This window comes from Cyprinus carpio, chromosome A3 (genome assembly GCF_018340385.1).
Source record: "Cyprinus carpio isolate SPL01 chromosome A3, ASM1834038v1, whole genome shotgun sequence".
In the NCBI taxonomy this organism is placed as follows: Eukaryota; Metazoa; Chordata; class Actinopteri; order Cypriniformes; family Cyprinidae; genus Cyprinus; species Cyprinus carpio.
The window spans coordinates 15,980,873-16,125,051 of record NC_056574.1 but is presented as its reverse complement, the minus strand read 5'-3'; the positions used below and the strand labels follow the sequence as shown (position 1 = coordinate 16,125,051).

Sequence of the window (144,179 nt, the reverse complement as noted above, 5' to 3'; positions counted from 1 at the left end):
TGAAACAGGGGGTTTGCTTTTTGGGAAGGACAGTATTAAAACATCCATGGTCAGCTGAATTCATGATTGTTTTTATAGATGAATTCTGGTTTGTCTATTGCTGATAGCTTTGATTTATTGATATATATAGAAAAGAGGCTGCAGACTCTGAAACTGCTTTTCTTTCTTACCTTCCAAGGCATTTATTTGAAAACCTCTGCATTTCAAATGGTCTCTTTATAAAGAAAAAGAATGGCTTTGAATTCTTAAACCCTAAGTAATGCATTTCTAAATTAGACATTTTCATTCTTCATAATTGCCTTCGTAAGTAAATGTACTTTTATACTAGTGCAACCATGAATGCGCATTCATCTGAAGTATTTAGAGTAATGCTGAGGATGAATGAATGGCCCTGCTCCCCTATAGGGAATATAAGTCCAGTAATCTAACTCACATTACAGAATAGAAAGAGTTATACATTTAAAAGCAAAAGTTTATCATGCAAGTCCCTCCTTTCTGCTAACCTTAGTGTGGCATTTGTTCTAAATTGGCTTCATTTGGGCATTTTTTTGAGTAAGGGACAACTGGGTTCATCTCATAAATATGCATTAGTACTGCATGTGTTTCCTCAACTGAGAAGCAGGTGCCCGCAGAACCAATTTATGATCATTTAAATGCAGGAAGATTAGTTTTGCAGCAAAAACATGAACTATTGCAGTACATCTGTTCAGAGTAGAGCATTGTGCGCATCTTTAACAGAATGTTTCTTGGTTTTATTTGTGATAAATTGATGCAGTGATGATGCATTTGTGTAGGCCAACTGAGAAGTCAGCATCACCCTGGTTCCCTCAAAAAAAAAAAAAAAAAAAAAAAATCCTAGGATTTTAAAATTTGGTTTTGGATTATTGCAGAAAATAAGCTCTGTGGCCAACAAAAGTTTATAATTCCTACACGTTTTGTTCATGATAATAATCACAAATGAGTACAACTTTCACAAATTTTGAAACATAAATACAATCACCAGAAGTAAAAACCCATTGACTTTAGGGCATACAAAAATATGTCATGACTACAGGACTGTGTTGCAGTCATTTTTAACATAATGTCAGGACAGATCTGTGTCAGATTCATCAATAATGGCTCCCTAATTTAGACAGCAGGTGAAAAAATCTTAATCACTATAGTTTAAAGTGAGCCTTGTTTCCTTAGTAAAAATCTAAACTAAAATGTATGCAAAAGCTGTCTTCTCTGAGAAATGTTTATCTCCTTTAATGAGCAAACACCTTTGTTGAAGAAAACATTAAACATTGTAGATGAATTCTTATATTTTCTGTAAAACAACACCCATCCTGTTATATCACTTGCTAGACAACAGACTTATTTTTCACTTTATTCTGAAGGGTGTTTTATATGAGGTGGTATTTTGTGAAGAGTTCAGTTATAGTTTGTTCATCTATTCATGTCAATCAAGTATGCATATAGGCTACATACTGAATGAATTGGCAAACTTGTGAAATGCAGATAATTATACAGTTGCCTGAAAGTCAAGGATAGTGTAAAGAAACACAATGTTTTCAAGATTCATAGACAGAATTTGTTTCTCACAGTGCAACATGCACCTCAGGCACCATCAGTTCTGACTAGCATTGGTGAAGGGGATCATTACTGGATTCTATTGCATTGGTCCCGCATTGGTAAATCAGTAGAAGGGCTCCTGACTAAATCTGGCATCTGTCAGCACCCATCAGAGCCTTCATGTATGACTGTGCACTAACAACCACATCAGTGCTGCGGTGTAGGTAGATCCACAGGGCCCTGAGAAGCTCATCACCTGAGTTTGGCTGTGCTTCAGCTGATCCAAATCAAAGTCACTGCTAGCCACTGATGAGAGGAAAGTACAGAAATATCCTTTTCCCTTGAAGGCATGCCTCTTCTTAACATCTCATGAATGTTATGTTCAATCCAGAACACCGGTCAGGAGCTACATGTAGAATTAAGACTGCTACATCATCTGGTGGATTGCTATTAATATGGACTTTCAAGGCTTGGATCTACCAGAAGACATACAGTATTGCAAGGATTCCCCTTGTAGACAATAATGTACCTTTCTCCAGTATTGAGGAAAATAGCTACCAGAGGGAAGCAGCTTTGCCTTTAATAGGCAAAAAATAAAGAAACCAAAGCCCTGTTTGTCACCAACCTGCTAAAATTGTTATTGGTTACTAGATGCCTTCCTTAAAATGTAATATTTATTTATTATTATTATTATTATTATTTTTTTATAAAATTATAACGTATAAAATATTATAATAAAATTAGAAAAGTTGCTTTGAAAGTTGAAGCACTGGAATATAAACTGTCTCTAAACTACAATAAAATTACATTTAAAATGTTAATACAATTAAACATTTTAAAATGACAAAATCACGTAACAAAATTCCTAAAATTCCTAAAATAAACTGAAAATATAAAATTGAAAGTTAATTCAACTTAATAAAAAATATAATAGTATATAAATAATTCTAAAATAACAGTGGTTCTCATTCTTTTTGACTCCAGGGTCCCCATTCTCCACAACAATATTAAAAGTCCCTTTTCCCATTGTAAAGTTTAGCATAAGTAGTAATATATAATATCAATTATTGCTTCATAAAATTGATGACCTTACAGTTATTGAACTGTACTGAATCAACACTGAACTTATTTAAACTGAATAACGACACTATTGCTTTACAAAATAATTTGGATTTGTCTCATGTTTGATGAAGTTTGCATTATTAATGATTTTATTTTCCTGGTTATTACTTTAAAACTACTTTGAAACAATCTGTCTTGTATGAAACACTATATAAATAAAGGTGACGACTTATTTTAAATTAAGTCATCTTGAGGCTTCCTTTACAATTCTGAGGGCCTCCTTGTTGAGAACCACTGACATAAAATGACAGTTGAGACATCCTGTCCTCCTGAAGGCTTCATGGACCACGAAACCATGTCAATTCTTTGGTACAAGGCCACAGAATCTATCGCTCCCAGTCAGAAGCTGTCTGACTGAGAGAGAACCATGTATGCATATTTTCTAATTGAGTATGTTAGGCAGGAGTGGAGTGCACAGCATGCGCCGTTGGAGAATTCACAGCCTGCTTTCTCTGCAAGATCTACAGCATACTGGGCATCAGGGGTGAACAGAGGAAACAAGCTTTTAGAGCCACCATAGTGGCATAGTTAATACAGTACTAAAAGTCTGATCAACTCTGGGCTGGGTTTGACCACCTTAAACACACAATATACCTTTTTTTAAATCTTGTCACATTAGATGTATGCTCTTATTTAAAAGTGTGCGGTAGGTATGATTTTTTAAAAATACTTTTGTTAGTAGACTTATATACTTATATACTTACAAAAATACAGTAAAAATAGTAATACTGTGAAATATTATTACAACAAACAATTTACAAATAACAGAAAAAACTACAGTCCATGTCAGTGTCATATCCAGTGAAGAAAAAACTCCAAAACATCCCTAAAATTTAAATAAATTAATTAATCAATTAATTAAAGGGGTCCTATTATGCTCTTTTACAAAGTCTTGATTTTATTTTGGGGTGTACCAGAACAGGCTCTCATAGTAGGTTGTTCGAAATATACATTATTTTTCACATATTTTACATTATTACAACACCTCTCTCCTCTGTCTGGCATGAACTGCTCGCATAGTTCCTGTATCAAATAAAGGCCTGCCTTCTGAAATATGAAATGTGCTGTGATTGGTTAGCTGGGCCAGTGTGTGTTGTGATAGACAGCACTTGGTGCCTGGTGGGGAAATGTCATGTCCCTTTTAGATAGCTGCGACCGACTGCTGCGAGCTTCAGTGTAAATATTGTGTCATAATCTGAGCGCGATTTAAACCCGGATGATTGTAACCACTCTAAGTTTGTCTGCCTTGGGAAAGCTAGCGTGTCTCTGACATAGTTATGACACTTGATATCACAAATCCCGGAAAATATGCTTTGTAGTCCAAATGAGTCATTTGTTGTAGTTTTTGAAAAGTGATTTTTGAACAGTGATTTCCTTTTGAATTGGACTTTGAGCTTTGTAACGTTGCAGATCTTTTTTTATGCTCAAACAGGAACATTACAGACTAAAATAAAGTTGAAAAAGTGAAAAAGCATAATAGGACCCCTTTAATAAAAGATGCAGCGTGTGCAACATTACATACCATAAAAAAAAAAAAACCTTTAAGTGTTAAACAACAGGTGTAATCACTAGAAACAGATTTTACATTTCCATCACGAAGGCAAAATCACACAGATAACCACGCAAGGTTACCTGAGGGTGATCTGTTAAAACAGGCCCATGAAAATGGTTTTTAGAAAGTGTTTGCTGTTCAGGACCATCAACAGACCATGAAGATTAGAGCTGCCCACATGAATAAGCAATTGCTTGTCTAAAAAAAGCTTTTTTTTTTTTTTTTTTTTTTTTTTTTTCTGCATAGTGGCACAATAATAGTCAGCTATTTCATCTATTCATATGGTATCTCTAGCTTCAAAGCTCATCTCTTAGACAAAAATAATAGCTTCGCCGCTTCTCTGTTAATTATAGAAGCTCTGCAGCCTCAGCATTTCCACATATGCATGTCCTAACACCGGCAGATCAGAGGAACTATTTTCTCTGTAAGATTTTCAATGGCTCTTTTCGTCATCCATAATATATGATAAGTTCCTCAGTGTTCAGATGCAGGTTCTCGCTACAACATGATCACAGTAAACTTTGACAATATCATTTCATAAATAATTTAGTTTGAAACATAAAAGCAGGCTCAAGGAGATAAACAACCATATCTCCAACATATGGATGTTATGCATATTGCAGTAGATATATACTAAAACTCTGAGTGGCTCTCCTTCAGTAAAATACAGCGATGTGTAGACCCCTAGTTATTGCTTTGTGTACTTGGCCTAGACAACCAAATACAAACACAGCAGCTAATGTTGACTTCAGATGTTCTAAAGGCTGACACGTGACATGTTTTAGCAAATAAGAGTCTTGCTGAACCAGATATAAAACATGACAAACCCGGGAACCCTCTCTGCGTTCACTCACTGTAAAAATATCAGGGGTGTTAGATGTTTCTGCAAACACATCAGAGCCATTTTTACGGTATTCAAACACATCCGATCTCACACATGAGCGAGCAGCTGAGAAAGGCAAGAAGAGTAGTAATTTCTCTCCAAAACACCGCATCTGGCAATATGGAATAATTGGTTGTTTGCATTGGTGGTTAAGGGTCATTGGAAGACCAGAGTGATAAGTTACACCTGCTGGGGAGAACTGGCTGGAGTTTAGCTCACTTTACACTTGTCATTAACATATGGCTTGTATCCAAATAATATCTTGATATTTTTTAACTGGTTTGCATTTGCACATTTAATCATGCAAAAAATGCCAAATGGAAAGCGGCAATTACGTGTAACATCAGAGGTTGTGCAAACTGAATATTTTCTGCCTATTACCGAAGTTAAAATGGATAATTTGATGGATAAGTGAGAATGCTTTCTGTCATTTTAATAGATAAAATAAGGTATCTGGTATATCATGTTAAAGTTATTTTGCAGAATGTTTCTGGTCTCTAGTGACTTTTTTTCTTTATATCAAAGTCAGTGTGGACCAGCAACTGATTGGTTACCTACAGTCTTCAAAATATCGTCTTTTGTGTTCAGCACAAGATTTTTTGGGTGAACTATGGCAAGCGGCTGCATGTTTACTACAATTAGTCTGCTGTTGCTTTAAGACCTGCACACATTTGATATACTAGGGTAACCATACATCATCTTTTTCCTGGACACGTCCTGGCCAGGATTTATATATTGCCTAAAATATCCAGATTTTTGCTTTTGTTTTCCTGTTTTCAAAAGTAGTTTGACCAATAAGGAGCATTCAGTCGCCATTCTGCACTTGCACAGTGACAAGTCCTGTTCCTGAGGAGTAGTACCGCTACTTGCATACTCTTTCATAACATAGGGCGGCAGGGGGTATGCTGGGTCTCCAAGAATAAACACAGGAACAGGATCCTCACTCCACTCCTCAGGCACGACAGTTCCATGTTATGCCATCATGCACAGCAGCGTCCAAGTTTCACCCCAAATATCTGATCTATGTATGGTCTGAAACGCAACTGTCCAGTAGTAGCGTTTTCAAAATTACCAACTTGTGTTTTTAAAAAGCTAAGTTTTCATTGACTATAAATGCCATCTCAGTGTGGATGGAAATATGCTTTGTCAAACAAGATATTTCCTGAAAAGTTATATATTTATTCTGATTTGTTGATTGGAATGTTGTTCCAGGATCAACAATGAACATGTTGTACTTGGTGAAATCACGCTCACCCAGACGACTCCTTATGCTTTGATGTCATACATCAGTCTGTGCAGGACAAACAAAGCCAAAACCTAGCCAGGACATGTCTGGGAAAAAAGAGGACATATTTTTGTGATTGCAAATAAGTGCAGTGTCCCGTGAGAACTGGAGATGGAGGTGCCAGAACTGCGAATGATGAGACATTTTAATTGGCCACAATCAAAAATCGCGATATCCCACACCCCTATTCATAACACTGAGTGACCAAAACACAAAACCGCAGACAATAGATACCTTATAAAGGTAGCAGACAGTCCACTTATATGAAATATACTTAATGTTATGTAGATAAGGTCTCATTTCTCTTTTTTGCCTAATAGCATCTTCAGATGTTCTCAGATGTTCTGAAGTCCCACTGCGAGTCAAAAGTCCATCCTTTCTCGGGAAGTCAAAGTGAAGAGAATGCACCCCATGATTTATCCTCCCTAATCCACCCCAACATTTCTCAGCTGTCACCCATAACCTGACTCAATACCCACGAGTGATTGGCTCAGACAAGGTCAGTTCTTTTAGATACTGCATCATGGCTCTCTTCAGCACAGCACAGCACGCTGATTTCACAGGAAGCTTCAATCAACTAACAAGAAGGCAGAGATTATGAAACGATAGGCCCTGCTGGGTCTTCCTCTTGGATTGGACTTTCTGACTTCTCACATATATCTTAGCAGCATAGTGGAAAACAAAACTTCATCTTCAAGCACTATTTACAAAACCTCTGACTCCTTTTGCAAAATGAAACTTTTGCCTCAAAACAGTTTTACCTGTGTTCAAAATCAAACACTGCTCTCAAATCATAAACAAAGTGATCAAAATGATATACACGATCAAGCAGTCAGTAAACAATACACCAACAAATAGAAAATACATTGTTCAAAAAATAGTTCTCAGGGAGAAGTAAATTTTTAATCTCAAAACAAAGTTCATATTTTTCCGTCATTTGTCTTTTGATGAACGAAAACATGTTCTATCATAGTAGCTCAGAATTGATCAGAAATTACTACTCTGCTTTGCTCTTTGCATGTTTTTTTTTTTTTTTGGTTCTTCCTCCTTCTACCCCTATTTTTACAGTACTGTACCCTGCATCTCATAAACTTGTCCTTGGTCTCTGTGATTGTAATGTCAGTGTAATTATTGTTCTTTGTTGATATGAACCTGCAACCATTCAAAATCTATTGAGCAGTCAGTACTGTTTACAAATCGAAAGCACACTTTTCAGGGCCAAACAATTTGTTTATTGTACAGTATACAGCCTACAATGTACTGTAATATAAAATAAAAAAATCAAAGGAGTAAACATGTAATGATCAATGTGCTTCTTGTCTTTGGGCTGGGTCAGGCCAGAGCACTTCATCGACGTCACAAGCAATATTGCAACGGGGGAAGAAGCCTCTTGTGTGCCGCATCCAGCCCTGACATGATTCCTCACCTATATCACCACAGGCTTAGTCCATGGCTTGCAGCAGATTTACTCTTGTGTAGGGTTGTCTATCATAAACTTTCCATCTCCAAGAGGAGAAAAACTCCTCAATCGGATTCAGGAAAGGCAAGTATGGAGAGAGGGAAAAGGTTCATAAACTGCCCATTGATGTTAAACCATTCCCTTACCTGAGCAGCTCGGTGAAAACTGACATTGTCCCACACTATCACATAGGTGGAAATAGATTCTCATTTAGCTCTTGACCCTTCTGCTCTTGAACTTGCTGCTCAAATAAAATATCTCTTAGATTTGCAATAAATCTTAGAAGAAGCTGAGTATTATATGGCCCAAGTGTAACATGTTGATGCAGAACACCATGGTGGCTGATAGCAGCACAGATTGTGACTGCCACTCTTAGCTCGTTGACCAGGGACTTCAACAATGGCCCACTGTCCAATCATGTTTCGGCCTCTCCTTCTCCTCTTCCTCTTTCTTGCCCTCCTCTTCCTCATCCACCTCCTCCTCTTCCTCTTTCTTGCCCTCCTCCCCATCGCCCACCTCGCATACGCACTCGCCCTCTCACATTGTTTCCTCTATCCATTTTCAGACTTTCTCCTTCCCACCTTGTTTGCTCTCTGAACTGGCTTATATTGGTTGTCACATCATTTGAAACAGGTTAAATCAATTTTGGGTGGTTGTGTTCAATCAATGATATATGTTCTCTATTTGTATTTGATTGTTGCCACTTGTGTTTACCAGTATGGATGACGTGCATTAGAGTGCAGAATGTGTTTTGAGAATGAGAATGTGTTTAGCGTTTTGCTGAAGAGTCTAAGTGAGATCTGCAAATTGTGTTTTACCATGTGAAAAGGTTTAAGGTATTGACAACAGACTGCACAATTAGCTAAATAAGTTCAGGCAACTGAGAACTTTGTTCAGCCAATGGGTTTTAGTGTTTTAGCAATTGAGAAAAACTGTAATAATAAGTTAGTTTTAATTTTGACTTTGTTTTGTTTATGGTTTTTAGTGTTTCATCAAATTTAACTGAACTTGAACAGTTCTACAAAGAAGGGTGGGCAAATATTGTAAAGTCAAGATGTGCAAAGATAGTAGAGACATATCCCAACGGACTAAAGGCTGTAAATGTTTTTCAACTCAGTGATTCTGTTTTTTTTTTCTTTTTTTTTTTTCTCTGACATGTTGGTATTACATCTTTCACTTGGATGTTATAAGTTACACTGATCAGCTAGATAAAACAAAAACTGTGTCTGTCTTCATTTCAGGCTGCAAAGCAACAAAATGTGATTATTTTAAAGGGGAGTGATTCTAAGTCAGAAACATTGTTTATTCACAGTGTAGGTTGTTTTATTAAAAACGTTTTAGATGCCAAACAATTAATTAAGGTATCCTTATTAAATTTACATGCAAATGAAAATGCAATGAATGATGAATGAGGTTCTTTCAGGTTGGTTTAGTTGCTTTGTATGTGGTGTGAACAGACCATAAGTCTACATTAAATCAAACATTTTCAATCTTACATGTTGAAAACTTCAAGAATAGTATTACAGGGACACCTCCAACTGAAAAATAAATAACTGAATTAATAAACCAAAACAAAAAAGCCTTACATGTGCTGAATACTTATAGAATTTAGAGCTTATACTTTTAAAATGGAAAACCTTAGCCATTGATTAATGTGCTTCAATGACATCCTTTAGGCAACTGTTTTCTTTTTCATTTTTTTTTTTCAAGGTGAAGGAGGGAAAAGAATAGTTTAGACACTTAAGTCAGGGCATTCTCACTTCCAAAAGAAGTGTACTAGTTGCTAGGATACAGAGAAGGTGGCTGTGGTAAGATCTGAAATATGATAAAAAGAGATGAATGTCAGAACAAAGGCCCCCAACAGACAAACTAGAGACAGACCACACTCTTTCAGAGCGTTTTACTGTACCAGTACTATACTAGATAGTTTTTTCTCTATCAGATGTTACAGTGTGACTGGACATCTGAACAATGGGACATTTGATGTATTTTCTCACTGTACAACACAGGATGTGAAAACAGGTCATGTATTAAAAATACAAACTACGACTGCATCCGTTAACCTGCCCTCAGGGAAAAAGTTACAAAAGCTGTCATTGGGGAGGTACACGTTTGTACCTTATTTACCCCTTATGGGTGTTGTGGATTTAGCCTAAATGAAGCTGTCACTCAGTAGAGCTAGTTAATTTGGGACCAAATATCGTTTTTTTTTTTTTTTTTTTTTTTTTTTACTGGTGATCATATCATTATTACGTTTCCCATAAATGAATGCACAAATTATTTGACCATTTTTTTTCTTACAATACCTTTGGTAGCACGGTTTAATGGTTGAGCTTGATGAATGCTGTCAACACAAAATTTTGTTCCTGGCTGTCAGAAAGAAATGGGGAACATTTTTGGTAATTAAAATTAGTTAATGATTAAAAAAAAAAACAACAACTGTGAACAAGCATGCAGGCAAGCAAGCATGAATGAATGAATAAATAAATAAATAAATAATAAAAAAAAAATGAATTTGGCAGATGCTTTTAAATACAAGGAACAGTGTATTGAAAAATGCACACATTTGCACCTTATTTACCCCAATGGGTGCAAATTAGTACCATAAATGAGTACCTAACATTTACAAATTAGTGCCTTTTGAAATGGTATCGCCCCAGTGACAGCTTTCGTACTTCTTTTATGTTTGCCTAAAATACTAAAACTTTCATTTTTAGTATACAACTCTATGAAAACACTGTTGTAATATGTTATTCCTAATTATTTAAAGGTCATTTAAAGGTATTATTGACAAATAAATGAATGAAAAATTACAATAACGTTTTTTTTTTTTTTAAATGCATCTTTCATTGCACAGAGGCTTTTTATTGATATGTTTTTTCAAGGATTGTTTTCTCCTTGAAAGGATATATGCTATAATTGCCAGCATAATTAATTTGCATGCTTTCAGCACAGCCTTTGTGTCTGGAGTGCGCCTATGATGCTTTAAAATGCTCTCCATATCTCCTGTATGCAGCTCATGTTTTGAAATCTGATTATATCAGTCACCAATGTCATAATGTCCTCTGCTATTTCAAAAAGAAGAATATTATTTATTATTGTTGATCATTATTATAGATGGTGTGTTTTTTTTTTTTCAAAATTAAAAGATCAGTTCATCCTCTTTTCTGATACTGTGGCCATCAGATCTAACTTTGTTCCTCCTCTCATTCATGTGTTTTCCAGCAGCATCTAAAAACTGGATGGAAGTCATTGCTTGCCTAATTTGTTGCTTGGAAATCCGACAAGAAGGCTAATGCCATATGGCATTATTTTAAAATGTGCATTGTATAAACTCAAATCATTGCTCATTAGTGTCAGTGAGCTATCTGCCGAAAATTCACACTATTATTTATAGAGTAAAAAATAGATAAATATTAGACTCCAAGGTCTTCATCTAAAACCACTGAAACATCTAACAAGGCATTTTATTATAAGATGTCTGTTTGTTTGTTTATTTATTCATTTCGGAAGTGCTAATAGTCTGACAAGTAAATCTGTTTCTTTACCATCTTTCTTTTCAGCATCAAGTAATCAGGTATTTAGAACTAATACAAACTATTACACATGCCACTGTGAACTGACATGTTTGCTGTTGTATCATTAGTTACTTTTATTCCAGACACACAGCTATGTTGACAGCATGCTCTTTTCAAAGTTATTATTTGTAGTTGCAGACTCTGAAATGAATGAGCAATTAAAACCCAATGATTATTTTATCTATATCAAGGATTATACATACATATATTCATACACAGGTGAGCACAAATACACGAGCACACACACCCTCCCATCACACACTGGAATGCAATCATGCGCACATATCCCTGCATTATGCCTACACTTTTATATGACCTTATAAATAAATATAGACTGTAAGCATTGAAATTAATTATAAAATCTGAAGACTGGTTAATATTACTGTTTAATAAAATTATTCAAGTGTAAATGATATAATAATTGTGAAAAAACAAAACAACAACAACAAAAGAAAAACATACAAAATAATGCAGAATCTATATACAGTATATAGGCCCATATACCCTTTGACATACCAGATGTACCAAAAAGTTTTTATTAAAATCTGGATAAAGTATTTCTAGCATCTTGTTTAGCTGAAAATATTTTTTGTACCTGCCTAATTTTCTGAGAATAAAAGAATTTAAAACTTATTTCTGAGGTACTTTGTGCATCTCCTCATCTTGCTGCCATTTTGAATGCATTATGCAATATCTCAAAACAAAAAAGAGATTCAAAGACTATAATTAAATAGAATTGTAGACAACACTTTGGGGGTTCGCTAGTTGGAGGTTGGGACATAGTGCTACAACTTAAACGGTTCAAAATGGCTTCCGTATATCTGCAGTGGATGCATGCATGAAAGAGTTAATTCTGAACATTTGTTGTTAGGAAGTCAAAACTTTAATTGTGCAAAGTCATTAAAATTCACAGCCATTAAATCTCACTGTTTTGGCAGATGTAAAATTGCTCTTTGCTTTTTTCCATGATAAAGATCTGCATGTCGATTTTTATCATTTCCATATATCATGAAACTTGCTGTCTCTCTCTTATACATGCAAGCTTGAATTCTTTGAAAGACATAATAGATGCTGCAATAACAGCTGGCATGTTCAGTGAATAGAGTACAAAATAAGGTCTCAAACCCAGTCCTATAAAATGCAGTCTTTTTTTTTCTTTGGCAGCAAATAATCAGTGAAAAGAGATGCTTAACCTTCAGATTATATTGAATCTCAGAAGAGCAAACCAAATGATTTGTCTGATTTTGTTATATTCTAGCTAAAGTGTGGGATAAACATTAAAACTGAGGAATAAACAAGTGTAAATGGATAACAGGGTTGAAGATTCAGCCTAAAATATTCAAATTGTGTTGCTTTGCAAAAAAAATAAATAATAATTTTGACATGTTGGTGTTGCTGTCAACAGAAAATTATGTTCTTGGGTGTCAGAAAAAATGGGGAAAATTTGGGGTAATTAAAATTAGTTAATGATTTAAAAAAAAAAAAAAAAAAACTATCTGTGAACTGTGAACCCATATACATAAAAAACAACAACAAAAAAAAAACAAACAAAAAAAAAAACATAAAAAAAACAAAGTAAAAGTCTATTGAAGTTATACATTTTGGTCAGTTAGGAGTTGCTTGGGAATTGAACCTATGACCATGCTCTATTGTTTGTGCTACAGGAACTTACATGACTACAGTGTAGCAGAAACATAATGATATGATAAAATGCCCATAGAAAACACTCTAATTTCAAGTTTCCAGCTTACGATATGTGATATCTCACATCCCCTCATAAGTAATAACATATGAATGATTTCATAAGTTTCACAAATCAGTTTTCATTTATAATATATGCTGTATTATATAATTCATTCATGAGTTCTGGACAGGCCCTTCCAAAAATGTTTATTGATACTGGCACACCAAAAAGAAAAAGAGGCCAAAAGTTGTCGCTGAACTTAAACATTTATGCATTTAGCAGACACTTTTATCCAAAGCAACTTACAGTGCATTCAGGATATACATTTTTTTTTTTTACCTAACATGTGTTCCCTTGGGAATTGAACCCACAACCTTTTGCGCTGCTAACGCAATGCTCTACCACTGAGCCACAGGAACAACTTATGGTTTTATAGCTGATGTTTATATCATTGTGTTTTTGTCAAAATGTCTCTCTCTCTCTCTTTTTTCTTTCCAAATCTTCAGAAGGAGAATAATATGACAGATGTGATGTTCAAACTGCCATTCCTCTTAATAATTTGCTCTCTGGAGCTTAGTAACACGCAGGGTAAATCCTCTTCTCTGAATCTGTGATCTCAGAACAATGTCAATTACCAAAGAGAAATCATAAAGCATTTGTCGGAAGTTAAATCTCAGGTGTGCTTCTAAAACATGCACTCACAACTCTGTAACCTATTAGACATGCTGTCTTTGAAAGATTCAGGCCAGATTATCCTTTTTACATTGATTTTTATAGCCTCTCAGAATACTTGAAGTAATATGTTTCGTTGTTTTTGTTGGCACTGTTGCTACACCATAAATGTATCATTAAGGTAGTCCATTTTATCTGTATTTCATGGCTTTGAAGCTTTGCATGAGGAGCAGACTGATATTTAGGTCATTATTCCATGAGAATATTTCCTTTCACACATTTAAAACTTGCTGCCCCAAGACACTTTGCATCTCTGTAATAGTTTAATATAATTAAACTATATTTATCATAAACATAATAAAACATTTTGTGGTTGAAGCTGTATTCCAAACTGTGATAGAATCCAGTTTGTGTCAATTATAAGTCTTCTTATAAAATTGAAGCACACTCTCATTTTAACCCATAAAGTGGGCCAAACATTTTCTTGAAATTTAACACTTAAGTCCAGATGACTCTATAAACAGTCTCAGGCTTCATTCAGCTGAAACCTTATAGAGGTTTCAGTCTTTGTGTGTTGGCCATTGACAGACTGGAAACACTCTTGGGGAGAGCAGCAACATACTGCCAGATTTTTTTTTAGTGCTGACACTGTGGGCAAAACGCAGGTGCATTCATTATCCTGTAATTACCCCGCTGTTAGTCCTCTGGTATATTATTCATTACATGCATTCTCCACACAGTGCAGTGACAGGGTGGTGAGAGTCCACAAATGGATGAACTAACTATATCATCCCACACCATCATCATTAATACTTCAGTAAAGGTGAAAAGTAAATCATCACAGTTCAAGGCCAACTGTGAATGACCCATCTTTTTTTCTTTCTTTTCGATTGCTAGAGGAGAAATAGTCCTCCCCTTGTCATCTGCATTCAGTTTAATGGAGACTATCACCTTTATATGTAAGCTTAACAATTAAAGCATCCATACTTTACACTTTTTTTTTTAAATACATTTTTAAAATGTATTTTTACATGACCATTTTCCATGTTCTCTTTGACACTTAGAACCAAACAGGCAGTTTTTGCGACCATACCTTTAAAATAATAGTTCACATAAAAATGAAAATTTGTGAGCTGTTTTCCATGATATAAATGCAATAAGAAAATAGGAAATAAGGACAATTCTTATTTTTAGCTTTTTTCTTTGCTGATAAATTACTATCTGACAACCAAAAATGCTAGTGTCCAGTAATAATGTCAGTCACAATGTTTATGCATATTGAATAGAAGGCTTTAATAGAATCTCCATTCTCCTGCAGGAAATTGGTGGGTGTAAGTAAATATGATATGTCAATATAAACAATAGTTTCATGAGCATTTTACACGCAACCTAGCATTTAGCGGCTAACCGGCGAGAGAGAGCATACTGAAACACACAGGGGATCACAGCACAAGAGCAGCGCTCACTGAGCTGCATGGAAAACAAGAGACACTAGATCCACCCAACCTAAAGGAGAATAAATTGAGGATGTATTGATCCCAAGTCAAGCCCAGCAAAGAGCAGACACTGCAGCTCAGAGAAGGAGCTCATCAACCACAGAGATGTAACACTACATGTGAGGAGAAGGACATGCTTGAAGTAAAGAGATCAAAAGGACTCCTTAATAGGCTTGCCTGCAAGTCTTGAACAAGAAAAAGCAATGATGCTTTTAATAGTGAGAGAGTAAAATAATGCTGTTTATTATGCAGAAGAATATGATATTCAGTTTGACCATTCTATTTCGGAAAAGCTTTCATAAAATGAGGATTGATCAAGTAATTTTTAACATTATTTCCTTCTAGTAGCTCCTGGGTGTTTTGCAGTTCAATTTAAAATTTCAAGGCAAACAAATTTGAGAAGTTAACTATCATTATAATAATTTTAGCAAGTCATTCATACATGGCCTTTGAAACACTGGCTTTAGATGGCTGGCTAAAACATATACAGAGGATATGAAATTGTCTTGCATCAACCATTTCACAGCAATTTTATTAGAATTTTTAATGCCATATTGAATATATATTAAACTTAAATTTCTAAATATGATATCCACCCAAATATCGGTAACTGTAAGTGAGATATATTTCAGGTCTTTTCATATTACATCTGACATAAACGTATTCACCCTATTCTTCATTCTGGAGGCATGTTTAAAATGTATGAGGTCTTGCACAGTTGATCTTAAATGAGTATGCTCAGTCAAATCAAATCCTTTCTGTGTAATTAACCTGTAATTTTAAATGTTTGCAATATTAACCAACTTACAGTGTACCTATTATGCTTTTTTTTCTGATTTTACCTTTGATTTAGTGCAGAAATGGGGTTATGCTCAACAAACTTCTGTATTATGTAAAATAGGAGGCTGTGTCACTTCCAGTTCAGGTCTTTTATATGTCCTTTATTAAATATAGAGCTATTTAACTCCTACCAAAGATGATCATAACAGATGTCCATGACATATGCAGATTGATATCTGAAAGCTTTTTATTTTTCTTCTTCTCACTAACATGCTGATAATAAAATGGAATAATATGCAATAATAACAAATAGATAGGTTAGCTGATTACCTTAAGGGTCCATAGATATCAACGTCAGTTCATACTGCTGTTAACACTTTCTCCAACAAGTGGATGCGATGACACCTGTTTTCCCGGTTGGTCAGGTGACATTTAGGTAATGGGTGTGTAGTTTTCTACATGCACTGTAAGTAGTAGACCACAACAGACTGGGCATCTGACCAATCAGACCAGAGTAGGCTTTCGGAAAGAAGGGGTTTAGAGAAAGTGAAAGCTTGAATGAACCATTTCAGAAACAGTCAGAAAATAGATGATGCTGCAATGTGCATTATGAGGAAATGTAAGTGTTTTTTGACATTGGATAGTTAAAATAGCACAATAGGGGCACTTTAATGGCATTAATTTTATTGTGACTGAATTAAATATTGTATAAAGAAACCCATTGTCCTCATGAAACAAAACAGAAAAAAAAAACAACATGGTATAAAATCCCTGCTTGCATGTGAAGAAGCATAAACATAATTTTGTTAAAGATTCAGCGTTGTCTTCAGAGCATGCTGACATGTCATCCATGCGTGAGTACTGCAGAAGCTGGGTTTCTCTGATTAGACTCAGAACCATTTAGCAGTCAGCGTTTCACATTATGCCTTTTGAGAAAGTGACAACATGCTGTTTAAAAGTTGGATTCCTGGTTTTGTACTTCAAATATGAATGCTTGAGAGATGCTTTTACTGGATCAATAGAAGATAGAGATGTTTATTGTGCAACTTAGATAATATAATAAGCACAATTTTAAATGAATTAATGGATTTTGCAATCACACAGATACATCTAAGTCAACATATTAAAAATAATGGCAGTGGACTGTGTGACCCTTTTTTTAATGTGAGAGATGGGGAAGTGAAATGCACATAATACAGTAAAAACATATTTTCTTTTATTTGTTCCTATAGCTATTGTTCAGCTATTAGTATTAATAGTAGGCTACCCTTATCTCAGATCATTAGTCATCAGATTCTCATTAAACAGCCCAGGTGTCATGAAGGCTGCAAGCACGGAGGTGCAGCTTCAGATTAATTGAGTGCTTACTAAAAACACCTCATTCACAGATCATCATTTCAGACCATTTCATGTTCACTTCGATTTAGACAAATGAATCACAAGAAAAAAGGTGAGCATTAAGCTTGCTGTGATAGTCGGTGTGCTGTTAAGCCGCAACACCGGTTACGTCACTTGCCCCCACTTGAAATTAAAAAAAGAAAAAGAAAAAATACACACTTCATATAGTCTATATTTAACATAACAATTGATGGGAGTCAAAAACCTTTTAGTTACTCAGTGCAGTATGAAGAGATAAGTTAATATGTGCATGATTCAATAATTTCATTCCTACGGGAAAGCCTGTCTCCACCTGTCAACATATCCAGCCGTCTCCGCTGAATATTCTTCCTGTTCTGACTCTCTCTCACCCACTTTGACTTATATACAGCTCTAACATTGCAAAATGTTTGTGAGAGTTTTATATGATCCATATTTTGAAATGAGTGACTAAATGACAGACTAAATGAGTGAGTAGCCATTGAAGCTTTCCTTGCAGCTCTCTTTGGTCTCTATTCAAAATTGATGACTTCTGGATCAACAAGAACTTCCATGAGGATTCATACTCTCGGCTCTTTAGAAAAACCTAACCAAACATGACGGACTCACTGCAGAAGAGTTTATGGGGCTCCAGTCTTTGAGAGCTTCAGCAACACAGCTCCATTTATATTTCAGCGGCCCGATATGAATAATGCACAGAAACCAGTAAGAAGGAATTTAATGATGCCTTTTTGGTAGGGTCTGCATCTCAGAGCAGACACATCCCCTCTTCCCATTCACCTGCTCTAGTTTAGCCTGAGGGAGGGGTGCTGATATGAACAAATCTTGACCTCATCTGTCTCATACGTGTGGAGGAGCGTGTGAGGGATGTGGGGGCTGGAGCTCTTCAGCTTCTCAGCATATTGATCCGTTCTGACATCTCATGTAATGATGTTTATTCAGTAATGAAATGACTGGATACTGGGCTGTATCAGACTGCTTTTAATTAGGACTACTCCCAGCTAGCCTTACCTATAGCGGAGCATCTGTCTGCCTGCCTGGATCATCTTATACCCTAGCCCAGTGGTTTTCAGTCCTGGTCCTGGGGAACCACTGCTCTGCATGTTTTGTATGTCTCCCTTATCTGACATACTCACCTGAGCTCATGGAGCTCTCACCTAATGAGCTGGTGATCTGAATCAGGTGTGTTTTAAATAAGGGAGACAGTGTAGAGCAGTGGGTCTCCAGGACCAGTATTGAAAACCACTGCCTTAGCCCACCTAGCGATGTGGAATAGTTCACATACTGTAGTTCAGTTGCTGGTCCCCAAAGACTTCCATGGTATGGAAAAAAAAAAGTCAATGTGGACCAGCAACTGAAAGTGATTTACCCTTTTAACAAATTAGCAACACGCTAAAATCCATCCAGAACACGGAGCAAATGCCTAGAAACACCCTAGCAATGAGTCAGAACACATCGACTAACAATATCCTAGCAACCACCCAAAACACACCCAGAACATTTAACAAGTGCCTATAAACACCCTAGCAACTATCCATAACACCCTAGCAACAAACCAGAACACCTTGGTTAACAAAATCCTAGCAGCCACCCAGAAAACCATGGTAACCACCTATTAAAGCCTAAACAACCACCAAGGACAGCCTAGCAATACCACACAGAACACCTAGCAACTGCCTAGCAACATCCTAGCAACTGCTCAGAACACCTTGGTTAACAATATCCATATCAACCACCTAAAACACCCTAGTAATCACCTACTAATGCCTTAATGCCTTGGAAACCACCCAGAACAGATTTAAAAAATGCACAGAAACACACTAGCAACTACCCGGAACACCCTAGCAACGGCCTAATAATTCCCTAGCAACCACCCAGAACACCTTGGGTAACAACATCCTAACAACAACCCAGAACACCCTGGTAACCACCAAGTAACACCTTAGAATCCACCAAGCTTTTAAAAAGCCAGCATCAAAGTCTGACAAACACATATCTAGTTAGTTGTAGTATTTGAAAAAGATAGTATCAGACAACATGAAGTGATGAACGATTTGGGTCATTTTGGTTGATTTCTTCTTTGCAGGCTTTCAAGAGTTTGCACCTAACACAAGCTTTCTCACTTTATATCAAAGAGCTAAGATCTAATGCTGATGGTCACGTTAGATTTGAGCATTAAATCAATATTGTTGGAATAATTGCAGGCAAGTTTGGCTCCATATGACATTTTGTTCCTACACTATACAGCAGTATAAGGAGTGAATTGACATTTCCAGGCAATACACAGAAACTTGTGGTCTGAAATCAATGTTTGGACCACAGAGTACAGCTCTTAATAGACACTCTACACAGTCGTTGTCCCTTTTAACAGCCCAGGTGCGAGATTGTTTTGCAAGGAAACTGTAAAAATCTATCCACACTGCAACACTACTTTCACTGCTGCCATTGATTAATGTGCAGTTTTATATAAATGTATGATTATTTTTACCTAGTGCATTGTACTGTGTATGTTTTACGGTGTACAGTAATTACCACTGTAACCACTGAAGTGAAAATAAAACTGAAAAGCTGTTAATGTGCAATACACCCTCTTCCTTCTATCGGCTCTGCACATTTCATTGAAACAGCAAATATTGTTTAAGCACACAAGAGGGACTTTATAGCCTCCAAGCAAGGGTTGTGCATTTGAATAAAAAGTAGAAATAAAATGGAATTTTAACGTGAAACTTTAATTCTTGATTTGAAGGCAAACAGAAGCCATTTCTAAGTTCAATAAAAACTGCAGTTGTTTTTAGTTTGATCAAAGACTCTATCAATAAACACTGAACATTTAAATCAGTCTGCAACACTTTAGAAGGAGTCTACAACTTCATCAAAGTATAGACACCTATCTAGTGTAGTGGCTCTGAAATTGAGGGCAACTTCTTTGCCAGCTAACTCATTATGTAATAAATTAACTTTCATAGAGACCATCCTGGAAAAAACATTTGGATTTTAAATTTTTACTCTATTGCTCTATTTATTTATTTTTTTATTTAAAAAGAATGTGTTAATTTTGTGAACGGCTTAAATGGCTGTATTATTTTAACAGTATTGAACATGTTTAGTTGAGAATGCTACATATTAGTATGTTTTCTCTCTGTCAAGATAGAATTTCTTTGCAATTTAACCAGTTCATTTTCTTATGATTGCAATTCATTTTCCAATTCAACATTCTGCAGGACTCAAATAATTTCCAACTCACACACTTATGAATTAAAAGTAAACAAATTCTCAAAGGAAAAGTTAACTCAGAAAATGAAAATTTACTTACCCTCAGGCCATCCAAGATCTTGATGAGTTTCTTCATGAAAACAGATTTGTAGAAATGTAGTATTACATCACTTGCTCACCAGCGGATCATCTGCAGTGAATGGGTGCCGTCAAAATGAGAGTCCAAACAGCTGATAAAAACATCACAATAATCAACAAGTAATCCACGAGACAGTCTAGTCCATTAATTAACATCTTGTGAAGTGAAAAGCTGTATGTCTATAATAAATAGACATTAAGATGGTGCTTACTTTTGGATCATTGTAATGTTTTCATAAGCTGTTTGGACTCTCATTCTGACGGCACCCATTCACTGCAGAAAATCCATTGGTGAGCAAGTGATGTAATGCCAAATGTAATGCCAATTTTCTTAAAAGCTCCAGATCTTGTATCCTTTAAAGTCCTAATTTTGCACAGCATTAGTGGATTTTCCCCTAAAATCTGATCAATGACTTTATTACTGCAAGCAGTGTATTTACATTATAATTGGGGACAGAACACCACCTTACTGAACACATTCTGTGTTCTGCTCAACCTCAGCCCAGTGATTAATGTTGCTATGAGTCTCTGGAAAATCACACACAAAGATAGAAAGAGACAGAGAGAGTGTGTTATTATTGCTATTTTTCTGTTACTATGTCATAAAACTTTTATGCACCCTTAAGGTTTGCTCAAGGATTTTTGAAACTTCAGAATCTGAGTACACATTTTGATGCCTGCGACTCTTGTTTTCAATAGAAGACATTCAGATGGATTTTAGGGATTTCTGTTTCTGCATGTCAACCCCACAATCTCTAGTGATTTCCTCTGCTGACTGTTTCCCATGCAATTAAGTGATAAGCACTGTTCCAGACAATCCATATGTGATGTAGGAATTCTCTGAATTCATGAATATAATATAGCAGTCTCGAAACACAGCAGACAATTCTTTTGCTAGACTCTCTCTCTCTCTCTCTCTCTCTCTCTCTCTCTCTCTCTCTCTCTCTCTCCCCCTCTCTCTTTTTTCAAGTGAATGCATCTCATATTCCTTTTGAGAGACATCTGTTTTAAACAAACAGACTTAGACACATCCTGATAGCTGCAAACTCCCACCCTGAGGTGGGTGTGAATCCGGAGCGTTATAGTAATTGAGAGCATAGCAGTAATGTGTTGCTTTGAGAAAAAAAAAAAAAAAATCCACAAATAGTAAAAGGAAACATCAAATTATGTGTTCCTGTGGCTCAGTGGTAGAGCATTGCTTTAGCAGCGCAAAAGGTTGAATACATGTTAGGTAAAAAATGTTAGCCTAAATGCACTGTAAGTCGCTTTGGATAAAAGCGTCTGCTAAATGTAGAATGTAAATTATGACAATCTAACCGAGAAAACATGTTTCATAGCTCAAGGACCAGAAGACAAGCTCACAAAAGAGCAAACTTGAAGTTGTATACTCATGATAAAAACGAATAGCTAAAATGAAACAACCTCTCACAGATTTCCTAGGTTTGTCATTGCTGTTGTATTGGATTTGCATGTATTTATCACAGTGGGATTGTTTGCTGGACACAAGAACACAAACAAACCACATTTAAAAAAATGGATTTTAGCTATCGGCCTCATTCAAATCGAATTCAAAACAATCCTTGAAATTGTTGTACAGTTTATATTCATTGTGAAGAGTCTATTCAAATGTGTAAAACAGACTTTTTAAGCTGTTTGAATAACATTTGGTCAGTTCCCAGCATCCTTTGCATGGGACTGAATGAGTAGTGTAAATGTTGAACATTTACTGTTATTTTATGTTGTGTTGGACCTTACCCTTGCCAGTGCCATGTTAAGTTGCAGTTGGATTTAGAAGAGCTTATTATGTTTTCAGACTGTGGTAAAGAGTGGCAGATGTGCTATAGGCTCTAATGTGAATGAAGATTATACTGTATGCTCTTTAGTTAAGAAGTCTCTTTGTCTTCTGTGGTTTTACTGTCATAGATATTGCATGTCACCAAATATTATTTTCAAAATGTTAAAGTATGTTGTTGCTAGCTAGTTAGTGTTAGAGTTTGGTATGTCTACAGTAATTGTTTGGGTTCTACTCAGTTCAGTGAGTGCAATTATGCTCTTTTTCAGTCTTATGTTTTTCAAAACAATTTGTACTATGACAAATCCTCATAACCCTACAGATCTATTTGTTGCATACATCAACATATCTCAGACTAATAACAGTCCGCCTTGGCTAGGAAATAATCCCACACAGGTTCATTAATGTAACAGGATACAATCTTACAGCTTGAATGTAAAGCAGAGAATTGTTAAATTGTTAAAACAGTTACATTGGAAGAAATCTCTTGCAGCATCTAACCAAACTCTGTAGCTAAGGTACGTGATCTTTTTATCATTGCACCTATGTGTTCATGCTTCCACACAGACAAAATCAATATACCACCTCATTAAATGTCTTTAGAGACTCAAGGGCATTCAAGATGAGATCTGCAGAAAAAAAAAGGAAAAAAAAAAGGATGGAGCAATATACTGTTCAGTTTTTTGCAAAATATGAAAAGAAAATGAAACAAATTAATAGCTCGAACCAAAATTGAGAACCCTTCAGATTAAGTTTATTCATAAGAATGAAAGTTTCCACTCATCTAACATCTCAAATGAATTGAAAGAAAACAGAGACTGTGTTATACTAGAGCATGTAAATCTCTATTCAACATCTTATTAAAATTCCTCCTTTGGGTGCAGGAACACATACCAATCAGATCTGGCGTCTCTTTGTCTTGCATCATTTATGTGTTGCCAGGGCAAATTACAACAGAAATTCACAGCCCATTGGTAACGATCTGCGTCGTGTTTGGAGGAATCATGGCTGCTGTGGATTTCTTGCCTTTTTAATCAGGGTGGGAAAGTCTCTGCTCCTGAGGTGGAATATATTTGCATAAAGATACTTCTACCATGACTGGACACTCCTGTGTCAGACTCTTCTGAGAGTTCACTTCTCGAACTGTACAGATGTGAACAGAATCAGTGATGTGTGGATTTCTCTACTTTGGTTCACATGGTTTAAAATTTGGTTCATGCAGACGTTTTACATTATAGTTGTAAAATAAACAGGTCTTATACTTTACAAAGCTATTCAAACCATTTAAAAAACATAACTTTACATACATAACAACTTTACAGAACAAAACATCGCATAACAGAACAACATGACTTTAAAGAACATAATTTCACATACCAGCAACTGTAAATACCATACCATAACACATCAACAGCTTTACACAACAAAACTTAACATATTACAACATACTGTAACAAAGTTACATAACATATCAACTTAACAACATAAAAGCTTTAGATACCACGACATAACTTTGCAAAACATAACTTCACATAGCATAACTTTACATAACAACTTTACAAAACATAACTTTAGATAACATAGGAATTAACATTAAAGCAAAAATGTGAGGTCACACTGATGTCACATGGACTATTTAACAATGTACTTAGTATGTTTCTGGACCTTGAATGTGGTAGTTCCCTTGCTGTCTATGGAGGGTCAGAAAACTCTCAGATTTCATTAAAAATATCTTAATTTGTATATCCCATTAAACCATGACTGTAAACATAAAAGCATACAAAGCAATTGCTTACTTTAAATATTAAAATGTTATGCTTTGGGCAATTCAAAGTGGAAGTTAACTGCATTTAACATTTGTGATATTAGTCTTCATTTTAAGCGACACATAAAACAACAAAATTGGATGCTATTTAATAATTGAGACTTTTAAAATCATTTAAAAGGCATTATACATGCTTGTTTAGTTTCCTTTAGAACTCAGGCTGACTGACCTGGGGAAAAGCTGCATTATAGCAGATACCTCTAATGCACAAGGGAATAATGGCTATGCTTAAAATTACACATAAAGATGTCACTTTTTTTTTGTCCTCCTAGTTATTTTTACAATAACTAGGAGGACACATTTCTGAATACTAAGGTCACTTTTTCAAAACTCTTCAGTTCTCCTAAACAACTTTTAGCTTGACACAGTAGGTAATTTCACAAATGCACTAAAACTACCAAAACAATTAATTCATGTTTCAAATCAACTCATTCATGTTTACATTACATGCGACTGAAAGACTAACACTTGCAATGAAAAATGATCCACAGTTTAGCCCACATAGACTGCTGTTGTGCTCACTGTGTGAAGAGTTTTGAAAACGTTTTTGAGAAATGTGTCCTAGTGATTGTAACAGGAACTTACGTTTTCTAACAATATGGGAAAGAAAATGCATGCATTAAAGGTTCGGTATTTACATTCAGTTTCCAATAATGATAATAATAATAAATATGTAATGAAAAATATAGTATTACATTATACATAAAAAAAAAAATAATACACACGTTGGATTTTTACACTGTATATATATATGCATATATATATATATAGTGAGAAACAAAATAAGAAATAAAAAAATAAAAAAACAATAACAACAAAATTCAACCACAAATTTAACAACAAATTATACAAACGGAAAAAGAAGAAATATGTATTAATTTTTTTTTTTTTTTTTTTTTTTTTAAGAATTAATTTTATTAAGATTTATGGAGAAAATTCTTGTTTTTATTGTTGGTTATGAAGAAGCCATTTCTTAAAATGATGCTTCTAGTACTACTGTATATTCCTATGTAGCTTAATTTGTCACATTTAATTGCACTTTTCTGAACAATTTGCACTTTTAAATAAGTTGATACAAAATGTTCCAGGTGCAAAAGCAACTGAATCAATTTCTGCTGTATTGCTGAACTGTGCTGCAAAATGAAGGTTTTTAACAGGCGAAGTTGTGCTTCTCTGTAAGTTTCTAGAGGCTGTAGTGCAATATCCTCCCAAGTGTCATTTGGTATTCTAGCATCATACTGTAATAGAGCACACCTCTCACAAACATAATGAATGTTTACTGGCAAAAGGTTAATATCCACTCGGCTGAAAATGAATCAACACTCTATTAATGAGACTATTACCAATAATGATGGATAGAGAAACTAGAAACCTCCACAGTCAGGATCAGTTTGGAGTTATTGATTAGTGGGATGATGCATTTTTAGACATCACTGTCTTGATGGCCTGGGGTAAACCGAGGCATTGCAACCCAGCACAAACCTATAGACTGTGCATTCACTGCCCAACATGTTGTCTTCTCTCAGCCATACTGATGTGTAGAGTAAAACAATGCACAAAAATTAACAAAAGGGTTTCCATAACAGTAAGATATAATTATAATATTCTATACAAATAAACTCCTTTATTTCTAAAGGAATAGTTAATCCAATAATGAAGATTTGCTGAAAATGTACTCACCCTCATTCCATCCGAGATGTAGATGAGTTTGTTTTTTCATTGAAACAGATTTGGAGAAATTTAGCATTATCACTTGCTCACCAATGGATCCTCTGCAGTGAATGGGTGCCATCAGATTGAGAGCCCAAACAGCTGATTAAAAATGATAAAAATAAATAAATTAAAAAAAAAACCTTCTGATTCAGGGGAGAAATATGCACAGATAAAGCACTATTTACAAGCAAAAACAGTCCAAAAAACTTCTAAACTAATATGCTGGTGAATTTTGACTTTTACATTTTGGAATTTAAACTTTTTCACTGGAGGAAGCATTAGTATGGATAATAGATTTGCATTTTGGCCATAAATTATGGTAACTATATATATAGCTATAGATCCACATCCAGTGAAGCTAAGTTCCTCATTTTCACCAAACAAACAAACAAACAAACAAACAAAAACCCTCTTCTGTATGATAAACCAGATAAGGCTTTTAACGGTCATCATATTACACTGAAGTGTAAATGCCACCAACTATAAATTAGTCCATGCTTTACCTTCCACAACAATTTTTTCAGCTTGTGATAACAGGCCATCTGCAGTGGTTCTGATAGGATTCAATGGTAGTCCCCCCCCATTGGGAGAGGCAATTGGAGGACAGCTTTGCATGTCTTTCATGCAACAGATCTCTGGTAGGGTGTATCAAAGAGGCATTTCTCTGAAAACAGGCCCTGCGTACCTGATGAGTTGAGCAGAAAAAAACAGTTCAAATCAAAGGCTAAAATTAGAACTGTACACTTTCTAAAGTTTGATTCTTACAGAGTCTTTTTGAAAAAAATGTCTGGGTTTAGGATAAAAGAAAGTGCAATTTATTTATTTATTGTTAAAATTATTTTTATTTGCTTATTATTTGTATTATATTTATGTGTATACCTTTAATATACCTTAGCATCATTGTTCTTCATGACTTGTAGCACTGATAGATACTGCACTGTCATCCATGGATGTGAATTAGCATGATTGCTTATTTAAATTACACTGATAGTGAGTTTTAGAGAGTGTTCTACACAATTTATTTATTTTTAATTTCCTTACCTTTTCAAAAAAAAAAAAAAAAAAAGACAAAACTTGGCAATCAAACAAATATTTTGAAATTGAAGTAATGATGTTTAAAATTTTTTTTTGTATTTATGTTTTTTTGTTTTTGAAGTTTTGATGTTTATATTTTTTTTCGGCCATACTGGTACTGATTCCCCCATTGTCTCCACAGGCCTAACATGTGTTCCCCTGGGAATCAAACCCTCAACCTTTTGCGCTGGTAACACAATGCTCTACCACTGAACCACAGGAACACAGGTTCAGTATTATATTTGTGTTTCATTGTGTGCGTCTCAGTCAGTTCTCTAGTTCAGTAATCAGGTTGCTGATCAGGAAGTCTGTCATATTAAGTGCAAAATTGCTAAATCCATCCAGTGCATTGGAAAGTCTGCTCCCTGAAAAATCCCACAATGAACTGATGCCCACTATGCTCCCTTATCAGAAATTACATCACATTTCTGAAACGTAAAACTTATAATGCATGAGCCAACTCAGTAAATATAATTTTTTTTTTTTTGTATATTTTAGCATAAACACACATCACTAGACAGGTAGAGAACCATTTATAATTAATATTCAGCTGAAATGTTGTAACTCTACACTTAAACACCATTTATTTCTTCATTTGTAAACTTTATAAATTACTCAAATGTATTGTCCTTAAAGTTTGTGCCATGCTAATACCTAAAATCATGCAGCTTGTTGAAAAGAGGTGTGCTATTGATTTATGATTTTTCACTTGGGCTATAAAATAAGTGAAAATCCTAATCCAAATCATATCTATAGACCATAATATCATTGTACATGCATTTTGTTTATAAGATGTGTGATATTGATTTTCCAAATACCTTGGCATTCTTTTAAGGCTATATTAAGTGTAATGTGAATAATATATATATATATATATATATATATATATATATATATATATATATATATATATATATATATATATATATATATATATATATACAGTACATATGTAATGTAACATATACATTATGATAAAAACAATAAATAAATGAAAGCAATGTAAGTGTATGCTCAGTGATTCATGTTATGAGAAGTTTACCTAGTGCTTTCGTTCACACAGTGGATATTTGACTCCAGCACTGAAGCCCTCCTGTTGTACGTTTGACATCAGAGACTGATTTAACTGTAAAACCTCAGGTTGAGCTCTGGAATAACAGTGTCATAAGAGGGTAGGATTTGTATTATCCCTCTTTTTAAAATCACAGAGGACACTAAAGAAACATCTCTTGTCAGAGCGCAGAAATGAAAGAGTGTAACGTAATTAAAATTTAATTCCTTTCAAGTTTTGCCTCTTTTTTTCCCCCCGGCCTCTCAGAGGTTCTGGTTTCTTTTCTCACTGCATTTCTGAGCCTTCAAAGCTCTTGTTTTTATCTTTTTGCACACTGAGTCAGCAAAAGCATTGCCGGTACATAACAGCAGCACATCAGCTCTTTCTCACACACACACACACACACACACACACACACACACACACACACACACACACACACACACACACACACACACACAGGACGCTGAGACCTCAGTGGCTCTTGTTCCACTTTTATTTTCCGTTTGAAAAAGAATTCTGGCTGCGTATGTACATTAAACACTTCTGATATTTACATCATAACAGATTTTTTTTTCTAGATCAGTGTGCAAATACATTGAATATTCATGAAGCTGTACATTCCAAAATATCTGCAAGAAACTTATCACTGCCGCAGCTTATTCAAACCTTGAGTATTTTCACTCAAATCTTAATTTTAAATTTCTTCACAGTGTGTTGATTGTAGTCTCGTTCTGGTGAGTAATTATCCTTATGAAACTAAAGCAAAGGTTTATATACCATGTCCCAAAAAGCTGATTTCCAGCAAAAAACTAAATAGCTGTATGTTGCGACACAATTACCCAGTCATACTTTTTTGATGTTTAAAAGAGTGCTGCAGGAATTATGTATTTCTATAGGCCAGCATGGAAGTCAGCACCAACCTTGTTCCCTCAACAAAAACCCAGTAAGATTTTTCCATTGGCTTTTGGATTATTGCAGAAAATAAGCTCTGTGACCAACAAAGGTTTATGATTTTTACATGTTTTGTGCTTCGTGTTGTGTTTAAGCTGGACATAGCTGGTTTTAGCTATATGGTCTCACAGCCTGACTTAGCTGATATTCAGCTGGTTTTAGCTGGCCAGCCTGGCCAGCTGAAGAAGTGATCAAAACTCCTCTAAAACCAGAATGCTAAATCAGCTATGACCACCATTAAGCCTCAGACTCTTTCAGTCTTCATTTAAAAAACATTTTATCTGGAGAAAAAAAAAAAAAAAAAAAAAAAACACTACAATGGAACTGTAAGTGAAAAATGCTAACTTGTTTCCAGGTTTTAGGACTTATTCTTGCAGCACTCAATGTACTGTTTTGAGGAGCAGGAATTTGGACCAATGAAATGTCATTGTGGGCGGGGTTACTCAGCATGACACCACAAAAAATAGAACTCACAACGCCTCCTGAATGTATTTTGTTGTGAGAAAGTGAGCAGAAACCTTTAGTAGTTTATCACATCACGCCTGGTTAGGACACAGTGTTTGGGAAACCATAATTTGACATTAGCGCTGCTTGGTTTGTGCAAAAAAAAAAAAGGATTGAAAGAGAAAGAAAAAGCAGCCAGTAGGTTCCCACCTGTCTTACTCCACAGATCCATTGTCGAGGGAGGAATGGAGATGTGTTACATGGAAGAGAGAAAGTTGAAATCAGAGCGCTTTTCTGCAAAGCACCAGGGAGATAGCTACACAGCTGAGGCTCAAAGCAGAACGGGTGACCTGGGATATTGTGGTTCAGGCTTCAGTGTTCAGTCAGGAGGATATAAAAGGGCAGCACAGCGCTTACTCTGATTGAACCAGTTGCTATGTGTAACTATCTCTCAGGTCTGTCATTCCCCCCGGGCGAAAAACACACCAGCTCAGCACTGAGAACATACAACAAGCGCCGCACGGCCAGAGAGGTGTACGGAGGGAGGGCCGGTACATGGTGAGGGATGTGTATTAAGACTGTGTTTATTGATTTATTGGCTGCATTGATTGTCGAAGTTGTTAAATAGCTCAGAGGCTCAGAGACTTGATGGAGGGGGAATTCGAAAACCATGTGAATGCGAAAGCAATGTTGAATAGGCAATGGCACCTTGTTAATTTCTTATCAAACAAGCCAGATTTGTGTAAAACATTTTTTTTTTTTTTTTAACTTTGGAATAAGTAAACTAGGAAAGTGACTTAAGTTCACTCTGGATGTTTGTAATCAGTTAATGACAGAAAATAATACATTCTAAATGCAAGGCTAGTGAGATTTGATTTATCTCAGTTTTGCATCCTGAGGGTTTACTTTAAATGTCATAGCACAAATATAATTAATGTTTTCTTAAAATTATCCAATGGACTGTTTCATTTAATCACTGCTTGCTATTCAAGTAACGCTCTCTTCAGCTGAGACTTGGAGTCATGTGGTTTAAATGATCAGATAGCTCAACACAGACTTATATTGCCAAAATAAATAAGTATTTAGTGGTATTAAAGAGTAGTTTTAGGCATCAATAGGTCATGCAATAGTGCTTTGCATAATATTTAAATGTATGAAAACACCATCTGAGATGAAGACGTTTGTGCAACATTGCTTTGGGTTATAAATGACCAAGACTTACATATTGGCATTAATACTGAAAAACATTTGGCGCTCCAAATCAAGTGAGCAATATATGCTCATTATATAACAAAATCTACTACATCATCAGCTAACAGAGTGTATTTATGAAAACAACATGGCTATTTTGGTTAAAAAAAATATTTCCATAGTGGTTCTTTAACATGAACCTGTAATTTATCCATCAGGTGAGTTGCCCATTGAAAAATATCACTTCCTTTATGATTTTCACAGGCATCTCTTTTAATATCCCATTTGTTTATAATGACAGAGAACTTTGTTACAGCAGATATTTGGTAACTCTCTGCTGCTCCCTCCACCAGCATTGCTGCTGCACTCATTATCATGTTGCTGGATCACTATGCCAGCGACCGCTTTAAAAAAAATGTGGAGGGTTAAACCCAGTAAAGGAGCATATGTGCAACACTTTGGATTTTTCTGAAATAAGCCGTGAGTGTGATAATGATAGTTTTACTGGCTGTGATCAACTCACATTAGAGATGGACTCACTCTCGAGGTTGTGGTTAACAATGTTGCACAGTGTCAGAAATTATATAAAAAATACTAGATAATGCTAAATCACTTACATACCATATCACACATCATTAAGACCTGACATTCCTTGAATCCACACTCACACATTACTGTATGTAACCTTGATACTTTAATGTATATATCATGGTAATCAATTACCATTGTTAATAGTCCAAGATACCTCAAAGAAAACCATGGTAGTAGCATGGTACAGTAGATGTCTAAAAGTCTGTTTTATTTACCATGCATAGTACACAACCATTTAAAAGTATGAGGTCAATGAGATTTTTTTATTTTTTTTCCCAAAAGAAATTAATGCTTTTTAATACTAATACTTTTGTTCTACAATATGTATTAAACTGATTAAATGCAACAGTAAATACTTTTATAATGTCACAAAATATTTATATTTCAAATAAATGCTTTTTATTGATCAAAGAATCCTGAAAAAACTGTAAAAAACTGGTAAAAGTTTTGAATGATTTGTTTTTAGCATCTGACTCTGGGAGGGCTGTGGTTTTAATCATGTTAGATCTCAGTGCCGCATTTGACACTGTGGATCATTCAATTCTTTTAAAAAGGTTGGAGTGCGAGGTTGGGTTTAGGGGTACTGCTCTGAAATGGTTCCACTCGTACCTTAAGGATAGAACATTCTCTGTTAATTTTTGCAAATGTCTCCTCTTCTGTGGTTCCTTTAAAATATGGTCTCCCTCAGGGCTTTATTTTAAGTCCTATATTGTTTTCTTTGTATATGCGCCCCTTGGGATCCATCTGTCGTCGTTATGACATCTCATACCATATGTACGCAGATGATACACAGATTATTTTCCCCTTAAAGTTGGAGATGAACAGTCTTTGCAATCTTTGTTACTCTGTCTGAACGAAATTAAAATTTGGCTCTCTAATAATTTTCTTCAGCTTAATGAAAAAAAATCTGAAATCATAATACTTGGGCCATCAAATTTTAAAGAGCGCGTAGTCAGTATTCTTGCTCCTTTGGAGATGACTGTGAAGGACAATGTGAGAAATCTTGGGGTCATTATTGATTCATCGCTTAGCTTTGATAAACAGATCAACTCAGTTGTTAGAAGTAGTTTTTTATCATCTTAAAATTATTGCTAAGCTTAAAACTTTTCTTAGTTTTAATGATTTGGAGACTGTTGTTCATGCTTTTATTTCTTCGCGACTGGACTACTGTAACTCCCTCTATGTAGGGATCAGCCACCGACAACTGTCACGTCTGCAGCTTGTACAGAATGCTGCAGCTAGACTTTTGACGGGCACCAAAAAAAGAGAGCACATCACTCCGGTGCTGTGTTCTCTTCATTGGTTACCAGTCAAGTTTAGGATTAATTTCAAGATTTTACTGGTTGTTTTTAAAGCTTTACATAATTTGTCTCCAAATTATATTTCCAATCTCATAGAGCCCTACATCTCAGTTAGGTCTTTAAGATCGTCAAATCAACTGTTGCTAGTTACTCCTCAGTCCAAAAAGAAGTCAAAAGGTGATCGTGCCTTCTCAGTAGCAGGCCCTAAAACTGTGGAACAATCTCCCTCTTTATATTCGACAAGCTTCATCAGTGGAGGTCTTTAGGTCTCAGCTGAAGACTTATCTGTTTAGTTTGGCTTTTTAAGTAGCTCTTGTTTTAATTTCTGTACTTGTAAATTTTTGTGTCTACTGTGTTTTTATTCTACACTGTGAAGCACTTTGGGCAACTAAGTTGTGTATAAATGTGCTATACAAATAAATTGAAGTTGAAGTTGAAGTTGAAGTATCATGGTTTATACAAACATATTAAGCAGCTCAACTTTTAACATAGACAATACTAAGAAATGTTTATTGAGCATCAAATCAGCATATTAGAATTATTTCTGAAGGCTCATGTGACACTTAAGACTGGAGTAATGATGCTGAAAATTTTGCTTTGTCATTAAAAGAATAAAATACCTTTTAAAATATACTCAAATACGTTTTGAGAGTTATTTTAAACTATAATAATATTTAACAATATTACTGTTTTTACAAATAAATGCAGCCTCTGTGAAAATAAGAGACTTATTTCGAAAACATTAAAATATCTCATCGACCCCAACTTTTGAATGGTAGTGTAAGTGAGCATTTAATAAAATTGAAGAATTTAAAAAAGTACTGCATTTAGTGCATTTCTTCAAGCTAATTTATTAAAGAGGTAAGGTCCAAAAGCCGGTTGACAAAAGCCTGTTGCTTAAAAATAAATGCTTTAAGATTTGAAAAACGATAAATATATGTAGTACAACTGTCAGTCTGATAATATATTGCATACTATAATATTAAATATATGATATAATAATAAAAATAAACTGCATATAGAAGTGTAAGCTTTTGGACCCAGCTATCTGAATTTTTAGTAGCCACAAAACAAAACTGTATGCATAAAATCGGGCAGAAATAACTGAAGCTTTCTCATTTTAGAGGATTACTATATAGATCATTTCTGCATTTGACTGTAGTTGTTTCTAGTCTTCAGAATCCACAAATAACTTCAGTTATCAGACACAGTTGTACTGCACTCACTGCTGGTGTGTGAGAAATAGAGTGAGAGATTAAAAAGAAAACCCTCAGGGTGACGGTGGGTAAGGACACTTAACTCATCGCATGCATCATAATAGAAGACATGATTCATATAGCAACTTTTTCTGAACAAAATGAATAAAATCCTATTTTGACAAATATAAATATATTTATATTCGGGATAATATGTACAATAACATTTGCCATCATAAACACCATTGGTATTGGGGGTGGACAGAGCAGATTAGCACTCTTGCTATGGGTACACACACTTTCTCAAAGACAGCAACGATCGATTGGCGTTTTGAAGCACGGACCGAGGGAACGATGAGGGATGGAGGGGGCATTCGGCTATGAGAAGGCTGGTTGTGCAGAGAGCAGCAGTGCTTTAGTCCCGAGAGCCAGGCGAGATGCCATGCTCCTCCAGTTCCCACTCAAAGTTTTGCCCTGTCATTTGGTAGAACATCATGTTAAAGGGCTTGTAGAATTTGTGCAGTCTGCGAATCACATCGGGGTCTATTTTGGGGTGAGTTCTGCCCTTGGACTTGCCAAGGCACCGTGGGGTACTGCTGTCTTCTGGCTTCTTCAAGCAAGGGAATCCCTTGGTTTTATTGAAATAGAAATGTTTGTCAGTAACAATACGCTTGAGTCCCAGGAAATCCTGCACCTTTGCCATCTCGCCGGCTGGATCAACAATAAGCCTTTCTCCGCTGACAAAGTGCATCTGTGAGAGCGGGAAATACTGCATCCAGCTCTCCAGGTGAAGCGCGTAGATCCCTATTCGCAGGGCGCTCCATGATGCGTCGATCAGGCCCAGCGTTCGGTTCTTGAAGGCCAGCACTTCGAAAGTGGGAATCTCAGGCCTCTTGGAGAGCGTCTGAGTATAGTCCGAAATGGCTCTGGTCACTGGATTGCGGACGACTATGATTAGCTTAATGTCTCTTGCCATCGAGTGGATTCGCTTCGGGGCGCTGTTTGTCACGAAGTAGCTGGGCGTCTTCTCCATCGTGATCTGTCCCTCCAGAGTAGACGGCATCAGCTCCCTGCAAACACCAGAAGTGAGAGAAGCAAATTAGTGTGAAGCAGTTAACACCATGCACATGTCTTCATTATTAAACGCAATAACCAAGGACATGGTACGTGCAAAATTGATTCAACAAGTAAGTGGTAAATTATTTGAAATCACACATGAAAACAACTGTTATTATCACTGGACATAATGTTGTAAGTAGAAGCGTTCAGCTAATTATAGCCACGGAGTAACATACAAGAGATAAAAGCTCAGAGATGAAACGTGTACTGTACATGTACGAGCGCTCGTTACTTAATTGACTCCATCTGTGTTACTCCTGGCACTGTTTTGGAACCTTAATAACGAGTTCTCTGCATAATATTAATACTGCTGAGCCTGGGGTATTGTTTTATCATACATTTACACAATGTAAATGTGTACTGTCCCAACAAGTACAAATACTTTTTATAACATTTTTTAATTTGTTCATTTTAGTTGCAGTTAGGTAACCTTGTAGTATAACATATCACACCTAAACAATAAATGTAATAAATAAATAAATAAAAAATAACAACAACAAACTGATAGCAAACTAAAACATTTCTTGAGCATTTATTTAGGTATCAAAATAACAGTGTGGACGTTTAAATGAAATGTTTAAAAAATGAATGTTTCAAAGCAGTGAATACATATTCTAGTTGATTATTATTTAATCTTAAAAATGTATATTAAACATAAATGACAGACAGACTCAAATGCAAATCTCTTCCAGGTTTTGTGAGATAAAACACTTTTAAAACACAACAAATGATTTCAATAACTTCTAAAAAGTAATGTCATAACATTTAGAAGCAAGTAACTTACAGGTAATGTTTTTTTTTTTTTTTTTTTGTGCTGGCACATTTGTATTATGATATATGTACCAGTCTAGATGTGGTAATGATGTTTATAAAACATTACAAAGGAATATGCTTACAACAACATATGTTGCTGCAGTATTGTTAAAATATGCATACATTACATTTAAAATATGGTACAACAACATATGTTGCTGACGTATTGTTAAAATATGCATACATTACATTTAGCTTAAAAAAAGGCACCCTACTGTATATGCCCTTTTCTCATCTTCTTGTTCTGAATGAATGTTCAGATGCCTCACTGAAAGAACAACAAAATAATCATGCCTACAACAACATATGTTGCTGCAGTATTGTTAAAATATGCATACATTACATTTAAAATATGGAAAAAAAAGTTCAACTTTTTATCACCAAGATCAAACTGGGAGATGAACCGTTGTGCTGGGAAAGAGTCATTCATAAATTAAGGAAATTAAATAAATATTTATCTCTGTTTTGGGCTTATATTGTAATGTGATCCATGCCTCAGGAGTGCAAAACAAATGAATATTTAGCAAGCTCTATGCTCTATTATCTATTCATACTGATCTATTCAGTATGATCCCTCATTAAATCTCAAAAGAAGAATTTGACCTAAATTTATGACTACATAATTCACATGCCTTCAGTTCTACGTAATTGAGACACTATGGTTCTTATCAGTTTCTACACAAAAAACTAAAAATCACAGACGTCAAATTTAAATTCTACATAACATTTGCTAAAATAAGCTTATTTCATGCAATAGCCTATAAATAAATAAATAAATAAATTACATTTTAAAATATTACATTATAATATTGGCAGTGTTGGAGAAGATACTTCTTTAAGATGCTATTTAATAGGAATATATTTATACAATTCTAAAATACAGAACTGATAATATAATCAGATTTTATAGTTTATAATTTAATTTGACAATTCAGAATTTAAAAGTGATTCCCTGGCTTGAAAACAATGAGTCTTTTTGAATTAATGAATCTAGATTAAGGTGACAGCATTAAATATAAACAGATACTAACACTAAAAATTTGAATACATATTAGTTAAAAATATTTAATTATATAAAAAAAATCAAAGACTTGAACTATGCACTAATAACAATGTCAAAGTTACATATTAGACTAAAAGCTACAGTAGTTTTACAATGTAAATTTAGTAGTCCACAACACAGAAAAAAAAACACCAGCTTTGGGAAAAATATTGGTAAAAATGCAAAAGATTTTGTGGCTGCATGGACTCAACCACCCAAAGCCAAACATAAACTTTTGTTAAGCGATTTTGGCTGAAGGTCTTACATTAGGGCACAAGGGTTAAAGAGCAGGTCTTTAGCTGAAGCCTGGCAAAATGTTCTGCACTATTTATTATTTAATTCTTGAAATGTTTGACCTTTTCTAGCTTTTACCGGAGCAGAAAATTAATAAATAAATCCTTGTTAAACCTGCCAGAAACAAAACAAATCAGCGTTTAAATACCTGGTTGCACACACTTTCCCAGAACTACAGACACTTTAAACAAATAATGGAAAAGTTCACCCAAAAATGAAAATTTAAAACTCACCTCCAGGCCATCCAAGATGCAGAAAAGTTTGTTTCTTCATCGGATCAGATTTGGAGAAAATCTGTTCTGATGAAGAAACAAACTCACCTACATCTCAGATGGCTTGAAGGCGAGTACATTTTCAGCAAATTTTCATTTTTGGGTGAACTATTCCTTTAAAAGCTTTCCATACCGTCACATTGAAAAACAGCACTTGTGCAATCACAAACATTTGTGTGAAGTCTAGGTAAATGAAGAATATGTGTTTTTAAAAAGTAATTCATTCTTGCTCTTTCTCGTTCCCTTGAACCTCTCTGTAAGGACTCTTATTTCCACTCAAATTGCCACCAACTGCTCCACATTATTATTACATTTACCACACTCAACAACAAACAATGGGTAAGAACTCAAGTTATTCATGCCTATTTTGCTAACACTATTTTATCTGATAATTCAACAAGTAGGACACTGAAGAGGTCAGACCTCCAACCTCACGGCTGATGGGCTGGATTTACTGCTATAATATTACTCAAAAAATCATATTACTCTGGGGCATTACTGATGAAAACATTAATAACCTTTGATAAAGGAGGTTCCACATTGTAAACATCATATGAGAGGAAATCAGCTGCTTTGTTATATTCGGTACAATCTGTAATTAATCATCACCAGAATGACCTGGCTATATCTTATTTAACCAACAATATATTTAAAGGTTTTGAAAATTCTGTTATTTTCTACACAACAATCTGATCACCTATAAACATATATTATTGATTTCCTGGATAACCATCTGTCAGTGTGCTTTTAGGTGAGGGGAATTCAATTTTTTTGTTGAAGGATAATTATATCTGGAACTTATATCTGAAACAATATTTTAAAAGTGTGTTCTTTCGTCCTGCATTCATGTTGCAAAACCTACCGGTGTTTAAAAAAAAAAAGGTACAAACGCAGCTGAAGGTTCAAAGTGCACAGTAATGTGCAGAGGCAGCAAACATTCTCACAATAGATTGGATACTGTATGTGCTGTTTCATACACTATACTGCAGCACCTCATACAAGCTTCATTTATTATATAGATGCTGTGGGATTGTGGAACTGAAATATAGGCGTTGTCCATAAAAGTATACTAAATGGAACTGTACCTCAGTTCACAGGTGAAAGGTTTTTTTCACCTGTGAACTGACAATGCACCAACAGACAAAACAGCGGAGGTTACTTTTGGTATGAAACAGTCTCAGATTTCAAATGTTGTCATTTTGTAAGAAATTCAAACAATAAATATCATTTTGTGGCTCTTTAATGTGTTGTGACAGATCACTAGCACCTCAGGTCAAGTGGCATGTGAACCGATCTTCTCTTTCTCTTTACTATTTACAGCGCGAAATAAACATGAATGAACATCAGAATAACTCTTGTAGAAAGCTGCAGAAAGACGTCAATACACACTATTTTTCAAGTTCAGCGAAGTCCATCTACTCTCCTGTCTGCTTTGTTTGTCGGACAAAAATGGCAGATTCTGTGTTATGATTGGTCTGATCACCTGTCAATCAAACTCCGCGAAGGGTCAATTAAAGGAGTAGTTCACCCAAAAATGAATATATAATTTATTAATTTATATAATAAATTTTTTTGGCTGAACTATTCCTTTAATTACTTATATATCAATTATAAAATACTTTTAAAATGCATTATATATAAAAGATTCAAGTAAAGCATTACCAACTTTTTCATTCATAGAAGCTAAGAATTATAATTATGACTGTTTTAAGTTTTTCTTATATAACAGTTTATGACGTGATGTTGTCCCTTTCAATACATATGTACAGAATGTCTTCAGATGTGACAGCTGTCACTCTCACACAAATATGGTGATTGCACAAGCCAATCAATCATTGCATGTTGGACACATTTTAAATGAGCATCTCTCCAGGCCGCATTTGAATTCTCCTTGTGGAACACATCAAACAGAGTACATATATCCTCCATGCCCCTCAGCACACACGCTCTCGCTCACAAGTGCCTCTGTAATTTCATTTCTGTAACAGTATTGCACTTCTGATGGGTAATTTCCCAATGGATTATGCTTTGCTCAACATGCTATAGAGCTGTGGCCACTTCTAGAGCAGTAATGGGATATAAAACACATCAGTAGATAGCACAGTGAATAGAAAGAGTATTCGTTTTCATTACATTCCATCAGTGTTCTACACTTCCTCAATGCGGTAATGAATGACTAAAGATTTTTTGCCCTCTCAAGGTCTTTAGGAGTTCCTGTTTAAAGTCCACCATGAAGCACACAAGATGACCAGGATGGGGGTTTGTTTGCTCACAAGTAAAAAAAAAAAAAAAAAAAAAACCTTGCTGAGAATGACCAAAATGGTGGAAAAAAACCCCATAATGAATCACCTTGTATTCACCTATGTAAATCGCATCTAAAGTAAAGTGCAACGAGCAGCATGCCTCAGTGATTAATAACAACACGTCATACTTCTCCGGACTAAATGTTCCATCAACAGGACAGATGACTGATGCTCAAGGTAACCTTCTTCATTTAAGACGAGCACATAACTGGCCACTGTCCTCATCAAGCTCGATGCAACTCATTATATGTGTAATTGCAAAAATATGGAGATTACAGAGGCGCGATACCTTCATTTGTGATTGAGGTCGAACTCATTTTTATTGTGAGCGAATCAGTCATGGATAGTATACATTTGAAATGTCAGAGGGAGGGAGAGGTGGAAAAGAAAACAGAATGCTGATAAACAAGCTAATTTTCCTACGCGCCACGGATGACTCGGCTGGCCTTGCACTCAGCTGGAACGGTGAAAAACAGATACAAATGGTTAACAATTGCTTATGCCTGCATGAAGAGTGCAGCATGACACGGGTCATTTAGGTGGGCAGGTAAATACAGCGTGAGGGGCTGAAAAGGCTTCCGTTGCCATCTGCTGTTTACCTACTCACACAAATCGCATAATATACCTGAGCTATTTGTCTATAGGCCTTGCCGTGCTTGCATAACGCTTGGATAAACATGCTTAGGACAACTAGAGTTAAATGAGATAAATTCCTTCGTAGCTCTTTGGATCATTTGATGTGGACTGAATTTTTCAGTTTGGTAAACAAAACAAAACAAAACAAAAAATTCCCTGGTGCATTGATGATTGTGAAATTCATGTTGTGTAGCTGTTTATTTTATTTTTTATTTCTGGACTTTTTTGCATTTACCAGGCAAATGGCAGGTGAGCACAGTGAAGTAGAAGGAATAGCAGTTTAATAAACATCATTTTTGGGGGAATGTTGCTTTCAGAGTGGAAAAGTATATTGCCTCTTTATGCTTTGAAGTTAAAAGCATTCTAATTGCCACTTGCTGTGATCTACATGATGGAAGAAAGATAATGCATGATCCAGAGACATTATTTTACACTGGTATTTCTTAGGTTAGTCTCCAAATGCATATTCTAAGCCACTCTCTGTCTCCAAAGCAGATATGAAAAACTTACAGTGAACGCAGAGGTGCCTCACCTTTAGGTTTAGACATTTTAAGGGTCATATTGTTCACAAGTTTATTTATTGTTTTGGAGCAGAGCGAGTTGCTAAATTCTACATGAAGAAGCCAATTTAACATTTGAATTGCGCTAAGAAGACTTGTAATTAAAATAAATAAATAAAGACAAATAAAATCCAACAAAATTATACCTATTTATCTTTTCAATAATTTTTAATAATTACATCAAAAACAATTAACATCACAATTTTGTCCACCATATTACTCTCTGATAACTTTATAGAAATAAATTAAATAAATCACAGCATTCCCAGACAATATTCATAAACAATTTTCTACAGTGGTTTAATCTATCTATCTATCTATCTATCTATCTATCTATCTATCTATCTATCTATCTATCTATCTATCTATCTATCTATCTATCTATCTATCTATCTATCTATCTATCTATCTATCTATCTATATAATTTCAAGCATTAAACATTAATATCAATACTAAAGTTTACTAAAATTACTAACGTTTTAGAGGCTGTCCATGTCAGTATTATATGTTTCAGTGTACGTAATGTATGTGTAGTAGAACCATATGATAGTAGGAGTAATTCATACAAAAATTACATTCAAAGCAGCATGAGTTCCCTTCCCACAGTGAGATAACACTGCACTGTGTGCGTCCTTTTATAACTCTGAATACTTCCACGCACATTGTTTCCCACAACAGCTCTGCATGTAACTCGGTTGGTTATCAAGGGGATGTAAAGGCAGAAAAACCTGACTGTTTCAGGAGAACAGGATGAATGAGGGGCGCATGGCAGAGATTAAAAAAGAAGTCAATAACAAGAGCAAGACTTTCCAAAAACAAGTCAATGAGTGCACGCTGAACCGCCCAAAGACATGAAACTTTGCTGTAATTATAGAGAAGGTATTCAAGCAATATCTGGCAACAATAAACCAATCCAGCATATATTGTAGGGACACTATAGGGACACTTTAACATTTTGGTGGAATCAACCTATGAATTGTTTATTTATAATCATCTCTGCATATTAGTCTGAGATAGCATATTATTTTAACATGCTATTTTGTATATTAGTCGGAGATAGTATTTTAACATGGAAAAATTACACACTTCAGCTTTACAGGGTTAGTTCAACCCTAAATTCTGGCATTATGTTACCAACATGTTGTTTCTTTCTTTCTTCTATGGAACACAAAAGTAGATATTTTGAAAAACAAAAACAAATAAAAAAGTTGTTGCCAGTGTTGGTTTAGACCAAACTGACAATTGACAAAAACAGGTGAAATGTTCTTTAAAAAATCTCATCTTGTGTTTAGCAGAGAGAAAGATTCAACTACATGTTCAGTTAGCCTATGCTATTTATATATTGGCAGTATCAATGAAAAAAAAAACACCATTTACCATATGAAACCATAACCAGATGTGTAAATGTTTATAAATCCTTATTTAATCTATGAATTTTTACTATTGCTTTTTATCATTTTTGAAATTAATTATCAATATAATGGTATACAAATTATTTCAGTATAGGGTTAAGGGATCTAATATAACAGTAAAAATGTCGCTATATAAATATGATATAAAGGATTCAGAAATACGTGACTTTTCTATACTGTAGCTGTACAACTAAATTTTTAGATTTGGTATATACTGTATGTTTCATCTACCCAAATGAGAAAAGTATGTTTTTGTACCTGTAAATATTACATATAAACAGTGAGACCAGGCTTAACATACAAGGCCCATTAGTCATAAATATTTAACAGACAACACTGAGAGAATATATATTTTTATGGTGAAACAATTTTTAATCAGAGATGGCTAACACATTGAACTCACTGAATTTAACATACAATTTTGAAGTAGAAATAGTATTTTCTTACAAAACATACTCCATTAATCGAGTTTTATTTACAAAATGAAGTAAAAAGTGCAAAAGCAAATGCTGCCGAACTTTAACACACAATCTCACAACAAGCACTCAAGCGCATCTAGACTTTTGGTATGATATGAAGAGACCCAAAACACACAGGGAATTGTTTTTCTTTTCTCATGGGGTGAAAAGAAAGGCTTTCTGAGAACAAAGCCAAGAGACTTGACGGGACGAAACAACCTACGACAGTTCCCCAGACAGTTGTGCCTCTGTTTCCTTAGCGCTCTCACCCGGCTGACTGATGTTGTGCTAAGAGAGCTGTAGAACAGTCAGTTTATAAGTTGCATGGAGTGAGGTGCGAGTAATTAAGACAACAACACATTCTCCCCATTGCAAGTAAAACCCCTTCCGCTTCCCCGAGAACTGTTCACTTCAATGGAACCGTTTAGGAGAGAACTGACAGCTGGTCTTGATCAAAAAAACCTTTTCTGTTCTCTCCTCCTGCGATCCCCAGAAGGCCATTCTACATTCAACAGCGAGGCAGCACAGTGCATCGCTACCCATCCTGCCAGCCTGCTGCACTTAGATCTAAAGCTATGTTTATGAGTCTCTTGGACATGCTGAGCATGATGAAATGAACCAGACGAGAAGCTTTATGGATCTGTGGAATATCACCATAAAGCTGATAATTGCTCCATGAAACCAGCCTTTATATCACCTTGTAAATTAGCTTGTTTTCCCTCGCAACATAATTTTAACGAGAAATTGCAGAGGAAAGCGCCACACCTTAGAGCATCAGGCTTTATTTATGAATTCGGTCCTGAGGGGAGAGCAGAAGCAAATTCTCTTTTCACATTTTATCACTCACACAGCCTAGATGGCTCTAGAAACCTGCCATTCAGCGGAATATGTATGCAGGTACTTTCAGATGTTGCATTTGTTTATGTTGCTTTCAATGGGGTGAGAAAAGCACTTCGGGCTACGTGCATACAATTTCCTCACAATAGCCCTCAATATCCTGTGATTGGTGAGGCAATTACAAAAACGAGTAGATGCCATGTTTGGTTCCTGCTATATAGCGCCAGAGACTTCACAAGCACACTGATCAGTCATTTAGTATTTTACCAAGATGCAATTGAAAAATTATTGCCATCTGAAAAAGAAAAAAAGCGCAGAAGTCACACCTGGGTACAATAGAGGTAAAGGCTAAAATTTCTATCCAGAAAATCTAGCTGATATGGTTCAGTTAAGCAGAACTGATTAATATGACAGATTGGATGTGATAGATTTTATTGCCAAAAAGAAACAGCGATGAGCACTCATCCAGGTACTGAGAGAGATTGCACTGCTGCCCATGAATGATAACACCGCAGCATGAGTGACAGGAGTTACATGCATCCATTAGTGATGGGATATCTGTGTAGACCCACACATTAAAAATCAGACTTTTCCATATGGCTCCTATCCATGATAACAGACTGACATCAGAGAAGAAATGTAGCATGATTCCACCGTGTCGTTTCTTCCATGTGTCCATACACATGATGCATCTTGATCCATTGTGTAGGAGACAATTAGAGCTGCCAACTGATTCGAGATTATAATCAAATTATTTTCATGATATGCCAATTAATTCATCAAACTGATCACAAGTTGTCTCATATATCAACATTTGCTAAGAAATGTTCCAAAATGTATCTCATTTTAGCTCAACTGAGTCTGTTTTTTTATTTTAATTTTTTTTTTCTTACATTATTCTTCAAATGTTTGAGGTCAGTAAGAATTTTTTTTAAAGAAATTATTACTTTTGTTCAGCAAGGATGCATTAAACTGATCAAAGGTGACAAAAACATTACAACATTCACTGTTGTAAGATTTGAACTTTCTATTTATTAAAACATCCTGAGGGAAAAAGAAGTTCTTTTAAATTGTGATATTATTTCACAGTATTATTGTTTTACCCGCATTTTTATAAAATAAATGCAGCCTTGGTTAGCATAAGATACGTCTTTCCCAGATAGATAGATAGATAGATAGATAGATAGATAGATAGATAGATAGATAGATAGATAGATAGATAGATAGATAGATAGATAGATATTAAATGAATGCTTTAAAATGACAACAACAGTAAAGAAAGAAAGAAAGAAAGAAAGAAAGAAAGAAAGAAAGAAAGAAAGAAAGAAAGAAAGAAAGATAAAACATTGGCACTCCCACTTGGGCGCTGGTTCAAGTCTGACCTGCATCATGTCCTGCTCTTCTTTCCCCATCTGGTTTCCAAATATTTTCCATCTCTCTATACTGTATTATTTAATAAAAGGCAAAAAGCCCATGAATAAAAAAGGAGGAAGCAGTCTGCCTCCGCGAACAAAATAAGACCAAAGTATACTGTCGTATGCCATTGTTTGTCTGATGTGCTGAAGTCCTCTGAAGCACAACAGTACTTTTAGTGTGCTGTTAGTCTGCAGGCACTCCATTGAGTCTGATATTTGCTTGAGTCAGCATCACAGGACCCCATTTGTCCAGTGCACTTACTTATAATAGCTTTGTGCAAAGCAGCATTAGGGAGCAGCTACGGCTCCCCTCATACCACCAATGACACTCCACCGCTCTAACATCACATACTACGGAACATTTCTCTCTGATACAGTCAAACGTGATGTATTTTCTCAATTTCCCTGCTCGGACTCACTAGACTGGGAATTACTAGCCTTTGAGAAAATCTAGGCGCAGTGGATTTATATATTCACTAACAATGCACAATGGGTGAGCCATTTAGATATCACTGTAGAAGTCATTATTGAAATAATATCAAAGTATTCTGTCTCTTCTGCTCTTTGGTGATAGTGTGATTTGCAGCATGAAAGTTAACTCCTGACCATATTTAAATTAAAATATCTCTCCCCTTCTCTCTCTCTCCTTCTATTTTTTGAGCCAGTTTTGCTAAACCCTTTAAACATATCTAAGATTCAATTTATTTCACTATCTGTGTACGAAAGGCTCAGGCTGGCAGCGGCCTCCTGAACATTAAACTGATCAGCACTTTCTCGCCCCTCACAGGTATGGTTGAGTACTTTGAGATACAGAGAAAGCTGAAAGTTTTTAATTTATTTTTTATTTAAGAACAGATTAAGTAAAATATATCATAGCAATTTGTATTCAGATGGTTCTAAAGTCTTAGATGACTTTTCCTGCAATGTGGCAGAAACAGTGTGTACTCTAGTTCATTGTTTGCTCTAAAACAGAGTCAAAAATAATTACCCACAATGAACCCCACCTCTACAATCTTAGCCATTAACAAGATAACAAGTAAAGATTTTCGTTTTTCAGAGTTTGTTTTTACTCTGTAGCGTATATTGCATATAGTTTTTTTTTTTTTTAATTTTTTACATTTTTTTTTTTTTTTTTTACTTTTGCAATGTATCAATCATAGGGATGACCGGGGCTAGTTGTCACATGGGAGTGTTCAAAAAACCCCTGTAACTTGTAAGTTGTCACATCAATTTTAAATGTTTTAAATTAATTCCTTACAATATTTGATGGCTAAAATAAAATATCTGCACATTACTTTTTACATTTTTGCTGTTCCATGAATTTTATTTTTTTTGTTTTTTAGCAAAATGTAAACATTAAAAACATTTAATGTTTACATTTTGCTAAAAAACAAAAAAAATCCTTACCATTGTGGAAACTTACCTTTCCCTGGGCAGAAGTAGTAACAGTGGAATATTTGAAGAGTGAAAAGTATGTGCCTATATACCTTTATTTTCAAAATTTTGAATTTATGGAAGTTATTTTTTTGTGTTTGTGGGTTAGGTATAAACAATTTTTCAGAGTGCTTTGAAATTATGAGATTACGGTTGGGTCAATAGTACTTCTTATACCCTAAGTGAGAAGTGCAAATACACTGTGGCGTCGGCCCACATGAGCGTCTCTGCTGGCTGTTATAATCAGTGCTGTACAGTAAAGTGAGTTACAAGACACCAGTGAATAAACCCCCACTGCTGCTTCTGAATGAGCCTGTGGACAGATCCTTAAATGTCCTTATTTAAGGGCAAATTTTATGACTCAGCTCATCACCAGACACAGGCTGTAGAAACTATGGAGTGTTATATATTACACTGTTACGGCCAGACTGATAAAAATACTTTGTTAAAGACACCACAGTCTCAGCTGACGCTCATGTCTACAGAGTTGTAAGATGAACTCCAGGTCGGGAAATTTGACCTCATAATGTGTTCATGAATGATGAAACCCTTCATTACTTTTAAAAGACCTTAATTTTAAAAGGGACTGTTTTAGGTTAGAACAAAATCAGATTCACTTCCCTCATTCCCTCAAGTCTTTAGGAGCAGCAGTGAGTTTCAAAATAGCTAGCTGTTTGGCAACTATTTTCTAATTCTGCTGAAAAGCTAGCTTACACCTGCGTGCACCTCCATGCGGGTCCAGTACAGATTTGGTGCTGGTCTAGCTGGTACAACAGCTTGTTTTATAAGATTAAAGGTTTGACAGTCAAGCTAGATGATTCCCAGCATCCAAAACACAATGTGTAACTCTGGCATTTTGCTTAGGTAATAATCTAATATACACAAAAGAAACACACTCAAATACTGCAAATACAGAATTGTGCAATTGTTCACGTTCAAAAGTTTGTGGTCAGTAATATATTACTGTAAACACATATCTGAAGGATCATTTGCGACTGGCATGTGGTAATGGCCTGCTATTTTACTAACATTCAATTAAACCTTTGGATCTGACGATCTGACACAGAAAACTGCAATACGGCTTCTTCTATGTTTATCTACCACGAGGAACAGATGTTATTTCAAAGCCAAGAATTTTAATGCCAGGGAAGAAGGAGGAATGGGATTTAACCCAGATTATAAACACATAAAGGACACCACTGAGTGGAAGATTGCAAACTGTAAATTCACAAATACGAACATCACGCATCGTCAGACATGCAAAATTGCCTCTATGTTGGCAGCGTTTACGTGTGTCAAGGGGGAGGGCTGAATCCATTCTTGACTGATTGATTTTACATTGATTAGACTTACAGTGACTCATGTGCATCTTAAAACGCACAAACAACAGTCAACATGGTGCCTTGTGATGCTCTGTGGAAGCCCCACCATTACAGTTTCAGGACTGGAAGAGACATGCTGACCGGTCCTTGAACCCAAAAGTGCTTGGAACAGGTAGAGCTGTATCAAGACAAGCTTTTAGAATGAATGTTCTCCTCTGAAAAGTTTTACAATGCCACATCTGCACCAGTACATCGATCTGTTTGAATGAAAGAGAAATCAAGCTTAAGAATTGAGTTTAGAAATAAGCTTTTTTTTTCATGTAACCCTCTTAGACTAACACAGCCAAAGCTAACTGAGAACGTTCTCAGAATGTTCTGGTAAGGTTCTCTCCACATTACAAACATTCTTCCAGTAACATTAATAGATAAATGTTTCAAGTTATCTTGTGTTAACAATATTCTAAAACAGTTAGAAGAAAAATGTGATTTATACATCATGCATGGAATATTTTTCTGAAACATTGTAGTTGGACATTTATCCAATATTACTACTTGTTTCAGAACATTCAGAGCACATTCAGAAGTAACATTCCCACATTTGCAGATGATAAAATGGAATGTTCACTTAATGTTTGTATATAACCAGCAAGAACATTTTTTTAAAACAAACAAACAAATAAGTAAATGGACATGTTGAACAGAATTAATGTTTACATAACTCTGTTAAAACACTGTCAGAACGTTCTTAGAACATATTTTTGTTAGCTGGGACTCTTGCTCTATGCTACTTTTGTACAAAGGTATTCTGATAATAAAAATAATCTGACAATAGCATTAGACTTTAGATATATATAGGCTATATAAGTACATTCAGACCTTCATACTAATGTATGTACTTAACAAATGTTGTTAAAAATCACTTTAGAATATCATGTAGAATACAAAATGGTTAGTGTTTATGACAATTTCTCCTATATCAAAGAATTAGTCTTAAGCCTGTGTGCTATATTTTAATGTGCCATTTACAGGTGTGTATATTTAGATCACTCAGGGGTGTGCACAACATAACCAAATGGTGGGGGGGGGGGTTAGGGGGGGGGGGAGAATACAGGATTGAGGGGGGGGGGGGGGGGGGGAATTTCATTAATGTGAATGCAAATAAACGTATCAAATACAGGAAAGAGTGTCTTAAGCCTGTGTGCTATATTTATATGTGTGACACATAACCAAATCATTTACAGGATTGAGCCTTTAGTTGTTTTGATTTTTATTATTGAGCTATTTTGGATATTCTTACTGATTAATAGCTATTTATATGCAATGATACAATACGTATAAATCAAAGACACATTCGTCGGTGGGCAGCATTGGTAAATGCTGTTAGTCTTTTTTAGTTATTCTAGATAATCATCATCTTTAGAGTCCTTGAAGAATACAAACAGATCTGTTCAGTAAATCTGCCTTTCATGTTTCCCACAAACATAAATGCGTGGTGATGATGTGCCATCTTTGTTTGTTTACATGTGGTTTGTTTAGACGTAGAGTAAGATGAAGCATATGAGCTGTGCAGAGCCTTGGACGCTTGCTGAGCGCGTGTTGAATGCAGCGAGAGAAGAGCTCTCGACTATGAATAAAGAAAAGCCTCGCTGATGACAGCCACATTATTAATGGATTTTCTGTTGGCATGGAGCTAATCTGCAGTGATTATTGCCCCCTAAAAGGTTTCAGTATTTTTGTAAGCAACTGATGCAAGCAACTCACACAATTCCCTCTGAGAGTCCACTAGGTCCTTCCTTTCCTTATAGCTAGTTTACACCAAGATAAACCAGACCAGCTCACCATGCTCATTATAAAATCATTTCCACCTCAAAACTCAGTGGCACTGCACAGAGGAATATTTTATTGCTCAGAGGTTGCTCTTTCACAGCTCAGAAGACCTTATGGTGACCTAATTATTTTTTATTTAAGTTTCAACTTAAATCTCCTTTAACACTTGGATACTTAAAAATAGAGCCAAATGAAGCCACTGTTGACACAGTAAGAGGGTAGTAAAGAAATAATAATAATGTGGAAAACACAGTTGAGATAATTTGGTTGAAAGAATTTGATGAGAAATGTTCATATGGAAATCTCTAAATTCTCTAAAATGCACATTTGTTGATGATAATTGAAGTTTATTTTTCTTAACACACTGGCATTTTTTTTTTTTTTTTTTTTTAAATCTTATTCTATTTTATTTTATTTTATTCAAAATGGATTAATTCTAGGGAAAACAATTTGATAGACAAACAAACAAACAAATAAATAAAATAATAAATGTTGACTGATTCTGTGTTATTTTAATATTATTCATAAACTATTTCGGTATTTAGAATTTCAGTTTTTATTATAATTTTAGTTTAAGTTGTAGTAAATTTGTGATGTGGTTTTGTCATTTAACTTTTTAAAAATATTTTTATATAGCTTTACTTTGTATTTTAGTTTTAGTAATTTTAGTACTTGATTTTTTCAGTGTTATTTTTATATTGATTGATTTTGAAATTTAAGTAATCAGCTTAAGTTATTTTGTTATGTGAATCTTTATTAGTATTTATTCATATTTATATATAGCTTCAATTAATTTTATTTCAGCTGTAGAAATTTTAGTATTTCGACATGTTTGATGTTTCTGTTCTGTTGATCACTGTTATTGTAATATTATTTATAAACTATTATGTATAGTGTTTAGTGTTATTTTGTTGTTGTTATATTGCTATATAGCTTTAATTTTTATTTAAATTTTCAATTTTAGCACTTCACTTTAAACTTATTTATTTCAGTTACTTTTCAAGGCAATATTTCAAAAAATTTTGTCTCCCTTTTTTAGGTTTTTGATTTAATATATTTGTTTTATTTTAGCTTAATTTCAACTGCTAAATCAAGTTTTAAAGTGTTAGTTTCAGTTAACAAAAACAACTGTTACTGTGCTGTATGTGTGACCTTTAAACTGGTCACCTCACACTCACTCCTATCAAACATCCTTATACTGAGTCTTAAAATAACAGCCGTTTCAGAGACACATACGCCACGGCTGCTCTGGCTGTTGTTCCTGAAGATATTACAAGGCCAGTGAGATTCAGCCGTAGTGGGGGGCCTGAATATGTCTTTCATTATTAATAAAGATGTGACTAAAGTCTCTGCCTGACAGCCCTCAAGTCCCACACTGCCTTAATGTGCAGCCGGTGACAAGCCGAGAGCAGGAGCACCCACGCACACTCAAGCCTGGTTGTTGTCACACCATTCCACCATAACCTGTAATTATTCATGCTGCCTAAGTGCTCCCTACCAGATATTGGGATCATTTGTTAGGTGAGTCTAGTTTCAGAGTGAGACAAAGAAGGAAAGCAAGTAAAAAGAGTTAGAGAGTGAAAGGGTATAATCCAGGCTACTGTACTGAGAGTGCCTCTCCCTTCCTTTCAGCACTGGCCCTTGATTGATTTGAAATTACTACTTGAGATGTGAACCAGAGAAGCAGATGGACTGAAACACTAATTTAAAGCATCTCATCTCTGTTAAATTCAAAGTCCTGGTGCTCTCTTGAACACGCCACTCAAGACTACATCAGGGTGCAGGTCTTAATATTCCCACTTTAATTCTCCATCAGACAAGTAAAGTAAAGAAGTAAATACATTTTTTTTTTATTTTATTTTTTTTTTATTTTTTTTTTTATTAGAATTTTTGTTTCATTCAATTTTGCTATATAGCATTCAAATAGGATATAACAAGAGACATAAGTTACAAATGGCTATTTATTTTTATTGTATTTAAGTCATGTAATTCTAAGTATACATTTTAAGCATATTAAGTGGGTAACTGAGTAAATGGATTTATTCTCTAATTAAATTTGATTTGTAGCATCAGACAAATTTAAACTAAACTTAATCACAATTTCTAAAGAGTTTAATATAAGTAGATGAATAAATAAATAAATTCCTAGTTATTTATTTATTTTTTCATTAAATGTGGCAAGCAGGGGCGATTCTAGGATTTTCATTTTAGGGGGCTATATGTATACAGGTCCTTCTCAAAAAATTAGCATATTGTGAAAAAGTTCATTCTTTTCCATAATGTAATGATAAAAATTAAACTTTCATATATTTTAGATTCATTGCACACCAACTGAAATATTTCAGGTCTTTTATTGTTTTAATACTGATGATTTTGGCATACAGCTCATGAAAACCCAAAATTCCTATCTCAAAAAATTAGCATATTTCCTCCGACCAATAAAAGAAAAGTGTTTTTAATACAAAAAAAGTCAACCTTCAAATAATTATGTTCAGTTATGCACTCAATTACTGGTTCGGGAATCCTTTTGCAGAAATGACTGCTTCAATGCGGCGTGGCATGGAGGCAATCAGCCTGTGGCACTGGCTGAGGTGTTATGGGAGCCCAGGATGCTTCGATAGCGGCCTTAAGCTCATCCAGAGTGTTGGTCTTGCATCTCTCAACTTTCTCTTCACAATATCCCACAGATTCTCTATGGGGTTCAGGTCAGGAGAGTTGGCAGGCCAAATTGAGCACAGTAATACCATGGTCAGTAAAACCATTTACCAGTGGTTTGGCACTGTGAGCAGGTGCCAGGTCGTGTTGAAAAACGAAATCTTCATCTCCATAAAGCTTTTCAGCAGATGGAAGCATGAAGTGCTCCAAAATCTCCTGATAGCTAGCTGCATGGGTTTGACCCTGCCCCTTGATAAAACACAGTGGACCAACACCAGCAGCTGACATAGCACCCCAGACCATCACTGACTGTGGGTACTTGACACTGGACTTCAGGCATTTTTGGCATTTCCTTCTCCCCAGTCTTCCTCCAGACTCTGGCACCTTGATTTCCGAATGACATGCAAAATTTGCTTTCATCCGAAAAAAGTACTTTGGACCACTGAGCAACAGTCCAGTGCTGCTTCTCTGTAGCCCAGGTCAGGCGCTTCTGCCGCTGTTTTCTGGTTCAAAAGCACACGCCTGTGCACGGTGGCTCTGGATGTTTCTACTCCAGACTCAGTCCACTGCTTCCGCAGGTCCCCCAAGGTCTGGAATCGGTCCTTCTCCACAATCTTCCTCCACTTTTTCCTTCCCACAGACTTCCCACTGAGGTGCCTTGATACAGCACTCTGGGAACAGCCTATTCGTTCAGAAATTTTCTTTCTGTGTCTTACCCTCTCAATGAGGTGTCAATGATGGCCTTCTGGACAGCAGTCAGGTCGGCAGTCTTACCCATGATTGCGGTTTTGAGTAATGAACCAGGCTGGGGAGTTTTTTTAAAAGCCTCAGGAATCTTTTGCAGGTGTTTAGAGTTAATTAGTTGATTCAGATGATTAGGTTAATAGCTCGTTTAGAGAACCTTTTTTCATGATATGCTAATTTTTTTGAGATTGGAATTTTTGGGTTTTCATGAGCTGTATGCCAAAATCATCAGTATTAAAACAATAAAAGACCTGAAATATTTCAGTTGGTGTGCAATGAATCTAAAATATATGAAAGTTTAATTTTTATCATTACATTATGGAAAAGAATGAACTTTTTCACAATATGCTAATTTTTTGAGAAGGACCTGTATATACCCCCCATAAAATGAAAATCCTAGAATCGCCCCTGCTAATGAAATATATTGCTACTGTATTGCATACATTGGTATAACATTTGAGTACTTAATAAGCCAAAGTCTTTATGATCTGACACACACACACACACACACATCTACACCTGTTTACTGTACAACCACAACATTTTACTGTTTGCATTTCTAATACAACCCTCTTTCCTTTGCTAAAGTATGCAAGCCTCTTTGCCTCATGCACTGGAATATGTATTACATTGAATGTTATATTTTCAAATGAAAATGGCAACATGATTATTTTATAAATGATGCTTTCATATGTGCTTTATTTTCACTGGAGGAAACCTGTGGTGTGATGAGGAGTGAACGCAGTGAAAACTTAGGAACCGATTGCTCCCCCATGATATTTTGTAAACTGTATTTATGACAAAGAACTGGACAGATGCAGATATTATAGCAATCTATAGCAATCTATCGATAAACTCACACCTTGTTCTCTGTTTCTCGCTCTGCACTGCCGTGGTTTGCGGATTGAAAAAGAATGCACTGAAAGAAGGGGAGGAGCCGATCGAAATCTGCCGCCGTTTTCATATGAAGTTTAAAGGGGATGAATTCATGTACAGTCTATAGAGCGAATTACAAATTTTAGCCCTCCTAAAATTGGCCTAGTGATGCCCATGGTGGCAAGTTCAAATAAATTGGGCCTTGTACAGATGATTTAGTTCAAACTCAATTCTGTCATCATTTACCCACCCAAACTCTTTTTTTTTTCTCTATAAAACAAATTGCCAAAGTCGCTTATTTCGAATGTTCTCTATAAAACAAAATGCCAAAGTTGCTTATTTCGAAACTTAGTTCCGAAAAAACTCTATAAAACAAAATGCCAAAGTTGCTTATTTCATGGTGTTCAATGGCCATCCAGTTCAGCTTCCATTTTTTTCCCATTTTTCTGTGTCATTAGACTCATATATAAGACACTATGCCATTCAAAAGTGTCTTTTTCTTTCATCACGTCTTTCATCTGAAATAGAGCACCAAGTGTGACATTAATGCCCACTAAAAATATAGGTGCTTGACACCCCTATTTTTTTCGGTCCAAATAAACGAACCAGGTTCACCCTATACACTTCAATTAATGTCTCAACAAGTCAGAGTCGAATCCCCTGTGTAAAATAACAGATTTGTAGGGGGATTCTGTGTGTCGGTGTGATGGCCTCTCTCTGTGAGCTAAGTCAGAGAAAATCAGCTGCTGTCAGTCTGTCAGAGCCACTGATGATGACGGAGTGGCATGGCTGCAGGTCTCACATAACACACAATCTTCCTCCATTCCTCCATTAAAGGAATAGTGCACCCAAAAATGAAATTTATTTCATCATTTACTCCCCCCATGTCTTTCTGAACCCATATATGAGGCTTTTAAACATCAAAAAGGACATGAAGGCACTATAAAAGTATCATAAATGTGGCCCATACAACTTATTTATTGCTATATTTCAAATAATTTAAAGTCATATGATAGCTTTGTGTAAATACTGAAATTGTGTAACCACTGAAAATCTCTAAATTCCAGTGATTAAGTATAATGACATTTGATAAGTGAAAAGTTCACAGTGCTTATGTGCCGTTATTGAAGTTTGAAAGGCTTATGAAAAATCTTGTGCTCCATGAAATATGGTCAGTCATACAGGAACGATGACAGAAGATGACAGAATTGACAGTTGTGAGTGAACTGTTACTTTAAGGACAAGGAGGAGCAGCAGGCAGGCATCCATTTCAGCAGTTAACAGTGAGACACTTCCTCTCAGATGGGATAAGCTAAGTCTGAAAGCCCCGAGACTTCCTCATGACTGTCTCAAATGGATAACGTCTCAAATGGATAACGTCTTTTTTTTTTTTTTTTTTCATTAAAACCTTTATCCAGCAACGAATGATGCTTAAAATTCAGCTTTGCATCACAGGAATAAATTAAAAACAGTTATAAACAGTTATTTTATACACTTAGTTATATAATACATTATAAACAGTTATTTTAAATTGCAATATTATTTGAAAATAGTACTGTTTTTACTGTATTTTTGATCAAGTAAATGCAGCCTTGGTGAGAGACTTCTTAAAAAATAAATAAAAATAATAAATCTTACTTACCCCAAACTTTTAAATATTATGAATAATCATTATTCACTGAAAATCTGTGCCTCTCAAATCAAATCTTTCAGTGAAGTATGGTTTAAATTTTATTCCGTTCCTCACATAAAACTATCATATGGCTTTAGGATATAGTGCAAAGGAGTTTTTATCATGTGTGACGTTTGAAAGACCCAAGAAAAAAAAAAGAAAAAAAAAATTCCACTCTCATTTTCATTGTACAGAAAAAAGTGTCCACGATATTTTAACAAAAAAAAATCATACAGGTTTGGAATGACACAAGGGTGAGAAAAAAGATGACAGAAATGTAATATTTGGGTGAACAATCCCTTCAAGTGTCATTCCAGTCCTTGTTAGCTGAAAAATTGCCTGAAGCACAGTACAGACTGATATGAGTTATAATCTGGACTATATGCACCACACCAGCAGACCGACACAGACACTTCCAGTGTGTGTGGCCTAGTGTCTGAAGGCATGATTGAAGGACTGCAGAGGCTGAAAATAATATAAATGCCGGTGAGCACTTCCGATTGGCAGGAAGAGGAGGGCGCTGGGATTCGACTGACAAAATCAGCCCAATGAAAAGAGCACAGCGTTAATGAGCCTTTTCATATCAAACCATGAGCAAGAGCCCTGGGGAAACAGGGTAATTAACAGGCATGCTGACAACAAAAATCTGATACTTTTCAGAAGCACTTGCTGTTTTCATTATCCAACTCAAAACATGTTTTGCTGTTTTTGGTTTGATGATTCTCCGGCGTCGGGACATTTAGAGGCCTCGGAGGTCCTTGAAACATGCTGATATCATTATGAACTGTTATTTCGCCAGATACGACGTAAAGGTCAAATGCACAGAGGGCAATTACGCCGAGCGCGACCGCACTGTATCTATCAGTGGTAATTATGAAGGGATATTAAACGACGACTTGATGGTGGAAGTGAAGAAAACTTGTGTTCTTTCCTTTTAGACAAACTCCACTTTATCGAGACATCGCTTCAATCACAAGAGCAGACATTGTGGCTCCGACTACTGATGACTTCCTGGTTTGAAAAGAAACTTATTGGTTTGCTTTTATCATTTCAGTACCATGTTATCTTTGCCTAATGTCTGCTGAAAATTACCGACATTCAATCAAAAGTGCAGGCATTTCAAAAGGTTGCACAGAAAAGGGGGATGTCGGAAAGAAGGCTATTACCCACATAAGCGGATGAGTTCTGATGGGCATGTTGATATGGCGAACTAGCGGGATTTGTGTGCAAAAAAGTGAATAAAATGCCAGTCAAGCCAGCAAATGTCATTTGGAAAAATGGGACAGATCAGAGCTATAAAAACCTTTGCAAGACCAATTAAAGATAAATATGACAATGATTGATAAGGGAAGCATCGGGTTATCAGGGTACTTTCATTTTGGAGCAATTAGCGGCCGGGCCGATGAGGCAGCCTCACAACCACAGGAGAGTGAGAGAAGACCAGAGATGAGAAACATGACATAATTTTGCTGGAATCAATGCACGTGACCTTTGCAGCCTGAAAGATCGCTGGGTTTTTCGCTCGAGTACTTGATAGAATTACAGTGAACATGAGTCATGAACAGGTGGATGAACCGCTGGCCTTCTGGCCAGATGCCCGTCACGACCCACCATGCTCTTGTCCGCGATTCATGCCCTGTGACATGCGGGCTTTCTGAATTTGCAGACATAACTCAATGCCACGGGTGATCTTTCTGAACCCTTGGTTGTGAAATAGACCTGTAGATGCCGTTGATCAGTTTTCCTTTCTCTCGTGTTCATAAAATTCCAGTGTGATTGTTCTAAGAAAGGGTGCGTCCAGGGGGAGCGGCGGTAGAAGGCAGGATTCACTTCCATGAAGAGAATATCACAGATTGCCCCATGAAAAATGCACTTAACGTTGGAATTGATGCCAGTTCAATGCTGGTTGAGTGGGGATGGGACTCAGGAGAACAAAGGATGAGACAAACAAACAATATCATCAAATATGAATGACTGTCTTTCCCTCCCAAATCGACTCGTTTGACCATGTAAATGGTTGCTTTTTTATTGTAATCCAGTGAGACTCTTAGAATATGCAGTTAAAAACAATGCAATAAAGAGTCAGATATAACCCACAAAGGTCCAAAGCTACTGTCAACTGAATATTACTGCATACGGATTTGCTATCCTGCAGCTAAGTATACTTTCAACAGTGCACTGAATGGGAAAGATTTTTATATAAATAGAATAGAATAAACATTTACAGTACATATGGCTACATTAGAAATAATAATATAGAACACATAAAATAAATGAGTACCATTTTATTTACCCATTTTATTAGTTTTTTTTAAGGGGTACCAGTGGCAGCCCAGGCTTTGTAGGCGAGAAGTGACATGACAAAAAAAAAAAAAAAAAAAAATTCAAAACCTTATTTAAGCATAATGTGTTGGTCTATTTGTAAACTTTTTGTTTAGCATGGGGATTCAGGTCTAAATCTCAATATAATATGTAATTATTTTTAATAAACCAAGCAAAACTGTCTTTGCGCTTGACAGGCTGTGATCTGCATGCATTTTCGTTGAAAGGAAAAAGCAGCTCTGACATTTATAAAATAATAACATGATTCTGTATACCAACCCTTTTTAAGTTTTGAATGACATGAGGGTGGTTAGGTGATCAAATTTAGACATGTTAATGGCTGATTTCTGTCACAGAAAATGTCTTTTCTTACATTAATCTTGTACTTAAGATGACTTATAAATAAAAAACTGTAAATATTTATGAAATGTATAAATTATACATTTATAAACACACTATAATTTAAAACACTGGAGTTGGAAAGACATTTGAATGTTTTTTTAAAGACGTACCTTATGCTCACCAAGGCGCTTTTATTAGTTAAATATGAACAGTAATATTGTGAAATATATTATTACAATTTAAAATGCCAGATTTATAATTAAATGTGTTTTAAAATGTAATTTATTCCTGTGATTTCAAATCTCATTTTCAGCATCCATTATTCCAGTCTTCAGTGTCACATGATCATTTGGAAGTCATTCCAATTTGCTGATTTGCTGTTCAACAAACATTTCCTATTATTAATGTAATTAATGTTTTATTTTTTTTATTTTTTTATGAATAGAAAGATCAAAAGGACAGCATTCATTTAAAATAGAAATATTTTGCTGAATAAAAGTATTGATTAAAATAAAAATATTTTATTTTAAAAAGTCTATGTTTTTAAGTTTGATCACTTATTTTTAAATTCTGATGGTATGGGTTTCCTTTAATGGCCATTCTGGATATATACATGAATAATATAATCAATATATATATACATAATGTATAGTACTACTACACAATTTTATGTTAATAAATAAACGGCTGCAAAAAGGTATAAAATGGCAAAATCTAGACCTTAAACATTCTGAGCACACCATACACACAAAACCCCCTCACCTCAACAAACCACATACTCGAATAAATTCAAAATCTCTTATATTAGCTCTGCTATTTGAAAAGCAGCATTAAGGAGGTCGGAAATTCAATTTTCCTGCTTTGCACAAGTAGATGCATGAACGGTTAATCAATTACAGTTGCTTAAAATCTGATTCACTCTGCATAATGCGCAAACAGCCGTGCCACTTCTTACACTACGGGCCTTGGCAATGCCAACTCTTCAATTTTAGTTGCTGAAATGGAATGTTTATAGACTCTATATAGAATGGAATGGAATAGAATGTTTATAGACGTGCTGCAGTTTAAACTTGGCCTGTACCTGCTCCAATTATACAACACTATAGAAAATAAATTGACTTAGATCAGTGTTTCTCAATCCTGTTCCTGGGAGCCCCCCAGCTCTGAACATTTTAGGTGTCTTGGTAATCTGACACCCAATTCAGGTCTTAGAGCTTCTACTAATGAGCTGGTGAGTTGAATCAGGTGGTTAGATGAGGGACACATCCCTATAGTGCTATGCTAGGAGGTTGCTGAGAGCAGGACTCAGGAATATGAAACTTTACGCCACTGATGGATCAAAACGATCTTCTAAATCAAACTTTCTTTCTATTTTTCCCTTTTTAAATCCATTTTCGGGAAGTGCGATATCTTCCCCCATTCTCTCTAAAGTAAACATGTTTCTATCATACTTATTTCCCGCCTAACACAGCATATTTTCATATGACATCACACAATAACTCCCAGGTGGAATCCAGTCTCGTTCTTTTCATCTCTACAGAAGGAGCTTCCACCCCACTGCAGTCTGGCAAGTATGCAGAGCCGTGGCGCTTATTTACTTCTCGCAGCCATCATCTTCATGTCAAAACCACTTTTAAACTCTTATCACTTAATCTGCGGGAAGAGGAATGAAACGGTTCGGTAAAATGAAAAATGTGCTTCATAATGACAGTGGCACGACGAGTGATGAAAGGCGAAGTGGCACAATGACACTTCCTCTGACAAGTGCAGGCCAACATCAACAAACATCTGAAAAGCACAATATAGGTGTATTATTTTTTAATTCCATGTCACATTTTGAGCCCAAACGACAGACCTATGTGGGAGACATGTTTGCAGCAAACTTTCATCGTCTTGCAGTGGTTTCCAAGGTAACGATGAGGGAGGAAGCTATCAAAGGATCCACAGTACTGGCACAAATCGCGGCTGCTATATTGGAGTAACTTAATAAAGGGGAGTAACATACGACCAGGAAATCCATGAGAAAACACAATGAAGTCTTCAGACGATCAATAGTCACAATTTGTCAAAACGGTGAAGCATTGTCAAACACACCAAGTGTCAGTCAGACGACTTAATTTCTGCATTTGTATCTCAAGTACAACTGATTACAGTGGCATTGTTATCCAATTTTAGCGTGGCAATTTAGAGGCTGTGGCAATGAATGCTGACAAAAGCTTCTCATTAGAGACCTTTGACGCAGACGGGAACAGGATAAAGTGAATTCTCTGGGCTCCTAACCAAATCAGAAATCACCAAAACCAAAACCAGGCAAATTAAATTGCCTGAGGCCAAAACAGATTTGGACTCTGCTATAAAACAGCAACATCAACAGCAAGACAGATGCAAACATCGGCACACTGCACACAAAACAGCTGCAGATTTCAGATGCCTTCACCTGTACGGAAAGAATGAAAGTAAATTAATTTCACCTTAATATTATTATAACAAACTACAGCACAAGCAACGACCACACTGATGTTTTTCTAAAGCAACTCTCAGCCTTGAATATTAATGGGGTTTTATACAGTATGTGAATTTTTACTTGCTAATTGTTGCCATCTCATAAATAGAGCATCTGGCTGTTTATGCTTTAAGGAGAGCAACAAATGTAAATGAGATTATTTATCTCCTCTGCCTCGTTTGGATGCTTTATCTGAGCTACACAAACCAAATGACTAATGTGTCAAAAAGTGAAACGCTTACAGGAATTGAAGAGCCCTTTTTTTGACAAGCACTCCTCTGTTTTCACACATGGCTAATAGCAGGCTGGGAGCAGAGGGCATGTTGAAGACACTGTCCCCGTTGGCTTTGCTCCGATTGGCCACAAAGGGTTGGCAGCAGGGGAGTGTAATATCTGTCTGAACTTTGTAAATAAATAACGAAAGTTAGGGCCTAATTAGCCTAGCATGTAATATGGGTTTGTTTTGCTCATTTTGCCAAGCTGATGCTGGCTGAGAGATAACTGATTATTTGTGGTTCCCTTTTCTTCACTGTATTCCACGTTCACAACAACAATAGGAAAGAGATGTCAGCAGCTTCTGGATTGTTTGTATTCTCTCTTGTGAAGATGCAGATTGCATGGCTGTTTTTGAGTTCAAATAATTTTACTCCAATAAATGTCTTGACTCAAGTTGCCATGACAAAAACTGCCATCGTTATTTAACAAATGTCTAGTTAAATAAAGTATTCATTTACAGTTGTCTGGCAAATTTTAAGGGCAAAATCCAGGCATTTGAATCCACACAATCTAGAATTTCACGCAAGGCAGATTTTACCATGGGTTCACACGGATTACCACACTCAAAACCTTAAACACTTGTGTGACAATAGAAATAAGAACAATAAATATAAACTAGCAAACAGTCACTGTAACCTTAATTAAAGTTTGATAAAGAAAATATCATTTATTCGTCATTTCATCTGAAAATAAACTCTTGTTAAATTTTATCGGTCATTTTTGAGGTTAACTGATCTAATTTTGTGTCTCTGGAATGATCTGTGACATTGCATTATGTTGAATAGTAACATTTTTATGTCTGTTTTTTAATGAGAATTGGCACAGAAGACCCCAAGTGGCATGTTATTTAATACTTGTAATTCATTGAGTTGTTATTCAATAATTCCATGAGCTTGATATCAGAAATCTTTGAAATAACTAAAACCCAAGTAACCGAGTGAAATCATTCAACTTTAATTCATAGTGCTGCAACGTGTTCAATTAAAATATAGGGGATTAAATATTTATATATGCAGTATATAAGTCATAGAATAAATAAAGAATGATCAAAATAATTTATATATTTTGTAAAAGTTTAGCAGGGATTAGGTAGGGGAAAGAATAATTTTAAATAATTTACAATCTATGACATATTTGCAAAAGTTCTTATTTTTTACAATTTAAAAGAAAATGCACGTTGTTCTTAAGGAGGACATCATCTCGAGATGCTTTTCTTATGTTCCTCAAAGTGAAGAGTAAACCAAAGAACTACAATAAGCAAGTAAATTATTAAAATTTTTACAGTGCCCTGTGATTCCTGGAATGCCCAAATTGGTCTTCTTAGGAAGCTGGGATTTAGCCTCTGCACCAATAATGATTGTGAAAGAGAAACGAAGAATGAGTAAGAAGAAAGTAATTTACTAAAATATAAAAGTAATTTGTATGGGTTGTGTGTATGGGTCAGATAGCCATTTCTTCTTTTCATCTTGTGTCTTAACAGTAGGACCTCTATGTTTATTTCTTCCTTTGATTATGGCAAATTGAATGCAAGGATTACTTATGGGTAATCTTTTATCAGCAGTGTGGTCAAGGATTATAGCAAGTTCAGAATTCAGTAGAGCTGGTTATTGCTCGTATTTTTGCTTCAGAATCCAACTGGAATGGCTGTAATCCTCTTTTGAAACCATGTTTGCGAGGTTTAAAACCGTGGATCCATGATAGTTTGGCAGCCATATTAAATAATAGAACACTCTTCTGTCATGAAAATCATGGTAAGGTCAGGATTTTTTTCAGCTGGATTTGAAAACCTCCTCTCATTGGGTTGCTATCATGTCTACACTGACTGCTCCTGTTTCACTGAAGGAATTGAATTCAGCTCACATAGCGTTGTGTAGATCTGCCTGCACTGCACTTTCTATTGGAGCACTTCACTCTAATTGCAAAGCAAAAAAAACTAAAGAATCACAACTTTTGCGGTTATGTCAATGATATGCAGGAAAAACGATAGCTGTCAAATAGCATCCAGCTTGCCATGATAGATCTTCCTCACAGATAAAGTGAAATTAAAAATAAAAACCACCCACCGACAAGGAGGCAGTAAACATCAATCACAGCAGCAGCAACATCTGGAGTTGGCAGGCCTCTACAGAGATCTGCATGTACCATTAATCCCTTCAAATTCCCCCAAATTCTGGGTATTTGGGAGAATAATGGAGTTCCAAGAGCACTTTTATATTTTAGACCGTATTTGTACAGCTATAACAGGGAGTTATGGCCAACAAAGGATTGCAACTGTCTTTGCATGCCTGTTCAAGAGATTTGGTTTTGGATAGGGACATGTTCCTATTAAATTTAATAGACTATAAAATAATCCCTAGCAATATTTCTAATGATCGCAGTTGTAAATGCAATAGAGTGTCATGTTTTCTTTAGTTAAAAGAAAATATTTACCTTCATAAATAAAATTACTTCTAAAAGACATTGTCTAGCATGCAAGTGTTTGCTTGTAATAAGCCATTTATTATTATTATTATAATTATGGAGCAAACAGTCCCAGATGGTGTGCAGATCAGTACTTTACATGCTCTGTGTTGCATCGGAAAACACAGACACCAAAATATCAGGTGAACCAGCAAAAAGAAAAAGGGAGGTGAAAAAAAAAAAATCTAATTTCTTGAAAATTCCATTTACCTACACATGTAAACCATTAATTGTTCATGTCATTGTTCACTACTGTGTCTCAGAAGAAAGAAAGAAAGAAAGAAAGAAAGAAAGAAAGAAAGAAAGAAAGAAAGAAAGAAAGAAAGAAAGAAAGAAAGAAAGAAAGAAGAAAAAAAAATGAAAAAGAAAACATGTTGAAGTAAGAAATATTGGAGTCATGAATGAAATGTGAATTACTGTTTTAAAATATTGTAACATGGCAACTATGTATTCAAATAAAAATGTAAGACCACCAGCATTCCCTCAAATGTTGTTCCAACTGTTCAAACACAAAGCCGTCAGAATACTTTCATACTGATCTGTTGATGATTTAAGATGTTTGTGTTCCCAGCATGCATTGCAATGTATAAATTAGTAATACAGTTTGAGTTTTATGATCAGATAATTACTGCAGTGTGTGTGTGTGTGTGTGTGTGTGTGTGTGTGTGTGTTGTCAGTACTGGCATCTGTCTGGGCTACAGCAATATATACGAATTGTATACATTTATATTTATATAACTTCATTTGCTGAAAAACACATTTTACATTTCACCAATGAACAAACGAACAAAAATAAAAAATACAAATAAAAATAAACATTCAGAACAATTCTTAATACAGTGCAAATTTAAGTTTTTTTTTACAGTCATTATACAGTTAATTATAAAATTAATTTGCATTTAAACCTGTTAGAAAATGCATTGTACTTTGTAGAAAATAAAGAAGAGCTGCACAAGAACAATCAAATCAACAAATCAAAACAGCTTATTAGAAGGGCATGGTTACTCAATTCACCCGAATTTAGATACATCTACTTTGCAGTTCTCAGCCGTTAGATACAGTTACAGTCCACTTATTTGCAGGCTAAGAAAACCTTGAATGCATAGACTGCAATTATTCATGTCTGCCTGTGTATCTGTAAAAAATAGCAACAATTAAACCAAATCAACAGTCCTGCCCTCAACAGAGTAAAAGCAGATGTCTTTAGAGACAACACAGTAATTATTTGATTTGAGCATAAATCTCTATAATTATTATTAAAAGGTATGACAAGAGAAACAGAGTACCTAATTGAGCGTGATGAGTATCCTCAGTCTAAATGAGGTATGACTAAATGTCTCCTTGGATATATAAAAGCGGTATTTGCTGAAGCTCGCCGAAGATAAAAAGCATGACATTGTGCGGTACATTTCTGGAGGATGCAGGGCCGTGCTGCAGCGTGCCAGTTACATAAACACAGTAATCAGTAAAAAGTGGGTGCCAAAAGAAAATCTATGATGCTTTGACATGCTGTGACTAAAATGGGTATCTTAAATGAGGTAAGTATTTCACAAGCTCATCCTCTTCATCACCACAAATAAAGGCTGATGTTTGATTTCAGCAAGTTAACGCCAAATCACATGGGATCAATCAAGACTAACGGGCAAATGAGAACCCATTTGTAAGTCGTTCAAAGCTTTTTGCCATCTGAATTTCTTGAGAAATAATGGACGCATCCCTGCACCCGGGAGCTCAGATGTAGCAAAACCGCCTTCCTGTGCTTTCTCTTTCATGGCAACAAAAGAAAGCAAAAATAGACACGGTGATCAAAGGCACATCTGGAACTGGCACCAGGAGATAGAAATCAACATCATAAGATAAAGAAAGAAGGAAAAAAAGACAGACATTTTGTTGTTTGTAAAAGCACAGCACACTCTCGAATACGTATTTTGTATCATGTAGATTCTCTACATCACCCGGGGTCACTTACACTCCCGGAGCATAGGTTTCATGGCAGGTCAATGTTTGAAACTCTCCCGGTTTGTAGGCGGTTTGGTAGAGAGGGAGAGACAGGTGGATGGTGATGTTTTGACATTGCAGGAGAGAGACGGTGAGAAAGTGGAATTCAGACAGACAGGAATTCAGACAGAGAAGGTGGTCAAATGGAGTCCATCCCTCCACCCATCTGTTTTTCTAGCCTTAAAGTAGGTCATGTTTTGCCACACTTTGTGCTGAGAAATCTAACAAAATCAGCATGCAACGTCCTCTCTGCCTTAAAAAACAGAGTATGACGATGTTTTTAAAAATGAATGGAAATGCAGAGTCCTCTGAATGCAAATTAAACCTCCAGAGGTCTGTCCTCAGAGACCCTCAAATCAATGAAATACACAAAATGATTCTGGATAAAACAGATATGCATGATATCCAAACATTTATATGCATTTCATTAGTCACCTCAAGCTTCAATGCATAGCAAATCTGATTATATTATAGTTCTTGAATCATTTTTTTTTTTTTCCCTAAGGTCCACTTATAATGTTTTTTCATACTCTTTCCACTCCTCTCTGACCCTTACAAATTAAATGGCAGTTGTTGTTTTTTTGTTTGTTTTTTTTTGGCTGATGTGCCTTTAAGACTTTGAGGTAAACACTCTGTCTGCATGTGAAATGAGAAGTGCTTTGCTGAACTTTCTAACACACTGCAGGGTTTCTGTGAAGTCCAACATAACATTTAACTGCTTCATCCTTCAATAACAGGTCTGAATGACACTGTGACAAATTCACAAAATAATCTGCACTAAAATTAACTATACAAACCATTCAGATCAGACTGAAATATGCTGTCCACAGAGGTGGGTAGTAACGAGTTACATTTACTTTGTTACATTTACTTGAGTACATTGGGTAACTAATACTTTTGGAGTATATTTAAAGATGGGTACTTTTACTTAAGTACATTTTTAGTGAAAAAAAAATTATTTTACTTCGTTACTGTGGGCCACGCTCCTCTTGTTACTTTATCTTAATGCCTTCACCTAGACACAATTAAATATTGATATTTCCACAATATTTACTCTTGCAGAAATATAGGCTACATTTGTTTACATTTTGCAGAACAGATGAAAGAAGATCCGTCAATGTGCATTTGGTTTGTTATGTTCAGATGTTCGGTAACATAGCCGTCGTGTGAGGAGTTTTCACTCTTCACTGTGTCAGAGGTTATTTATACATATATAATACATTAATATAGGCCACTTTAAAATATAATTTAATTCAGTGATGCAAATCAGAATTTTTGGGTGATTTCTGTCAGACTGAGAAAAGCCCCCAGTGCTCTCATTGACTTACATTCAAAGATATTTTTTTTTTCGACCTGCAGGCACTGCAATGCAATCTCAATGAGTTCCGGGAGGGCTCGCACTAACGTGATTTCGTCATCATGCGTAACCTTAACTTGTGCAAGGATTGGTGGGAACAGTGGCATCCAATAATATTTAAAAAATATTTTGAATTTTAACAACAAGAAAAAATGGAAAAAACTGCTTTAATATCTTTATCAAATGTGAAAAAAAAAAAAAAAAAAAAACGAGAGAAAGACAGGGACAGCTAAGCCAACTCAAATTCAGTTGTCAGTTGAACTTGATCGACATCATGGAAAACGTTACCTCAGCGCAGATGAAGTGAGAAATGTAAGTAAGCAGTGTAATGTAAGGGAGCAATGTAATATAATGTGATATAAGTGAGTAATGTGCTTTAAGTTAGCAGTGTAATACAAATGAGCTGTGTAATAATATAATTAATGATGTAAATGAGCAGTGTAATATAAGTGAATTGTGTAAATAGTGATTTATGTGACTACAATAATTTTTTATTAAACTGGTTTTGAAGTAAATTTTTTTTTTTTAAACCACATCCTGGCTTCAGTCTTTATTTGCTGCTGAATTGTGTTAATACGCATATAGAAACATAAGGAGAGCAAGAGATTGATTGTTAGAGTCTGTTTATTTTTAATTAATACTATAATAGTTTAGTTTCCTTTACATCTTGTAACTAGCCATTAATTTATCAAATGAATGGGTGACCTATCCTCATTAATCATGACAGAATTGATAGAATTGGCAGGAGCCGCCACTGTATCTACCTATATACAGTGTTGGGCAAGCTACTTGGAAAATGTAGTGAGCTAAGCTAACAGTTACACATCATTAAATGAAGCTACAGCCATGGGAAATGTAGAAAGCTAAGCTAAAGCAACATGGCAAAAGTAGTTTACAACATTTTTTTTTTTTCATTTTCATATTGAGCCAACATCATACCAAGTCAATGCTCTCTCAGTGATCAATAACTGTCAGTCAAACAGATAGACAGGCAGAATAGTCCAGTTTAATTGTTTATTCAAAAACTGTTCCATTTGCATTTAGGTTTTCATGAACTTGCAGGTTATACAGCTTTCTGTCGCTATGTGGGCACTCAGTTTTGTCTGTTATTTGGCCAAAATATCATATTCTAAAAAATTCAGCTCTTCACACAAACTATTTGGCTGTGACTGGACAACAAATGCCGGACTAAGACACTCTTCTCCGGTCCTCAAATACAAAAAAATAAATAAATTGCTTTTATAAATATAGTGTTTCTTCAGTAAAGAAAGCTCTGTACTTATTCGATCAACAGTTCTTTATTTACCTTCAGAGTGCAAACAAGCTGAAATGCTCCAAACTGCGCACAACACTTCATTCACAAGAGAGGCGGGAGGAATAATGAGGTTTGACTGACAATTTGAGCAGTCGATGGAGTTACAGGGTTTAGTGGCAGTGGCGTCAATTTTACAGGTCCAGGATCAGTGATCCTTAGCAGTTATATTTCCAATTTGAGCTTGAGCTTCAGAATGTTTTGAAAAATGTAGCTTTTGTTGATGCTACTTGATCAAAAACAGAGCTTCACTACTGAAAAGCTATTTGAATCAGAAAACAGCGAAGCTACCACCAGGCTACTGAGAAATGTAGTTTAGCTAGTAAGCTACTGACCATCACTGCCTATATATATATATATATATATATATATATATATATATATATATATATATATATATATATTATATATATATATATATATATATATATATATATATAATTTTTCATGTAATTAATACATATGGATTAATCAAACGTTTTAACATTTTTAGCCCATACCAGTGTGACACAGAAGTTCATCGATTTGCCAGTCTCACAGAAAGACCGGGTTTAAGCTGTAATTGAGAGCCAGAGCCCTGTTGTGTTTGTCATGCCAATCACAGCCATCTGCTGGGAGCTGGCTGGGAGGGACACCCATTACTGCAGACACTTGTGCAAATCACAAAGTGCTCTGCAATCCAGCTGAGCGCCACCGGAGAATGAACAGAGCATGGCAGCTGTTTAGCCGGGTAGTGCAACACAAAATCACAGCAATATAACACACAGGTGTCATAGAACATTTTCCAAACGCACATGAACAAGTTCCGAAAGCGTCTGTTGACTGTCTCTGAAAATCTTCTTTCCTAAAACATTTGCAGAAACATGCAGAACCTGTCTATTTTTGTATTTGCGGCAGATGAAGGTATAGAGATATGAGAGATTTGAATGTATGTGTGTATAGCCTGCCTAGATATTGCTATTGGAGCGATGGCATCTCATCAGACCTGGTCTCATTACCCACAGCATCATTATCTGAGCACTCGAACTGTAACTACCAGCTTTATGTCAACTAAAACAGATATGTGACTGTGTTTAATGACATCTATTAAATTTTTTTTTTTTTACATTTTAATTAGTGTGCGAATAGCTTGCTGTGCTTTCACTATTAGACAGTTGCACAGTAAAACCTCTTGGAAAAGGTGCATCTTTAAAAGAAAGTGAAAGTCACATGACGTGTAGCCAAGTATGGTGTCCCATAATCAGAATGTATGCTCTATGTTTAACCCATCCAAGTGCACACTCACAGCATGAACACACACCCGGGGAGCAGTTCAGGGTTCGGTGCCTTGCGTAAGAGTCTCACCTCAGTCATGGCATTGAAGGTGGAAAAGGGTGCTGTTCATTCACCCCCCCCCCACAAACATATAGTGTATTATCTGTGAGTGTCGAGATTCAAACCCACAACCTCATTAGGCCCCCTTTCTCCCTTTCAAGAACTGCTGCTACAGCCATACACATTCAAAAAAGTGCCCTTGTGTTTTTAATTGTCCTTCCACTGTTGTGTTTAAGACACAAGTGTTGTGATTAAGAAGCTGTGTCAAGCTAGAAATAATGTGGCGTTTAAAAGTAATGCACTCTATCCACTTGTTTTTGAATTCGAGAACATGTTCACTGAAAAGAAAAAGTGCAGGTGAATCCGAAACCAACTTAGTTTTACATACTACAGGTCAAAAGATTGGAGTATTTAAGATTTGTTTTTGAAATGTTTTTGAAAAAAAGTCCTTTAATGCTCATCAAGACTGCATTTATTTGATAAAAAATACAGTCAAACCGCTTATATTTTGAAATATTATTACAATTTAAAATAACCATTTTCTATTTGAATAGATTTAAAATGTAATTTATTCATGTGATGCAAAGCTGAATTTACTCCAGTTTTCAGTGTCACATGATCATTCAGAAATCATTCTGATTTGCTGCTCAAAAAAAAAAATTCTTATTATAGTGGTATGTAACAAGTTTATACATACCTACATAAGTGATCACAATTATTTGCAAGTAAAACTTCTTTAACAAGGGAAGAAAATGCTGAATGCAACTTTACGACTGATTAGTCGACTAGTTGACTTTGATGCTATGTTGTTTTGCATGTCCCTGTCTAAACCTCAGTACTGGAAGTAGCCTGAACACCCCTGTCGACACTTTGTCCTGCCGACTGAAGTACCACCACTGTGGAGTAAACGAGATGTGACGAGGCCTGGTGAGAGGTGTCTGCACAATCTGTCTTACCATATTGTCTTGCTCACCTTGTACTGATGAAGTTTTGACGGAGCACAAACTCTCCTTCAAATAACAGAGTCTCCGCCTGGAAATGCAACTCCAGCGAAAATCATCAAATTACAGACACAGGTGAACAGTTTTAGAGGTGAGGAGTAATTCCATTTTCATCTCAGAAAAGCTGATAAAAAAATCTTACAGATGACAAGGGTTTCCTCTACATCACGTCATAATTATTTGAGGTATTCACATGGCTTTGTGATGCCTTTTTCCACTCTTCTTTGCTCATTTTTTTCTTCGCTCATGTTAATTTACTGGGGTTAATTATTATATAATAATAAAAATAATAATAACAATGTGATAAAAAATTAGTCATGCACCCAGATCTATGTGTTCCTACCATCTGAGCTATTCAAGCTTGAAGTGAGACAAATTTAAATGTTGAATGATTTTTTTATTTAGTGCGGCATCTTAAACCACTGAAAAAGTAAAAAAAAAAAAAAAAAAAAAAAAAAAAAAAAAAAACTGTGGAGACAATCTGATACAGAAAACATATCAGTTACGTATGGTAATCCTTGTTACATGATGAAAGGAACAGAGACTTTGTGTTGAAGTTTCGGACACTAGGGGTCACTCTTGGGAGCCCAGACACCTCTGACAGCATAGAGAAAAGGCCACCGAAATTACCACAAGGGCACAGATGTTGACAAGCCAGCGTGTCACAACCAAATGCACTTCTCCTCCTTGTAACCTTCAAACGCCCAAGACTTATGACCTCACTCTCCAACATCTGGAAGAGCTGCCAAGAAAGCAAAAAGTGCGGCGACACTCTGGTGTGATGTTTACAAGATGTGTGCCTTGGCACCATGCTGGATTTGGGTATGAAGCCAGTGATGAAGCGGTCTCATATGCATCAGTCCCAGTGGTGTGACCGCGGCTGAGGATGCCATATGCCCCAGGAGCCCCTGCTCCTTTAATCACTGATGCTAAAGTACTAGAGCTGTGACTCTTTGGGTAGACAGCGATTCGATTCACGATTCTTAGGTTTTCGACTCGATTCAAGAATGATTTTTGCAAATTTAGAATGATTCAATTTGATCCAATTCACAATTCACAACGATTTAAGTGCATTGACAGGATTATTTAAATGATTCCCTTAAATTTTTTAAATGCTTAGTCAGGAGGCAAATTACACAGCAGCCTTCACGGTTACAAAACCATAGGTTAGAGAAAAACAAACACTTTTATCCATTGTTAGATGCTAGTTTAATAATACTATGGCATGACATGGCAAATGTAGGAATTTATGTAAGCCAAGATTTTTAAAAAGAGCTTTAAAAGTATATATAGGCTAACATTTTTTCACACTAGGGGCGTAGCCATAATTTCAGAAGTGACAGAAATGTCATATACAATCATTTTATGTATGTATGTATGTATAATAATAATAATAATAATTATTATTATTATTGTTATTATTATTATTACAAATAATTATTTTCGTATCTATTACTTTGAATTTGAAATCAAATACATTGCTGGACAATAATCAATCATTTGTAATCTATATTTTTTTCCTAATGGCAATTTTATGATTGTTTTATACTACAACAATTTTCTGCACAGAATAGGTAGAACATATACTTTATAGTTTCTGTACTGTAATAAAGGATATGTCAATTAGCACTGCATCATTCATAAATGTTATTTATTTATTGTGTTTATTGTCTTAATGTTTCAGTTCATTCTGCTTTTTATATCCAGATGTAGCCTGGCACGTCTTAAGTTCTATGAGCGCGAGATCAATTCTCTTTCAGTAAGAAAATGTCTTTATCTAATTTTCATCAAATAAAATGCTATCGTATTTAATTTTTCCTCTCCATTGGTGAATGATGATTCTGAGAGAAAATGCACCCGATGTCTGTTTCTATAGCAGTGAATGCTACAGTACTTTCAAGCATCTGATTATCAGATAAACCTTGCGTTCTTATTTCAAGGATGTTGTTAATACTGTGGTTATTTTAACAGTTTCCTCAGTGCATTCGGTTCAAAGACATTGTTAAAACACATTTATCATTCAATGGAACTGTGCGCATGCTTTAGACACTTACATTTTTGCTCCGTCCATGTAATAAATGCGGAACCTACGACTGCTCAGGTAATGTGGTCAGGTAATGATGTAGGCATTGAAAAACTACAGAAAAGTAAACTACTTCACTTTAGCATTACTGGCACCAAAGTACTAAGGAAAGATCACACATCAGCTGCATCAGTGAGACGAATGGAGCGCAAGCGCAATCCTGTGACAGTCACAGGCGGAAAATAGCGGAAGACGTGAAGGAGAGATGCGAATTCACGAACACTGTTCAAGGTCTCCATTAATTTGTGCTTGTAGTTATTTAATGTGCATATATTTTGAAAGCATTGAATCTCTATAGAAATCGTGATGCATTCGATTCTTAGCGTTTTAAATCGATTACTCTCCGAAATCTGCAATTCATGATTCAAAACTCATGTTTCAAGATCGATGCATTATACACCCCTATAAAGTACCCTTTCACAACGCCACTTCTCCCCTGCCCCTCCAGAGGTTGTGCACACCACTGCTTGGAAGGATCGAGACACAAAAGTATGTGAAACCAATCTTGGTCTCTGACACATGTTAGCATGTGTTTGAGGGTCAACATTCTGAACGGGAGTTTGTAAAGGGCCTGGTTTGATATGGTCCAAGAATGGTCTTAGCCCCCCACCCTTCTTGGGTACAGTTAAGTAGGGGTTATAAAACCCCTTCTTAATCTCAGCTTGGGGGGCAGGCTCTATCACTCCCTTAGCCAGAAGGGTTGCGACTTCCGCTCAGAGAACTTGCATTCACACCTTTCACCGAGGTGAATAGAATGCCACTAAACTTCGGTGGAAGCCTTGCAAACTGAATTGCATAGCTTAGCCGAATGGTTCTGGACAGGCCCTGGACAGGAGTCTCGGCTGGCCCTGTTAAGTAGTGATGTTTTGCAGGCAAAGATGCACTGGAATCACCCTCTCCGCCTGGGGGACCTCTGTATACCCCCTTGCTGGACACCTATCAAAGGCAGTGAGGATGGAGCCAGGAATCAGAATCGAAACTGAATCACCCTGAGATGAGCTCTCAAACTCAGAAATCATGCCGGTCATAAGGAGAGACATGGTAACTGCAACCAGAAGAACACAGGTGGAAAGGCATGATGTAAACACACAATTCCACCCTTGAAGTTCTTTCAGAGAATTTGTTCTTTTAGGAGGAAATTTGCTCTCGAAGCTCACTCTTGAAGCACCCAGGTCTCTCCCTTCTCATACTCTGTGACCGACTGAAAGGGAACTAAATAAACAATATAACTGCTTATTGTGATTTTTACTCAGTAATTTAGTGATCTTTGTAAGGTCCACCCAAATGGCCCAATGAATGTATCCAATGGTGGCTGAACGTTTCCTGCACATTCTGTCTTTTCAGTGCTCAAAGTAATTTAATTTCAATTAAACTCTAATCTGACTACATTTTATTATGACCTCAAATTTAGGTTGAAGTGTCAATTGATCATTGGTCACTTGAATAATAATTTTCTAGGCATTTGTCTATACTATTTAGTTCCTATTTTGATTTACTCGTTCATGTGGATTCTCATGTCGCTCAGAGATCTCGCACCAGCCGTTAGCGGACCTCGCGGTCACATACTCGCCAGTCTTGGTTATTAGACAGAAGTAAAGTAATTTACTAATACTTTAGATGGTCGCTCCTATGCTTGCTCATTCTAAAAAATACTTGTGTTTAGTCCCCATAGATCAGTACACACTTGAATAAAGCAACATTATCTCTAGTCAGAGGTCACGACTACTACTAAGATATAAGCCGACCAACATTGCTTTCTCTGATAAAAGCTCACTTACAGTCTATGTACACTTACACTAATACCAAGTTTTAGGCGTTAACACCAAGTGTTAATACCAAGTGATCTCAAAACATCCAGTTGGTGTGCCCTATGCTCCATCTCAACTGGATTTTAGTCCGTTACTAACCTGACACAGAAATGCGGTGACAAGGATACAACTTAATCGAGTCAATAATCATAGAGAAAATCAGAATAAAATCAACTTAGGTACTCAGACCAAGACAAACATCCTCCAAATGGAGACATTTACTAACAATTGGAATTTGCATTGATCAAGTATAGTTTACACCTTTTGGGGACAGATGGTCATTTGCATGAAAGACACTGGGAAATGGAACAACCTCTACAGTGAGCAAAATATCTCTAAGCTCTTAGGATCTGTATTACCTTTTAGTCTACTTCTTGTAAGATTGAGACCATTGTACAAGTCATATGGAAACAATTCAAATGAAACAAAACATGACTGTGAATATCACTTGCATTCATGTAGAACATTATATTTTGCTATTGACCATTCTAAATGTGAGCTACGCAAAGGGAGATGGGTGAGGGAAAGGAAGTGGATGAAAAGGATAGGTGAGAAAGGAGTTTTTCCCGCATCTTCTCTCAATGAGATGTCAAAACGGATGTCTGTATATTAAAACACTTTGTGTGTATTGTCCATATCTCAGAAGATCAAAGTGTCTGAAGTTCTTTCTAATCCATGTGGGAAACGCAAAGTTTCTGAACAAAGTGTGCCACGATCTTAACAAGCCATTACTGCAAAGATTTCAGGAGTGACTCAAAGCAAACATCTCTCTCAGAGACAAGACATGAATTCATGCAATACCTCACCCAGCACTTCCACTTATAATTTCTGTGCAGAGCAAAGGTAAACCATGCATGGAGCTTTTCACTTTCATTAAGCTGTTTCAGCTGGTAAAGGACATGGACCATCTACATAGAGGGCATCCTGACATAACTGAACACATCTGTGAATGAACCCAGCTGCGTTTTTATGGATACATTGTGTTCTATCATGTAAGCAATATGCCCCTGGGTGAAAAAGCACTAAGAGCAGCGCTCCTTCACAAAGCTAATGTCTGTCCAAGAACGAATGGAATGGAAACATGGCAATCCGAGGTGTACATTTTAAGGGTTTGTCAAGGGACCCAGGTTTGATATGATATCGGTATAAAAAAAAAAAAAAAAAATATATATATATATATATATACACTATGCTCAGTTTCTTTTCATTTATTTTGAACAGAAAGTAATACAAAATAATAATAATAATAATAATAATTCCACCTAGATGTGAAAATACTTAATATTATTACATTATGTTATATATATATCAAATCCGCAGTAGCCTACATATATATACATACAAGGAATAAATTCTTGAAATATATTTGATTTAGTTACCAGATAAACAAGGGAAAAAAAACAGGGCTACACGTAACATAGCCTATATACGCTGAGTTTCAGTTCATTTTTATGACACGCTTAATTTGTTCACAGAAAGGAAACTCAAATGGCAGAAAGCGATTCTATTTGTTTTCTTTATATTACAAAAGCAAAATGTTTTGTGTTCATTGTGACTGTACACAAATAAAAGCAGACCTTTATACAGTGATGCATTATTAATAAGACAATAAGTGTTTAAAGTTGACTCTGCTCGTCGCGTCGGCGTGCACATACACACACAAAAGACATCAGTTCCAACATTGCTAACTTGACACAAAGTTGGTACTTTATCAAAATAAAACACAGTGAACCAAACATCAAAGCGCCTGCCTCTGTGTCAGCGTTGGAACATGACTGAAGTACAAAGCCTATCATTTACATAATAAATTATAGTTTAGCATTCAGATACAATACATTGCAAATATGGAAATATTATAGAATATTTGGATTTGTGCCGAATGAGAGAGGTAGGATACATGAGCACAAAGCTCCATTTAGCAAACAGTTGAGTGCACAAGCCTTTAAAGTATACTCCTTTAACAGTCTGTGAGAGACACATTCAGAATCAGCACATGGTCAATGTCTAGTGAGCTTTGTTTTCAAGTATGCAACTCATGGCATTCGCTGTTCTTCTGCTGGTGGTCGGTTATCAAACAGCATTGCATTGCTGCAGGCACCCCCTTCTGGATTGGGGGTGAATTGCCTGTATTCATTGTAAGGCCTCATGCACCAAACTGAGATGTCCGTACCTTGACGGTTTGGTACATATGTATAGACATATATAGACATTGGCACAGCTCTTCTGGATTTTATTCTTTCTGTTTCATCATGTAATCCCAGATGGACTGGATAATGGTAAGATCAGATCTGTGTGCGCAGCAGTGGCTGCTGTCAGACTCCTTGCACATACAAAAATCTCACTGGATTATTACAATTAATGGCAAAAAGATTGTTTGGAAATGTAAAATAATATTTCCTACTGATACACTACAGCAAAATATATTAAAATAACTGGCTTAGGACTTTTGCACAGTGCAGTATATAAATAGATAGATAGATAAATAGATAGACAGACAGACAGACAGACAGACATATAGATAGATAGATAGATAGATATATAGATAGATAGATAGATAGATAGATAGATAGACAGACAGACAGACAGACAGACAGACAGACAGACAGACAGATAGATAGATAGATAGATAGATAGATAGATAGATAGATAGATAGATAGATAGATAGATAGATAGACTGACATAGATATTGTTGTGTCTCTAATAAGATCTAATAAAAACATGATCCCTGCACAATCTAATCTGTTGTATTTTATTAACTCACAGTCACCCATTGTCTGCAACGTATTTCTTCTCCCTCTTCATCTTTCAGCCATTTTCTCCTCTGCTAAAGAAACTCTTAAGCCTCTTTAATTTATTTGTCCTTTGTCACTAATAACTTTTTTTTTTTTGGATTTATTTTCTGTTTTTTGGGATGTTTTGTGAATAATTTGTATCTTTATTAGGATCTTCTCTTTAATTTTAAGGGGAAACACACTTTTTAAAAAAAAAATCTTAGAATTTGGTCTCTAGGAGGAACTCTTTACATTAAGAATTTTCATGAATATGGGCCCTGGTAATTTACAGATTCAATCAATCAATCGATAAAAATCTGAATTTTTGCATTTAGTTTATGTCATGTATTTAATGTCTCAAAATATTCTAAAACTTGCTGTTTATTTCCAGATTCGACTGACAATCAATCAATCAATCAATCAATCAATCAATCAATCAATCAATCAACCATACATTGTATTTGTATATGTTTAATGGAAACTCCAGGTTTTTTACAACTTAGCTTATCCATGTGGGAACATGCATAAATATCATCTGTGACATTTTCCTTGCCCTCAATGTGTATAAATGAACTGGAGACATTAAAACGTTTAAATAAACATTTGGAAGGGACAGCACACTGCACAAACATTTAAATGTCACACTGTTTTGAAATCATAACCACAAATATGTCACTGATGTGACAGAATCACTTTCCAACCCTGTCTGTGCAAACTTATATCCAATATTTCAATTAATGTCATGACATTTGGTGTCAGCGCACATATTTTTAAAATATATAAAATATATACTAATATAAGTGTTGAGGTTACACATTACCAACTAACATGAGTTACGTTATCACATTCCTTTTTTCAAGTAACTAATGAAGTAAAGTATTACTTTTAAATTTAAAAGAAAACACCTGAATTACTTTTTCAAATAAGTAATGCAAGTTACTTTGTTTTCCCAATTATTCACTGACACCTCTCCCGTCCCTGTGTCGAGAGAAATTTGGAGTAAAGTTCAGAGGCACCGGTTCTTCCTTCAGCCTGAGGCTTAATAATTTCACTTTTGGTGTGAAAGGGCAAAAACACAACTTTTGAACTCCTTTTTTTTTTTTATAAGCAAGCCAGACTCAGGTGACAAAAAGTAATGCAAAAGTAACCCAATGCATTAATTTTCATAAAATGAACACAATTAGTTACTTTTTTATGGAGTAGCACAATATTGTAATGCATTATTTTTAAAAGTAACTTTCCCCAATATTTTTTATATATAATATACATTCATTTATTTTGCATAAGAATTTATATCAAAACAAAGCAAAACTTCTCATAAAAATAAGTTTCCTATGTTTTAAATAATAAAACTATATATAAAACAGCCATTAAGTAGTTCTCTGTCTGTACTAACACAAAGCCTCACTATTGTTGAGTGCTAATGATGAATAGCTCACTTGCAGGGTCCATGTTGTCTCCTTGATCAATGTTATCTTATCTGCAGTTTTTCTGAGATGTTCATTGCACACCCCACACTTGTCCACTCTCATTGTGTCTCACTTGAGATAATGTCACTGGAAGGGCATGAGGAGCACTTTCATCCCTCTCCACTCTATGGCCGCTCTCTGCTTTTCATCAAGCACACAAGCAGACATGGAGAAGCATGCTGAAAGGTTATCGCTGGCCTTCAAAGATCAGTATCAAAGACAACACCTTAAGGATACAACCGGCCGAGAATAAAAAATAAAAATGTGACAAGCAACTATACTTGACAAAAAGACAAGATGTGGTGAAGTAAAGCACAGCTGCAGTGAGAAAAATCAAGAAACTAAACAACACCAACAAAAAAAGCCTATTGTACCATAAGTTATCAGAAGTATTTCTGAGGCCTGCTGTGAAGGCAGTAAACAATGCCCTCAAACCCTGACTAAACTGTGCTATTTCTCTGAACCTTGAAACAAAATGTCTCTCAGGAGATGTGCAGACGAAAGAAAACAGAGCTCATTTGATTTAGAGCACAGTGGTGCAGAGGAAAGACTTGAAAGACATAGGTTTACCAGAGTGAGGCAGGGCTTCCCCCGGCACACTGTAAATAATCTGACATTGACAGGAGCTACAGCAAAAGCAGCCGCAGATAAACTTCTTTAGAGGCCAAAAGGACAAAAAGGAATGAGACGCAGGGATATATGAGACATCTGGGGGTGTAAAGTACTTGAGGAACTGTACCTCATTACTATAACATATACAGAGTTAATCTTTTCAATGAAAGTACAGACACAAAAATGTTAATCAAACATGCTTTTTCCCCACAGACAGAAAAAGTGTATACTGCATTATTTATTTATTTATTTATTTACTTACTATGCTATTTTCTTCAGGGAAAAGTATGATTTCCAAATGTACACTGTCAAAATAAATAATAATAATAATAATATTTTTATTAATTAATAATTAAGTTGATACAATAACGAAAACAAAATGTTATATATATATATATATATATATATATATATATATATATATATATATATATATATATATATATATATATAGATATTTTTTTTTTTTTTTTTTTTTTTTTCAGTATGTTTGAATATTATGTTTTATCTATTGCACTTTTTTCACACATTTTTTTTTTCACGTTGTGCATTATCATCAATTAAAATTATATGAAATTTCAATTATATTTTATCTTTAAATTTTAAGGATATATTTATCAATTCTGAATAGGTAATGCTACTTACAATAAGTATTATTTTGAGTTTTTTTTTTTTTTATGAATACTAGTAAACCTGGAAACTTTTTCCTTTGAAAAAATACAAATGAATAAATCTCATTACAGTTTTATTTGCAACGTAATTACAGCAAATTAACAGTGACTACATTTTTAACATTATATAAAATTGTAACTATAGCCACTGTATCTTCAGTGACTTTCAAAAGTTTTCTTTTCTGCTTTTATCTACAGTAGGTACAATTTAATGTGAAAATCTTTTTTAAATCATTCACTTAAGAAAATTTTGGCTTGCTACCAAGATTTTAACACCCACACTTAAAGTATACTTACAAATTATACTTAAACTATACTTAAAGTATAATTTCTTAATATATTTTGGAATCCAAACTGTGGGATTTAATTCTGAAAACTTGTTTTATAGGGAGCAGTATCAGATTTTCCTCAATTAAATTTTTCCTTTCTTCTCCCAAACATCCAGCGTTCTCAAGCAAATGTTCTCAATAATCATTATAGCTGTTTAACAAACGTGTCAAACACAGTCAAAGCCAAGACTAGTCTATGCAGGAAAATAATCAAGTAAAATGTGAAGAGGGATAGAAAGCAGAGGCATGTTGATTTATATTGCTATTTAGTTTATAGAATTAATCAAAACCATATTGCAAAATGCACATAGATTTAGATAATAAAATCTTTGCCAATAAATAAAATATGTGTACTAAATGTCTTGAATTGCACTCATAACTAACTGTGCTAAATGAAATACCCTAAATTGAAAAAGTAAATCATACTAACAATATGCTATTCTACTATAATGCAAACACAAATACATGCTTGTGTACATCCATTAAATATAGCAGTGAAAATGGACCAAATATGGACGTTTACAGAGCTAGCCGGACAGCATTACTATGGGTTTGACTGATGTGATGTCAGGCTGTGTTATGACATCTCACATAACACTAATCAAAGGTCAGCTGTATGACAGCACTATTATTACCATCACAAATTGTTATTATCTCTCATGACTACTGACAACATCTGTAACAGCAAACATAAAACTGCCTCATGACTCTAAGGATTCGAGTGCATGTAAAAGCCAAACGCTTGACATCTATAATAAAATTATTAAGTCACAGATGGTGTGTGATCCAAATGTTGTATTATTTATGCATTTTTAAGGAATACTAGAGCTGTAGGTAGGTTGTTTACAAATTACTGACCACATCCTTAATTTTCTCAAATGTTATCAAGTGTTATATTAAACATTTCCGGCGGGGCCAATCCAATAGCTGTTCTTGTAAGAGCACGAATCAGTTTTAGTGCCCTGACTACAAGCTGTCATGGATAAAATAAAGCACTCAAGTCAGCTCAAGGTAACATACCATAAATCTTTGACAGCTATAATAGAAACATAGACTGTTGTGGAAACACATACTGTACATTGTACGAGGGAGAGAAAGAAAAAAGAAAGCTTTCCTGCAATAAAATTAAGTTTGCCCTTCTGGTTCCTGACATGCTCAGACATGCTCCAAGTTCCCTGCATTTAACGGTTTACACGCACTGTGGATTCCAATATGTTCGCTAAAGTAAAAGGGAGGAGGATAGAGGCAGCCAAGCATTTTATAAGCTGAGCAAATGGCTTTGCCACATTTAGAGCGCTGGAGGAGTTAGTAGGAGCACTATGAAGCGGGCAGCAGTACTTAAACCTACCATTGTCTCCGTTTTTTTTATATTTCAGCTGAGTCACTAGCTAAATCAATGTAGCCTGACAGGTGATGTACTTGTGTCAAACCTAGTAAGATTGGTCTCCGGACACTCAGTGAATAATAGAGGCACTGGTATTTTTTAAACCGAGCGAGTGTTTCCTCAGCTGATTTTCAAGGGAGTTTGGGCCCGTGTGACAAATTTAGAATTGAATTTGAAATGTCATTGTCACAAGCACTGACATATTTAAGCATATCAAGCTATAAATATAGCACGTTTCCTGTGGCAGCGCTAACACATTCATTTGTGTTGCTGGTGTCAATCTGAGACCCGAATGACTGACACAAGTGACAGAATACACTTTATTAAACGATGAAATCTCTGGCTGCCGGTTTATGACTTTGAACAATCATTCAACTATTCAGTAAATCACAAACATCTGTTCTTTGCATGTGCCACATGAGATAAAGAGATTAAGAGGCTGAGAGAGTTAGAGACAATATTTACACATGCAGGCATGCTGAAAGTATATAATTATGAAAATTACTGAATCGCACATAAAAAGACATTTTTATGGGCCAAATCTAAAGGTATTGAGAGCGCTTCTAATTTATGCTTCAGTTATGCCTTATGCTTCACATTATTTAATGAGTGCCATGTGCATATAATTATCATAATTGGTAACATCTTCTGACAGGATTTTAACTGTATTAACATTATTATACATATTCAGTGTATGCAAAATACCAGTCATGGCAAATTATGGTTATTTGCATGTTGTGCAATAAAACATGCAGAAAGCTGGAACAAAAAGCAAGGTAAAATAAAACAAAGGAAAAGAAAAGGAGACAGAATTTGACATTCATATAATCCAATTGTTATATTCTGTTGGTGTAGAAGAAACCACGACTAGTTGTCACACATGAAAGCTCTATTTCAGGATTATATATGCATAGTGATGTACATCTGGGTCACATGTACTATCGAGAAAAAAGAAAAAAAAGTAGAAACAATTCATTCAGTCACAAACAATTACATAGACACAGCAAGTAACACTTTGAATTAAACATTCATTTTGAAGTAGACAAACTTTGAAACAACTTAAAAAAAAAAAATACAGTGAGGTTCTATCCAGCCATTGTTGACAGAATTTTCAGATTTGGATGTTTAATTTTAGAGTTAGATTCACACTCAAATTAAGTGTTCAGGAGTGGGGTTTAAGTGGACTAAATGACTGGACAAGTTCAATATACATAACCAGAGAAAAGTCTGATGTTTCACTGGATGAGTTTTAGCGTAAAAAAGAAGCATATGCATGGCTCAATCATTTACAATAACAACAACATGCATTTATAAATAGGGTGAATTTTTATTTCATGCTGACTTGAGATACGATCCTATACACAAAATGGACATAAAAAAAAATACTTACTAAAGTAAAAGCATGACAGTTAGCCCCATTTATATCTATTAATATCTGTTATCTACGTAATAAAGAGTCAGCTATTCCAACATATGATTGACCATCTGTCACTGATTCTAATTAACACTGGAGAGAAAACTAAGAGAAAGTGTGAGCTCCAAACTATTTGACTTCACAATTATCATCAATGCTGTATCCCATGAGCTTCTCTTTTGGAAATAAGGGTGACCTACAGTTCAGACACCATCTTTACAAATAATAGCAGTACTTTTTTTCTTTCTTTCTGTGATTACACTAAGCCAATTTAATTTTTAACAGGTCATTCTCTGTCAGCAACAAAAATCCTTAGTGATTATGAAAGACAATGAACAGAAAATAATAAAGAAATATATATATAATATATATATATATATATATATATATATATATATATATATATATATATATAAATATATATATATATATATATATATATATAAATGACAGAAAAGAGAATCATAAAGCTACACTGCAAACAACCCAAGTCTCCTTTCAACAGTTTCTGGCAACCACCACCTCTGAAATTACAGCCTGTGCCACTGTAGTCATGGGATTTAAGCCTGAATGCTGGCAAACGGGTGAGTATAAGGATTTTTCTTGATTAGCACATAAAGACACTGGGCACAAGCTGTGATGGAAGCGAGAGCGAACGCCTGAAAATGTCTACAGAAAGAAGGCGAGCGAATCAAATGTTCTTGTGATGCTATGTGGAAACATATGAAATGCCCTATTGTCAGAGACTTAATTAACTGTCTTAGAACTCTTGACTCGCCTGGATTCCACACAGGAACTCAGAACAAAAGACAAAGAGATGAAATAAAAAAAGTGCCCAATATTGAATATTATGCACAATGCCTCGGGAATCTGTAATGAACACCATCCAATTTAATTTGAACGGTTATCAGAGCGATTTGAGCCTTCCATCACTTTTGTGTGATTATTGATTTTTCGAAGAAAGATAAAATAAACAGGGGCTAATTAGTATTCCAGGGCACTCCAAACTGTGCTTTTATTAATCTGACCGAACAGGGAGGAAATCTTCACTTCACTGCATGCTGAATAAAGAATCAGCTCGTGTCTCTGGCCAGACTGCTTTCATTTTTCTCATATTCAGAAAAATGGAGACGGGCACAAGTGAAGATTGGATAACACTGACCTTTTGCAGCTTGGTGCAAAACTGACAAAATATTCGAAGCCAGTCATCTATTAGGAACGGAGAAAACTATGGTGTCTGATGACACATCTGTAACCGAATTCTCCTAGGAGAATCCGAAAGGCTTATGTTTGCTTCGTGTTGTCAATGAAACCGAATGGAGGGGAAGGGACTGGCGCAGAAACGCCGCAATCGAGTGGAAAGGGGTTGAGATGAGCTTGTGAATAGGCTGCCATCAGCCCTCCTCGTGGCAGCGGCGGCGGCACTACGAGCTCAGTGGGGATCAGGACAGCTTGCTCACTGTTTACTCAAGCTAATAACTGCTTTCTACTTACTCACAAACACTGATTACTGCAGCCACAGCGGGTGGCCTGTGGAGTGTGCACTTTATGGAGCACCACATTAATTCACTATTATGACACGCGCATGGCACTGGCGCATTAGTGATGTCACTCCAAGCCCAGTCTACAGAGAGTTAATGGTAATTGGTTTGGCGGAAGGTAGCGGGTTTTGGCTGGCATGCTGGTGCAGTTTCTTTCAACTTTCTGCTGTTGAAAAAGTCCCTGTGAAAAGATGAATGGTTTCTAACGCGAACTTTTGATATAATGAGCTGTTTTTGAAGCTGTTGTAAAATGGAAATGAATGTATGCATATAGCAAATGCCAGATTGTTTATCAACTATAAACAGCCAACAGTAAACTCTTAAATATGGTGATTCCCTACCGAGAGACCCTCTAATATAAATATGAGGGAATATATATATATATATATATATATATATATATATATATATATATAATATATATATATATATAATATACTATATATATATATAAATATATAATAAGTTGCTTATGAGTATTAATACATATTGATATGAAATGAAATTGTATTGTCATAGTTTGTGTTTTACCTTGTGGACTTTTGAGTATTGTTTGAAACCGTATTAGTGTTTGTTTTTATGTTTGTTTTAAGATTAGAAGAATAAAAAAGTGTGATATTGTAAAGACCACAACATTTGCAGTTTCTATTAAGTTTAAATTTCCTATTATGTGTAATATACTACACTTTTAATTTTTAAAGAAATTAATACTAATTAATACTTATTTAGAAAGTATGCATTAAATTGATCACAGGGCATTTATATTGTTGTATCAAATAAATTATTCTCTTTTGAAGGGGGGGGGGTTATCCTCCTGGTTTCCGCAATAAATAAATAAATAAATACAATTCAGCAGCATCACTTGTTTTCAACATTGATAATAATAAGAAATAGTTCTGTAGCATCAACTTTTTTGAAGAATCATGTGACACTAAAGACTGGAGTAATGATGCTGAAAATTCTGCTTTGCACCACAGGAATAAATTTAAAACACTTATTTTAAATATATAATATTTTAAATAATGACATTTAGTTGTATTTTTGATCAAATAAATGCATCTTTGGTGAGTGTAAAATAAAATAAAATAAAATAAAATAAAATAAAATAAAATAAAATAAAATAAAATAAAATAAAATAAAATAAAATAAAATAAAATAAAATAAAATCCAAACGTCTGAATGGGAGTGCATGATTTAATATGTTTATTGAACATACATTTTTAGTATATTGCTCTTGCCACCATTTTTCAAAATCAGTAAGAGATTTTTAACCCAGGTTGGGTTTTAAGGCAATCAGCTTCATGCTGTGCAAAAATCACTATTATCCAGCACTTCTTTTGGCTATATTAAACATCTGCTGAGGAGCTTGTTTCAAAACAATGAACTCACAGCGTGATGATGATCCCGCTTCCACATGTCACGGGAATGAGCGCTGTATGGTCAGCGAAGTAGGAAAGTGCTCCTGGTGTAAGTGTGAGGTTGTGCCGGTCATTAGCAACAGGAGGAGCCAATGAGGGAGCATGACTGACTCATATGAAAGTGGATCTGCTGCTAGTTATGGTGCTGTGCTGCTGTTTGGGAATGCTTACTACAAATGTCACCTCAGCACGCTGCCTGGCACTCTGCTCTTTCTCCGGCACATCAACAGAGATGCAGCGAGCTGTTCTGTGCAATGCTTTACGCCGCAACCTTGCTTCCTTTCTATGGTTCTTGGAGAGAGTCATGACTCAGTTATCTTTACATGCACCAACAGTGGCCCTACAGCACAGGGTGACTAATGCTGGGCCTCTTTAACATTTCAGAATTCACCTTCTGCAAACTCTCTTCACGCTCTGCTTATCTTCCGACACATACTGTGACTATCTCCAGCTGCTCCCGGCCTAGATGCTTAGTGATTCTTGCATTCTTAAACTCAGTGGGTAAGTGAACAACCTGTCCTCTCAATAGAGTCTCCCACACAAACATCGACTGTAAAAAATTAATGCTCAGAAAAATAAGCACTGACACCATATTATGTGTGAAAATAGATCCCAAAATAGGAAAAACAGGCTTCATTAATCATTATTTAACTTTTGCCACTTAACTAATCAAGTTTTTTTCTATTCATTAGAATGTTGTGCTGATTCAATCGCTTAAATGCAGTTCAAAAATATACTTTTGCCAGGCAACAGTGGGCATCTAATAACAAGCAGGCACAAGAGGAAAGAAAGGGTGCAAAACTCTTTACAGAGTCATTCTTTAGCTGAAAGAACTGTGGGTCTGTTAAAAGGCTGCTCTGAAAAGCTGAAATTACAGTGTGACCGTGTTCCTGTTACTCAGCTGGTAAAGAATAGCACTAGCAACCTTAAGGTTATGGGTTTGATTCCCATCCTTGTGATAAAGTAAACTTTACTGTACTTAAAAAAAGAAGAAGAAGTACTTATTATGGAAATAATATATTTCAAAAGAATATTCTTAAAGGCATAGTCCACCCCAAAATAAAAATTCTGTCACTTAACCTCAAGTTGTTCAAATGAGTTTCTTAATTCTGTTGAAAACAAAAGAAGACATTTTGAAAAATGCTGGTAACCAAACAGTTGCTGGTAGAACATTGACATCAACATTTTATAAAAAAAAAGAATATGAAGAATAAAATAACGCCTACAGGTTAGAAACAACTTGAAGTTGAGTAAATGATGACAGAATTTTCATTTTTGGATGAACTGTCACTTTAAGTGCAAACTGAACGTATATTTATGGACACTTAAAGTGCAATTTTAATGGAAATTAAATTTACATTTATGCAATTTGATCAACTTTAGAGTCATTTTTAACCCTCTTAAGTAGACCTCAGAACATCTGTATATGTAATTTCATAATTAAGTCTATTGACTTTTGAAATACAGTTAAAGTTTATTGAAAAATGTTCTGGCAAGCATTAATGGTAAACTAAAATATACTTTAATGTCATTTATATTGAAAATGTAATACAATGAATTTAAATATATTTGTAATGATGAAGTTGCACTTTAGTACATTTAAAATTATATATTAAAATTATATAAAATATACTAAAATTATATTATATTATATTATAAAATATACTATAAAATTATATATTTTATATACTAAAATTATAATCAAGTACATACTTTACATTTAGTGTGTGCTTTGTTAATCAAAACATAAAAATAAGAGTAATATAAAGTAATGTATAATAAGAGGTTTTTAAGGTTTTTAAGATATACACTTTTTATTTTTTTTTATTGCAAAGTGTACTTAGTCGTTGTTAGCAGCTGGGGGCTGTTTTAATATTTCAGAGATGCTAGCTATGTTTTGAATTCCTCAGACAGACGATAACGGAGTCTGCCTTTGATTGAGCAGACAATGCATTATTTAAGTATCTCTTAATAGCACTTAGGGAGGAAAAAAGAATTGAATAAACTTCAGAGGAGGAACAACTAATTAAAACAACCTTTTTATTTATGCACATCCTCAGTAGTCTGTGCAATGCAGTATGATCCAGGTGGACCCAAGGCCTGCTGGAACACTGATGGATGACCCGCCTCTGGGCTCGGCTGTCTCCCACTGACTTGGGATGGTCGTATTGATTACACCTGCTGCCAATCTTCCTGAGAGCTGCCAATACCGCTATCAGCCCTTCCGACAAGGAGAGCCCAGCCAAAATAAAGGCATCAAGAGTGCATCTTAAATGAGAAAGATGGCGCATTCCTCATTCCCACACCCCTGAGAGGCAAACAGATGGAAGTGTTGCCGTCTGACTGGTAGAGAACAAATCCTCGTTGCCTGAAACCCATACGCCGCGGGCTCCTACCGATCGCTTAAATATGCACTTCATTTCTGCTAGAGATTAAAGTCTTGAATATGCTTTCAGGTGAGCTAAAAAGAAGGCGATAAGCCTCTAGACTGACCAAGTGATAAGATGCTATCTGTGGAAGCGGGAACGTAGAACTGTTTTCAGGTTCGGTGTAATTATTCACTATATCGCTATTTTGTCTCCTGCTGTGTTTCATGTCATCTGGGACAGTGTAGTCGAGGCGAATGACACTGTACATCACAGGATGAGAGTTAGAGGTCACTCACTAATGTGTCTCACACAAAGGAAACATCCGGCCGATATGTAAAAGACGAAAGCGAGTGAAATCCTTTGTGCTGTCGTTGACGAGGCAACGTGAAACTGAATATCTTAGAATAAAAAGAAATTCATCCCAGCCGGCACACATGCCACTATGATTAATTCTGCCAAATAACTCCTACCATAGAATTTAAGATTATTACAGAGTGCAAACGGCAGTGTAATTACATGATAAAAGTTAGACAATTACAGCCATGCTCTTTCCCTGTACAAAACCAGTGGCATAATAACATGCAAATTACCTAGGAGCCTGTAATCAGGTACCTACTTGAATGGCATTGTGAAATCATCTGGGAGCAATATCTGTCTAATATCACTTATTCTACTTTCAGAAATCACAAAAGAGCGGCGAGAAATGGGAAATGGGAAACAAAAATCATTATTGCACTGAAAACTATGTACAGCACATTTCATCTCTTTAACAAGCAATGAAGAAATTATTTGTCTTGCAGTAAACTGATTACTGAGGATGAAGTAGTTACATCTTCTGCATCTTCTTTCTTGCTTGCTTGTGACTGTTACACATGTGGTCAAGCTGTCCCACAGAATTAACCTTAAAATACATGAATGCATACAGAGGGTCAAAAAGACACCTATTGGACTCACTGAATGCATTTGCAAAATAATTAATTTATAAGTAAATAAATAAATACATAAAGCAGATTATTTAGCTAGGATCCTTGCAGACAGGCTTTTGGATACAATTTATTTAATGAGACCACTACAAGTTAAAAGTTTGGACAAGCCTACTTTTGAATCATTTTCATTCAGATGTTTTATATTTTTGACTGGACTGTGTTTATTAAAAGAGACCTTTCAAGTGTTGAAATAACTTTTTGAGGAATCTATGGTATTCCAAGAAATACATATTAAGTTGGAATTCCATAAGAATTTGCAGGATGTACAGATCATTTTGAGCCTATATTACAAAGACTTGGGGTGATAAGACATATTTATAATAAAACATTTTTTTCTGAACCTATTCCCAACAAATATGTAAATGACATTACGGAGACTCACGTTACAGATTTATGAGGAATATCAAGGAACTAACACCCCTGCACTGTGTACAGTACCTGGAACTTTTTTCAGTACCACCTTGGCTGAGGTTCAAGCGAGCCGTACGTTACCAAAATGTGACGTGTAAACCCTGCTGATCACTGATTGGCTGGAGAGAATCGCCATTGTTTTGTCTCAATGAACAGGAGTAATGCTATTTTCTACTTTATTCCATTAATTTTAGCACAACAGAGTAGTGGCCCTGGAACCTTCTAATTTAAACAACATCTAGCATTGCACATGCTATATGTTCACTAAATTTACATGCTAAATAAGTTACATTATATTACAGTGCAGTCATTGCTCATATGTGTAAACTCCATGTAGCCACCCAAACCTAATCATGAGTACTACTGTTGAGCACAATAATAACCACTAAAAAAAATATAACAGAAACTCTTTTAATTGTCAAACATAACAGCATTAAACACTAACAGGTCTTTCCCAACTAAACACACCTGATTTTACCATTTATTATCCTTATACAGTTCTATGCAAAGCATGTACTGTAGGTATCCACAACCAAATTTAAAAAAATAAAAAAAAGATTCATGCAAAATTGTTAGTTTAAATTACCCAGAATATTAAATTGAGCAACATTATGTCAAACAGAACTCAAACATTATTATATCAAATCATTTTTGCAACTTTAATTAATTACATTTTTTGATTGTGGTCATTTTGAACTGTTTATGCATTCTAGGGTTAATAATACCTAAACTTGTTAACAGCAATGCACGTTAAGGACACCCGTCCTCGCCAAGGTTGCGACCAAGTTTCAACGCTGTGAGCTCATAAATTGTACACTCCAGCACAGTGGAGCTAATCTAATCCTAGACAGTCGTACAACCCCTCTCCAAGGCTCCGTCTTCGCTTATCAGTAGGCAAATCAGCTTAGTCATTGACTCTGTGGCCTCTGGCTCTCATTAGTTCTGACTGTGACATTGATGGAGGGCTGGGTCTCTCCTGCAGTCAAAGCTCACAGGTCAGCGCTGGTGGGTGGGGAGATTAGTGCGCACCGAGAGCTCTCTCATGTTAACCTGCCCGAGGCCAGGACTTGCTCACTGGATGAGAGCTGCGGCGGGACAGCGAGCGGGGAGAGCATCCCACCACCACCACCGCCACCTCATCCCCCAAGTCCATTTTCCTCTTATTTTGTGTCCTCACTCCACCACTTTTTAGAGGCAGGATGACATGGATAGAGAAAAGGCATCTGAAAAGCCTCGGTTGACATGTGGTTCATGTGAGCACTCAAGGCATTATGGGTCCTGTGTGGAGAGTGCTCTAAAATGAGAGAGAATCAACTGCAGTTTTACAGCCGAGGGAAGCAAAAAGCAGCTGCGAGAGACAGTGTGTTAGTGCGCTGTTACTTGTTACACTATTAATGTGATAGAGTCATTCACACATGAAGACAAGAACTGTTCAAAGAAAAGACGCAACAGGAACTCATACCGGTGATTTCGGAGGGAAAACACAGCTGTAGTGATTTTTCTCTGATAAACAGCAGTTATATTCTAATAACAGGTCAGAAGATTCTAACATATCTACAGAAAACATACAATGTTATCACATTTGAATGCAATTTTTTATGTTTTAGTATTTTTATTGTACAAATAATTGTATGATATGGTAAAACAAACTTCAAGAGTTTGAGGTCAGTAAGATTTTTTAATGTTCTTGAAGGAAGTCTTTATGCTCACCAAAATTGGATTTATTTGATCAATAAATGTGTGAAGAGTAAATATTATTACAATTTAAAGTGCCTGTTTGTTTTTTGAATATTTGTAAAAACGTACAGTCATTTAGTGCTGTGATGAATTTTCAGCATCATTGCTCCAGTCTTCAGTGTCACATGATCCTTCAGAAATCATTCTTTGCTGAATAAAGTATTTATTTATTTCAAAAAATGACAGATTTTTTTTTTTAAGTGCCATACAGCCTTCAGAAACAAGTTAAATGCAGCATCAGAGTGACATTTGAATGTTGCCTAAATATGATACAAGAGTAACATTTTGATGGTGCAAGACAGAAGTCACTCAAAATAATTTTTTAAAATAAAATATAAAACTAATACTGCTGCTCATAGATTACCCCCCTGTATATTTTCATTTTACAGGTGTTTATATTTGCATATTTGCTCCAAAATTGTTCTTATCTTATTAAGAGTCTTTAATGAAAAGTGTTCCTAAGAATATGCCCATTTATAATTAAATAATTATAATAATAATAAATTAAGGGACTTTCCTGCTCATTGCATGTCAAAACTCCCAAAGTAACACGGCATGCTTCTAAACATTATGCAGGTATTAGCTCATCAGCTTGACAATAAAAGAGTAGGCCACCTGAATATTTCAACTTCATTTCTGATACACTTTTATGACTCTCCTCATGAATTTGTTATCATATGAAATAAAAAGGGTTAGAAGAATAGCAAAACCTGCATGTCTTGCACATAATAGAAAGGAGCATGCAATGACCTAAATTATATTCTAACATTATGATTTGTCCTGATGCATTATTTGAAAAATATCACCCATGTTATTCCTCCATATATGCTGAATAATGAGGGTTTCCTTTTTCCTCACAATGTGGTGTATACACACAATAATCCAGCAGATATTACTGATATAGTATTGTGGATCAGTCTGGGCAGGCCAATACCCATGACTTGAAGACTGTTTTTTTTTTTTTGATGTTTTTTTTTTTGTTTGTTTGTTTTTTCCTCAGATAAGATCATTAATATTGGATGGACAACATGCTTTCTTCCGCAGGCTTTTTTTTTTTCTTAGTTAAACAACACTTTTTGCTAAAAATTATTATTATTATATTATGTGAAACTCATCAATCTGACTAAATAAATCACAGAACCATAGGCTACAAAATCAAGGACCAACAAACATCTGACTGTTTTGACATAGACCCCTCGTGATGCACAAGCTGACAAAGTCTTAGTTTCACAGTGAATTTTACAGAGATTGTCATTTTTACACGTTTGTGTCTCTCTGTTTCTCAGCAGCGAACCTCAAGGGAACAGAAACTCGATATAGACACACAGAAACGCTCCTCCCCCAACACACTTACAGTATCACACAGAATGTGTGTTAAGTGAACTAAAAATAATCCTACACAAAAACCTGCCGCTTTTGAATGGATTGCCTCTTGTAATAAGCATTGTAACTGTCATGAACAAAAGACAGAAAAAAAAGTATATAATGTTAAATGTGTTAGTCTAAAGGTATAGTTTTGATTTAATGAGTTCATATTTATAATATTTTTTATTTTATTTCTATTATTTATTTTTTTTTTGGAAAAGAGCAACTAAATAACTCCTTTTGTGTGCCATGGGAAAAGGGTCACATTAGTTTCTATTGACGCAGGAGTGGGTAGATGATGACAGCGGAATATTCTGTTTAAAGCAAATTATCAGTGGAAGGTGCGACACGACTGATCAACCAAACTTAGCCGTGTGAATGGGTGAAGACAAACATCTTTGTTTGTTAGAATTATGGCACCTAATTATCAAAGATATAAATATTTTCTCTCTCTTTTGTATTTTATTTTTGAAGCTGCATTAAAAGGCACTTGGTTTACAAATCTGAGGGGGCACAATGCTCCTAACAAACAGCAGAAATCTCAAAGGAGGCAGGGACAATACAAGTTTAGGAGTGAACAGCAGCAATAGGAATCTTTCTTGGAATATGTGGGAAGTATGGCCAAATACATATTTTTTCCCCATGGGTGGGTGTGAATGCTGTACCTCACCCACAGTAACTGCACAACTCTCCAGGCCATTTCATCTGCAAAATAGAGGAAAATGCAAAGTTTCTTCTGCACTATTATTATTAAACCAGCATGTCCAACAATGGAGGTGAAAGTATAAGGAAAATCAGAATGACAGAATTCCGGGGAATAATGGTGAATGGGAGGAAAGGTTTTCAAAGGGAGGTGAATAAAGTAAAGCTAATTCCCCTTATCTAAACCTCCAACAGGGATTTTAATTGGCCATTCAAATATTCAATTACAGAGGATTTGAATATCACTTATTTCTAATATTTGACCTTCCATTATGATGGCAGGTGTGAAAGCCATTAAACAAAAATCTTGTTATTGAATACTAAGGAGTACAGAAGACCACTGCTGAGCAACACTTACAAAAATCTTCAGAACCTGTGAAATGTGAGAGTCTGCATGAGCGGGAGCTGAAATTGTCTCGCTTTTCAACTTTGCACATTTATATGTTTATTTTCACAAAACAAGTCTATCTATCTATCTATCTATCTATCTATCTATCTATCTATCTATCTATATGATTTATTAAGCAGCACAACTGTTTCAACATTGAAAATAATAACAATTATTATATTATTATTATTATTATTATTATGATAATATTTCACAATATTTCTGTTTTTACTGAATTTTTGATCATAAATGCAGCCTTTGTGAGCAGAAGAGACATCTTTTGAACAAATAAAAAAAAATTCTACCAACCCCCAACCCTTGACCAGTAGTGTATATCAATATTTTCTTAAAAAGCAACAGCACTGAATATTTTTTTAGAGCATTAATTATTATTTTTATATTCACACATAATCAACACATTACATTTGCAGCCCTATCTACTAACAACTTGAACTTGTACATGAACTTGCCAACTTTGAACAGAACAAAATTTCAGCTGAATGCCCTGTGACTGTGCTAAACTTGAAATGAAGTCACTGATACATGTGTTATATTTGGGAAGAGGCCGACACGGTTGACCGTACCGCTGGAGATCAGAGGAGCACTGCTAAGCGAGCTGAGATTGACTCTGAGGTAGGTGTGACTCAGATGTGCGAAAAAGTCCAAGGGTGAGATGGAGAGGGACCTGTGCGGCCAGGCGGAGTCCCTGTACCATTCCACTAATGCAGCTGTTCAACTACTGCTGTACTGGCTTGTAACGCTATGGCTGCTGACACTAAAAGGCTGTAACCCAAACACATATGAACAGCATCTGTATGGGGCAGTTCATTTTACCAGTACAAAGAGGTTATTATGAAGAGGTAGTTGGATATGAGAAATCTGACTTATCATAATGAAGTCATAACAATATCAATGTCACATCACAACCTTTAGGCCATAGTGCATTTAATCAGCACTAGAAAGCGAGTCTAGCAGATGCAGGGCAGTTAGGCCCCATTATCACTTAATTTTCTTGTTAAGCAGAACATGGAGGAATATTAATTAATGCTTTTGCTGACATCCAATTAGTCAAAGTCACTGTGCAGGTTAGTTAGGTCAAATAAACTTCTAGAGCTGCATTTTATTTTGTGATTTGATCCCATCTGAGCCTCAGTTCTGACTAAGACCATGCAGACCATGAATAAAAATAAACCCTGTAGAAACAAGTTTCTATCTGTCAAAAAGTTGCTTTCTGAAAAACAAAAAAAAACAAAAAACACATTGGTGTAACATTTTGTAAGCTGCAGTGAGAAATTTGCCAGCTTTCACAGAAGTACATTTCCCCACAGAACATTCCTCATGATGGTACTTTAGGCATTTTCACAACCTCTCTGTGGAAAAGACATAAAGAGGATCTTCTATATTCAGTACAATGTAGGTCAGCTGGCCCCGAGCAAGGGTCAGGCACCAGAGCGTATTGTATGGCCAACTCTGAAACAAATCAGAGAGCTGCACCAGACCCAGAGGACCAGCTTTGTGTGTTTAATGTAGTGTGAAAAAAAAGAGAAAACACTGGAGGGGGAGAGAGAGAAACAGAACGCCACATATATAATGGGCAATGTATAATTAAATCATAATTAAATCATCATATTATTTGAAGGAGAATTTCACAGTTATGGCAGAAATTCAAGATTAAATAATAGTAGCCTATAATGTGAGCCATTTTACATGTGGCAGTTCATAAATGATCTATCCATGAATAAAATTTCTATGAATACACAAACAAAAGAAAGTGTATATCATACTTCCTGTAACCAGTCACTAGGTTTTCAGTCATTTACATATATTGGCTTAACTAGTTATTGTTAATTACAGTGATGCTATTGTTTACTTAAACTAATTATATAACATTTCCGTTAATTGAGATAAAGCTGAAATAAAATAAAATATAAATATTAGATGTAAAACTTACACATTACCAACAAATTAGAGATGTTGCCATGGCAAACTGAAATAAAAGAAGATGAAGATGAAGTACTAAAATTATTAAAGCTAAAAAAGAAATAAACATAAAAATGATTAAAAAAAACAAATTTAAAGTTAATTTAAATATTAATACATATTACAACAATTATATAAATAATATTAAACAACAATATATTTCCATACAGACATTGTTTTTATTAATGTTATTTTATATTTAAATTATTATATGTGAGTTTTATTGGTATACGTACCAATAGTACATTTATGGTTTATATAATAATAATAGTAACATTTTACATTATTTAATGCTAGTTAATGAATTACCTTAAAAAGAAGCAAAGCATTTGTTACAGTATTTATTAATATTTGTTAATGTCAGTTGAAAATATACAACTGATCATTGTTAGTTCATGCTGGCTCAGATCTATTAAATAATATCAACAGCTATAACTTTGGATTTTATTAATGCATTAGGTAAAGTTGAAATGATCACTGAATATGATTAAATACATAAAGTAGTACAATAATTATGCTAACAAATAAAACCTTATTGTAAAGTGTTAAAAATAACAACAATGACAACAACAATAAAAAATTGAAATCTTAAATATTAAATAATTATTAAAAATAATGAAAAAAAATTATAAATTTATCCAGCATGATCAGTTTATATAATTGGATGACATTTAACAGTACATTATATATGTATGTATAACTACATAAAATGGTTCATAGTTAATTTCAGGTTTTGACGTTACATTCTGCCTTTTATTTTATGGATATTTCAGTTTTAGTTATTATGGTACAGGAATCTACCAAGAAAGCAACAGAACATTGCCAGATTTAGATTTACAAGAAGATTCGCCTGCATTTAGACAGGAATCTCAGTCGCGTAAGCAATGCATCTGCCACTTGTTTATTCCTATGCAGAGCCGACAGAAGACAAGATACACGCCAATGGCCATGACAACGGCAAACTTTAAGATGATTCTCATGCAGCATTTCAAATACAGAACTGAAGTTGACACAAAACCAAGCAAAATTGGGTTTAGTTCAGTATCTGATAATAGCTCTGCCTCACAGCAGCGCAAATGTGTTTAAGACACAGCGAGTAGCTGGAACAGGCCATAAAGTCTTAGTGACTGTCCTTGGCTTCTCTGTTAAGACAGCGTTTCACAGTTAGCAGCTCTGACTCAGGCTGACTGCCCTGGAGATCATGTAGGGGAGTGAAAATATGAAGAGCTGATTCACAACACCTTCTCATTAGCATGTTAAAGGTGGGAGCTGCCATTTGCAACTCAACAGCTACAAGGTGCCAATGAAGCATAAACTCAGTCGCCAGCACACGTTTTCTGTGCAGTTGTTAAACAGCTCATTTAATACCACACACAATCGCTCAATACAGCTTTCAAAAATGGCCAAAAGCGTTGAGTAAGCCTGCTGTTTTAAGAATCAATAACCCTGATGTTTGATACACTCAGTCGTCCGGCTATTACTCGACTGCAAGGTCGAGCTTTCAGATGCTCTTTCCCTCTAGTGGACATGTTGTCATGACAGGCTGTCATTTTGAGGAATGGCTCATCATTGTCATGCCGTTGAACGGCTCCGATTGAGCTGCGCAGCTGGAGTTATGTTAAGAGTAAAGCAAAGTGACAGAAATTCTAATCAAGTATCAAAACTGACACCTCATTCCCATCGATGCACATCAGGCCGTCAATGATTTATTAGTCGAAGTTAAAGCATGTGTCACCAGCCTCAGGTCTCATGGGTAAACATGCCACCAGCTCAAGGTCCAGCACTTAGTGATGCTTTTTCCATGATACACACCAAGGACGACATTCTTGTCAGCAAGATGTGAAGCAGGTAAGTGTCAGGCAACAAATTCCCTCACTGGGGATTTGTTCTCAAAAGTGGGGTAGTTTTTGATAAGCACATATACAAAATCGAATAAAGAAATCACTTTAGATTCAAGGTGGCTTCTAAAGTAAAACTCATGAAATTAAAACTTCCTGCTCAGCATACTTCAGATACAACTTGCCCTGTGTTCAAATCCCATATAGTATACATTCATTTATTACTTCAAAAGCAACTGAAAGTCATGCTATTGATGAAACTGTACAACATGGGAAATTCCTGGGAATTTCTTCTTTTTTTCTTAATTCTGCTTCAAACTACACTTTAAGATATAAAGGTACAGGCAGCTCATTACTGGGACATGATCCATTAATTATAAGGACATTTCTGTTAAGTCTAAAACACAAAGCAAGACCAATATAAAAATCCAAAATACAGGAAATACACATGAGAAAAAAAAAAAAAAAAAAAAAAAAAAAAACCTGATTTCCTACAAATGAATGCAGTGCATTGTGTCCAAATTTTTACGGAAATTTTTTATTGGCTAAAAATGGCAATTTAAGAGTAAAGTGGAAAAAGAAATACTGGAAAGGTCATATAAAAGTCCTTAATTGCAACTTCTTTGAATTGCTTACTACAATTTATTTGTAGCACTTACTACTTACTTTTACATGTGACTATTCAACATCAAGAAAAACAGAAACAATTATAGTAGCTCAAGTACATGAACTATTATAAATTAAAAACAGATTTGCCAAAATGGTGCTGCACTGATTTGGAGAGACAAAGAGGAGAGGAATTGTTTAATAAAGTCGTTATTTTTATTCTTGTCGCTTCATAACATTACGGTTGAACCACTGATGGCAGATGGAGTATTCTGATGATGCGTTTCATACTTTCCTGTACCTTGACAGTGTGTTTTACTTGGCAGTCTATGGGACAGTCTCAAGCCTACCGGTTATCATCCAAAATTTCTTAAATTGTGTTCCGAAGACAAACAAAGACAAACAAAGCTTTTACGAGTTTGGAACGACACGGGGGTATGTGATTAATGACAAAATTTCCATTTTGCGGTGGAGTATCCCTTTAACTTTTATTAAAATTTCAATTCTTGGAAATGCTTGTTTACTTGTTTAGAACTTTTCAACTGAAAAATCCCTTACATACAACTTATAAATGTTGATAAACAGAAAAACAATCACAAATTTCAGAGCAGTTTCATGTTTTGGTTCTAATTCATTCATTTGAACAGCATACACTACAGTAGGGGTCAGTAAGATTGATTGATTGAATGATTTTTAAGAAGCTAATACTTTTATTCAGAAAGGACAAATTCAATTGATCAAACGCGACAGTTAACACATTTACATCATACAAAAGATTTAATTAAAGAATCCTGAAAAAAAAAAAAAATGTATCATGGATTACAGAAATATTAAGCGGCCAACTGCTTACAACATTGATAATAATAAGAAATGTTTCTTGAGCAGCAAATCAGCACATTAGAATGATTTCTATGACACTGAAGACTGGAGATGCTGAAAATTCACCTTTTTTATCACAGGAAATAAATTAGATTTTAAAATATACTAAAGTAGAAAGCTACTGTTTTAAAGTGTAATAATATTTGACTAATTACAGTTTTATTGTATTTTTAATTTAATAAATGCAGCATCGGTGAGCATAAGAGAGCTGGAAAACAAAAATGAAAATCTTATTGACCACAAACTTTTGAATGGTAGTGTACATATCCACACTACAGAAAATACATTTACACACGTTCTGGCTGCTTATACAGTGTGCACATGTCTGTATAGGTTTGATGTCAAAACAGGAAAGTTGTTTGTTTGTTTTTGCATTTTCAGGGTTTTATAATGAGTTGAATTTTGTTAGTTATCAGCCTTTTGCTGTACATGTAAACACAAAGTCAACATAATTAAAGCACATTATGAGTTTGCACAGCTGCCTTGGTTTCTCACAGTGTACATGAGCGTGTCTGTGAGCTCTTAAAGGTGCTCAGCTGTGCTGAGTAAGCGTTCTCCCCTCTTCTATTCCCATCCCCATGATCTGAACGTAGAGAGAGGGAGAAGGAGAAAGAGAGAGATCGCTCCAACAGGCCCCAATTATCTCACCGTCATTCAGCATTCCTCATTCAACTCCCCTAGCGACTCCCACCACTGCTTTCATTTCTGTGAGGAGATTCCAGCCTGAGCCTTGGGGATCTGGGGGTGGAGAGGTTAAACACTGCACAGCTCAACTGAATTTGGCATTAGAATCGCAGGGATGAAAGTTGAAAGAAAGCCGATTGCGTACGTTTTATCGCATCTAGGGCTGAGAAGAGAAGGGTGCCGGTTTGCTGGATCTCTATATAGCTGTTGCCAATTAAGGCTGAGCTTCTTTTAGAGCAGGATTTTGGAAAGCGGCCTAGTTTGACACATCAACAATTTGCAGGCGCATAATTTAGTTGAGGTGTGTAAGTGACAAAACAACACAAATTGAGGCTGCAAAATTCAGCTTCCGCCACATAGCAAACGAAACCATTTTAAACAGATGCTCTAGTAGAACGATGCAGTTCTGCCGCCTGAGTTTGTATAATTCAACATATTGTTGTAGCAGACAGTACACCTCAAGCTATAAGCAAAACATTTCCAGATGCACACTTCTTATTTAAAAGTGACTTGTCATACCACAGGATAATTTAAAATGAATTAGCAAAAAAGGTTATCAAAAAATAAAAATTAAATTAAAAAAAAATAAATTAAAAAGAAATAGGAAGAAAAAAGTAATATTTTCCAGGTTTATATCTAAATAAATAAATTTTTGGCTTCAGTATAATTAAACAGCTAATCATATAATTTTGAAAACATAATGTTGTCTTTACAATTTCTTTTTTATATTATAGGAAGAATTGTTGGCATCAAAAAGTTTAAAACCCCAGATGTAAGACATAAACCTTCTCTTATACGATTCTATGCTTACGCAAAATGTGTGTAAAATGGCCATAAACAGGTTTTCTCATTACATATAATGTATCTATAAACTAAATTTTATTTGCATATTAATGTGTTTTTGGGGCAACGTGTAATGAAAAAAGATGTGTAATAATGGGAGTAATAATTGACAAGATTTTATTAATAATATATAATATTTCATAGGAATATTGAAATATAATTTATTTCCCTATTCATTTGTTGTGTCTCCCAAAATGCGTAATAAACATGCTTTTATTCCCGGTGTCCTCATATGAGAAAAGTCATATTTCGATTTGAAATCCCATACCATTTTCCTGAGATGTTGATTTATGACACACAGTTTAATAATTAGTCAGATGTAAATGATAATTACAAAATATTATTATATTTCCATAAGAGTGTCACTAAATTAATATCAGACATTTTTGAAGACCAAGGAGAGGGAGTGGTCATGGTGAAACATCCAAACATTTAATATCTCTGAAAAGCCCTGAATGTGCTCTGTACAGGACTTCCAGACTTTAAACTGAGGCATGTATAGTCTCAGAGAAATTCACTAAAATACAATGTCCTCATATGAGGCTACATGGTCTCAGGAGGTTATTAATGCACTGTGAATTAACATGAACTAACAATGAATGACTGTATTTTCATTAACTAAAATTAACAAAGATTAATACATAGTGTAATAAATGTATTGTAATACATTAACTAACATTAACTAATGGAACCTTATTGTAAAGTGTTACCAATTTTGCAAACAACATGCTGTCTGGATACTGTATATACATATATAATAAAAATACAAATGCATGAAGTAAAGGAATTATGACTAAGTTTTGCTAATCTTTGTATATATATATATATATATATATATATGTATATATATATATATATATATATATATAATATATATATATATATATGTATATATATATATATATATATATATGATGTCAAAACGCCCAATGAGGTCTTTTGGAACCACTGGGGCTTTTATAGTCTAAACTTCAAAAGGTAAACCGAAATGCAAAATTTTAATTAAAAATAAATTAAAAAATGTAAATCGTTTTGCAGATACCCATATTTTTTTCTGTTCTGTTTTCGGAGTCATGTATTACATACAATGATAACAAGTTTTTATAACTATTAAAGCATATTTATACATGTTAATAAATATTGGAACAGCTGGTTTCTGCATAATTTATACATCTTAACATCTGAGAGAATGCCTGGCCCCGCAAAACATTTCGATTGGTCCCTGAAAATCCAGGCAAGCCCTCACTACAGGGCTGTGCTTCTCACACAGGCTGTTCATTTTCAATATTGGGGGGAAACAGAATTACTAACGATGTTGATTATTCAGCGGGACAGACCAACATGTTGCTTTTTTCCTTGGGCAAACCGTGACTCTTTCGAGAATAACAGATTGAGCTGAATATATTCTGCCAATTCTTGAGCGCGCAGACACAAACAAAGAGAAGGATGTGAACACTTACACACAGAGACACACACACACTCACAACTGATTATTCTCTGAGGATCCCTTTTGAGTCCTCCATTAGCTTTCATGTTGATAGCCATTAAAAAGATTTCTTACTTGATGTGTGTAATTAATGTTCTGTCTTTGTTCTCACTTCAGTCTTAAAAGAGGAAGAACATCCATAATTGTAAACTCAAGTTAATATTCATACCGTAATCTGATCTCTTTTGGCTTCTCATTTCACTGATTGCTCCTAAATCATTTTCAGCTTCATGACAGCCGCACTTTTCTTTATAAAGGCAAAATCAGCGGTGGCGTCCTGTGGCTAAAGTGAATGTTTTTCTTGCTCGCTCTTCTATGGACAGCGTGATGCATTGTGTGCTGCATGAGAGCAGCCCAAGGCATTTTCTGCTTTCAAAGGTGAAGTGAGGGAAGAGGCATTGCAAGACTAATGGTGTATAAACAATATGGAGACCAGGATAAGCAAAAGACTCGAGTTATGTGTACTTCATGTCATCAGTAGTGCACGAATATTATATTCTGGTGATAAATGCTTGCCTGTAGCTCAAACAGAAGACAATGGCGCTAGCGACAAAACTGATAGTGTGTACCTTGAATGCAGTGTTGCTTTGGATGAAATTGTCTACCAAATGATAAATGTAAATGCAGAGCTGCTAACTTGATTGAAAGCATATATATATATATATATATATGAATGAAAGATCCAGTCCAGTGAGTGATCAGCACTGTTCAAGCATTTTACTCTCTCCATGGTTCCATGGTAACTGTGGGTAACAGGATTGTGGGTAATGTAGTTCCTTAGGTAATCTGAATGTTTTACATGAAGCTAAAATCTCAGCATTAATGGCAGATCTGTGTTGTATGGATTATATTTTATTACTAAAATTCAGTTTGTATTTTAGGTAGATTATACATGTATGAATGCATTTATTTATTTATTTACTCATTCATTCATTCATTCACCTGAAACCTGATTTTTCAGCATCATTACTCCAGTGTCACATGATCCTTCAGAAATCATTCTAATATGCTGACTTGCTGCTCAAGAAAGCTTTCTTATTATCATATTATGTTGGAAGCAGTTGTGCTGCTTCATATCTTTGTGGAAACCATGCTACTTCTTTGAAGAACATGAAGTTCAAAAGAAACAGAAGAAACAGAAATGTTCTGTACCACAAGTCTTTAATGTCACTTTTGATCAATTAAATGAGTTCTTGCTGAATATAAATATTTGCTTTTATTCAGACACTACAGTATATAGTGTCCATTAATGTCTCAGAAATAATACTAATTTGTAAATAATTTATATCAACTTCTGTTGGCTGGAGACTAGAGATTTAAAAAAGCCCAAATATTTTTCTAACATTTGTAATATACTGGTACATTTCTGGTACATGGCTGTGATACAGCATTATCTCTCCACTTCCCATAAAAATCCACTCTGAAGTAATATACAGCTGATGCATTTATTCAGGATGAAAGTCACACCCAGGTGAATCTGAATCATATTTGAGAGATCAGGGATAAGCTTTGGATGCGATGGTCGAGTAGCGAATCTTTTGGGGATCCGTGGCGGTAATTCACCTTTATGCATCCTGTCAGATGTGGTGAGATGATCTGCGACAGTTTCTGTTTTTTTCTAAACACACAAGTCATTACAGTGTCTGGAGATGAATGACTGAGATCATTTCTTCATTAATAGACTGACAGAAACATTGTGTACCAGAAAAACACAGACCTTGAGCCAAACGAATACAATGAGAGGGTGATTCATTACAGACTATTCTATTAAGCAGTCTTGTAGTCATGGAAACACTCTAAGAAGATCGTCTCTAATGCTAGAAATGATGAACTAATGAACTCCTTAAGAACTACCTTTTTCACACTTTATTTTTATATATACTGTGTAAATATGACCATATTAGTGGATTTCAGTGGAATTGGACATTGCTATATCTCATTAGCTTTAGTTCAGTTGGACATTAATGAATTCAGCCGCAGGCCTTGAATGCTTAATTACTTCAATACAACAAGCTGAATGCAACAGCAACCAAAATGAATGGAATGACCATGAACTGCTGCTGTAAATGAATCACATACATATGATTCACCTTTAATTCATTGCAAATGCAAAATTAAAAGCATTAATTAATCATTGCTATCAGGATTGATCAAATATATTCTCTAACACTGGAGCTATTACACAAACAGGAAAGAGTGTAAAAGGGAAACGTTTTCAAGTATTTGGGGAGTTTGAAAGGGAAGTGAGAGATCAGTTCTGGATGCCATGGTACCTGCCATCAGCCTGTAACACTGAGAAACCAGCTGGAAACCAGCAACCTGCAGATACTAAAAACTTTTTTTCCATCAATATTCCTTTCAGTCACATATGAGCTCTTTAACACCGTCAGTATTATTAACCGTAAAGTTTAAAACAAAAGTAGCTTCATCTAATTAATCTGAAAAGTAGCTTCATCTGATCATCTGATTTAGTAGATGATACATGCATACACATGTGGCTGCTTTCCTCACTGCTGTGGCAACACTTGCATCCCTCCACCACTACAATGCCACTGAGCTGCAAATCAGCATATTAGAATGATTTCTGAAGGATCATGTGACACTAAAGACTAGAGTTATGATGCTGAAAATTACATTTTTTAATTAAATTAAATTATTAATTAAGTTAAATTATAATAATATTTCACAATATAACTGTTTTACTGTATTTTTAATCAAATAAATGCAGCCATGGTGAGTATAAGAGGCTTTTAAATGGTATAGACTGAACTATATACATAGCAGTCTCGCAGCTTTGTCTCTCTCTTTTTTTCTGATTTTCAAATTGTGCTAGCAATCAATATTTATGATGTTGTGATTCATCTTGTACCTAGTTGGTTTGGTTTATGTCTTAGAAATCTTTATTGAAGAATTTTACTGAATCCCTCTTGAGACAACAAATAAGAAAATAAGAAAAATGCCTACGGAACCAAGTTGAGAACATCATAATATGTACATTTACTCATTTGCCAGAAACTGTTATCTAAAGTGACTAACAGTGCATTCAAGTTGTACAACTTGCCAGTATGTGTATTTCCTGGGAATCTGACCCAGCGCTTTGCTGTTGCTAGCACCATGCTCTACCAGTGGAGCTATAGGAACTACATAAACCCATATAGCCATAATGTCATTTTCTGGAATGACCTAAAACGTGTCACCTGGACTACTTTTCACTTTTAAAAATAGAGGTTCTTCAACAGTTCTTTGCAGCACTTTAGGTCCAGCAAAGAAACCTCTTATCATCAACCATTTTGTGCAGTAAAGGACCCTTGAGTGGCTACATGGGTCTTCGGAGAGTTACTGATGTGACATATAGGTTCTTCAGACCAGTGTATTGGTTTCTGGGTTCTTTGAGACGCCAGTATATATATATAGTTATTTTTTTTATAGTTTTTGAATAGTTTTTTATTTAATTTTTGATCTTTTGTCTCTTAATTACAGTCAGCATGTCCACAGCCAATTCTGAAGAATATGTGTCCTTTGGGACTCTAATTGCTTACTTTATTCTAAAGAGTCATGTCCATTACATCAAAAAACACATAGTATGAATCTAAGATGACTTGACATATGGATTCGTTCTGGTCATGGGGAATATTGTATGTAATTTCAGATGAAATGACAAGTGAGAGCGAGAGATAAAGAAACACACACATTCCTACTCACACCCTCTGGCTGGAGCTGCACAGGAGTAATGCTCTCCTCTCTTAATAAACATGTCCACATCTCACATCCAAGTTGCTCTAATATACCAGAGAGAAAATTTATGGCACATCCCTGATTTGTTTGCTGTTATTAATGGGGCAGGGAGGAAGGAAGTGTTCTGCGGCTGCCAGCGCAATATCTGACCTCTGAGAGTGCATTAAATCAAGGCATTAGGGCCCGTGTTAATAAAAAGGATAGCAGAGGCGGAGCACCTTGGCCAAAACAAACACACCCCAGACACAACAAGCAAACAGTCCAGGCTTCCAGCAGCACAGGAAGGAGAATTAATATTGGGTTTTAATCTGCCATATTAGGGCAGCGACTTGCCGCAGTTGACTGAGATGTGAAGAAGATCTCTGCAAAGCCTCTGGATGAGCTCTGCTTAGAGCAGTTTTGAAGCGCATGTCCATCAAACTGAGAGAGCCAGGTTAATGCCCGGAGCGCAGATCACAGAGGTTAATGCTGCGACTCTAAGTGGTCGCTCTTAAAAATAAAGGTTCCAGTTTGTGGCAAAATGGGTTTTACAGTGGGACAACACTGCAGAACCTTTTAATTTCCATCGTATTTTACAAAACCAGCTATATACGTTACAGAGGTGTCATGGTTTTTTTTTTTTTTTTTTTATGTAATCTTTAAACATTTCTTGGTTTGAATACTGGTCCAAATTGGCACTTAACAAAACTGTACACTATGAATTATATCTTAAAATTAAAGGTCTAATATATTCACTACCAGTGTTATTTTGACATCCCTGATTTGCTATTACGGTTTTCGTTAATATTTTGAACTATATCTTATTTTATATATTCTGATTTCACTTTAATATTAAAGTTCCAGTTATATTGCTGTTTTGTCTGTTTTTTTTTTTTTTTCATTTTATTTTTAAATATATTAAAGTAGTATTTATTATTATTATTGTTAGTATTAGTATTTTTAACTAATATACTATAATAATAGTGAACTATTATTATTATTATTATTATTATTATTATATATGGTTTTAGATTATTTTATCGAGAAACTGAGAAATATTGCCTTGACAAATAGCTGAAATAATCATTTTTGTTTGTTTGATTGTTTTTGTTTTTAAAATATAGTTTCAGTTTCAGTTTTAGTTTAAGTTAACAAAACAATAAAGTGCATTTAAGTCTTGTATATACTGGTGCTTTAAAAGAACTCATAAGGGCTTTGTAGTTCAACCAAAAATAATTTACTCCAAAGCCCACGTTGTTTACTCTGTGGAAAACAATAGAAGAAAGAATTTTCAAATGACTTACTTGTTTACAACAAAAATATATAGTGATCAGAGATTGTCAAGCTTCAAAGAAGAGCAAAAGCATGTGCAAGTGCAGTGATAATTCTCCACCTCTCATGTAGCTCTTAAATCTCATTCATGCTTCCTCATAATCATAGTGTTTGACTACGAGATAAATGACAACCATTTGGCATCACTTGATGTGACAGGTTTGTATATGCTTGGAACGATATGTGTTTGTATAAATGATGACAGATTTCCTTATTTAGGTGATCTAATCTGTTAAGTGATGATACCTAGAACAACACCAATCTATGACCGACCTATAATGCAGCATCAATAACATTTTTAACCTCCAATCTCAGCCAACACTATAAAGCAAAATGAATGAAAACATAAAATAAAATGTACGACAAGAGCCATTAAAGATCTGAAGATCTACACAGATTGCACAGCAAGGGTCTCTAATAACGAAGCTTTGCATCCAGAGATTTTGTGACAGATGTCTGTTTTCATTTTGACAGACATTGGGTAAGGGTATGTGGGTGGAAATCATAAAAGCTTGGCTGGACCACGCCTGATTGGCGCTGAGAATTTGAGCATTTCCTAAGACAGAATCAATGTGTAAAATAAAGTGGCTTTGTCCGAAAAATGTCTTCCATTAGCACTCTGCGTATGAGCTGTGGTCTTTTAGTGTAACTTACAATGCTAAGCAGCACATGGACTGACGGAAATTTCTGTTATTGTGCTTGTGCCACGGGAGGCTTGATTACATTCATTATCACAACAGGACTGCTTCACTGAGTTTCCATAATTGACAGAACATGTGGTGGACTTTGTTGTGTCTTTCATTTGAGAATAATGCAGAAGGTAAAAAGAAATGTGCACAGTGTCAGGGACAGGATGAATAAGAGCTAAAAAGCAAAAGGGACATTTAAAGCACAGTGGGGCTTCTTTTGCTGTAGGTAGGTGGCATGCCGTTTCATTCCCATGTCACTCTCTGGTGTATAGTTCAATTAACATAAATGTAATGCTGTCCAAACTTTTGAGTTCACTTCAGCAACTTTTAAGCACCCATATTCATGTGACCTTTGTTTTTAAGCTATCTATTCTATCACATACTTTCTAATATCACTGTGAATCGATGATATGTACCACTTTCCTTAGTCTTTAAGATATATTGGTTGCACATTTTACAGCAGACTAATGGGTAGCATCATATGTGGTCAAAATGTCTCTAAACTTAAAACAATTTTTGTAGGCCCTGTTTGTGTTTGTTTTGTTTTACTATTACACAATTATTTTAAGCATACTGTATAACATTATATTATTTACAATACACAGTATGGTTTTTAATGATATTCTACTTTCCCACTGCAATAGCTATTTCTTGCATCTTACATGTTATTGTAAAGCCGCGTTTCCACCGCTGGAACTTTACCTAGGAACTAGGGACTTTGGGCTGGTACTCTGTGTGTTTCCACCGCAGGAACCAGGATCTAAATAAAGTTCCGGGTAAAAAAAAATGCCCCTCAGAAAGTCCCTGCTCGCGAGGTAGTACTTTTTCAAAGGTCCGGAACTTTCGGGGATGGGATTTGGGCGCTAAACATGCTGAATGGTTGAGTTCATGCAGCACTGTGATTTCAACCACCATTTATTTGGATAATTTGCAAAATATAACTGTTATTGTGTCATGAAATGTAGTTTTAAAAGTATTTCAGGCGAGAATGCAGTTGTTTAAAATTCAAATCTGCAGTTTATTTATAAAGACAGAGCCTATTTAAAAATGTGTTTGGCCGATTTCAGAGACGATCAGCTCCACGCGATCAGCGGGAGCTCAGTGCTCATGTATCCGCCTAAAGCAGTCTCAACTCGGCTAGTCCTTCTGATATGTGCCGCTGGCTCTGATGTCTCTTCAGTGGTTAAACATAAAATATAATTTGTTTTGGGTAAATCTAACAGGTAATCTTTAGTCTATATTCAATTAATTTATATGTTAAAATGAAAATAAAAAGAGGCAATTGATATAATATTTCATTTCATTGTAATGTAGGCTGTATATATACACATTTCCCTGAACTAAGTATATTTCAGCGGGTATTACTGTTTAAATGAAAACGAAAAGAAGCAGTGGTATTTGATATTCTATTTTATCTTATTGTAAATATACAGTAAGGAAATTTTAAGTAGCCAAGGCGAGCTGACTGATGTTATCAAGTAAGCTGATACTTACCGGACTTGCGTCATCCCGTCCGCGGGAGATCACACTCCCGAGTCGACCTGCCAGTTTGACTGCAGTGGAAACGCAGAAAGCAACAGGTCTGGGTGGAAAATAGTTCATGTGGAAAAAGGTTCCTGGTACAATTGTTCCAGGTAATTTCGGTCGAAACGAGGCATAAGAGAGATATTTACTCTAAAGATGAAACAAAGCAACGCAGCGTGAACCAATTCTGTGCACTGTGTGTCCTGAACACAGATCTGCCTTGACAACAAATCCACTAAGAAAGGTGCAAAACTCTGTATAGCACCGTTTTCATATTAAAACCTGAGAGATTTAATGCTAAGCATGCTACAACTTCTTTAATCAAATACATAAAAAAATTAAAGGTGGTGGGAACATTTTAGCCCACTGACTCTTCAATTGCTCACATACCTGTAAAGTCAATAATATCATACTTTACAACATCAAACCTAAAACAAATGGCTATTTAAAATTGTATGCATCAGGATTATTATAGTTAAATAGAAACTATAACAAAATAAAACCATTAAAATCAAGTCATTTACTTGAAATGCAATAAATGCTAACTGAAATAAAATACAATAAAATTTAATAAAAAAAAAAACTTTTTAAGATCATTGCCAAGGCAATATTTCTATTTCTATTCTATTTAAATTGATGCTCTAAAATAAACAAAAGTTAAAACTACATAGACTATATATAAACTACACACACACAAACATATACACATTTTCACCAACAAATGATTTTGTTAGAATGTATTTATAATGTTGCTGATACAATTTGGCATGCTACTGTCTGGCTGTTTTATTAATGCGATTGACCCTTGCTCGACTAGAAATGACAATCTGACCTTGAATTTCCCATTTATGATTGTGATTCAAATCAAAACACAACTCTGCATGTTGTCTGTGCCCAAATACCACTTGCCGTAACTGACTGTATGCATCCCATTCTCAACATTCACAGCAGCCCAATGGTACTTGATGTCAGATAATCCTGTCAAACGTCACCATCCATAGCTACAAAGGTGGCGCGAATTGATGTGATGATAGTCAAATCCCAGAAACCCTGTGTGTATCCACCCCGCATGATAATCTTAGCATGACACAGTCAGCCAAAGGCGAATTCTAAGAGAACTGAGCAAACAGAAATTCACTGTCTCAATGTGCCTCAGCCCTAGGCATCTATCAGCATTGAGAATGTTTTACAACACATTGACACCTCAAAGCAAAAACGTCAAGAAGAGCACATCAGATATGTTTGCGAGGAGGTAAAGAACAGAAGGAACTGTCAAAAAAAAAAAAACGCCAACGCATTATGAAGAAATGGGCACATTACAAGCATCACACATTAAACTATCTGTTATTAAACACTAGGTATAACATTCCCTCCTCTGGCAACACTCTGTTGGTTAACTAATTATCATGCCACATTCATTTTCTGCACCCCAAAGCGTTTGTTGGATTTACCCAAGGTGGGGCACGCATGTGTTCAGCCAGTTTATTCTAAAACACAGCTCTTTGTGAGCGATTCAGCAGGAACTGTGGCTATGCAAACCCAAGGGCTGCTGGGATTGCTTCATTTACATTCCACAGATTACATCAGGAATTCTGAGACATTTTCCTTTTTTCTGCCTGTTAATTGGGGACAGCATGCACCGAAACAGATATGCACTGACACGTAAGCACAATAGCAGCATCACAGGCGAGTCCCTAATTAGTGAGCATTAATGACTACAACGCATGCTTGACCATGCCCGTGATATTCTAGCAGTCAGTAAACACAGCCATTTTTCTCTGTCTGCATCTTTCACGTATGACAGTCATGCGTGTGTGTGTGTGTGTGTGTGTGTGTGTGTGTGTGTGTGTGTGTTTTGCATCTAGAGGCAGTCGTTGCGGCAAATGCTCCTTTCCATCCATCTATGGACGTGTTTACAAAGCTTTTCAAAGCTTTAAAACCCAGCGCGTGTGGCTCCAGCATGACGTTGATTAGGAGGCTTGTCAGAAATAAACTGGAGAGCCCCATTCCTCCACAAACCTGTATTAATTTAGTTCTGCCAAGTTATACAGTGCCATATCTCTGCAGGAAAATCCAGCATGACATGAGAGCGAATTCTGCCCTTTAAAAAGAGGGTTAATCTTTCTTTCTTTCCCACAGCAACCTCAATCTCTCTCCGTCCCGCATGCCTCTTGTGATCCCGGGCTGCTGCAGTAAATTAAATTAAATAAACCCATTAGTTACAGCACTGCTACCTTCTCACCTCTGCCCAGATGCGCTTTCATGGTTTGTTGGCCTTTTAAAATAACTGAAGGACTGAGTATATGGAAGCTGTGATTGGAAAGTCACCTTGAATGAAAAGAACAGAGATTTGGGTTCATTGTTTATCGAGGTGATCACTTAAACCTTTGTGTGTTAACACATTTCCAACTGTGTTTTCCAGGTTAATAATGAACATGTATTTCAAATGTAAATCATACTTGAGGTGCTCTAAAATTTGTAGACAGGCAGGCAAGAGAAAAAATGGGGGTGGATGGCTGTGAAGAGTCTGCATCACTGCAAACACGCTAAAACGTGTGGCATGAGTAACTGAGTAGAGATCACCAATCCAGTGACATGCTGACAGCCTGAGCAGCACGTCTGAGGGGAGGGAGACTTATTTCATTATTTCTTTCACATTATATCATTCCGTCTGTTGTTTTAAATCATGAAAATCTGTATTAACTTGAAATAGAAGGAAAAAGTGACTAAAGCTGGGAGAGACTTTAAAAGCGGTTCAGTCGCGAACAAAGACCATTTAAAGTCCCTCAACCAGTGGAATAATTCTCCCTCAATTTCAGAATTCGCTTCATAAAAATAGCAAATCTCATTGTTAACCTTATTCGGAACACTGCAGGTAACCAAAAAGGTTTACTTTAACACAAAGTTTCTTCAAAATTCTTGAAAAACAGCACAAACACAGAGGGGTGTGCAATATAGTGCAACAGTTGGGTTCAGGAAGTAAAAATCCTATTCTTTGTCTCCATAGAGAAAACTGCAATAATTCTATAGAAACCTTTCAAGACATATTATACATACTATGATCTCATTAAACAACAGTGCATGTTTCTGCTCAAGCTGTCAGTCAGTGTAAATTCACTGATTCAGAATGATGGAAAGTAGGATCCAATTGCAACATAAAAGCATTTATTAACAAACAAAACAAAAGTAAATCCAGGCAAAGGGAGACATGGACAATAAATAGTAAATCCATACATGAGGCGAGGCAGGCAAGAACTGAAAAACACACATGAAACATCCACAAGGGACTGTGCAACAAACATTTTCAATTTTATTTAAGCTAGAAAATTCCACTACAATTGTTTATGTTCACATGTGGTATTTGAGCGAAAGACAAAGTTTTACTTTCACTAAAAAAAAAAATAATAAATTCAACTGGGGGTGACTCCAGTCCACTCCCTTTCAAACACTGGATGTAAGCGTCCTACCGTTCATCATAACTTACAATCATTGTCAAGAAATTAAATGCAGTTTAAATGCATTATAGAAAGCAAAATCTGCCTCAAAAGCAAAACATTGCTCAACCTGACATCTTAAATGTCAATAATCCAAATTACCCCAGGAAAACAATCTCCTTCTGATACTCCAATTAGCAATTAGCATAATCCTTAAAAGCATCCTTTTTCATCTCATCAGCTTAGTCCAGATCTCAAAGGACACTTGGCGCATGTGGCAGCTGCTGCATAAAAACTATTGTGAGTTGAAATTTTATTGCGGGACATTCTCATGTGGGGTTTGATTAATGGTGTATGCATATAATTGATGGCGGGCAACTTGAAACCTCAATAGACAATGGCACAGGAAAAGTTCCCAGAAACACATTCAAAGTCACATAAGAACAGGATCTAACCACCAGAACTCAGTATGTTGAAACTGTTGCAGTCAGTTTACACTGCCAAAATACTATCCCTACATTGCTTCACACTATGCTAAAATTATTCTAGCTGAATACCTCATGGTGATTTCAGACAAGGAAAAGCACATGAATAAATAAACAACAGAAAGCAATGTGAAATTTCAAAGGTGATGGGACAATCACAGCAAACAAGCTTCTGGAAGCCAATGAATGTGTCTGTCTTTGTGACAGTGACTCAGGGGTGTTAACAGAGGAATTAGCTCACACCTACAGAGTGTAAGCACTTCTCACCGCCATAATTGAATTAAGCCTGTCACAATCTTCTAAGCTGTGTATATTATTGAAGAAATGGGTGGTGTGAGCTATGTCACAGATCATTCACAAAGCAGCACTGCTAAATAGCTGCCTTTCTCATTTGTTTGTTCACATTCGGTTGTTCGCAAAATGGGGAAAACTTTCATTTGTGATTTATTATTCCCTTGGCAAACTGTTAAAAGAATAGTTCAGCTAAAAATTTACATTTTGTCACCCACTATTTATTCTCGCTGGTCCAAAGCCATATGGTGTTATCATTTCCATAGGACACAAAAAGTTGATAGTTTTTAAAGAATCACTGCAGAGAACAAGTTCACATTGAATCAGTGCCATCAAGACCAAAAAATGATACAAAAAAAAAGCACCACAAGAATTGTAAGAGTAGCCAGTGTAACTTATTTCAAGTCTTTTGAAGCCAAATAATAAGCTTTTCTGAAGAACAGACTTAATTGGAAATGTACAGTATGTACCGAATTTATGCCACTTTTGTATTTTTAAAAGGGATAATTCAGCCTAAAATGGAAATTCTGTCAACATTTACTCACCCTCATGTCATTCCAGACCCAAAAAAATGTCTGTCCTGTCCATCAAAACTTTAATGGTGTAAAAAGTTCATAAAGTAATCTATATAAATCAAACTGTTCAATACAAGTTTTCTGAAGACACATAATTGCTTTATAAAATGTGGAAGGACAAATGTGCTCGGCTGGTGCATGAGAACCAATGTTTGTTCTTCCGTGTGACACGAAGGCACATTTGAGCTTTTGTTGACTGTATTTGTTGTGCTGTATGCTCATTGATCTCACACACACACACACACATATATATATATATATATGTGTGTGTGTGTGTGTGTGAGTGTGTGGTGTGTGTGTGTGTGTGTGTGTGTGTGTGAATAAAAGCTTAGATGAAATCTGTTCATCATAGAAATAAATCGAGTCTCTTCCCAAAACTTGGATTAAAGCACTAGATTCATATGGATTACTTGTACAATGTCTTTATTAACTTTTTTAAACATCACAAGTTTCGGGTGAATGGACTTTCATTGGAGGGAAAGAAATATCTCAGATTTCATTAAAAATAGTTTCTTTGTCTGTCAAAGATAAACAAAACTCGAGCAGGTTTGGATCGCCATAAGGGTGTTTCATTTCTGGATGAACAAACCTTTTAAGAAGTGGTCACTGTAAATCTGTTATAGTGTGGCAAGTGCTGCATAGCAATTCTTCAAAATTCCTGCAGGAAAATAACAACATACAAATGTAGAACAATATAAATGTGAGGAAAAGATGACAGAAATTTCACTTTGGGGGGAACTATTCCTTTAATAGCATCCTCTATCTGTCAGATCCACATGGCGTATTAGGATTTCTGTGTACTGTGTCAGATGTCACAGAGAGATGCAGGTGAAGCCATGTGTCACATTCCTAGCAGGGAATCAAGAAGGTTTTTTTTTTGTTTTTTGTTTTTTTTATCCCCACAGCTCCTCTGAGGAAAAGCAAAGCCCTGCTATGATAAATGTCAGGTCAGAGGAGCAGCCGTGAGACACGCTGGAAGCTGCGTGTTTGCCCTCACTGCGTGGCTTCAACGTGTCAAAGTTCCTGTCTGAACTGCATAAGCTTGTTTTTGGGTCTGTCTTGAGACTGTATTACTCACCCAATACACAAAATAGGTGCTGAAGGAAATGCAGGGAGAAAATTGGAATCTTGTCAAGTATGATTGACATGCCTATTTGTCCCAGGGAATTCTTATTCAGAGAGATTTTAAGATGGCTGTAAACCAACTCTTTGTCGAATGAAATCATTGTTCCTTCTGACTGGAAACACATCATGGCAAATCCGTGGAAAGTAAATAATCCCTGGGAGAATTCTTTTAAGCTCAAAATGACTTAAGTTTACTCTTTATTTTTGGCTCAAAATAAATAATTTAATACTTGAGGAAGTGGCTGACAATGTGGGGCTAAAAAAAATAGAAAAGAAACAAAGCTTAACCAGCCTCCATATTTGCTTTGCAACGAGGACAAGGTTTAGGTTCTCATCCACAGACACAAAGCGGGCAGAAACTGTGTGTTAATGGCAGATTGTGCGACGATGCAGATATTTTAATGGCTGCAAATTAAATTGACAAATTAGATTCTTAGCATAAGTGAATTAAACTTGTGGAATTGGATGAAGATCATCACTTCAGAAACTTTCTAGCAGCATTCAGCCCAGCAGGCAGCAAGGATGTCTGTCAGAAAGAGCGAGGCGTTGAGGGTTGAGTAAGAAAAGATGTACTGCAGAATCTTGACGGCAGGTGGATTTTCCTCTCTCAGCCTTCAAAGATAAAATGCTGCGATTCCATGTACAGCTCTGGTGCCGCAAAAGAAATGGACTCGAATAACCCAGAAGGCCGAGCTCACTTTTTACCTTGATTCTTTAGGCCACGGAGAACCTTTCTCATAGACTGCGGCACCGTGTGAATGCTTACACCTTAATGCTCTTTGACTTTAAATCCCAGATGTAATTGAACTGTCAAGACTGCTGTCTGGAATTGTTTCCGGAGGGGCAAACAATATGCGCATGTCTTTCCATGCAACCCTGAAAGCTGGATCCCGGAAGATGCCTACATACCATCAGTATGTCATACAATAGTAATAGCAAGTACATTCACAATTTTCAAACATCAGCAGCGCAGGAATTTCAGCGGCTGTATCTCAGCATTGGAATGGCACAATGTTCGCACCTAGCCAAAAGAGGACTTGACGGGTGATAAACATGAAGTGCCAGGACGGAAGCTCCTGTAGTCACTGGGCTCACTTGTGCTGGTGAATTTAATTAATTGGAAATTGGGGATGAGACAGACTTGACTGCAGCAGTCCACTCGCTCACGACAGGCACAGGGGCATGCTCCTAAATAAAAAGTTTAATTCCATGATTGCCGCGTTGGCATCCGAGTACCCAGAGTTGTGTCCTTGCATGCCTTGGCAGAAGCTTATCAGGAGCAGGCAGATTGGGGCATCCCAGGGAGGTGCAGGGGCTAGGCTGTATGGAGAGAGATGGCATCCAGCTTGAGTTGGGAAGTGGACCACCTCCTCTCACAGCTTCAAGCCATCAGTCAGGAGGCGAGAGTCGGGTTGAACTGCAGCGTGGTGTGCTGAGGCAAGGTAAACAAGGGATAAACGGAGGGTTTGGGTTCTGTCCTGCTTCGCTCAGCAGTGGATCTGCGTCTGCAACTCGCTCCTTCTATCAGAGGCTTGTTTCTCGGCTTCTGACAGGAAAGAATCAATGCCGCATGCTGTTCATACTCCTCAGAAACTTGCAGATGATTCACTGCACCCAGTGGCCCTTAAAGTATTAGGACACTTAAGCCACATTTAAAAAGTCTGAATTTCATTGCATTAAATATCAAAGCAAGTGACATCTGCAATCAAATAGCGCTGGAGCTTTTCTTACAATGAACTTTTTGGAGCTATTTTAAAGGTGTCAAGTGTCAGGGTGTCAGCTAACCTGTCAATTCTCAACAGGTTCACACAGGTGTTCTATCAGAGTAACCACAGTGATGAGCTATATTAACTATGGACATGATCAACTAACATCTGAACCCGAGTGTCCAAATACTTAATTCTGAACAGTATATCTGTTGTTTATAACTAGAAACCTAACAAATTTTCATTTTCATTGGGCTATAATTCTTTTTAAACAAATTCATTTTCATTTATTTAATAAAATAATAATAATAATAACTATATAAAAATCTTAAAATAACCAATATAATTGACAAGAACCCAAAGCAAAATTTCTAAAACTTAAACTAAAACTGAAAATTGGCAAAATTAAAATGAAAAAATAATTTAAAATATTAATAAAAATAATACTCTTGATGATATCTTATTGATACTAAAATAACATTGGTTTGGAACTTAATCTTGCCTTTAACTCTCAATATTCCTTTAAACAACCAAAATTTGTAAGTAATGAGGAATTTTTGAAGTTCTATCAGGAAACGGGGCCCTGGGGAATAAATAGGTGCTGGAATTAGACGCTTCGTTGTGTAGCCTTGTACAGGGCAAGAGCAATGCGTGGGCTTCAGCAGTCGGCTCTCACTGATCAGAATGTATTTTATTTCCAACAAAAAGGAAGAGAACTTGGTGTAGGCAATGCTGATTTTTTGCTATCTCTTGAAAGGCCACCTCTTTTACAGGCTCGCAACTGGACAAAAAGATGGAAAAACTCTCCTGAGGTCAAATAACCAAAGGATCTCCAGCTCTGAATATTGTGTGGGGGCTATTGAATAGAATGAATAAATAACAGATCAGAGAAGCCTGTAAAATGTTGCAAATGTCCTATTAGAATTGATTTATTTTTTATTTTATTTTTATTTTTTTTTGTTTGTTTTTTATTTTATTTTTATTTTTTTTTGTTTTTTTTTTTTTATTTTTGTTTCTTTTATTTTTGTTTTATGTAAACGATATTATCGCCCATTCAATCGGGAGCTGGGATGCTCAAAAAGAGCAGTGTTTTGCCCCACAAATGGCTTACTTAAAAGTTGTCTCTGCAAATTAAGCTGGGATATGAATCTTTTAACACTGCAAGAATTACACACTTCAGCTTTAACATTCTGATTTTTACCTTCCTGCACTCCTTTAATCTAAGAGTGAACCCCAACAGTGGCGCAATTAGTCTAATGATGCCAAGCTATTATTATTCGACAGAGGGAACGCATTACCCACTCAGTGAAAGTGAGGCTTCTTTTAAAAGCAGACAGGAGTTTAACAGAGCATCCAGTCCTCCCTGACAAGCCTTTTAAACATAGCATCAGGCTGTAAAGGAGGAGCACCATCATATTTCAAGACTGAAAAGACTACCTAACTTCTCCTGATATATATGCCCAGCAAATGAAGTCCAAAAAGCCTTTACCACTGGATATTTATTCCTGAAGGCTTTAAAATGTAAAACCGACTTGTCTCTGCATCTTTGCATACAGAATATTTGTAAACCGAGTTGCCTTCTTAAGCATATTTCATGTCATCAAATTCAAGGTCCATCCTTTAATGTCATTTCAAATACATTTTGTTTTAAATACAGTTTATTTGCAATCTGTTATTTTTGTTTAGCTACATTTAACCCCTCAGTTGGCGCTTTGACATATTGCACATCTACCCAGGCAGTTACTGCACTGTATGTAATGTTGTTTCATTCGGTGAGTATGGTAGGCCATTACATATTTGATATTCCTCCAAGCTACATGTCATGTTCCAAGCGCATGTGGAAACAAATTTAAGGCCGCTTAAGGGATTTTTTAAAACACACAAGCACTCTTAGGTGTTATTTATATAACCTTGTCATCCCTGGGTCTAATGAGTCCCACACAACAACTGTTATGAAACAGCTCGCATTAACAACCAGGCAAATGAACGAATGTTACGAGTTCTGCTCGCTCTGAAGTGAATTGCGACAGATGTTGCCTGGCCTCAAAGCTCTGAGTCACAGCCCAAGGCTAGCAGGTCCAAGCGGATCCAGCACACACCGCAGCATGGCTTAATGCTCATTCTCTCTCTACCCCTCAGACGTTATTTGTACAGCTTCTCCTGACCATAGGCAACTGCTCGGCTGAATGATGTTAGGTCTATGTAGAATAGCACTACAAAGAAAAACAGCCTGAGTGTAATAACCTGCACTGGTTCTGATTGTAAATAGAGTGGAGAGATGTAAACTAGGAAATATCGCAGACCAACGAGTCAAAGCATGTTGAGGATGTGTATGTGACCTGAGTAAGCACCACAGGATTGGAGCACACCTGGGAGTCTGGAACCCAGGCGTTCTGAAAGTGCTCAATGGAGCATTCACTGCACCTGGCTCTACTGAGCAGTGATTGCGAACATGAATTTGGCGTGAAATGAAACAGTCATGCTGCTGTAGTAATTATGTTAAAGCTGGACAAAAGCATCCACTGCAGCCTGGAGCTTGGTTGCTTTTGAATCATCGAATATGTACTAGTCTACTGAATAAGTGACTGACTAAAGCATCCCTCAATTACGAAATGGGAAACAAAAGCAGATGACCAAGACTATATTAAGTGTAGACATACTCAAATGCAGTATGTATAGGCCTACAGAAGTGGCATTTACATCTGATCAGCCCTGATCAAAAGATTTTTTTTTTTTTTTTTGTCAAATAAAGATATATACTATTTCTTATTTTACGACTGTACTAAACATGGATGTATATACTTGTAAATAGCCATACATTCATCTTATGTCTTCAAAAGCTTGGATCATCGGTATAAATAATAAGACATTTGTACTAAACTAGTGTTTTTCTGAATTACTAGACCATTTTGAAAAAATACAATAATGTTATTATTATTATTAATTAATTTTTTTTTTTTTTTGTAATCTCTGAATGCAAGTACTTTTTTTTTATAGGAAAGGAAGGAAAGAACTCAACCGAGATATATGGGTCAATGACAAGATGCTCAAGACAAGATGTTGATTTGCCCAGATCTATAAAATGACTCAGAAATGGCTTTTTTAAATTTCAGATTAAATTATTACTTTTTGCATCAGTAGTTTGGAATAATCTTTCATTATTATTTACAAATAAATTAACAACTACAAATAATAATATAGGTATTATATCTATCTATCTATCTATCTATCTATATATATATATATATATATATATATATATATATATATATATATATATATAAATATCCCATAAATTAAAGTCAGTCATGAAGGAGGCCATTTTGTTGTCATGTGTGCGTGTGTGTGTCGACAAAATGTTTGCAAATTTATAATAATAATAATAATTACGATAAACATTTTGCTTGAGATTAAATCAACTGTTTTGTAAAGAAATTTTTATAAAACTTTTTCAAAAGCATATTAAACAAAAATCAAGAAAGAAATGGCATTTCCAAGAACTTTAAACTAGATTGTTATCATGATCTCAGATCTCAGACATCCTTATCTGTCATTTACCTATAAACAACACAACAGAGAAACGTGAAGGTCGCACCTGTACCAATCCAGCCCCCTCTCGTAGTTCCTGTCAAAGAAGTGAGGCTCATTCCCAACGGCTCGAACATCGGGATGAACCCGCAAAGCTTCCAGCAGAGCCCTTGTCCCCCCTTTCTTCACTCCGATTATAATGGCTTGGGGCAATTTTTTAACCCCGTAATCCGAAGTGCAGTTCACCACTCTCTGAAGCTCGCTGTCCGTGGTGCTGAATTCCGGGTGCTCGTGCTCTCCAGCAGCAGCGGCGGCGCGCGACATCATGCTGCTGGTCGTAGCCGCTTGAGCTCGCGCCCATCCTGCCGTCCTCTCGTCGATCCCCACTCTATTTCTAACGCTCGAGACGGCGATAGTTTGCTCTGTCGCCGTTCTCTCGATGAACTCCTCGTCGAGATAGACCTGGGAAGAGGTCGAGTAAAGTTTTTCCCTCAGCGTAACAAAAGTTGTTTCATCTGTCACAAGCCTCCCCTGATAAACGTAGTTCTCCTGGAACTGGAAGGAGTTGTAACAGCTCATCAAGCTATAGAACAGATAGGTGACAGAAAGGGAGAGGGTGAACATGAATAAGATCTTCCGGGGCACTTTAGAAGTAAAAACCGAAGTGCTGGACCAAAATGCCATCTCTGATAGCAGCGACCCTCTCAGAGAAGTGGCCAGACATGTTTCCACCCCAAGTCTCGCATGGACACTCAACAACAATAATCTGTCACCATCAACACCGCAAACATCTGAAAGTGCGAGGAGCCCGCGCACTCTACGCGCGCTTCACTTGAGGAAAACGGATCGTTTAAATTCCAGAACAACGTCTTGAGTATCGATTTCTTATTCCGACGCTGACAGCCTTTGTCACAATTGATCGGATTGAACTTGCAGATGAGAACGGCTGCGGTCGGGCGTCCTTCCAAACGAGCAGCCCGCTTGGACTGAGGGTGATGCTGCTGCTGATGGAAGTCTTGTCATCTTAGAAGAAAAGGGGCAAAGAGATAGCAAAGTCTCTGAAGTGATGTGCAGGGCACGTCTTCACCCGATACCGCTTCTGGAGTGCAGTTTTGACACCGCTGTCCTTCACACCGCTGATTTCAGGTGGCAATTGGCGCAAACCCTGGATCTTAATCCAAACGAGGTGCTGATGTTGTATCACGCAGTCATCCTCCTACTGCTAATCCACTAACTTTGAGCGCTGGAGAGTGAGCAGCCTCGCCATAAATATTCATTGACTGCTCTCAGTGGCTGAGAGTGCAGCGCGCAGTCTTAACGCCTCGTGTTGATTGGTAGACGTGATGCGCGCATCAGCCGTGGGCTCATCCAAAAACCCGAATAATACTACAGTAAGAAACTGGTCCTACGCCTACCGCTTTCTACAAGACGACTGAGAAGGAAAGCATTAGACAAGCTTGTATTTCTATCAGCTGAAACAAAAATGCATTTATATAGTCCTATCAAAAAATGTAATGTACTTTATTTAATAATAAATATTTGATACTAACAGATTAATATTTATTTTGATTTATAATATTGATTTTGAATGTATTATATCATTCAACTCTTCTAGTTATATTACAAAAGAACCTAATACAAAATAATTTCATTTGCATAAACTATTATATTTATAGAATACAGTCAATTTATTGTATTTATGGTATAAATAACTCTTTGTGGCTTTAATTATTGATTTTTTTTTAAACGCACTAAAACCTATTTAATTATATGTAAAATCAAAGTTTCTGATTAAGAAAATATTTTCTGATCAAGAAAATAAAGTTGAAAGTATCAAATGCAGAAAAATGTTGGGGTGCACTGAAAAAAAAAATTGTTTAAGAAAAATTAGAAGAATTAAACATGGTTTTCTTGTAAAACATACACCAATAATCTTTGTTTTATTTACAGCTTATATTTATAGCAGAATTTTATTTTATTTTTTTTTTATTTTTTTTTACAGTGTGGTGGGTGTTTGTCACACTCATATAACCTGCAAGTCCTGCAGTACCAACCCCAGTGAAAGCAGTACTGATACGAGGAATATTACAGCAGCTCATTATATGAATATATTTCTTCCTTTTATTATATCTGATCTCACATTTATATTGTTATGACTCCATTTTTATGACAGAAGCACTAACTTTGGTCTATACAGAGCAGCTCATGTCTGCTCTCTACTGGCCTGAGAGATGCAGGATTAATCTATGCAACAACAGCACTGGGTAAAGAGTGGTGATTCTTCATGACAGGTACCTTAATGCACATTACAGCACATTAATGCACAGATTTCAGGAATGACTGTATAGATGAAGAATGACCGAATGGGTGGATGCATGCATTTCTGGAATTCAGCAATGTTCTTGTGGTATGTACTGTATTCTGAATAATTCAACAATGGAAATTTCTTTATCTTCAGTTTATACATTTATTATCCCAGGTTATGGACCTTTTTCTCTGAATATGATCCAAGGATTAGACATATGTCTTTTAGGGAAATAAACAGATGACTTGTGAGCTGAACGATATGTCCCCTTCCTTTAGATCACTCCATTCATCATGTCCCTCATGTTCTACAGCTTCCAGCTCAGAGCATCCGTTAAAAGTAAGCATTCTGTTTTCCTGATAAATCTGAGTTACTGCTGTAAGCTTCTTGTAGGTTGTTTTTTGGAGGTTGTTGAAACTAAAGAAAGATGTTTGAGCCCCATATACGGAAAACCTGCACATTTGAATAGGTTTTAATCTAAGTGAACTGTAGGAAAAACCACAGCTGCCATTTCTTTATGTAACACCTAACACTGAAACACCTTTCTGTACATTCAGTAGGTTAGTCAAAAAAAAAAAAAAAAAAAACCTGTATGCCATGCAGAAAAAAAAATGAACAAACAAAACAGATTAAGCATTTCGAAATCAAGTGTGTTTATATTATAACTGACACATGCCAGCACTGAAGCTCCTCAAATATACTAAAATTCACTTTCATTACAGCACCTACACTGTAAGAAAACATTGTGTTGTGCTGACTTTTGCTGCAGCTAGCTCCTCTTCCCACATATAGGGCACCCACCTATCTAGATGTGGCAGTGTTGCTTTTCTCACTCTCCAATGTTGAAATGACCTCTCAAACTTAGGTACAAATGCTCACTGGATATACAGCACCACACACTGTAGAAGACACAATTCTTTGATAAATAATTTGGATGCATTTTTTATTTTATTTTTATTTAATTTTTTTGAAGTTGCTTTTAAAGATAGCACCTGCCTAGAAGCTAAAAGAAAATGCAATGTAGAGTTCACAGTACAGGAAACATTTTTAAATATACATGGATATTTAAAAGATTGGCTTGCAGTTGGACTCTAAGCCTCTGGCATGCAGTCCAAAGGGAAATCCTTTGAAATTTGCCAAAAATGCTTGAAACAGACTTATAATTGTTTAATCTGTGAGTGGCAAGTGTAGAAAATAGTAGTTTGGTCTATGATAGGGTGACCACACATTTTCCCAGGACACGTCCAGGCCAGGATTTCTATATTGCCTAAAAAAAAACATGTTATGGCTTTGTTTGTGCTGCACAGACCAATTGTTGTATGACAAAGTACCGTGAGAGCTCAAGAGAGCAGATGGCTTCTTGTGCTTTTGAATCGCTCTCACGGTACTTTGATGTCATACACCAATCGTTATGCTTCATGTCGAACACTAATATATACATGTAATTGCATCGCTTTGACCATTCTATGTAGATCCCACCTTCTCACTCACCACGATTGGTCGATTACGTACAATGTCTGCATGTTATTGGTCAAACGATCATTATCTTCATTAAGTATGAAAACAGGAAACCAAAGTCAAAACCTGGATATTTTAGGCAATATAGAAATCCTGTCCAGGACGTGTCCTGGGAAAATGGCACGTTTGGTCACCCTATAGTCTATGAGCCTGCATAAACATTAAGATTTAAGACTGCAATAAGCTGCATAGCATGAATTTTTACAAATAACATAACATGATGTCCAGTAGACATGATATTTGTAAGTAATACTTTAGCTATTACTCCAGTGCCAGAATACATAATGCAATATTTGCTCTAATAATTAATAATTTTACGTTTTAATGCCATTCACACTGAATACAGGTAACGATTCATTCACATTTAAAGTTGCTTTCTTTTGGGTTCTTTGATTTTTATAAGCCCACCAAGTCACATTGTTCACATATTTATTGAAGGCATAGAGTGCTTAGAGGCGTTTATGGTTAATATATATATATATATATATATATATATATATATATATATATATATATATATATATATATATATATATATATATATATATATATATACACACACACACACACACACACACACACACACACACACACACACACACACAGTATATGCTTAAAATATCATGATTAAAACATTTTACCTACATTTCCACCCAGTCCTATGTTATTGTCCCCCTAGATAATAAATTGAGCAGACAATATGGCTAAATATAAATATGCAGACAGATGTGCTAACAATAGGTAATAATATCAAATGGTAACATATGGTTCATATATTTAAACATTTTTATGCCATGCAGCTCAGCAGAAATGTCTGTACTGTGATATTTCTTCTCTTTCCATTGCCTTCCTTTTTGCACATTCTTACTACTAGATCATACTTGAACATGTCCTTCCCCTCCAATGAAAACCAAACAAAAAAATTACATGCTCACCAAGCTGTGAGCTCAAAGCAAAAGCAGAGATGCTTCCGCTGTCTGAGTGAGAGAGAAAACAGCAATCTCTGAGGCACAAAATAAATAAATAAATGATAAAAAAAATAATAATAAAATTCCATGCACATGGAAATATATGGAGAGGGCTGAGCAAGCCAGAAGATTTATAAGGCCTACGGCATGAACTAAAATGATCAGCCGATAGCTCCAATCAATTTCACTGCACCTATGGAAACAAAATGATTTCAGCCTCCATTTTTATTTTGGTCCTGTGATGACAGAAGAGACAATTTAAGATGATAATACAGTAGAGTACAGTTTAATTGGAAAAATCATGTTGTCCACAGAAACACTGACACATGCAGTCATTCAAATACAGCACTTAAATTTAGAAATGTCAGCAATGTAACACAGTTTCCAAATCCCTTCTATGAATATGCCAAATTTCTGGATATGAAATGATGCTCTCTGGTTACTTTTAGTTTTCTGTACACCCAAGATGCATGACTGCATCAGGGTGATAAAAATGTGCTGGGTTACAACTGATGCCTCACACAGGAAACATCTCGGTTACGTATGGTAACCCTCGTTCTCTGAAGGAGTGATGTTCTCTCTCAACATCACGTCGGTGAACAACAGGGCTTGGAACAAGCAGTTCCACTCACCATTGTCAAAGCACTACCTCACTGAGTGAGATTGGATAACACTGGGAAAACGTACCCTTGGAACAGGGACGCTGTGGAAGCCCCATCCTTCCCGAAGGAGTTTTCAGAAGCAAATACACATATAGCATCTGTTTAGGTGTATATGGAGAAATTGGAGGTGACTGTAACCCTCTTGGGAAGGCAGAAGTCTGCCGGGGAAACACGGGCTCTAAGGTTATACCGAGGACTATACACATATGAATATCGCTTAGGTCTCAATATGAAACCCAGCCTTCCACGGTTCTCACGGATTCATCGTGAAGGCCTTGCACCGGACGTTCTGCCAAGTCCAGCTGCCAAGGGTGATGGAGGATCTCAACAGGGTCTACAGAGTGGACAATTTCAGCAAGCCGACACTAATCGGGGCCTCTCAGTGCGGTGAGAACACAGAAGAACTTTTCTACACAAAGGCTATAGAATCCAGCGAAATGTGTTGGGGGTCGCCCAGCCCGCAACTCTACAAATATCTGTCAGTGAGGCGCACCAGGCCAGCGCCCAGGAGGATGCAACACTTCTAGCTGAGTGAGCTTGCAACCTGAACGGGCAGGGCACACCCTGTGCCTGATGAGCCAGGGTGATGGCTTCCACAATCCAGTGGGCCATCCTCTGCTTAGAGACAGCATTCCCCTTCTTCCAGCCTCTGTAACAGACAAAGAGCTGGTCTGAGGTCCTGAAGCTTTGTGTGCAGTTTACGTAGCCTCTTAATGCTCAGACGGGACAGAGCAAAGCAAGGGCTGGGTCTGCCTCCTCCAGGGGCAGCGCTTGCAGGTTCACTACTTGGTCTTTGGAGGGTGCAGTGGGAACCTTGGGCATGTAGCCGGGCCGGGGCCTCGGGATTACCTGGGAGTCAGCCGGCACAAACTCTAGGCATGAATCGTCGACCGAAAATGCGTGCAGGTCCCCTACCCTCTTGATCTTGCAAGCAGGAGCAGAGTTTTCAATGAAAGAAACTTTAGCTTTACTGAATGCAAAGACTCGAATGGGCCCTGCTGTAGTGATTTTAGCACTAGAGACAGGTCCCAAGAGGGTATAGAGGGAGGCCGGAAAGGATTTAACCTCCTGGCCCCTCTAAGGAACCTGATGATGAGATCATGCTTATGTAAAGACTTCCCATTCATGGAGTCATGGTATGCAGCAATAGCAGCAACCCGGACTTTGAGGGTGGAGGGAGACAGCCTTTGCTTCAGTCCTTACTGCAAAAGGAAAGCACAGCAGCAATCGGGCAATTCCGGGGGTCTTCTCGGCGAGAAGAACACCACTCGACGAACAGGTTCCACTTCAAGGCATAAGCATGTCTCGTAGTCAGTGCTCTCGCTGAAGTGATGGTGTTCGCTACCTCCTGGGGTCACCTAGAACCTCCGCGTCCCATCCAGGGACCAAACATGGAGTTTCCAAAGGTCTGGACGTGTGTGCCAAATGGTGCCCCGTCTCTGAGTCAGTAGATCCTTCCGAAGTGGAATCGGCCAAGGAGGGGTTGTTGCGAGGATCACTAGTTCGGGGAACCAGGTCTGAGTGGGCCAATATTGCGCCACTAGCAAGACTTGTTCCTCATCCTACTGGACTTTGCACAGTGTCTGTGTGAGAAGGCTCACTGGGGAAACGCATATTTGCATAGGCCCCGTGGCCAGCTGTGTGCCAGTGCGTCCATGCCGAGTGTTCTCTTGCAGGTCTTTGGAGAAGCTAACAGGTCTACCTGGGTGGCTCCAAAACATCTCCCAGTCAGCTGGACCATCTGGGGATGGAGTCCCCATTCTCCCGGGAGCATTGCTTGAGACATCTCGAGCTGTACAGTTGAGCAGGCCAGGAATGTGAACAGCACGAAGTGACCTCAGAACCTTCCAACTCCAAAGGAGGAGGTGGCGGGCAAGTTGCAACATGCGACGAGAGCGCAGACCACCTTGTTGGTTGATCTTCGCAACGGTTGCTGTGTTGTCTGTTCAGACCAGTATGTGCTTGCCTCGTAAGCGCCTTTTGAGATGGTTCAAGGCAAGGTGCACTGCTAACAACTTTAGGCAACTGATGTGCCAATGCAGCTGTGGGCCTGTCTCTTCCCCTGAGACTGCATGCCTGTTGTACATGGTCCCCTAGCCGGTGGTGGAAGCATCCATTGTAAACCACAGCATGCCTGGAGATCTGTTGGATCTGACCACGGGGTGAAGGTTTTGGGGACAGGACAGTGTAACTTGGACCCGGTGAGTGCTGTGATTCCATGCCCACCTCAGGACTTGGCCATAAAGCCAGTGCTGATGCGGTCTCATATGTAACAGGCCGAGTTGTGTAAGTGCCACTGTGGCCGCCATATGCCCCAGGAGCCTCTGAAAAAGTTTCAGTGGGACCGCTGTCCTGCCCTTGAACATATTCAAGCAGGCTTGCACTGACCACGCACGTTCCTCTGTGAGGCTCACTGTATGTTCGACCGAATCCAACTCCGTTGAGGGTGGTGAGGAAGGAGGAGCCCACTGGCTGGTTTCTGGCAGTAAAAGGTTGAGGAATCTTCATTGGAGAGCTCTCCCTCTGATGCTGATGCTCTTTGAAGAGGGCCGAGTGCATTCCGTGGGTCGCTCCGCTGGATTGGAGGTGCAAGAGGAGTGGTGGTCCCCGGAGGGTTGGCTCCCTGAGGGGTTTGCTACCACTGTAACCCTCAAACCACCCGCGTTACTGCAGGACGTGGTTCTTGTCTGTCGGCCGCCAGAACGAGCCCCAGATTGCGGCAATGGGACTCTGCCCCCCTGGAGGTAGCAGAGCCTGGTTCGCAGTTCTGAGATGGTCATCTTCCCGCAGTGGGAACATGACTCATCCACGAAGGCTGACACTATAAAGACAGGGTCAGAAATTGTCAGGCAGTATGTCAATGCACAAGTGAAGTGATAGATACCAGGCCTTTATCAATTCAATTCCACTGTTTCTTCCCATGTTGAACAGCCTGCCATGCAGAGGACTAATTAGATGATAAAAAGTGATGGATGTGTATTAAATTCACTAGCCACTTAAAAAAAATGCTCCTTTGGGCTTTGCAGTATTTCCTGCTGACCTTTTAGATCCTAACTTTAGTATATGTGAATGCAATTAAATCACTCCGTCCGATAGTAGCAATGCAACGGTGCTGTTTGAAGGGCTTAACAACACACATGAATTCGGTTGACTGCAAAGGGAAAGCTGAGAGATTGAATTTGTAATATTGTCAACAGCGTCTGCTTAATCAACAAGAAAACAAACAAATGAAACATTTCCAAGAAGCATAGATGTGTTCTATGAAACATAAAATAGATAATTGAGTGATTTCCGGCATGATTCATATTGGAAGAGTAAAAGCCTATTGATCCTAATGTCATTACTCTGAAAGATAATGAGAGATGACAAATCTGAGCTGAAATAAAAAGTCACAGAGGACAGGTTGCTGGAAAGGAGAATCAAAATGACTTCTGAAGGGGTCATGAGCTCTGGAGAGAAAGAGCATGGCAAACCGCAGAGAACAGGCTGGATAACCATCAGGGTCCATGGGGAGTCTCGCATCTCGCTACTAGAAACTAGAGGTCAAAAATTTCCCTGCGGACATCCACTAGGCCGTGCTTTGCCCTGGAGACATCAGCCCTCTTATGAAGGCTTTTCTTCTCAATAAGGTTCTACTGCAGATCCTTCAGACTCCTGTACAGCAGGAAAGAACTGCAATGAAACATGCAGGAACTACTGTTAATAAGACTATTGTTCAATTGCAGGGTAAAGACCTTGCAGTGACTGTCTTAAGATAACGTTTCTCACTGCACTATACTATAGTATTATCTTCTATATCTTTAAAAAAAAAATACTGAAAATGCTTAGTTGATTTGACAAGAATCTTTTCAAAGAGGGTCAAGACAGTCTTATGATTACATTTATAGCTCAACAATAACAGTTAAGGTTATGAAAATTTCAAATAAGTGATGCACAATATCAGTACAACATCATTTATTGGACAATAAGGATTTATTGCTTGATATCTGATATATAGTCGTTAATAGTGGATATTTATTTGTGTGATTTGTAACCACTTACTGTCATTTAACACTTAAAGTTAATTTTTAAATACGCTAATAACACACCAATAATAAATGCAATCTGTCACAGCTACGCTGCTAACAATAAACGCATGAAGATGAAGAAAGTTTATAAAGTCTTTAATCCGACACACAGGTAATCCAACAAGGGTGATCCAACTCACAGGGTAGAATAAATGCAGAAACTGATGTCGATGAGACCTGACAAACTAGCATTGAACACACATGAACTTAAATACACAAACCAAACAAGGATAATTAACAATACAAACCTGAACAGAATGACACAATTAAATCAATGAAGGGCAACAGTGCATGAGGAAAACAAAGTCCAAACTGAATAACATGTGACATACTCTTTTTCTGTTTTTCAAATGGAGAATTATAAAGTTGTGATGTCTAAATTCATTTTTCAAAGGATTAATTTAATTTTTAGTGTTTATTTATATTTATGACAAGCGCTTGACATTGGTTGACACTTGATATTTGTTTGTGCAGATTTTCTCTATTTTTCACTTAACACTCAAAAGTTATTTTTTTTATGTACACTAATACAACTGTTAAATGTGATATTTAGCAGATATTATAGTTTATGACTACACTACACTACACTCACTGTGAAAATGATTAAGTCTAGTTTTTAGTGTTATGATGTGTACAGTATAGTATTTTAATATCTGACTTAACATGATTTCCCCCCAATTTTAATTTAGCAACTGAACTTCAAAACAAACCTCTACTCAAACAAAGAAAAGATCTTTGAGAATGAGAGACTTAAAACTTGGTGAAGATGTTAAAAAAATTGGTGAGTGACTTAAGATCATTTTTAGCTGCACTATAACACTGACCTCTAAATCTTGTAAGAAATGTTTGAAAAATTACATTTTTTTTCCAACTAATTTGGAGAACAAGAATCTACTGAAGGAGAAAAGATGTCTTCTCCTGTGCCTCTGAGGAGAACACTGGTAAATTATTTATTTTTCCAGAACCTCAGCTGATGCAACACTTTCCCTGCTGAGCATTCAATCTTCAAACATAACTCAGAGCAACACAGAAGCAATTGAATGCCAGTGGAATGGCAAAAACTCCCTGGAAAGCAATCCGGCAGTGGAAGATCTCTCAAATAGTTTAAAAAGTATTAGAACAACTTGTAATAGTTCTAAAGCCTCTAATGACTCCTTTTCGGGATGTCCCTCAGATTGATGATTTTCGCAGGCTTTTGCCCAGGTGGCACATGGGAGGAATGGGTCCAATACATCATCTTCACCTCTGGCCGGTAGCCCCAGGACACGTGACGTCATCTCTCCCAAAGGGTCCACGGGATTTCCACCAGAGCAATGTCTATAATCACCTGTAGATCGGCAACACATCCCTGAGTCTGCAAAGACACCCCCAGGGCCTCCCAGGTGGAGCACCCTCAGCATAATTAGGGTGGACTCTACTAGGACTTCTAGTCTAGGGTCATTCATCAAACAGATCACCCACAAGATTAATGTGGCCCCACAGTAGCACAGCAATGGATTGTTGCCACTTGCTGAGATCATTAGCGTTGGCTCGGCTGCCACAGTAAAAAGGGGCTTTGCTCAGTGAAAAGTGAGATCTGCAGCTTTGCATACTAAATGAATAGTCCATCATCGCCTAATTAAGAGATTATTGGAGACTCTCGTGTCCAGTCCCCTGGACAGTAAACCATAACTGAAGGGCAGAAGAAATAGATTAGCTCCACCTGCTTCATGGCAAAATGACAAAAGAAAGCAGAAAAAAAGTGCAGATTCAAACACAGTGCTTAAAGGGTTTAAGAGTTGGGAGTGTGTGTTTTCAAAATGTGGGCATTACAGAAGGCTGTGCTTGCTTGCATCATACAAACTTATTAGTAATGATTGTAATTATAAAAACCTTATTTAAATAAACTTAACGAGTTTAAAGCAGAGGCTACTTATAATAAACTCACAAAACTGAACAGAGAAATCTAGACATGTATCATAACACGGATAATCCATTTAAATGGCCAGTTTAAGAAGTTTTCTCTCTCTCTCTCTCTCTCTCTCTCTCTTTGGCTCTCTTAAGGTTTCCTCAGATGCCATTAAAATTTTGATAAGTACAGCATATGTAAGTTTAGTGTACAAATGGTAGCTTAGGTTAGTCAAAAAAGACGTGATGAGAAGCAATGGAACAATACAATATAAGCAACCACAGACATTCACATTCGGACGGGATTAGATTTCTCAGAGAAGCACTGAGTTTGCCAAAAAAAAAAAAAAGTAGGTAATTTACTCTGGCATTTGTACAGGTTGTGTGAGAAAACACAGATTCAGGTGAGATTAAAGCTCAAATTTTACTAACATCCTACAAGAAAACTATAGGCTCAATAGAGCTAAAGTTAGTCATGGAGAAGACAAAAAATCATACAAATTTGGAATGACATGAGAGCTAGTTAATGATGACAGAATTTCCATTTTTTGCCTGAACTATCCCTTTAAATCTCCGGAGAACACCAATTAATATTTAAAAGCACAGGTTCAGCTTGACCAATCAGAAAGCTCGCAGACAGAGCCAGCACTTACAATTCCAAACTCGAAACTTGGTAAGCTTTGCATCATCTTTGTAAGTCCCAGTATTGTTGTAAAGACCATCCGAGAGGGCTGAGGCAATGAAGCACTTGAGGTAAGAGGGCTTATTAACATTCATGACCGTGAACAGACCACAGTTTCCCTGATAAAATCTCAGAGGTGTTAAGTAGTGAAGATTTGCTACATTCATTTACAAAGAAAGAGACAGAGCAATTTTAAAAACCCAGCTCTATTCCAAATGATAAGAGATCACCGAAGCCATTAGGAAAAGACAGACAGAATGAAAGAAAGACAGCCTACTTGTTGTGTAGGAATCCTGACATGGCTGAACACTCTGAGAGATGGAGCAGAAAGACTAGCTCCACTGGCTGAAAGCCTCCCAGTGTATAAGGCTTGTTTTTCATCGGCTGTGTTAGGAATCAAGAGGGCTAATCCCTAGAAGACTTCAGATGAAAGTTTCAAAAGAAATAATGAAAGGCACATTGCCTCGGGGTGCATATCGGGGGAAAACATATAGTGAGTTGGGGAGAGCTGGAGCAGCAGCACACGACAAGCATGCAGTGGAGAAGAACGCAAGCATATTTCTTGTCTGCCTCCACCCCCTCCAGTCCAGCAAAAAATAAATATGTTTAAAAAAAAACAAAAAAACAATCTCAAGCCAAGACATAATGACCAAAATTAAAAGAGAGCAGCTTTATCAAACATTTCTTGTAAAGTTTGAAATATCAAAATAATTATTCTTAAATGAAAGAAATTAACTTTTGTGCTGCCAATTAAATTAGATACAGTTAGTTAAGAGAGCCCTCCTGGGATGGATCTCAATAGACTTTGGAATTTGAGCTATATGGAATTTGAGCTACCAAGTTTGGACATTAGGCAGGGTTGATACCATATTTAACTGGATTGATATTTAAGAAAGCTGTAAAAGAACAGAAGTGCAGTCTGTTCAATGGGCTGTACAGTTGTTTACCTTGGTGTTGATATTTCAACCAACAAAATATTGCATTCCAAAACATTTCCAGAGGACAAAAAAAAAAACAGTCTAACATTAACAAAATGATATTAAGACATAAAAACTGATTTATCAAAGTTGTAAATTTCAAAGGAGTATATTTTACATTAAAATTCTATTTCAGATTTTCTTCAGAATGTTACTTTTCATTTCTTTGTAATTAGTTGTAATATATGCAGTACTATAGGGTGACCATACATCCTCCTGGCCAGCATTTCTAAATTGCCTACAATGTCCAGGTTTTGACTTTGTTTTCCTTTGTTTTAGTTTTATTTTTTCATGCTTGATTGAAGGTAAGGGTTGAAAAGTAGTTTGATCAATAATGTGCTGGCATTGTACATAATCGACCAATCATGACATGTGAGAAGTTGGGATTTACAGAGGAACATCAAAGCAATGCAAATACATGTACATATAATGTATGAGGACTGTACAGAGAATGTCAATAGGCACACAAAGAGAAGGAAAAAAATATATATATTTTAGGCAATTTAGAAATTCCAGCTAGGACTGGGAAAAAGAGAATGTATGGTCACCCTAAGTGAAAATTGTTTCTACACCAATTTTTATTATTATTATTATTTTCACTTTACACTTTACAATCTACTAAATGGACTGTAGATCTATTCCTTACTGGATAATTTTTGTCTGTGTCAAATTAAATATGCAATCTACCTTGAGTAATTTTACTGAACATACTTTGCAGACACTTTTATATAAAGTGACTTACAAATGAGGACAATACTAGAATCAATTAATCCAAGGGATGAGTAGTGCTGCGGCAGATGTGTAGAATTTATTCATTTATTTATTTATTGTTTGTTGGTTTCTTGTGCAAAAAAATACAAAGACACAATTAGTTAGTAAAGTGCTCCTGGAAGAGAATCTGTTTTTTGAAGATGGATCAATGGATCTCCAGGTGAAGGTTGGTAATTTGTTCCAGACAGCGAGTGTGAAGGATTTAGAAAGTGACCTTACTGTGATGACACTGACTGGAGAGAGCAGGGTCCATGTTTGGTTAAAAATCAATATCCTGTGTAATGCCAACATTATTACCAGTGTTCGAAAGGGAATTCACAGTAAGCAGGTTGGTTGCATCTTAATAACACAAATATTTCATTATTTAGTAGACCTCTAAATATATAGTATATATTCAGCGACCTACATTATGGGCACCAGCTCTGTATTGAGTCTTTTCCACAGGCATTACCCACAAGTCCCTTAGCAGTATTTCATGAAAGCACTTCAATATCTACCAGTGGTCCAGAGCCTTTCTGACTTTTATCTTCTTTGAAGTCCAACAATTCATCAGGAAGAGGCTGCGATGGCATATTAGTGCGTTTTCTCTCCTCACATTGGCCCTTATCTGCCCATTTGTGTTGTCAGTGGATACACAGCTGTCCAGTCTTCCAACAAAAAATTTAATAAAAAAAGTCTTTAGTGAGAAATATGTCTAAACTTTGAAGGCATGTGGTTTGTTTCAGAGCTGAAGGCCATTTTGCACTGTAGTTCGTCTGCTTGTAAGTACTTTTTTTTATTTATTTATTTTTTTTTAAATAAAAGCAACTAAACATTTTAAAAGGAATCCTGCAAACTGACAGTGAATAAACGTCATCACAGGTTAGTGTTGAACAGCACAGTCTATTTTGTTCTGTTTAAACACTAGATTATTTCTGTAAATGATATGTCACGTCGCGTCGGTAATGACTGACGAATTGGGATCTCGCTTACAGAAACCAATCCACTTTGAGTGTAAACTAAATGAGCTAATGCATATTGGCATGTGATGATTGCATCCAGTTGCCGCTGAATGCTGGCAAGTATAACTAGGCACCAGGTGCAATGCATACTCAGGCTTTTAGCTGAGCGGTTATATTGTTCTGCTCCTGACTCCTCTGCTACAGAGTGAAAACTCAATGAGTGCAGCGCAGCTTTGGTGTTGGCTGTACGGCGCTTCATCAGCCATGGTTTTTTTCCGGATTTAGAAGGTTAAATCCTCCCCGGCCCACCTCTATACCCTCTTGAGACCTATTTCTAGTGCTCGACGCACTACAATGGGCACCATTTAAGCTTTTGCAGTTCCTGTTCCAAGTGGAATGGGTAGGTTTTCCCAGTATTATCCAATCTCACTGAGTGGGTAGTACTACAACAACAGTGACTGGCCTTCTTGTTGCGAGCCCCAGCCTACATCAAAAAGGGGGTGCAGGAGGCTCCCACAGGACACTGGAAGGGGCAGCATCCATGGCGTTTTGGTAGGGATCCCAATTCGCCGGTCATTACCGACGTGATGTCGAGAGTGACCGACTGAAAAGGAACATCACAGTTACATTATGTAACCCTCAATCCTTGAAGAAGGGAACAGAGATGCCATGTCCCATCGCCACAGCTGCTGTACCACCGCTGAGTGGCCAGGTCACCGGCCCGGCTCCTCAGCGAAAACCTGAGTATGCATTGCACCTGCTGCCTTGTTATACTCGTGCTGCTATCAACGACAGCTGGTTACATTTAGGCTCGTTTAGTTATGCAACAGCTGGTTGCGTTGGCTCGTTTAGTTTACACTCGAAGTGGATTGGTCTTTCTAAGTGAGATCCTAATTCGTCGGTCATTACCGACGTGACGTCTCCGTTCCCTCCTTCAGGGAACAAGGGTTATATACGTAACCGAGACATTTTACATGGAGACAAACTATTAAAGTATTAAATCAGTGATTGATTCTATAATAATAAATCAACCAAAATGTTAAATGAACATGATCCAAATGAACTTTATTTTTCTTATTTTATCCTACAAGCAAACACCTTCAATAACAATGAACTGTGTCCGCTTATTTATGCAAATGAGACAATAGTGTAAACTATTGAACAGAATTTACAAAATGACCAGATTTTGACTTTTGACCAGATTTTTTCTCCGATTTACAGTATGGCGAGTGATAATGAATAAACGTCTTCCTGCAGTGACTAATTGTATCACTTAAAATTCATCTTTAATAATCAAAACAACATATTTAAAGACAGATACTTGCATCTTATTAATAATTATTTCATCAAAAATGCTATGTTAATATTAACCTACAAAACAGTGTAGGTTGTAAGTGGTTAGTGAATAAGATGCTTTAATAGTCTAGTTCATATCTTATATGGTCATTTAGATTGTAGAGCAGAAGGTTAGAAAAATTGCTGAAAAAATCATTAAAAAATGTAGGTTATAATTGGTTTTACACATGCAGTGTTGAAGTTAAATGAATGAAGAGGACAAAAAATTTCCTTTTCCCAACCGCTTGTTAAGTGCTAATCTTTCCGTTTGATACAAAGTGCTGTGGGAATCCGGAGTTGCTCGGCTAAATCGACCATGTTCCCCTGACTGTCTTTAACAAAGAACGTAGTGTCACAGCTCACGGCTTACTCTCTCAGTCCATTGCGTTTGCTCTGCACTGCAGCTCACACAATAAACCACTGATTCCACACACCTACCTGATGCAATAATGGTCAACAGACACGATACGACAACACAAGCCACTTGCCCCTGACTTCAATTCGTCCAGCAAGGTTTAGTTTTGATGTTTATCTGCTTGCTGGGATAAAAGCTTGAGGAAATAATCCATCTTTAATAGTGGGTAGAAACCGGGGTGTTTGTTAATGTAAGCTTGAGGTGTCTTGCAGTGTGAACGTGCAGCATCGACTCAGTAAATAAAACAACATGTGCGGGCCTATTGTGCCAAATGCAGAATATTTCCTTGCAATAAGAGAAAACCTGCAGTACAAAAATCATTCTATGCTCACTGATCTATTGTCGAGAGCCTCTCTGAAGGGCTGGATTTGATAATTGAATGTGAGTCATAATACAAATGTTTCCATGATCTGAGAGGGTCAGCTCACACATTCTGTTCACAAGTCATAATGCAGTGCATTTCAAATCCCATTTCAGACTGTTAAGAGGGTACATAAAGAGGGAAAGAAGAAAAAAGGCACCAAGGTCACTGTGCAGACTCAGGAAACCCAAAAGGGATGTTTCAAACACATTAATGCGGGCCACGTAGTAAACGAGAGCAACACAAGCAATATCATCAATTCACAGGTCTTTCAACTGTCCAATTAGCCTTATCTCCTCTTTGCAAGAACAAAACTGAGTCATTTAAAAAAATATGGTGATAGAAAAGCAGAAATATAATTGTCCCTTGAGTAAAGCACAGAATGTATTACCTATTTAATTTTCTTAATTACGTAATTATTTCAATACTGTGCATGTGTCATGGTTTTGCGGCACAACAGATAGCTCTCGCAGTGATAAATTGAGATTTCAATTAAAGATGGCATTTATTAATAAAAACAATCCTGTCGCGTCAAAGTGATTCACTTCAAAATAGCTCAGAGGAGTGTCTTGAAATATCACCTTGATTAAACTTTACAAAGGGATTAAATATCTTTTCTCTCAAATCCACTCATCCTGTGAAATATTACTGTCCACCTTGAAGACTTCCTCTGTAAAAACAGGAGACACGCTCAGAAATTGTGTGTCCCCTCTGCCAGCTTTTGAAGAAAGATCTCGCATTCAAGGACACATTAAAGATAATGCCATTATATCAAAAATACACCCATCTCCTCTGGGTGAGTGCAGGGTGCTGCTGGAACAGCATAAATCATAAAGCCAACAGCACTGACTATAAACTCTGCCGACTGCAGACTGTAGTTCACTATTTCTTCATCGGCAGGAAATACCTATGATGGCCAACTTGAGACATGGCCAAAAGAAGAAATGTACAATATAATAGCTTACAAATAACAATGAACAATGTATATGTGTACAACTAACACACTTTTATTATTTCAAGTTATATAAATTATCATTAGTTAATATATTATGAACAAACATGAATTAACAATGAACAATAGTGTAATTATATCAACATTAATCTAGGTAATTTCACTGGATGATGCAACTCACCAGTCAAAATCAGTTACTCCAAAGGGGTGAATAATGACATTAATTAGTGCAATAGTGTTAAATAATTAACAAAGATTAATATGTGTCTTAAAGTTGTGTTAATTTTTATGCATACTACTGTTTAAAAGGTTTAGTCTGGTAAGTTTTTTTTTTTTTTTAATGTTTTGGAAAGATGTCTCTTACGCTCACTAAGGCTGCATTTATTTGATTGAAAATATAGTAAAAACAGTAATATTGCAAAATATTATTCAGTCCTTGCTGAATAATAATAATAATAATAGCAATAGTAACAGTAAATTTACTTAGCCTAAACTTTTGAACTTGAATTATACATTTCTACTAATATTTTTAAACATTTCAGCAATTTTAATGATTAGCTAAATTAACATTAATATATTAGAAATGAAAATCAACATTGAAAAATAATATAGTTACAAATTAACATTAAATTATATTAACAAGAACTGTATAAAAAATGAAGATAATTGTAGTTCAAGATACCTACTGTAATGCATAAACTAATGTAAACAAACTGACTCTTATTGTAAAGTGTTACCAATAAAACCTTGTAGCTATACATTTTTCATTTACATCCACAAATTGCAAAGTATCATTATGCAGCAGAATAACCTTAGGTCAATCATATATGCAGCTGTCTGAAATGGCACTAACAGTGATTCACAGTTGGGTCATTTGGAGCATATTATGTCAATCCCTCATTATTGCTCTCCGCTTCTAACAGTGTGAATATCTTAACGAAATGAACTTAGAGCTAAATAATAAAATAATTTGAGAAGCCCAATCTCAGCTCAGTCATAATTTAGATGTATATTGCAGCACTTTTCTGATTGCTTGTTAAGAGCCATAAACACTCAGACCCTGTTGATGGCATTCATTATTTCCATGTGTTTCCTCTAGTACTAACCATTTGATCTCAAGTACATACTTTAATAAGTTTTCTATAAAAATAAATGAGATGGGGGATTGTGTTACCAGTAGTCGCATTTTCCTCCGGGCATCAGGGACAAAATGCTTGTGATTAATAATTCATATTTTCTACTTGATGCCTGTCGTCACAGAAATAGTTTCCACCAGCTTTACCGCCCTCCCCACTCCTAAAATGATGGGCGCCTAAGCCCAGAACACCTCCGCTGTCCTGTCAATTAATAATGTTGTTCTTAGAATCTTGCTGGTTTGAATCATGATAGCCTCCACGCTTGTCATGATTGTTCATGCGTGTGTAGGAAAAGAAAAAAAAAATGTTGAATACAGAATGTAAGAATGTGAAGTAGATATTACCCTGCTGCAGATCAATTCTGCCATACTTGAGGTACATTCTGATGTATGATGTGTCTGAGTATGCAGGAGCTGTCTGTGTGAAATGAGCAGTGATTGGAGAAGGTTTCTGCCCTCTGCCTGAAGCTCTCCTGGGAGACCAATCTCCTGTACGCTCCTCGGGAATCCATGATCCAGAACCCCAGAGGTTAGCTGATACAGAGTTTGGAATGAAAAGTGAAGTTTCATTATAAGACAAGTGCAGATCCCATTATGGTATTATGCATCTGCCTGCTGGTGAACGGAAATATTTAGCAGAACCCTTGGTGACCCCATCATTGCTGAAATAATAAAAGCAGCGAGCACTATTTAGGGCTGTTTTCAGAGGGGAATTAATGTTCTTATGGACAGTCTGATAATATGCATATGTTGTGTAAACCTAAGTCTTTTTGTTGTGTATGCGTGTTACCTTTTGAACTCGACAGCTTTTTAAAAATGAAGATGCTTGGACTGCACATATTAATTTAAGGTTGTATTTCTATAAATTACTTATAGAAAATACTTTTTGTCATATTCAATCATTAAAACTTAATAAACTTAAACTTTACTAAATTAAACACAATGGCAAGAAAGTTTGGATATCCAACATGACAAAGTAACTGAATTAAAAATATTATTATTAATAATAATAATAATAATAATAATAATAATAATAGCCATTGCTCTTTAAAGTAATTTAATAATGATATTTTTAACAAATCTTGAAATGTTGAAAATGCATGTACAAAACAGAAAGATAAGAAGATTTATTTTAATATTTATTATTACCTAGATACATCAATCAACACAACCAAATTACAGAAGAATAATGGCATGAGTATATTTTCGAAAGATAATCACTTTTTCTTGCACTTATGACTTCTCTAGACCAGGAACCTGATTTTGCTTTATTTCACAGATTGAGAAATAATGAGGCTGGACTGACATTGATAAATTCACAAGCAAAGACAAGCAACAATGAATGACTTTTTCATTGTCTCAGTCTTTAAATCTATAAAATGGCTAATATCAGAGTTGGCTTATGCTCAATAGCAATCTATTCACTGCTTAAGTTAGATGTATTTCAAGTTTCTACAATGAGTTTTATACTTGTTTTGAATTCAAATGTTCTTTTATGGTATGCAAGGAATAATGTAATCATGGGGTCCAATAATAACGTCCTTTCTTCAGGACTGTTTTCACAGCATGTCGTGTCAAGTACTCTGAGTGCTGTATCATTATACTGCTACCTGCAGTTGAATGCCAAGTGAAATATCATATAGTTATTCTGTCAACTGCGGTGCAGGTTTTATAAGTTATTATAAAAAATCAAATAAAAAATTCTATGATTATAAAATTTTATAATTACAGATATGAGTCAAATGGTTGATGTCCTTGCCTTACTCGGTCACATTACAAAAGATTTAAGTTGGTAAAAGTACCACACACATGAAGGTTCTGAGCTCTCTTTGATGACAAGGGTCAAGCAGACTGAACAGAAATACATGAGCATTGCAGATGAAAGACAGACAGAAATAATTAAATTTAAGTTGTCTTTATGGGGTCATGAGTGTATGAAAAAAAATCCTTTTGATTTGCATTTGCAAGATTCATGCTGATATACAGCAGTAACATCATTTCAATCAAGTAAATAATTTTAATAATTTACTTTTTCGGCACAGAAAACAGAAAATATAATGCAAAATATGTAATCAAAATGTCTGCCCATCCAAACGTTATAAGTACAAATTATTTCACAGAAATAACTGACAAAACAAAGTATAAAATACAGTAGACTTCTGCCAGTGGATATTTATTGCACTTGATATTAATGTAAGTGTCTCAATCCCCTAAGCAACAGAATATGGTGAAGAACTGTAAGCCAAACAGATCTTTCTAAATGTGCAATATGATCTATTTGCAAGTATTTTACTTAAAATGTGGTTTTCACATACACTGAAACATGATATATAGACAGCATCTAAAATGTTAATCATTTATGTATGAACAACTTTACAGACAGAAATGTTTACAAATCCATTTTAATTCATGGAATTAATCATTGCTTCTGTATTGATATTCTATTTCAATTTTTTTTTTTTTACATGTAAATGTTATGGATAAATACATATAAACAATGAGAGCAGGCTAAGAAATTTACCAAGAAATTTGACGTCACAGTTAAAGAACATATGGCTTAAAATACAGTGCCAATGTGGTGTATGTGTAATATAAATAGATTCATCAACACATCTGCATAGCTAAAGAAAATGCTTCATCAACATTCAAGAAGTAAGTTCTCCAGTGAATACAGTACTCAAAATACAGCCTGATGGACATGTGTAGGCCACTGAATATGCAAAAGAATTCATAACCCAAAGCTTTAAACTACTATTCGTTTTTGCAAGTTAATGGAAATGAATGATTGCATCATAAAATATCTGAATCAATATTTGCTTCATTAAAAAGCGGAGATTCATAAGAACTAACACAAACACGCATAAATTGCTTGGCACTAATGATCATTTATTGCAAATGAGGCTGGCAGATGTTCAAGCAGAACCTGTGCAGCAATTACATGTAATGTCAAAAATCTTTAACTGCCCTTATGTTACTTTTTGACCTTCAGCACTAAAGTAGTAGTCAAAGAACATCTGAGCATCAAGTATGGATGGGAAAAAAAGGACATGAAAAGCTTCTTTTCAGCTCTGTTGGACTTTTTAAGATAAGAGTACTGCACTGTTTGATGGCACTGGATAGATACTCTATCTCCCCAATTTCAGATGATCAAAGTTGTGAAATGTATTACATACTCCTATTACGTATGTATTCAGATGGGAAAGGTTTTGTGCATTCAGATTGCACAGACAGAGCAGGAAAGGAAGCCGAGTGAGACACTTGGGGGGGAAAGGTAATGATCTCTTCAAACAAAATACTGTATTGTGCCCACAGTGGTGAAAATGACTTGTCGCTATGCATTATTTGAATGCTAAGCATGTGGAAGCCACATCGAATGTCTTAGTACGAGAATCAGATGAAACAAAAAAAAAGTACTAGGAAACCCAGATTACCCAGAAGGAGGTGCATAACAGAGACTTATAATAAACAGCAAGCAGTAACATTGGTTACACATCTCTGAACTACAACCAAACAGGTGCTTGATATACTTCAAAGAATTGTCAGTCATGCATAGAAATAAAAAAAGCGGGTAGAATGGCAATTAGTGGAAACAGGGGTACCTGAAAAAGCTTTTGTATGTATTTCATCATGTAACAATACCTACATAACAATTCGACAGAGCGTTTTCACAATATTTTACTATTCACTGAGGATTCGGCTTTCACTGACAGTTATTAAAGGTGATGTATGTATGTAATAGATGATAAAATACTGTCTGCTAGGTTAATATGTACTGGCAATTATAATAAAAAAAAATAAAAAAATTGAGAGAAAAAAATCGCTAACATCAAAATAAATTGCTCCTTGTTGTTTAGCATCTTGACCACCAAAACACATTAACATTGACTCAACTGGTGGTGTGTGTTTGAGGCAGGATTATCTGATTGTTCAACCTACTGTATTTGGAATAGAAATCTTTTGTAACATTACAACTGTTTTTACTGCCACTTTTGCACTCTTACTGAAAAAAAATAATAATAAATAAAAAAATAAAAAATAAATGAAAGAATAAGAAAAAGTATATATATTTAGGTAAATCTGGGAGTCTATGAGACCACAAACATTAGTAATGTGAGATTTTTCATGGAAGGCGTTTGTTAGTAGTTTATAGTCACTTCACAGCAACAGCAATTTGTGAAGCATTAACCTTATTCTCCAGTGCTAAGTATATTTTTTGAGCTATTAAAATGGCTGTGGCATCTCTGAGACCCCAAACATAACAGAACACAACATGACCTTCGACTGCAGTGGCTTGGTCCTTGTGAGAGGAGGTGTGAATGGACCAGAGTGTGGTTTGTGTGAGTGTGGGGCAGCGATTGTGAATGCAGCCTCGTTGTGTTGTGAGGAGTTAATGGAGGCTGTGGAGGCTCTCCTTTAAAAGATTACAGCAGCTCTGTGTCACGGGGAAAGAGAGGCAAGGTCTGCAGGCCATCCATCATGGGCTCTGTCTATATCCAGCCTTAGTCTGGCTAAGTCGTGTGATA

The 144,179-nt window shown here is 36.1% G+C and overlaps 1 protein-coding gene across 1 annotated transcript; it reads right to left on the bottom strand.

The window, feature by feature from the left end:
- Positions 1 to 33,421: 33,421 nt before the first annotated feature.
- On the bottom strand, positions 33,422 to 122,099 carry hs3st4 (heparan sulfate (glucosamine) 3-O-sulfotransferase 4). The gene is made up of 2 exons (XM_042720639.1): positions 120,748 to 122,099; positions 33,422 to 34,995 (listed from the first exon to the last, which is right to left on the bottom strand). The coding sequence occupies exons 1-2, from the start codon at positions 121,362 to 121,364 to the stop codon at positions 34,341 to 34,343; spliced, it is 1,272 nt and encodes a 423-aa protein (XP_042576573.1). The 5' UTR covers positions 121,365 to 122,099; the 3' UTR covers positions 33,422 to 34,340.
- Between the last annotated feature and the right edge of the window lie 22,080 nt (positions 122,100 to 144,179).

Coding starts and splice junctions, on each gene's coding strand:
- hs3st4 (XM_042720639.1), bottom strand. CDS start 121,364: ATGGCATTTTGGTCCAGCACTTCGGTTTTTACTTCTAAAGTGCCCCGG. Junction 34,996..120,747: donor AGGGGGCTGGATTGGTACAG/GTGCGACCTTCA, acceptor TGGTGTTTGCAG/GGAGCTGATGCCGTCTACTC.